Source organism: Ovis aries, chromosome 20 (genome assembly GCF_016772045.2).
Source record: "Ovis aries strain OAR_USU_Benz2616 breed Rambouillet chromosome 20, ARS-UI_Ramb_v3.0, whole genome shotgun sequence".
Classification (NCBI taxonomy): domain Eukaryota; kingdom Metazoa; phylum Chordata; class Mammalia; order Artiodactyla; family Bovidae; genus Ovis; species Ovis aries.
Genome location: NC_056073.1, coordinates 29,922,019 through 30,060,202, shown reverse-complemented (window position 1 = coordinate 30,060,202; position 138,184 = coordinate 29,922,019). Strand labels below are relative to the sequence as shown.

Below are 138,184 nucleotides of genomic sequence, written 5' to 3'. Positions count from 1 at the left end.
AGGTCAAGAAAGAAAGAGTAGTTCAACTAGGGAGAAGTCCCTTTAACAAAGACACAATTGAGAATGTCCATGACTTGTTTACAACTGTTTTATAGAATAACAACCTTCTATCATTTAGACCTATTAAGTACTGAACACTTCTAGAGGTACAGGATTTCACTGATTAGATTCAACTCCATTTTAAGAGATTCTTTAATATGTCAGTCTTCTGACACATTTGCATTCCCAGATGCTCAAAAAAGGAGTAAATAATCTGTTAGGCCGTGACAATGAGAAGCAAGAAGGTACCTAGGGTGCAGTCATTGCCTGTAGAATTTTGTGCACATTACTAAGTATGGGGAAGTGGACATTTGTAAAGCCTAATTATTTTAAGATATATCTTAGAATGTCAAAAGAAATTGCAGATAAGCAGAAACATCTTTGTTTTTAGGACTTAATGTCTTTATCAGAACTTTTATGTAAAAATCTGTCTAGAAAAAAGTGTAAGACTTCATTTGTTTCTAAACTCTTTCTAGATGCTTTATATGCTTTGTCACTAACCATTCTTCTTTGTCACTAACCATATTCGTCTCTTTTCAAAAACTTCAGTGATGACCTAGAGTACAGAATCACTTGAAAAGTAGAAACAGCTATTACAGTACTCAATTCAACATTTACATTAGGTGCTTTTTTTTTTTTTTTCCCCTTTCTCTTTTCCCCCCTACCTTCTTTAGGATGAGGCTAAGAGCAGAAATGCAAAGGAAAATTGAAGGCTTCCTAGAAGTGGTGAGTAGCAAGAAAAGGTTCAATGACAGAAGATTTAAACTAATCACTTCTGACCATGGGTCTCTGTCTTCCTACCCTATCCATTGTTCCTTAAAGATGCTTGGTACTAATACTCCTACATATTACCTTGAAATTAGAAAAGCCATTAGCTACTTAATAGTCTATTTAAAAATAAAACAAAAAACTTGAGTGCCAACCCTACTCCAAGTGTATCTGAGGTTGCAAAAACATAATTAAAGCTCTCTAGTAATCAGACAAATCTAAAGGATATCTGAAAGGGCATGTATTTAAAGCTGTTGAATCTCCTTCACTTGATTCCAATAGTTAGACAAAAGGGCAAACCTCTGCTAGGCTAGGCTACCTATCCACTGCTAATGTCATGATTCAGACAAATAATGGGAGTCCTTAAATTACTTCTGATCTTATGTGTCGGGAGTGCTTCTCCGGATATTATTTGCCCTTTTACCTCTGTCCTCTTCTACAAAGTACCCCTTTTTTCCCCAAGCAAAGCTTAAGTCCTGAGTATTAGGATATTCATCCAGTGTCAATTCAAGTTAGTTTCTATTCACTTAGAGAAAAATATTTCCTATGAGGTTAAAATCGCAAAAACCAGAGACAGGATAAGAATCCCACAGGCCCCGCTGGGATTCGAACCCAGGATCTCCTGTTTACTAGACAGGCGCTTTAACCAGCTAAGCCACGGAGCCCATCTTGGCAAAGGTCTTAGTTACATTCTATTTGAACATAATTTCATATGTCTCTCCGCTATAACGAATTTAGAAACTGGTTTGCCAGGTGATGGGGTGGGGGTGGGGGGGGGGGGGGGGGGGGGGGGGGGGGGGGAGGGGAGGGAAGCAACATTGTGTCAGTCAAAACCAAAGAAAAATGTTCTTTTGGAAGAATAAATACAGGTACTAGATTAAGATGACTATCTCCTCGAGAAATTGTTTCAGAGTGGACACCACTGGATTCAACTCGATTATAAACTCTGGCAAACAGGGGAGAGGGTGGGTGGGGCGGGGGCTGGGGATTGTATGAAGTGTTAGGGGGTGGGGGAGTGTGTGTCAGAGACCTTTGTTGAAGCCCAAAAGAAAAAATGAAATGATCTTCTATTAGCCATCATATTATTTTAGCCACACCTGCTCTCTTCTATATTAGTGTGTTGAAGCAGGGGTTCCTGGTCAAAGATACTGGTCAAAAGTATATATCTGACACAAGATTTCTGAAAGAACAGTGGTGTGATGCACCTGTCAAATCACCCTCCAGAATGGTTGCACTTATTTCTCCACTTCAGGAATGTTGACTTCTAATGGCTGACGGCTGGGTTACTCTGGGCGCTATCCACAACAGAAAAGAGGAAACCTTGCTCAAGAGTACACCAACCCTTGAGTGTAGCTCAAATCCAGCCTGAATTCAGAATATTACTAACAGGCCATTTCAGGTTCAGATACCTGGTAAGCTGAACTGAGGCTTCTTTTACAACATGAAGTTCAACTTTTGTCTCTTCCTAATCCTGTTTCCTTCACTCTCTCATTGTGGTCGATTCTAAGAGTGATCCCAATAAAACTCTAACACCATCTTACACCAGGCTCAAGGAGAAGCAACTGGTTATCTCTGACGAATTTCAGCAGCAGCCATCCCCAGAAAAGGCTGCTGCCAGCTGGAGCTGCGATGAATCAGCAGAAGCAGGCGGGTGGGGGTCGGGGGTGGTGGGTAGGGGTGGAGGAGGAGGCAAGCTCTGGCCCTGCAGCTGGCCTTGCAGCCTCCCCTGGGTCACTGCTTTGGCATCTCCATCTCCATCTCAATGTTTATTTCCCAGGGAACTGATCTTTAACACAAAGCAAGTGACTGCAGTCTACCATCTAAAAAACCACTTAACCATAACTGAGTAGAACCAGAATGTCAGGTACTACTAATAATATTCTGCTATACAAACTTACAGAATTTTCACCAAAGAACAAAACAAATGAAGACATCTACAAGTTGATTAAAAGATGCACAAAGTTAGTGAAAGGTGCTGAAGGGCCAGAAGAATCATTTATATGTATGATATTAAAAGCAAAGTTTTAGTGAAATGGAAAGCAAGAAAAAATGACAGATTCAGCCAGCCAAAGAGTATGATTTCCATTTCCAGGAAAAAAAAAAAAAAGTGAATACCAAGTATTATATTAAGAATTTATTTACTAGCAGTGCATGTCCAAAAGAAACTATGTAATATACATAGATACATATGCAAACAGGTCAATTCAGTTCAGTTCCTCAGTTCAGTTTGACTCTTTGCCACCACATGGAGTGCAGCACCCCAGGCTTCCCTGTTCATCACCAACTCCTGGAGCGTCCAACCATCTCATCCTCTGTTGTCCCCTTCTCCTCCTGCCTTCAATCTTTCCCAGCACCAGAGAAAGATTTTTCCAGTGAGTCAGAACTTTGCATGATGTGGCCAAAATATTGGAGCTCCAACTTCAGCATCAGTCCTTCCAATGAATATTCAGGACTAATTTATATTAGGATTGACTAGTTTGACCTCCTTGGTGTCCAAGGGACTCTCAAGAGTCTTCTCCAACAGTTCAAAAGCATAAGTTCTCCGGTACTCAGCCTTCTTTATAGTCCAACTCTCATATCTACACATGACTACTGGAAAACCATAGCTTTGACTAGACAGACCTTTGTCGACAAAGTAATGTCTCTGCTTTTTAATATGCTGCCTAGGTTGGTCATAGCTTTTCTTCCAAGGAGCAAGCGTCTTTCGATTTCATGGCTGCAGTCACCATCTGCACTGATTCTGGGCCCCCCCAAATAAAGTCTCTCACTGTTTCCATTGTTTCCCCATCTATTTGCCATGAAGTGATGGGACAGGATGCCATGATCTTAGTTTTTTGAATATTGAGTTTTAAGCCAACCTTTTCACTCTCCTCTTTCACTTTCATCAAGAGTTCCTTTTCACTCTCCTCTTTCACTTTCATCAAGAGTTCCTCTAGTTCCTCTTCATTTTCTGCCATAAGGGTGGTGTCATCCGCATATATGAGGTTAATTGATATTTCTCCCTGCAATCTTGATTCCAGCTTGTGCTTCATCCAGCCCAGCATTTCACATGATGTACTCTGCATATAAGTTAAATAAGTAGGGTGACAATATACAGCATTGACATACTCCTTTCCCTATTTGGAAGCAGTCTGTTGTTCCATGTCTGGTTCTAACTCTTGCTTCTTGACCTGCATACAGATTTCTCAGGAGGCAGGTCAGGTGGTCTGGTATTCACACCTCTTGAAGAATTTTCCACAGTTTGTTGTGATCCACACAGTCAAAGGCTTTGGCATAGTCAATAAAGCAGAAGTAGATGTTTTTCTGGAATTCTGTAGCTTTTTCAACGATCCAGCGGATGTTGGCAATTTGGTCTCTGGTTCCTCTGCCTTTTCTAAATCCAGCTTGAATATCAGGAAGTTCAGGATTCATGTACTGTTGAAGCCTGGCTTGGAGAATTTTGAGCATTACTTTACTAGCGTGTGAGATGAGTGCAATTGTGCGGTAGTTTGAACATTCTTTGGCATTGCCTTTCTTTGGGATTGAATGAAAACTGACCTTTTCCAGTCCTGTGGCCACTGCTGAGTTTTCCAAATTTGCTGGCATATTGAGTGGAGCACTTTCACAGCATCATCTTTTAGGATTTGAAACAGCTCAACTGGAATTCCATCACGTCCATTAGCTTTGTTCATAGTGATGCTTCTTAAGGCCCATCTGACCTTGCATTCCAGGATGTCTGGCTCTAGGTGAGTGATCACATCATCAAGGTCATCTGGGTCTTGAAGATATTTTTTGTATAGTTATTCTGTGTATTCTTGCCACCTCTTCTTAATATCCTCAGCTTCTGTTAGGTCCATACAATTTCTGTCCTTTATTGTGCTCATCTTTGCATGAAATGTTCCCTTAGTATCTCTAATTTTCTTGAAAAGATCTCTAGTCTTTCCCATTCTATTGTTTTCCTTTATTTCTTTGCATTGATAACCGAGGAAGGCTTTCTTATCTCTCCTTGCTATTTTTTGGAACTCTGCATTGCCTTTAGCTTCTCTTCTGTTCTCAGCTATTTGTAAGACCTCCTCAGACAACCATTTTGCCTTTTTGCATTTCTTTTTCTTGGGGATGGTCTTGATCACTGCCTCCTATCCAATGTTGTGAACCTCCATAGTTCTTCAGGCACTCTATCAGATCTAATCTCTTGAATCTATTTGTCACTTTCACTGTATAATCGTAAGGGATTTGATTTAGGTCATACCTGAATGGTCTAGTGGTTTTCCCTACTTTCTTCAATTTAAATCTGAATTTTGCAATAAGGAGTTCTTGATCTGAGCCACAGTCAGCTGCCGGTCTTGTTTTAGCTGCCTGTATAGAGAGTCTCCCGGAGAAGGCAATGGGAACCCACTCCAGTGTTGTTGCCTGGAGAATTTCAGGGACGGGGTAGCCTGGTGGGCTGCCGTCTATGGGGTCGCACAGAGTTGGACACGACTGAAGCGACTTAGCAGCAGCATAGAGCGTCTGCATCTTCAGCTGCAAAGAATATAATCAATCTGATTTCAGTCCACTGGAGAAGGAAATGGCAAACCACTTCAGTATTCTTGCCTTGAGAACCCCATGAACACAGGTCAGTTAACTTCTAAAAACATTACTATCCCCAACTTAACAGGAACAGTCGTGTTGGAAAGGAGGGAAGTAGAATCCAGAAAAGAGCAGAGGGCGAATAGGGAATTAGCTCCTCTGCCGGCCCTTCTCTGGGTTGACCTCTGCCCGCAGGATTCACCTCGCAGTTAAGCCTCTCGAATGGGGTTTCCTGCCTCTTTTCTCAGTTGCCCAGCCCCGGCCTCCGCCCTCCCATCCCCAAGGTTCTTTCGCGCCCGCTGCCGCAGCCTGTCCGTCGGGCGCCACCACGTGTTTGATAACCAAGACTGCAACACCAAGACTCACATTCCTGCGCTCGGAGCCGGATACCTGGGGCTGCGGATTTCGGGTGGCGGGGCCGGCAAAACCACCCAGAGGCCAGGCGGCGACAGGGTTCAGGTTCATGGGATTCGAGGCTTCCGAGGGAAGCTTTAGGATCTCCAAGAGTAGAGAGGAATCTGGATCTTGCGCGCCGGAGTCGAGTCCTTCGAGGCCTCTGGAGGCTTCGTGGTCGTTTCCGTGATGCAGCCGTCGCGGTCTCTGCCTAAGGACGTAGGCCTGAATCTTCTTGGGTCAGAATCCGAAGTTTGAGAGACCTTTAAATTTTTCCGGAAGAAGGACACTTTCTTGAGGCAGAATGAGAAGCTTTTTCATCCATTTTCTCGGCCACTGAGGAAAGACGAGAAAAAGAATGGAAGCAACTCACTCTTCTCACCGTAAACTGCAAAACAATGCTGTTTAAGTATCGTTTGTAATTTGAAGGGCGAGCACATTATCCTGGCCGGTTAGCTCAGTTGGTTAGAGCGTGGTGCTAATAACGCCAAGGTCGTGGGTTCGATCCCCGTACGGGCCAAGGTTGTCTTTGATTTTTGTTCTTAAAGATGGCATTGGAACCTCTTTGCAGAGACGGAGGGCCTGCAAACTTCCTTGCTAGTGGGTTCTAGAGCCTGCTTAGGCTGAGTGAACAGATCCCACTCCAAATAACAAAGCAGAGCTAAAAGGTACAACAGAGGGCCTTTCTTTCTTTATTTCGTTTCGTTTTGTTTTCCGTAAGGAAACTGTTTCTTGGAGAGAAAAAAAAATCAGAGGAAAAAGAGAGAGGAAAAAAAAAATCAATGTCTCTAGGGTGTTTGCTCTCAATATATCTCCTTTCCTTATTGGGGAACCAAGAGAAGGAAGTGAATCACTAAATAATACAGTAAAATTGCTAGAAAGAATTGCCCTGCAATAATAATATAGTGCACGTGGCTGATGCTCAGAGTTTTCCTTACCTGGGATAGGAGTTTTCAGATCCATGTCACATATTCACTATTAGAGATGAGATTAATATTAATTGAAATTGAAGCAATTAATATCCTGGGGTATAAATCAAGATGCTACAAAGTTGGCTTTTAGAATAGGAGGGTCCTCAGACTATGGCATCCACTAAGAAAATGATAAACACCGATTTTAAGGAGCAGTTTAGTGACAATGAGAAGGAAGTTCCGTAAGGTTAAATCATCAGAATGCTGACTCTAAACTCTGTCCTCGGTTATTTGTAAAACGAGAATGATTGTAGTATTCACCTCATAAATTAGTTATGTTTAAATATGTTAATTCATTTAAAACACATAAGTAGTCTTTGGTCCACAATAATGGCTAAATAAGATTTTATTTACACCTGTGATATCTAAATAGAAAGTTCTGAAAAACTAGAACTGAAGTATTGCATAGCAACCTTAAAAAACAGGTCCATTTTATTCTCACACCACATTCATTCCCAAATTCAATGTATATTTTTTTTCTACTTGTCCTAAGCATCAGCTCATTTTTTTTCCACCTCAGACCTAGTTTCTCATTTGTTCATGGAAAGCTTTATTCATTACTATTCCCTGGGTTCATGTAGAGATTTTTCACATTGAGTTTTTTTCTAGCTCATTATTAAGGTCATATGCCTTTCATTTATCACTAGCATTACATTTCCATTATTTGCTCTCGGAAGGAAGCTTTTAATTTTTTCTCAGGGATGGATGTTTGGATGGATGGATTATTTTAATTAAATTGTTCTTTAAAAATACTGCTGGTATTTATTCTTATTCATTCTTATTCTTCAAGCACTTATTCTCTTCATTCCCAGAGAGTCTGCAGGTAGAAAAACTCTTTTCCCTTCTCTCACCATCTATTACTGCGGTCTCCAATATGCAAATATATCAAAGTCCTTACTATCAAATGTTCCAATTTGCCATTTTCATTTAAAATGGTTTTTGTACTTGTTACAAAAGAGTTTGCATTACAAAATGCATTTGCATTGGTTCCAAGAAGGCATGTTCTGAAAGGCAATGTTCATACTTGACCCTGGTAGACTTTTTTCTTTTGTTTCCATTTAACAGAAGTGGACCAGTATACATAGGACTGATATTCCCATTTGTGATAAATTCTAGAAGGTCAATACAATCAAAACATTAAGGAAGAATAGTAATTTATATGAGGGCTGGTTAGCTCAGTTGGTTAGAGCATGGTGCTAATAACACCAAGGTTGTGGGTTCGATCCCTGTATGGGCCACTTTTTAAGTCTAACTGGGATGACCACTTTTTAATTTAAGTCTAACTGGGATGACCAACAATGTGAAAGAATAGAACCAAGTTTAACCAGTTTGTCAGCATTACGCTTAGGCTGCCTAATCTTACAGCTGTCTTTAATATTGCAGCCTGAAGCACCTTGGGCAAAATGTTCTTTGCTCTTAACGCAAAGGAAAAGCATAACCTCTCCTCTCAATCATTAAAGTGTGATTATGACAATTTAGATCTGCCTACCTCTGAACCTATAACAGCTAGCAGGGGAATGCTTTTGCTTATCGATTTAAACCTAAATTTGTAAATCAATCATCTATAAAGGCATACATGCATGCATGCTAAGTCGATTCAGTAGTGTCCGACTCTCTGTGACCCCATAGACGGAAGCCCACCATCTAGGCTCCCCCGTCCCTGGGATTCTCCAGGCAAGAACACTGGAGTGGGTTGCCATTTCCTTCTCCATTGCATGAAAGTGAAAAGTGAAAGTGAAGTCGCTCAGTCGTGTCTGACTCTTAGCGACCCCATAGACTGCAGCCTACCAAGCTCCTCCATCCATGGGATTTTCCAGGCAAGAGTACTGGAGTGGGGTGCCATTGCCTTCTCCCTATAAAGGCATAGGATTTACATATTCATCTTAGACTACTCATAAATTGCCCTGGAACTTAAAATGCGGGTAGAGTCTCCTGAGTTCTTCAATTTATGGGTATGAATGATGGATATTGGAACAAAATCAGTTTCTTAAGAAGGAAAAAGTGTGAAATGGATACCAGGTAGCAACCATGACCAGTAGTAAAGATTTCTCACTCTACACCTCTGCAACCCTGTTGCAATGTGCCTCCTGTACACTAAACCTGCAGCAGTAAAATCTCCAGTTCTCAGATCTCCTTGTCACTAGGACTTCCTGTGTCACACAGCTTTTGCTGAGCAGATGTGCTTGTGTAAGACTCAGTTCAGTTCAGTCGTGTCCCGACTCTTTGCGACCCCGTGGACTGCAGCATGCCAGGCTTCCCTGTCCATCACCAGCTCCTGGAGTTTACTCAAACTCATGTCCATCAAGTCGGTGATGACATCCAGCCATCTCACCCTCTGTCGTCCCCTTCTCTTCCTGCCTTCAATCTTTCCCAGCATCAGGGTCTTTTCTAAGAAGTCAGTTCTTCACATCAGGTGACCAAAGTATTGGAGTTTCAGCTTCAGCATCAGTCCTTCCAATGAATATTCGAGACTGATTTCCTTTAGGATGGACTGGTTGGATCTCCCTGCTGTCCAAGGGACTCTCAAGAGTCTTCTCCAACACCACACTTCAAAAGCATCAGTTCTTTGGCACTCAGCTTTCTTTATACTCCAACTCTCACACCCATACATGACTACTGGAAAAACCAAAGCTTTGACTAGACAGACCTTTGTCGACAAAGTAATGTCTCTGCTTTTTAATATGCTGTCTCGGTTGGTCATAGCTTTTCTTCCAAGGAACAAGTGTCTTTTAAATTTCATGGCTGTAGTCACCATCTGCAGTAATTTTGGATCCCCCCAAAATAAAGTCTCTCACTGTTTCCATTGTTTCTCCATTTATTTGCCATGAAGTGACAGGACCAGATGCCATGATCTTAGTTTTCTGAATGTTGAGTTTTAAGTCAACTTTTTCACTAGCCTCTTTCACTTTCCTCAAGAGGCTCTTTCATTTTCTGCCAGAAGGGTGGTGTCATCTGCATATCTAAGGTTATTGATAATTCTTCTGGCAATCTTGATTCTAGCTTGTGCTTCATCCAGTCCAGCATTTCACACGATGTACTCTGCATAGACTTCAAATAAGCAGAGTGGGTGACAATATTGTATATTGACATATTCCTTTCCCGATTTAGAACCAGTCTGTTGTTCCATGTACAGTTCTGCTGCTTCTTGACCTGCATATAGATTTCTCAGGAGGCAGGTAAGGTGGTCTGATATTCCTACCTCTTGAAGAATTTCCCACAGTTTGCTGTGATGCACACAGCCAAAGGCTTTGGCATAGTCAATGAAGCCGAAGTAGATGTTGTTCTGGAATTCTCTTGCTTTTTCGATGACCCAACGGATGTTGGCAATTTGATCTCTGGTTCCTCTGCTTCTTCTAAATCCAACTTGAACATCTGGAAGTTCATGGTTCACATACTGTTGAAGCCTGGCTTGGAGAATTTTGAGCATTACTTTGCTAGTATGTGAAATGAGTGCAATTGTGAGGCAGTTTGCTTATTCTTTAGCATTGCCTTTCTTTGGGATTGGAATGAAAACTGGCCTTTTCCAGTCCTGTAGCCACTGCTGGGTTTTCCAAATTTGCTGGCATATTGAGTGCAGCACTTTCACAGCATCATCTTTCAGGATTTGAAATAGCTCCATTGAAATTCCATAACCTCTATTAGCTTTGTTCATAATGATGCTACCTAAGGCCCACTTGACTTTGCAGTATAAGACTGGGAGAAATGAATGTTGTGAGATAAAGGCTGAATAGCTCTTCTGACATATGTCAACATAAATAAAGAGGTAAACTGAGACAAGTTCAAATTACCAAAAATAGAGTTTATTCAAGAATAGCAAAGGAATTACAATTCAGGAAACTCATGATATATAGCAAGATAGGTCTATTGAGGTTTTTAAGGTGGTTGTATTTATGATCAAGAATGCAAACAGGGGCAAGTCCAGTCAGATTAGAGGCTACTCATTGATTAGGAGATAAGTCTCTGTCTTCTGTAAATTAGGCATTTTAGGGGAAATAAGTCTCTTCACTCTTACCTCCCAATCTTCAGAGGGTGAATATGTGACATTTCATTTCATATCCTCTGGTTTGATTTTAGCTTGAAATCCTTTCACACATGCAAGGTTGTTGCGGGTATTTTGGTTTGTGTGCAGCTACTGTCTAGGATTTTGTGGAACCAGAAGTGGCAGCAGTAAGATTTCTACGGAAGCATTTTCATGGCTGAGTGCTTCTGGCAGTGTCGCGTAATATATACTTGATTCTGGTCTCCAAGAAACTCTGTGAATGCATAAGAAATCCCTTTTAATTTTACCTTATTTGTGTGGATTCTATCTTCTGCATCTAAGATCCCTGATTAGTTAACAACATTGTATGGTGCAGTTATGGTAAATCTATACAGCGGGAAATAAAGGCCAAAGTAATGCAGTTACTCCTTCATGGACTGTGATCTTCTTACTCATCTTTCTGATTGATAAATATCATATTTCTCTTTTTTCTTTCCTGTGCTATTTCAGAGCCATAATAATCTTTCCTCTTTACCCATTCCACTGATTATGATCCTTGTTTCTCCTTTTATATTTCTATTCCTGTCCACATTCCTTGATTTTCTTTCTTCTTCAGTACTCCATTCTAGTACCCTTACCTACCATTACCACTATCTGAGAGACCTTCTCATTTCTACCTCTTTCCTACTGTTCTACTCTTTCATTCACATAAACTTCATTCCCAGATATCAGCTTTCCCAAGACAACTTTTCTGGACCAGGCCTGTTGGAAGTTTGTTGCCAAATCTTTGATGATGACATAATGCTTCAAGTGATCTATGTTCAAGGTCTTGATAACTTATGCACCTTAGATAAAAGATGCCTGAGAATTCTCACTCCAGCCCTCCTTGTTACTCACATATGATTTTATAATATGTTATATAGTATATTTATAAAATATACAAAACTGGTAAAGTTTGAACAATGATTGGATACTTGATGATCTTATTTTTGGTATTATTTTTAGATGTGATAATGATATTGTGATTATGTTTTTCAAAAGCAACCTCATTCTTAGAGATACTTAAGTTTCAGCCTTTTGTCAGTCATGTAGGAGCTGGGCAAAAGGAAAGAATCAGTAATACTGATTCTCTATTTAAAATATTGATATTGTATTCATTATAGTTTTTTGCACTAATTTTTACTTTAAAAATACTTTCAAATGTTATTGTCTCTATTGCAAAGCTTTTTGGAAGTCTAAATTTTGTGCCCGAGGCAAGCGTCTAACTCAGCTTAGTCTGGGCTGTGTTAAATTTATCAGTGACACAGGTCTGAGATTCATGCAATGTGTCTGAAGGAATGAGGGCTGGGTTATAGGTTAATAACATTGCCATAAGTTGATAGACAGGTACATCGAATTAATGGTACTATTCTTTTTTTGCATATATACTTTTGAAGTTTTCCCAAACGATTTCTCTGTCAAACCTTCCCAACCCATTTAGGAAGGCAGGGCCTAGAACAGAGAAAAGGCACAGGAAGCTGTGGAAATAACCACAGAGATGCAGAAACCTCCCACGGTCCTAGAGAGGACCTGGAAATAAGGCCAGTGAAAGTAAACCATCCTGTCTCTCTATTCTACCCCAGAGGCGTAAGCGTTCGCGTTCTTGTTTTCCTGGCAGCAGGCTTCCGCGATCTCCGGAACAAACGCCCTGGATCTCGTGCTCAAGCAAGACTGCCTGGACCTTCCAGGCAGATAGAGAAGGACCAGGCTTCGCAGCCTCTGATCTGACAAAGGCAGGACTTTGGTAAATGTCCAGACACCGAAGTCTGGACTAGAGTTGTTCCCCGTGGCGCATGTTCTTGCCCAGAAGCAGCAGTTTGCAAAAAAATCAGGAGATGTCAGCGGGCAAGGATGAAGGTAAGTAAGTTTCGGCGCTTTATCCCCGGACCCCAACACAACCCCCGCGGGTCTAGGAGCTGAACCTAATCGAAGATTAAGCAGAGACGTATCTGGCGCGAGAGCAGATGGCATAGGCCTGGACGCTCCCTATCAGCAAAGTCCATCCGGAAGCGGCCTGCCTTGTGGACGGTAATAGGTAGCGAGTCTTGGTTTGTGGGTGTGGTTGTGAGGGGCGGACACATGCAGGGAGAGATTCAGGCGCTTGAGCTACTGGTGCTGGAGAGATCACGTGCTCTAGATAATGATACGTAGTGGAGAACCGTTACCCGGAAGACAGAAATGTTGCGACTGTGTCAGGCGCACTGTTTGATAATTCTGGACATTAAATAAATATGAGATGTGTAGTGGTTAGGGGGTAGGGGAGGGGTTAGTCATCAGAAAATAGCAGTGCATCTACACAGCCAGCCTGCTCTCACCTTAGAACCGCTTGGCTTTTAAATTTCCCAGGTAATGCCAGTGTGCACTGGGCTACTGTCCGATCCAAGAAGTGCATCTGACTCTTTGTTCTTCTGGGCAGAAACCATTCTTCTAACACTGTCTAGTCGAAGCCGTGAGGCCTAACTGGCGCTTAATTTGTGTACAGAGGTTCTCAGAAGGAAATTTATCAGAAGGGTACTGAGTCCAACACTTGGATAATACAAGGAATGAGTAGAGCGAGTTCTCATTTTATCCTACTTAATCTGAGGCACTCAGCAGTATTTTTTTTTCTATGTTTAAGCATATTTTTCTTCAATTAAAAAAAAAAACCCAAGATCATTTTGTAGTTTAAAAATCAGAGATGGTTGAAGATATGGTTGAAGATATATTAGCCCGCAAGTTTCAGCCAGGTTGTGGCATGTGTCACAATTTCTTTTCAAGGCTGAATATGCTTCCATTGCATGCCTGTGCCACGTTTTGTATATCCATTTATTGACTGATGGGCACTTGGATTGCATTCACCTTTTGGCAATTGTGAATAATGCTGGTATTGCATATGAGTGGACAAATATTTCCGCAACACCCTGCTTTAAGTTCTTTGTGAGTGTATACCCAGAAGTGGAATGGCTGGATCACGTAATTGTACTTTTAATTTTTTGAGAAACTTCCATACTGTTTTCCATAGCAATTGCCCCATTTTACAGTTCCACCAACAATATGCAAGAATTCCAATTTCTCCTTCTTCTTGCCAACACGTGATATTTTCTGAGTTTTTTGATAGTAGCCAATATAGATGTGAGGTGGTACCGCTGTGGGTTTGATTTGCATATGCCTAATGATTAGTGTCATCACGCATCTTTTCCTGTGCTTATTGCCATTAGTATATCTTTTTTGGAGAAATGTTTGTTCAAGTTCCTTTCCCATTTTTCAATCAAGTTTTTTGTATGTGATTTTTTAAAAGATTGAATAATCTCTTGGATCTGCTATTTTTTGTAGTAGTGATAGATAAAAGAGAAGGTATGCTCAGAAATACATCTTCCATCATGTTCAGTTCTTCTGGCTTTTTGAATATGTGTGTATAAAGAAGGATTCTTATTTTCTAGATGGACGAGGTGGAGAGAGAGTACAATCCCAGGCAGCAGAATTGTAAACAAATGCAGGTCTGAGAAATAGCCTGCTGACCTTTGCTAAAGTGTATAGCAACAGGAGGTAAGTCTGGAGAGAAAGAGCTTCATAGATCTTGTAGGAGACTTAGAGGTGCATCTTGTAGTCTAATGTCATCCACTAGAACTTTGCATAATGGTAGAAATGTCCTACATCTGTGTTGTCCACCATGGTAGTCACTGGCTACCTGTGTCTGTTGAATACTTGAAGTGTGGCTAGTACTGTTGAGTCTGTTTTACTGAATGTTGATTAATTTTATTAGCTCCATTCACATGTGGAGAACTTCTGGAAACATTTTTTAAAAGCAAGTGACTTCTCTAAAAAATAAATTATGAAAGGGAGGGTCTGTGACTTGGCTGGCATGCTCCATCAACTCTACCCTCTGCTCCTTTTCTCTTCTCTCTTCCTATCTGGAATTCAGACAAGACTCCTGGAGGAACAGCAGCTATTCTCAGTCTATGGTAATGAAAGCCACTGAGCAAAGACAATTGAGCAAAGAAGACAGAAGGAGCCTGGGAACTTCATGGCACTCTTGACCAGTGGTGCCAGCCCTGGATGATTGACCTCAGGACCTCTTGTTAAATGACATGTGCTAACTCCTTTCTGTTTAACCCACTGCAGTAAAATTTTCTTTTGCAGTGAATCAAATTCTAACTGATGATATGGCTAATGTGTGTTAGTACCTGCTTTGGGCCAGTGGACTTATAAGAATTTTTAGGTACTAACTTTTTTTTAAAGGACATATATATTTTTAAAATTGATTTATTTTTTAATTGAAGGATAATTGCTTTATGTACTAACATTTTTAATCCACACAGTAAATGACTTTATGAGATAGATGAAAGGAGCAAGCAGCATTAGTGTCACCTGGAAATTTGTTAGAAATGCAGGTTTGGGGGCCTGACCCCAGACCTCCTCAGGCAGAATCCCTGGGAACAGGGCCTGCAGTCTGTGTTTTAACAAACCCTCCAGGTGATTCTAGTGTCTACTCAAGTTTGACAACTTTATAGATAGGGTATTTTTACTGTCCCCATTTTACAGGTAAGTAGACTGAGCTGAATTTAAGTCACTTGCCCAATGTCACACAACTAGTAAGACTAACTCCTAAGTCTTTGTTTATAGCCACTGTGTGACATCACATGTTAAGAATTCTTGCTCTAGAGTAGTAGCCTTCAAAATTTGAAAGCATACCCCTTTGAAAAATTATGTACCCCTTGTACATTTTTAGACCAGCATCTAAAAATTTCAAATCATAAGTTCAAACAGTTGTAAAGAATGTAATTTCCAGTACATTGTAATTTGTGGCATTTTAAAAATATCACTCTTCTAAATGAATCTAAATACCGTAGTGAATATTTGGTTAATGGATTTGGTTTGGTTAATCTATTAAAAAATTTTTTTCTTTAACATTTGACATTTTATATCCTCTCTATTGTATTTGGACTTATATTTTCATTCCCCCACTCCACAAAAATACATTGTATTGTAACATGGTTGTTTTATTATCTATTCTGTTGTACTTCTTCTCTGTATGACTATATAGCTTTGAGTTAACAATTTGTTTCCTGCATTGTTATTGCAGTTTTTGTTACAGCAAATCACTGTGAGTGTATTAATATCTTGATAAGTTATAAACATAAAATAAAATTGAATTGCAAACTCATCTCTTAATGACATGGATGGGACTAGTATTTTCTAATTAATTTGTGTATCCGTGGATGAGTAGTCCTGTTGCAAGACTGATGTTGCAAGGTTCAACATCAGTTTTATGTCTATTTAATTATTAGAGATATGAGCTAATTAAGTAGTTAGGAATTAAAGGAGTTTTGAAATATGAATGCAATTCTAATTTTTCTAACCCCTATATCACATGCTAAAACCACATTATCATTAAAGTTTTCTGTTAGTCTATTGTTGACAACTGGGTTGGACCTTCTTTCATGTTTGAAGGCACAGTTCAGTTCAGTTCAGTTCAGTCTCTCAGTCATGACTCTTTGCAACCCCATGGACTGGAGCAGGCCAGGCTTTCCTGTCCATCACCAACTCCCAGAGCTTGCTCAAACTCATGTCCATCGAGTTGGTGATGCCATCCAACCATCTCATCCTCTATTGTCCCCTTCTCTTTCTGCTTTCAATCTTTCCTAACATCAGGGTCTTTTCCAGTGAGTCAGTTCTTAGCATCAGGTGGCCAAAGTGTTGGAGTTTCAGCTTCAGCATCAGTCTTTCCAATGAATATTAAGGGCTGATTTCCTTTAGGATTGACTGGTTGGATCTCTTTGCAGTCCAAGGGACTCTCAAGAGTCTTCTGCAACACCACAGTTCAAAAGCATCAATTCTTCTGTGCTCAGCTTTCTTTATAGTCCAACTCTCACATCCATACATGAATATTGGGAAAACCATTGCTTTGACTAGATGGACCTTTGTTGGCAAAGTAATGTCTCTGCTTTTTAATATGCTGTCTAGCTTGGTCATAGCTTTTCTTCCAAGGAGCAAGTGTCTTTTAATTTCATGGCTGCAGCCACCATCTGCAGTGATTTTGGAGCCCAAGAAAAGAAAGTCTCTCACTGTTTCCATTGTCTCCCCATCTATTTGCATTGAAGTGGTGGGACCGGATGCCATGATGTTTGTTTTTTGAATGTTGAGTTTTAAGCCAACCTTTTCACTCTTCTCTTTCACTTTCAGGAGGCTCTTTAATTCCTCTTCATTTTCTGCTGTAAGGGTGCTGTCATCTGCATGTCTGAGGTTATTGATATTTCTCCCGGCAATCTTGATTCCAGCTTGTGCTTTATCCAGCCCAGCATTTCACATGATGTATGTACTTTCTACATGTAAGTTAAATAAGCAGGGTGATAACATACAGCCTTGACGTACTCCTTTCCCAATTTGGAACCAGTCTGTTGTTACATGTCTGGTTCTAAGTGTTGCTACTTGACCTGTATACAGATTTCTCAGGAGGCAGGTCAGGTGGTCTGGCACTCCCATCTCTTTAAGAATTTTCCACAGTTTGTTGTGATCCACACAGCCAAGGACTTTGGTGTGATCAATGAAGCAGAATACTTTTTCTATGATCCAGTGGATGTTGGCTATTTTATCTCTAATTCCTCTGTGTTTTCTAAATCCAGCTTGAGCATCTGAAAGTTCTCAATTCAGGTACTATTAATGCCTGGCTTGGAGAATTTTGAACATTACTTTGCTAGCGTGTGAGATGAGTGCAATTGTGTGGTAGTTCGAACATTCTTTGGCATTGCCTTTCTTTGGGATTGGAGTGAAAACTGACCTTTTCCAGTCCTGTGGCCATTGTTGAGTTTTCCACATTTGCTGGCATATTGAGTGGAGCACTTTCCCAGCATCCTCTTTTAGGATTTGAAATAGCTCAGCTTGAATTCCTTCACCTCAAGAAACTATCTGAGTCTGCAAAAGAATTTTGTTAGTCAGTCTTTAAAGACATTCCCTTTCTTACTGGTAGCATTACTTGGAGTCATTTTGTCAGATGCTTTGAGTAGGCTTTGTGTCTTGGGGAAATAAGACGAGTATGCTATCGGATGGTTGAAAGTTATCTCCTTTTTCTTAGTGGGAGAAGAGTTGTGAGAAAAGAAGGTGGGAAAACACAGAGTTTTCAGGCAGGTCAGTCCTAAATGAATCCACATACATGTCCTAGGTCAGGAAAATGATTCCTTATGTCCATTTATTCCCAGGGATATACATACTCTAGTTTTAAAACTAAAGGATACTAACTGATACTTCTTAAAATTACTATTGGCAGGTCTCTTCCTCTATCCAGAAGCCTGGGAGGGTGGGAACTTAGCCCCCCTCCACCACCAGTGCTGCATACTTCATGTCAAAATGCATGCTACAAGTAGTTTAAGGAATCAGTTGGTAGCTATTTTTACTTTATGTGTTAGATGGGAAATTAATACCTACAATACATAACATATATAACAGGGAACATATGCTTATATTAATCTAAAATACCAATATGAGTTTCCAGGTATCCATAGAGATGAAACGTGAGGGTCACTGAAAGAGTCAGTAGCAGGACCCCAAGAAAGGGACAGAAAGAACACAGGTGGAGAGTGGCCCCCCAGAGGCACCTGACACAATTCAATTTTCTGTTATAACATTTCCAGCTTCACATTTTACATTATGTACTTTAAAAAAATAAACAAATAGAAATCTATTAGTTTTCTGTTGCCGCATAACAAGTTATCATAGTTTAGCAGATTATAACAATGCCCCAGTATCTACTCAGATTTCTGTAAGTAAGAAGTGTGAGCACTAGGTAGCTGAGTTCTCTGCTACCTAGGATTTAATGAGGCTGAAATCATACATGGGGCTGCATTCTAAGCTCTCACGGTGATGGTAGCATCCCTGCATTCTTGGTGTTGGCTGGGGGTTCTCAGCTCCCGCTGGCTACCTTCATTCTGTTGGCCCCCTCCATCTTCAAAGCCAGCAACAGAAATTCTCACTTCGAATCCCTCAATTCCTCTCACACTTACAATCTCTGACTTCAGAAGGAGTCCAGTCCCTTTTGAGGGCTCGCCTAAGTAGGTCAGGCTCACTCCTGATTATCTTCCTTTTTTAAAGTCAATGGTGCTATGTAGCATACCCTAATCATATTCACAGTATGAGGGGTTGTGCAGGACTTGTACATCAGAGGGAGGGCATCTGTGTTACCACTGAATTCTGCCTACCTCAAGAAACAACAACAGAGGTTGGATTTGAGTAGAAATTGCCAGCAGCCCCCACTGACTGGAGGAATTTAATCAACTCAGATACAACAGGTTCAGACCTTCTGTGTGGCAGAGATGGGAATGGCATGGTGATTTCAGATCTCATTTGAGTCTCTTGTGAAGGAAAGTATATAATTTAACTTCTGTAGGGATGGAACTTGGACATTGGTGTCATCAGCATTATAACCTAAACTACTTTGCAAACCAACTACTAGGAGATTGCTGTGTTTTCTTTTCAGAAAGTTTCAATATAAGTAAAATCTTTGTTCCCTGGAATCTCATTTCAGAAAAAACAAACTTTTCACTCACTCTTTCTCTACCCCATCCGAGGGAAAGAAACAAGAATATCCACTTTCATTAACGAGGAGTCTTGCCTCTCCATGGAAACTTGGTGTTTCTCAAACCAGCTTATTCAGATAAGTTCTCAGGAGGAGCTTCCTTCCTCTTCCCAGGACGACCAGGAGCAAACACAATGCTAATGACTCTAACTTGAAACCCGAGGAAGCTCATGAAAATGACCCGCTGAGCTGTCTAACTCCATTGGGGTTAGAGAACTATGAAATGCAGAATCTAAGTGTTTGATCTCAAAACATGAGCAATTTAACTATCAGGACAATTTTTATCTGATTTATGGTTTTCTTTTAAAGACAGCTATAAAGGAAGAGTGTGAGTTTCTTTTAAGGAGGAAGGAAACTAACCTGCAGAGTGGCAAAGATAATATGGGTATTTAGAGTGGCAAAGAGCCCTTCTTAATTTGCCAGCCCTTAATATATTATCTTTTCATTCTTCAACTGTCTTCCATGAAGTAGGGATTATTATCCCCATTTAACACATGAAGAACTTGAGGCTCAGAGAGTTGGTGGGAAAGCCAGAATTAGAGTATGTGATTGTTGAGTTTTAAAGTCCATGCTCTTTCAAATCATCTTGAAGATGCCAGACTTCTGGTCCTCTGGATTTTAAAGAGAAGAGAATTTAATATGCTGGAATTTCAATCATTGGAGATAATATGGGTATTCAATAATGGTGCTGGGGTCACTGGTAATCCTCTGGAAATGAAATAGAGTTGGACTGATACCTCGCATATTAAGACAGAAAAAAATAAAATATATCGGAGATCTAAGTTTAAAAAGAAGTAAGGGACATTCTAGAAAAAATGAGTTATTTTGTTACTCTTGTTGAGCTTGCATAGGGAAAAGGCATATCCAAGTTAGACATAAAACCAAAAGAAAAGACTGATAACCTCACCCTCATAGTCCAAAGTCTGCAATGTCCAAAATTGCCACAAAGTGCAAATGAACTGCTTGTTACATATCAAAACATGAGTTAATCGACTCATTTAAAGAACTTTCTACAAATCAAAAGGGAAAGACCCAGCAATCATGAAGAAAAATGAGTACAGGATATTAAAAAACAGTTCACAGAAAAGGAAGTACACATGGCTCTTAAACATAGAAGATGTTTAATAACACCACCACAAGAGAAGTGTAAATAAAAACTACACTAGGAGACCATATTTTACGTTTCAAACTGGAAAAACAAAATAGAACAAAACACTTGTATTCTGCTTGTGAGGAATCAGCTACGCTTTCCAGAGTGAGTTGGGAGGGACAGCCCAGGCAGAGTTGAGCTTTCTGAATAGGAAGATTTGGAAACAGTGAGAATCCCTCCCCTCACTTCCCCGGAGGCTACAGAGAACTTTTTTTTTTTTTTTTTACTATTGCCTGAAGAGCAAATGGGGGGGGGGGGGGGGGGGGGGTGCAAGTTTCCATTTCTCTTGGAACTCAGAGCTGAAGTATTTAAATCTCTTTTGGCAGATTGTTGATTTGGTCGGTTTTCCTAAATTGGCAATCTAATAGAACTGTGCAGGGAAATAATTCACATACTTAATACTACCTACTGAAGCAATTTCTTTCGGTTTGAAGACAAGTAGTGTTTTCACAAAAGGACAGAAAAACAGATGTGTAATCTATCAAGTTTGTTTCTAAAGGCCAGTCCAGGAAAGATTTAGGAGAACAAAATTTCATCTACCGAGAGTGGGGTTCGAACCCACGCGGGCACTAGCCCATTGGATCTTAAGTCCAACGCCTTAACCACTCGGCCATCCCGGTTGTCGAGTACCAAGCTTCTGCAATGATTTTTTAAAATTAGAACCAATGTATTGTCCTGTGCATTTAAGAAAACACTGAATTATTTCTGGCTTTGTGGAATTGCATCAAAATATGAGGAAGATTATGACTGAGAAAACACAGCAAGCTCTCTGTGCTTTCTGAAACTGCTATTTCCTGTCCGCTCTCTCAGATCACCTCAAATCCAGAGAAATTCTTGTCTTTCCTCAGGGTTGTTGTTGTTAGTTGCTAGGTCGTGTCCGACTCTTTTACGACCCCATGTACTGTATCCCTCCAGGCTTTCCTGTCCATGGGATTTCCAGGCAAGAATACAGGAATACAGGGTTGCTATTTCCTTTGCCAGGGAATCTTTCCGTCCCAGGGATCGAAGCGGGGTCTCCTGAATTGGAGAATTCGCATTCATTACACCTGACCCACCAGGGAAGCCCAAGTAAAAGAAAAAAGGACTACGAGAGAATTACAACACTCGTAAGCTTGCTAACGGTCTACTACTAATTAGTAGTCATGGTAGGTTTCCGTGGTGGAGATCGAAAATTCCCAAGTGGAGGTGCCGGGGATTGAACCCGGGGCCTCGTGCATGCTAAGCACGCGCTCTACCACTGAGCTACACCCCCGTTAGTAACTTTGCTCCGAGAAGGAATAAACAAGTGGGAGGAGGAGGCCCTAGAGTAGCAGAAATTACCGCACTAACGCCAAGTACAAAGCTTCTCAGGTACCTCTACCGAAGGCACTGTCCCAATGTTTCCTTAAGAGATTAGCGGTTTGCCTGCTGAATTCAACCCCCTACCGTACGACAAAAGACTGGGGCCCCAAAGACACTATATTGAAACGAGCTCACTTTGGGATTACATTTGGAAATCACTAGTGGACCCAGAGGCAGTTCAATTTCGTGACTTTGATTTTAATGGCAAAATGCTTTCACTGACAGCCCAATATGTCCATAAAAGAAACACACTGGGCTAGGTATAGGCTGTGGTTGTTGCTCAGTCCCTAAGTCGTGTCCGACTCTTTCCCACTCCCGCCATGCTTCCTTGTCCTTCTCTATCTTCCGGAGTCTGCTCAAATTCTTGTCCACTAATGCTACATAACCAACTCATCTTTTGCTGCCCCCTTACTCTTCTGCCCTTAATCTTTCGCAGCATCAGGGTTTTTTTTTTTTTTTTTTTTCCCAACGAGTCAGCTTTTCGCATCAGGAGGCCAAGGTATTAGAGCTTCAGCTTCAGCATTAGTCCTTCCAATGAATATTCAGGCTTGATTTCCATTAGGATTGACTGGTTTGATCTTCTTGCTGTCCGAGGGGCTCTCAAGGGTCTTCTCCAGCACCGCAGTTTGAAAACATTAATTCTTTGGCTCTCAGTTTTCTTTATTGTACAATTCTCACATCCATACACGACTACTGGAGAAAACAAAGCTTTGACTGTACGGACCTTTGTCGGCAAAGTAGTGTCTCTGCTCTTTAATACGCTATATCTGTCATAACTTTCCTTCCGAGGAGCAAGCATCCTTTAATTTCGTGGCTGCAGTCACCGTCCACAGTGATTTTACAGCCCAAGAAAATAAAATCTGTCACTGCTTCCACTATTTCCCTTATATTTATCCTGAAGTGATGGGACCAGATGCCATGATCATAGTTTTCTTAATGTTGAGTTTCAAGCCAGTTTTTGTACTTTTCTCTCCAGGTGGTCTGGTACTCCCATCTCTTTAAGAATTTTCCTCAGTTATTTGTGATCCACACAGTCAAAGGCGTTTGCATAGTCAATAAAGCAGAAGCAAATATTTTTTGGGGGAATGCTATGATCCAATAAATGTTGGCAATTTGATCTCTGTTCCTCTGCCTGTTTGAAACCCAGCTTGTACATCTGGAAGTTCTCAGTTCAGGTACTGCTGGCTACAGACTGGAAGACTAGAACTTCAAGTGCTTCCAGAAAAGACAGCACTTCTGACAATGGGGACTCCAATCTTTGCACTCAAAAGTATCCCCCAGAAGACTTACTACAAATGCAGATTCCAGAACCCCTCTTGCAATGATCCTTTAATAAACAGGGTAGATTCCAATAATCTTAATTTTACCAAGGACTCCCAGGTAATCCTAACATCAACCATCTTAAATGGCAACAGTCATGTAGGAGTGCTGAAAATTGTCATGGGGGAATTTAAGAATCCATGAAAGAAGCTCCCAAATAGGAAATTTGTTTATCTGGAGGAGACAGAGCTGAAATGAAATCCCGAAGCACAAGTTGGAATAGAATGAATTAATATCGAACACCTAATGTGTGAATGTCTCTCAGGTAACCAAGAGAAACCCCACAATGAAAGGGTTGTGTCAGTTGTACCAGATAAGCAAAGGGGGTCCAAGGACAACTGTTCAAGTTTCTGGGGCAGTCCAATTTTTACTTGTGGCTCAGCTGGTAAAGAATCCGTCTGTAATGTGGGAGACATTGGTTCGATATCTGGGTTGGAAAGATCCCCTGGAGAAGGAACGGCTATCCACTCCAGGATTTTGGCCTGGAGAATTCCAGTCAGTGAGGTCGCAAAGGCTGAGAGACTTAAACTTTCTTTTCAATCTTTACTTGGACTGTTCGAACTGCCTCGGTCCACAACCAGATCTTTCTTTTTGATAAATTCGTGGAAAAGAAATGCCCCCCTCAAGTCCTTTGGCTGTTCAATTCTGATTTTGAATCTCTGGTCAGATCAAGTTTCCATTCCTAGAAGAGATTCCTGTCCAAATGTACTTCGTAGTTAAATCTCGACCAAACCACTCAAATGAAAAACAACACGTTGTGACAGTCTCCAGCACCGGGGCTTCGTGGCTTAGTTGGTTAAAGCGCCTGTCTAGTAAACAGGAGATCCTGGGTTCGAATCCCAGCGAGGCCTTTCTCTTCTTGGCTTCATAAGGTAAAACCCTTAAAAGCAAATTCCATGGCCTCAGACCTTCAGCCTTCAAAGGCTGCTGGGGACGATATTTTAAAGACAAGCAAAGAAGCAGGAGTTCGAAAATTAATGGGTTGTTTTCTGGTTGAGTATTAAGGTAACATTTTGAGTAACAGTCGTTTTTCAGATGTGTCATCTGCAAATCTTTTTCTTTGTCTTGTCTTCATTTTTGTTAAAATGTCTTTCACAGAGCAAGTTTTAAAATTTTAATGAAATTCACCTTTAATTCTTTCAGTAGATTAGCAGTTTTCCTAGCACCATTAGTTGAAAAGACTGTAATTTCTCCATTGAATGGTCTTGCACTCTTGTCAAAAGCCAACTGATCATATATGCAAGAATTTACTTGTGGGGTCTCTATTCTATTTCATTGGTCTATATTTCTGGGTATATGTCAGGACCACATGGATTTGGTAAGCTGTGAGATTAAGAAGTGAGAGGGCTCCAAATTTATTCTCCTTTTTCAAGATCTTTTTGGCTATTTGGGGGTTGCACAAGAGTCAATGTTAATTTTAGGATGGATTTTTTTTAAATCTCAAAAAAAATGGGGTTTTGATAGGGATTGTATTGAAACTGCAGATCACTTTGGGCTTTATTGACATTATAACCATATTAGTCTTACAGTTCATGAATACAGATATCTTTTCATTCACTGATACCTTCTTTAATACCTTTTTTTTCCTCTTTCTAAAGTTTTCTGGTTTTCAGTGTAAACCGCTTCCTCCACCTTAAGTTCATTCCTAAACGTTTCATTCTTGTTTATGTAATTGTAAAAAGAACTATTTCGTAATTTGTTTTGGATTGTTCATTGTAAGTGAATAAACATGCAACTGATTTTTGTATGTTGAATTTTGTATCTTTCAATTTTGCTGAATTCTTTTATTAGCTCTAGTGTGTGTGTGTGTGTGTGTGTGTGTGTGTGTGTGTGTAATCCTCAGCACTTTCTATGTATGACATTATATCTTTCTCTTGACTACTTATCCTGGCTAGAACTGATATTACTATGCTGAGTAGATGTAGTAAAAGTGAACATCTATGTCTTGTTTCAGGTATTAGAGAAAAAGCTTACACTTTTTCACCATTGAAGATGCTGTGACTTTTTGATAAATGACTTTTATCATGAAGATAAAATAGTTTCCTGCCATTCCTAGTTTATTGATTTTTTTTACCATGAAAGAATATTGTCAAGTGCTTTTTCTGCATCAATTGAGATGATCCTGTTCTTTTTTTCTTCATTCTGTTAATATGTTAAACCTCACTTACATTCCAGGAATGTATCTTATTTGGTTATGGTGTATAATATGTTGTTGTATTCAGTTTGCTAACATTTTGTTGAGGATTTTTGCATCTATGTTCATCAGGGATATTAATCTGCAGTTTTCTTTTCTTCTAATGGCTTTGATATTAAGGGAATGCAGTCTTCATAGAATGAGTTATGTTCCCTTTTTTCAATTTTTTGGAAGAGTTTGAGAGGAATTGTGTTAATTCTTCTTTAAATGTTTGGTAGAATCCACCAGTGAAAATATCTAGGTTGGACTTTTCTTTGTTGTAATTTTTTTTGATTACTGCTTCAATATACTTAACAATCATAGGTCTGTCAAAATATCTGTTTCTTCATGTTTCGGTTTTGGTAAATCGTGTGTTTCTGGGAATTTGTCCATTTCATTTAGGTTATCCAATATGCAGTCATACAATTTTTCATAGTGTTGGCTTGTAATATTTTTATTTGTGCAAAATCTGTAGTAATATCCCCACTTACATTTATAATTTCAGTAATTTAAATATCTTCTTTATGTTTTTCTTTGTAAATCTAGCTAAACATTTGTCAATTTTATTGAACTTTTCAAAGAGCCAAATTTTGGTTTCATTGATAATTTTTCTATTGTTTCCTGCCTGCCCTTTCTGATTGCCAGTCTTACCTGAGTGCCTACCCTATGGATTTACAACTTGCTTAGCCAGTCCCCACAACTGGCACTCCCCAGTTTCTTCAATAAATAACCCCACTTCCCAACATGAAAATGTTTTCTTGATGATTCTACACAAATTTACCCTCTGGGTAACCAGCGGGCGTATCAACAATATTCCCAGAACTTTCTAGTAACTACCCACTCTGCCTACTCCCAGGGAACCACTATTCTGACTCCTAACAAAGCAAAAGCGTCTTGCCTACAATGTAATGTAAACAATTGGCGTCATAGAATACATTCTCTTTTGCGCCTTTCCTTTGGTTAGTAGGTCTGTGAAGTTCATTCTTATAGGTTATGGACTATTTTTTCTTGTTGCGTTATAGTTTTTCACGCTAACAGACCTAGGCAATTGCAGATGAGCACTTGGAAAGTTTCTATTCTCTTGACTAAAGATCGCTGTATATTTTGGTAAATAGGGGACGGGGGAGCCTGGTGGGCTGCCGTCTATGGGGTCGCACAGAGTCGGACACTTCTGAAACGATTTAGCAGCAGCAGCCCAGATTATAGACATGCTTTCATCTATCCTGGCCAAAAAAACCCCAACCCTCTGCAGTCTTGTTTCCGTAGTGTAGTGGTTATCACGTTCGCCTAACACGCGAAAGGTCCCCGGTTCGAAACCGGGCGGAAACATTAGCTTTTGCTTGAGGTTTCCAATTGACCACATGGTATCTTTGTTTATCTTTAAACACAGGACCCTTCTTCCGTAGCACGAACAAGAGCAAAGTACCAAGCCACAAATTCGCACCGACAACTGAGAACCGCCAGGGGAGTGTTTTCATTCAGATTCTCTCTTGAGGTTTACAGAGAAGTTGTTCCTTAACCAATACTCTACCTGTTCTGGGACCGGGAAAACAAGTATTTAATGAAGATACAGAAACTCCTGAAGGGACAGAAGGAAGACGGTGAAAAGAGCAAGAGGAAACTTGCGGAAGTTATTTGGCAGACAGAGCACAGGATGAAAGGCGTCAGAGGTTTTTGGTCTGGGAGATCCAGCATTCGCTAAGGACGAGAGAAAACTGTCTGTAGACATGGCCTCAAAGGGATACGAAACCCCTTTTCATGAAGCCAAGGGCAGAGGCCTGAGAGGGTAAACCAGATGCCCGGGAAGCTGAAAATGGCACTTAGTTAGTCAATATATGGAAATGCCGCTTCTAGTTTCCTCAGGGAACTTTCTTGAGGACGGGAAACAGAGCGAGCTAGTTAATATCCTTTCTCCTCAAGTCTGAATTCATGCCTTCCTCGGTTATCCGTAAGAAAGGATTTGGGGGCTTTGCTCATCTTGTTTCGAAGTTCCTCCACTGAGCTCAGAGCAGCTCCTGAAGGAAAGATGTCGGATTTTTGGCAGATTTGGAAAGCACAACATGGAGGGGAGTACTGAGGTCATTTAATTCTTGGGGAAATTGATCTCAGGCTAAGGAAAGGGAGAGAAAATATGTATTCTGACAAAGTGGCTGATCTTTAATATGGTAAGGAAGAGGAGAAGCAGTATCTTACCCGAAGCAGAGTGGCGCAGCGGAAGCGTGCTGGGCCCATAACCCAGAGGTCGATGGATCGAAACCATCCTCTGCTAAGTATTTTTGTGACATCTCCAATACAAGGCCTCAGAGAGTGTATTTGATTTCCTGAAGTTCATTTAGGGCTTAGCGTTTTCCTTTTTTCTCCACAAATGACTGCACAATTTCTTTCTCGTTCGAAAGATAAGAGACAAGTCTTATCTTTAGAGTAGAGGAAGAATTGACAAATTTCATGTTTATTTCCAACAAATTAACCTTTTGTGTTCCAGAGACTATACACTGAGGTAGGATATAATTTTTTATTTTCTTGCACATTTCCTTACACTCAAAGAAAAAACATTGTTATTTTGCCTGAGATATTGGTTGCTAGAAACCTATATTGCCTTTTTACTTGAGTTGGGGGGGGGGGTTCAGGTTCCTTTCACTCTTGTTCATTCTTTGGCATGATTTATAACGTTCGAGTTAATAGAAACATACTGTGAACTCTTCTCTGAAGCAATTTATGTTACAATAATTGAGAAGACACCTTTCATACACTATCCCTGTTCATACTTACATAAAATGGTTTCATGCTAATGTTATGAGAAAAAGAAGCAAAAACCTTGCATGTGAAATGATAGAAAACAGTAGACTACATTTAAAATTTTTTTGTGCATCAGAATTCCATGGAGAAACTAGAAGAAAAATAGTTTTACTGATATATTTGCAAAAGAAATTGAGAGAAAATGTCTAATTTAAATAATTTAAAATGAGTGACTATATATGACAAGAAAATATAAATTCTTCTAAGCAGTGAGAATTCACAGAGAAAAATATCAAACGAAAAATGTGTTGGATCTGTTTCATTCCTTTACTTCTCTGATGAATATGTTCTTATTTGGCAAAACCAACCATTTTCAATTTATTTTGCTTCCATATTCCCCTAAAAGCATTTTTAACTGAAAATGTCCAGGCACAGGAGATTTGTTGAATAAACTGAGACATATAGACTCAGAGGAGAAGTACCATGCAACTGGAAAAAAGATATGGAGTGATTTACAGGAGATATTGTTACTTATGTGAGGGGATGTACAAAGATTATAATATGCTATCTTTTTTCAAGAAGGAAAGGGAGTCAGGAAAACATATGCATTTTCCCTTTTGAACAGAAAACAGCAAAGATAGACTAGTGAAACTGGCAATCTAAAAGTGTAGTAATAGTGCTGGGGTACATGAAGTATTGGGTTGTCAAAAAACTTCATTAAGACCTGATGGAAAAACCAGAACGAAAATTTTGGCCAACCCAAAACAGGGCTCGTGGGAGAAATAGGAAAGGAACAGGAAATAGTGGAAGAGAAAAAAAAATAGGAGAGTCACAGACTGTCCCTGAAGTGTGGATCATAGAAATCAAAAGATGTTCCTCAGAGATTGAACCCTTGGCTTTATTTGTGTAAACTATGCTTTCAGTTCAGTCACTCAGTCGTGCCCAACTATTTGCGACCCCATGAACTGCAGCACTCCAGGCCTCCCTGTCCATTACCAGCTCCTGGAGTTCACTCAAACTCATGTCCATTGAGTCGGTGATGCCATCCAATCATCTCATCCTCTGTTGTCTCCTTCTCCTCCTGCCTTCAATCTTTCCAGCATCAGGGTCTTTTCCAATGAGTCAGTTCTTCAGGTGGCCAAAGTATTGGAGTTTCAGCTTCAGCATCAGTCCTTCCAATGAATATTCAAGACTGATTTCCTTTAGGATGGACTAGTTGGATCTCCTTGCTGTTCAAGGGACTCTCAAGAGTCTTCTCCAACACCACACTTCAAAAGCATCCGTTCTTTGGTGCTCAGCTTTCTTTATAGTCCAACTCTCATATCTATGCATGACTACTGGAAAAACCAAAGCTTTGACTAGATGGACCTTTGTCGGCAAAGTAATGTCTCTGCTTTTTAATATGCTGTCTAGGTTGGTCATAGCTTTTCTTCCAAGGAGTAGGAGTCTTTTAATTTCATGGCTGCAGTCACCATCTACAGTGATTTTGGAGCCCCAAAAATAAAGTTTGTCAGTGTTTCCACTGTTTCCCCATCTAGTCTCCATGAAGTGATGGGACAGGATGCCATCCATGATCTTAGTTTTTTGAATGTTGTTTAAAGTCAACTTTTTCACTCTCTTGTTTTACTTTCATCAAGATGCTTTTTGTTCTTTTTTGCTTTCTTCCATAAGGGTGGTGTCATCTGCATATCTGAGGTGATTGATATTTCTCTCAGCAATCTTGATTCCAGCATGTGCTTCATCCACTCCAGCATTTCACATGATGTACTCTGCATATAAGTTAAATAAGTAGGGTGACAATATACAGCATTGACAAACTCCTTTCCCTATTTGGAACCAGTCTGTTGTTCCATGTCCAGTTCTAACTGTTGCTTCTTGACTTGCATATAGATTTCTCAGAGTGCAGGTCAGGTGGTCTGGGATTCCCATCTCTTGAATTTTCCACAGTTTGTTGTGATCCACACAGTCGAAGGCTTTGGCACAGTCAGTAAAGCAGAAGTAAATGCTTTTCTGGAATTCTCTTGCTCTTTCAATGATCCAACAGATGTTGGCAATTTGATCTCTGGTTCCTCTGCCTTTTCTAAATCCATCTTGAACATCTGGAAATTCACCGTTCATGTACTGTTGAAGCCTGGCTTGGAGAATTTTGAGCATTTCTTTACCAGCGTGTGAGATGAGTGCAATTGTGCAATAGTTTGAGCACTCTTGGTGTTGCCCTTCTTTGGGATTGGAATGAAGACTGACCTTTTCCAGTCCTGTGGCCACTGCTGAGTTTTGCAGATTTGCTGGCATATCGAGTGCAGCACTTTCACAGCATCCTCTTTTAGGATTTGAAATAGCTCAATTGAAATTCCATCACCTCCATTAGCTGTGTTTGTAACGATGCTTCCTAAGGCCCACTCGACTTCACATTCCAGGAGGTCTGCCTCTAGGTGAGTGATCACACTATCATATTTATCTGGGTTGTGAAGATCTTTTTTGTATAGTTCTGTGTATTCTTGCCACCTCTTCTCAATATCTTCTGCTTCTGTTATGTCCTTACCATTTCTGTCCTTTATTGTGCTCATCTTTGCATGGAAAGTTCTCTTGGTATCTCTAATTTTCTTGAAGAGATCTCTAGTCTTTCCCATTCTAATGTTTTCCTCTATTTCTTTGCATTGATCACTGAAGGCTTTCTTATCTCTCCTTGGTATTCTTTGGAGCTCTGCATTCAAATGGGTATATTTTTCCTTTTCTCCTTTGCCTTTCACTTCTCTTCCTTTCACAGCTGTTTGTAAGGCCTCCTCAGACAACCATTTGCATTTTTGCATTTCTTTTTCTTGGGGATGGTCTCCAATCACTGTCTCCTGTACAATGTCATGAACCTCCGTCCATAGTTCTTCAGGCACTCTATCAGATCTAATCCCTTGAATTTATTTGTCACTTCCACTGTATAATCATAAGGGATTTGATTTAGGTCATATCTGAATGGTCTAGTGGTTATCCCTACTTTCTTCAATTTAAATATGAATATGGCAATAAGGAGTTCATGATCTGAGCCACAGTCAGCTCCCAATCTTGTTTGTGCTGACTGTATAGAGTTTCTCAATCTTTGGCTGCAAAAAAGATAATCAATCTGATTTTGGTATTGACCATCTGGTTATGTCCATGTGTAGTCATCTCTTGTGTTGTTGGAAAATGGTGTTTGCTATGACCAGTGCATTCTCTTGGTAAAACTATGTTAGCCTTTGCCCTGCTTCATTTTGTACTCCAAGGTCAAATTTACCTCTTACTCCAAGTATCTCTTGAGTTCCTACTTTTGCATTCCAGTCCACTATGATGAAAAGGACATCTTTTTTTTTGGGTGTTAGTTCTAGAAGGTCTTGTAGGTCGTCATAGAACTGTTCAACTTCAGCTTCTTCAGCATTACTGGTCGGGGCATAGAATTGTATTACTGTGATATTTAATGGTTTGCCTTGGAAATGAACAGAGATCATTCTGTCGTTTTTGAGACTGCATCCAAGTACTGCATTTTAGACTCTTTCATTGACTATGATGGCTACTCCGTTTCTTCCAAGGGATTCTTGCCCACAGGAGTAGATAATCTTAATGGTCATCCAAGTTAAATTCACCCATTCCAGTCCACTTTAGTTCACTGATTCCTAAAATGTCGATGTTAACTCTTGCCTTCTCCTGTTTGACCACTTCCAATTTGCCTTGATTCATGGACCTAGCATTCCAGGTTCCTATGCAATATTGCTCTTTGCAGCATTAGACTTTACTCCCATCACCAGTCACATCCGCAACTGGGTTTTGTTTTTGCTTTGGCTCTGTCTCTTCATTCTTTATGTAGTTAGTTCTCCACTGATCTCCAGTAGCATATTGGGCACCTACCAACCTAGGGAGTTCATCTTTCAGTGTCCCATATTTTTGCCTTTTCATACTATTCATGGCGTTCTCAAGGCAAGAATACTGAAGTGGTTTGCCATTGCCTTCTCCAGTGGGCCACGTTTTGTCAGAACTCTCACTGTGACCTGTCCATCTTTGGTGGCCCTACACAGCCAGCATGGCTCATAGTTTCACTGAAAGAGAGAAAATATGCTTTATCACATCTTAGATATCTCAAACAAATGCTGAAACTTTTTGACTTATAATTTTTATTTTCTGGATCTCTTCAAAGCCTGCAGGGTTCACCATGGAAAAGACAGTGTTTAATGGCACCAGCACCTTTACTATAAGTGAGATAACTAAATAGAGATCCAAAGGACTGAAACCTAACTCTTGAGATTTCTGTACTCCAGAATATCTGGTTTATATGTATGCTTATTCAATGTGTTCTCAACTTTCACCAGAAGCTTGAAATTACAAAATGATACATTATTTGAATCTTCAACCTCCCCTTCTTTATCTTCTTATTCCCCTTCATCTGAAAATGTCAAATGCCCTAGGAGAAGAATGCTTTATGGGCAGTAAAATGTATTAAAATAAAATCTAATCAGAAGATTAGATTGTCATAAGTATTGTCATAAGTATACATTAAGAGAAATAAATTTATAAAATAGATAAATAATATAGACATTAATAAGTAACAAAATTGTTATTTCAAATCAGTAGGTAGGCAAAGATAATTTTAAAATAAACTGTGATGACATAACTAACTTTGCCTATGGCAGAAAACAGAGATGAATATTTACCTTCAACAAGTCATAAATCACATTTTAGATTGATTAGTGATTTAAATACAAAATATAAAATAATAAAGCATGTAGTTGCAATTAATAAGAAACTCAGAAGAAAAAAATATTTACTTGGAAACTGTAGCATAAGAAATGTTTGAACAACTAAGGCTTAGTAAAAATATGCTTTGGTGAAATCCTGCAAAAAAAGAAAGTGATCTTAAATGGCAAATTCACATAAGAAAGAAATCGACTTGAAAATGAGAAATAAATGGGTCTAAGAATTAGAGAATGGTGAGGATGCCGCTTTGGTTTATCATTTCATTGTTTTAACTGAGGACATTATCCTTAAGCTTTCTTCATTTCTTAGAGTCTTTATGAATTGTCATACTATTTTGATACTCTCAATTGCCTTCCAGTGGTCTTCTAAATTGTTTCTTCATAAGTTTAAATCGTCCTAAAGAATATAATTGCCAACACTTTCACAATGTAATTGCTAAAATTTGAACATTAAAATAGTCCAGTCCATCACTGAATTTTATCCATTGGTACCCAAGAGCAATTTGATATATGCTGCTGCTGCTGTTGCTAAGTCGCTTCAGTCGTGTCAGACTCTGTGCGAGCCCATGGACTGCAGCCCACCAGGCTCCCCCGTCCCTGGATTCTCCAGGCAAGAGCACTGGAGTGAGTTGCCATTTCCTTTTCCAATCCATGAAAGTGAAAAGTGAAAGTGAAGTCGCTCAGTAAGTGTCCGATTCTTCCTGATCCCATGAACTGCAGCCTACCAGGCTCCTCCGTCCATGGGATTTTCCAGGCAAGAGTACTGGAGCGGGTTGCCACTGCCTTCTCCGTGATATAAGCTAGCATCCTGTAAAAATAAACAAGTCAAACAGTGTCCATGAATTCTTTTTCTCTTTCAAAGGTATTTCTATTTTATAACTACCATGAAAATTTATCCCTCATATTGCATTTTTCTATGCTTAAACGCTGTTACTGATTATTGTATTACTCTGAAACAGAAAAATATACTAAAAGACGAATATAATTTTAACTATTTCTGGTGTGTGTTTTGTATTTCAAGGGTCTCCCCCCACTCCCAGTTTGAGTTGTTTTCAAGTTTAATAGTAGCAAGTGACCAATAAAATGTAAAGATGTAATTTTTGAGAAGCATTTAGTATACCAAAAGAAAATTTGTATTTGAACTCAATAAAGAGGGATAGCACTTGTGTCTGCGGGTGAAAGCTTCCAGGGGTTGAAATGAGAAGACTTCCATAGAAGTAAGTGTTATCAGAAATTTACAGAGAGAGTATGTGAAATCAGATAAAAATATACCTTCTACAGGTCCCACCGAGATTTGAACTCGGATCGCTGGATTCAGAGTCCAGAGTGCTAACCATTACACCATGGGGCCTGTCCTGTGTGACTACCTTCTAAATTCTTTGATGATATAATTCTTCCTCCCTAAGACCCTTGATGTGGTTTTCTAAAGTGTAGAAATACATTTTGCATTTCCTCCTCTAGGATTAAGTCATGAACTCTTACCTGTCACATGCCTGTAACTATCTTCTAAGCCAGACTCTACTGGAAAACATTGCCTCCCTAATGTTAGGAATCTTCCTCTCCACCCACGCATTCCCACGGAGTGCTCGGTTTTATGATAACCGTTTTGTACTGTTACTTCACCCAAGGGTCACAGTTGTCCTACGAGATGGGGATCATTATCGCTATTTTACAGACGAATAACCTGAAGCAGAGACCCGGTGTCTTTCACCCTTTTCTCTCAGATTCTACTGCTTCACGGAAAATCGTCTTTTTCTAGGGTGGTAAGCTGAAGCTCCAAGGCTTTGGCCACCTGATGCAAAGAACTGACTCATTGGAAAAGACCCTGATGCTGGAAAGATTGAAGGTAGAAGGAGAAGGGGACGACAGAGGATGAGATGGTTGGATTGCATCACGGACTCGATGGGCACGTGTTTGAGCAAGCTCAGAGAGTTGGTGATGGACAGGGAAGGCTGGCGTGCTGCAGTCCATGGAGTGGCAAAGAGTCGGACACGCCTTAGCAAGTGAACTGAACTGATCTACCTCTTTCGCTAACGCGTTATGGAAAGATTTACCAGAGTCGCAGATGAGATACTGACATTTAAGGAAAATGGAATTAAACATGCTTGGAAGATGCGAGTGGAGTAAGATCCCTGCAGCCCAGGGAGCACAATGCGGAGCCGGGGAGGTGAGAGGAAAAGGGAAGGAAAGGCCCTCGAGAATCTTCCTAGGACTGAGTCCAGACCCACGGTCCTACTTTCACCAACAGAAAATATGCAGAGACTCCCAAATGGACACAGAGAAGATTCCCCTGCTGCCGCAACTGTTTCCCGCACACACATCGGCGTCCACACTTGGTGAAAACCTGCAAGACAATCAGTTTTTGTGATGGGTCTTGGTGAATATTCTGAGTTGCACCCTAATCCAGTAACGACTCGGGCTGGTTTTTCGCGGGCAAAGATACCCAGCGCAAGTTTAGCAGTGAGTACCCAGCGATTTCTTTAGCGGTACTGGAGAGTCTAGCTTTGCTCCAAGCAGTTTCCTGGAATTCGACGCCCGTCGGATGAGACTGACCTAGCTGAAATACTTTCATGATTTGCAGATTGGGATTGCGTTCCAGGATTTCAGATTTTAAACTGGAGGCGGGTTTCGGGGTCCCTGCGCCTCTAGCGGATTTAGACCATGAAGCGCAACTCCCACTACCTGGGTGGGGGGAAAAAAATCGCCAAAAACAAAAGGCCAGGTTTCTTGCAGGATTCCTTTACAGAAGGATTTTTTTCAGGGTGGCTTTTACTGGACAAAATCTGTAAATTGGTTCTTTTCTGGAATGCTGGGTTGAGAGTTTTCCTCTAGAACAGGTGAAGAATGGCCAAGGGCTGTTCCTTGTTTGCATAGAGTGGGTAGAAGACCCTCAAGAGAGAGGGTAAAGATCCACCATTGGAGATCCTAAACTGTCAAAACCTGGTGGGTACAAGAAAAATGTCCTTACAAAGGAGACGCTTTTAAACCTGACTGGGGAGAACCCAGGTAAATTTCTCTTCCATCGGCATAACTTAGTCAGCAACGGATACACCAGCCGGATGACGTTTTCCATGCCTCAGAGAATAGTCCCAATGGCCTTGACTCTGTGTGGTTGCTGATATGTTAGCAAAAGTGCACTGCGTGAGGAAGAGGCCTTGACCTGTGCAGCAGCGGTGCCCCGTGTTGCAGAGAAAAGGCCTGTACTTCCCAGGGCCACATCCTACAGCTTTCCCAGACTCACCCTCAGGCGAACTGTGATGAGGACAGCAAGTGAAGCCCTTGGAGCAAGGAATGAATAAAGTGCAGTGTTCAGAGGCTAGAGTCTCCTTCCTGCACCCCCAGAAAGGGAAAAAGAAAGCCTTCAGATTAAATCCTTGCTTTCTGTGCAGCGTTCAGAAATGTTCAACTGGATGACAAATGTGTAATTAGCGCTTTTCAGAGGCTAATGGCAGGCACTGGCCTCTCCTTAGCCAACAGATAATCAAAAGTAGGCACATCCAGACTTTAGGATGACAGGGCAAGCAAGTAGTCAAAAGAGACTTTCTTTTCAAATTCGGATTCAAAATTCGGTGCTCCTATTACATATCCTTCCTCAACTCCAAATTGAGCTACTGCTGTGGCCTCATTAAGACATTCACCAGGGAAGTTTCTGCTCCAGTCCTGGGCAAAGTCTGGTTCTTAGAGTTTACTGTAGACTTGGGATCATTGAAGGAAAAGAGTGAGAATGAATTTGGGAAAAAGCAGAGCAGAATGTTTTGGAACCAAACATGGACACAAGCTACCCTGGGTTCTGGGATGATCAAATCAGATTAGGTGAAACTTTATGCACTTAGCAAGTTTCTCTTTTCTCTTTATTTAATTTTTTTGTTTGTTTCTTTTGGCCACATATCCTATGGGATCTCAGTTCCCCAACCAGGGATAGTCTGGAATTCTAACCACTAGGCCGCCAGGGAACTCTGCACTCAATATTTTTAAACTCCTAACAGGAGCCAGGAATTGTGGGATTGAGAAGTGAAAGGTGAACAAAGCCACAGGACTGGTCTCTCCCCTAGCATATCCTCGGTCTAGAAGCAGTTAAAACGTGAGGTGGTAGGAGAAGGGGACATTTGGGTGCTGAGGAAAGACAGATGGAGCACGCGAGCCTAGATAAGGGAGCCAATGAAGGCCTGGGTAAGAAGGGCTTAAAGGTCTAAGTTAATATTTGAGGAATGAACAGAGAATCAGAACTGGAGGCAAAATGGAGCGCAAAAACGTTTTGCTGGTAGTAAATACAGAAAGGAAAAGAAAATGGTAGAAATGATTGTATCATGGCTTGTGACTAGAAGATATTTTGGAGGGATGAGTGTGACAGGAACGGTGACAAACGAGGTTGGAGGTGTGGGCAGGTTAGGTTAGGTTTCAACAGTCATGAAAATGTGGGGAGCTGCCCTCAGCAAGGTGGAAAGAACTCGTCCTGTACTGGAATTCTCAAAGGTAATAGCAAGGGCTGCTCACTCATGGGTTGCTACCCACAGTTTGAAGAACAGTCCCACAGGATCAACTTTGTGCAGAGGTATTCCTAGCATAAATCTAAGTAAGAATTGAAGGGATTTGCAGTTATGATGGGAAGAGGTGGCCTGAAAGTGTTAAGGGCCCGGACTGCTAGTCCATCTATCGTGCTCTGCTCCGTGGGCTCAGATGCCTCCTCTGAGCGCCCTCTGTGAAGAGCCCAGCCGCAAGAGAGAACAGAACCGCCCCTAATCGCCTTCTAATCACAAATTTATCACGTCTCAGTTTAGACTCCCTTTTCCAGTTTTAAGGTGAAGTGGCCATTCTTTTAAAAACAAAGTTCTCTTGCCTGCTCACACAGATTTCTTTCTAGGAATAAAGCTGTCTCAGCGGAGAGACGGCGCCTCCGCATCCGGACCTGGGCAGACCTGGGCACGGGTTATAGGACCGGCGGCTTCTCCTGGTGGTACTGGATTCTGAACACAGCTTCGCTCAGCAGCCGGTGGGCTCCGACTTCCCATCAGAGAAGACTCTGTTACTATTGCTCGTTAATACTGACGCGTGGTGGGTTGGATTACAAGGGAAAAGGCTGGGTTAAGGGACGAGATTGCAGAAGTAAAAACGAACGCGGAAACAACCAGGAAGGTCCCACCGAGATTTGAACTCGGATCGCTGGATTCAAAGTCCAGAGTGCTAACCATTACACCATGGGGCCCATGAAAAAAGGTTCTGAAAAAGTATCTCTTGTGGCAAATATTCATCTTTGAGGCACTAGATGCCAATTACCAAAATTCAAACAACGTGACCCCCCCTACGCCCCCCCCCCCAAAACTGTACCTTCTGGAGCGGTAATTTTGAAAATGTGTGGGTGTTTTGGTTGTCCTAATGGCTTAGTGGCACAACTGGTTTTCAGGTTAGGGCCAGATGCTGGAAGTCCAGTAATGCTCAGGATATTCCTATACCAAGAATTATCCTTAGAACAGCATGACTTTTGTAAAACATTTTCATCTGGATTTTCAAGGATCTTTTCTAAGGGTGAAGTCACTGCTTCCACCTTTGTACCCTCTCATTTAATCATCTTCTCATATACAACTGGCAGTGCTGTGTGGGACCTTGTTAGGATTATGACTTTTATTCTGAGATAGGATGTCACAACTTCTGGTTAGGTGTCCTGGGGCACTCCTCTTTGGAATGTATGAGACGTCTGACCATTCTGAAGCCACCACACAGTTAGGGAGCCAGATTACATAAAAGTGCTCAGGCTGGGAATTCCCTGGTCATTCAGTGGGACTCTGCACTTCCATTGATGTGCAACCAGATTGGATCCCCGGTCAGGGAAGAAGATCCCACAGGTCGAGTGGCCAAAAAAAAAAAAAGTCCTCTGAATGTTAGTCCTAGCCCACAGCCAGTGTCGATTGCCAGACAAGCAAGTGAAGATGCTTTTAGATAATTCTAGCCCTCAGCAGTTGTCCTGTAAATCACAAGTCAATGATCTTCTGCCTAAAGCCCCAGACATTTTAGAGCTGATAGCCATTGCAGCTGTGCTCTGACCTAATTCCTGACCACAGACTCCATGAAGATTAATAAAATGCTTTGTGCCATCAAGTTTGGGCTCTTTAGCATGCAGAAACAGTAACCTGAACAGGTCTAGAAACAGGAATTTTCTCGACCTAATCTTTTAGTTTTGCCCAATGAGAGTGTTCCCAATATTTTGCCACCATAAGTAATGTGAACATCAGTGTCTTCCTATGGGCCAATTTGTTTGTCATATATTTTCAAAACTAATGTTTGTTCACAAAATTGGCAGGCTTGTGTGGGGTCTTGTGGGAGTGGGATGATTAAAGATAAGAAAACTCCCCTCTTTAGATAACCATCTAAGTGTTACATCCTTTCATTATATTAAGCTGTAAAAAGACATTGGTTGGCATGTCATTGACTCAGTGTACATTCTAGGCTCTGGGCTTGGTACTGGGGTATGGCTGAGAATAAGACTCCTTTGGTAGAACCCACGTCTTCAGGAATGGTTTTATAACAATTTTATTTATTTAATTTTTTTCTGGATGTATATCTTAACAGAGATGGAGTGATCTTCTCTTGCTTTGCAGGGCATTTTTTCCAGCAGCTATCTAGAAAACTTGCAGGTTGTTGAGGCTCTATGCAGAAATTAAGTTGAACAAAGAGAAAAAGATGAGAAGTCAAAACTTCTCATCCCATGGCTTCCTCTGCTCCAGCCACAACAGCCTTTGGCAGTTCCCAAAACACACTAAGCAGGGGCCTGTTTTGGGTACTTGTTCCTTTTGCCTGGAACAGATTCCCGCAAGTAGTGACTCATCACTTTATGCCAATGACTCCTCTGTGAGGCCTTATCCACATGCCTTCTTTAAAATCACCTTTCCCAAAGTCCTCTTTCTTTTCTTTATCTTTATCCACATCACCTCTAAGGAGCTGATATATTAAGAATTTTATTAATTTATTAATTATCTGGCTGTAAAAAGTGACCTAATGTGTTGTCAGATTCCCTTTCTCCTGTCCAATATGAAATCCTGTCCAATATGAAACTACTGTCTGTTGTCAGCTAATAAAAATGTGGCAGTGTCACTTGATTTGTAAGAGACAGGTCCATGAAGTCCAAAAATTAGACATTATTGCAGAGTCCTTAAATATAGATCAATGCAGTTTGCAATTCTGATTCCCTGGTTGCAAAGGTTGTATTTGACATCTCTTTTTAACTGGTTAAGAAAAGGACTACTAGTTCCCTAATGGATTAGTGGTACTTTTTCTGTCTCTATCATGCTCAGAAAAACAAAGAAACATCTATGACTGATAGATAATTTAACAAATAATGTGACAGTCTGCTTCATTTAAATGACCATACAATGTTAAACTGGCACCTAGAATCATGACTATTTCAGAATCTTATTTGATAAACTCTTCATGGTTCACACCTAGAGGTTTTATACTGAAGTCATATCGTTGTTTTGAGAAGTGTACTCATGATACAGAATGAAGCCCTTGGTGTAACATTCAGACTGCTTGCTCAACCCTTTGCACCGCTCCCTTTTGCCCACTCCTGTAGACGTTAGTCCCACCAACATTCCCAGTGCCTTGAATGTGACACCTACGTTCTTAGTTCATCTGCCCAGAATGCTGTTTTGTACACCACTCCCCTCTGCTGGTAACTATTACTTATTCTTTGCTCCTTGGGTTTTCCACATACATCTCTACTGAAGCATTCATTATCTTATTATTTCATTTGTTTGTTTACAGACAATGTGCACATATGACTAAAAATTCAAAGTGCAAAAAAAATCACAATCAAAAAAGATTTTCTATCCATCCCTGCTTCTAGGCTATCCAGCATTCTTTCTACAAAAATGACCAATATTAGCAATTTGTGTAGTAGTCTCCTGGAGATATTTTAGATTCATACAAACCTATGTATACAAAAATCTACTGCACATTATTCTGTATCTTGCTTTTGGCACTTGACAGTAAATCATGGAAATCATCACCTATCAATACTTGAGGAAACCATATAGTGGTTACAAATACGGTTTCTGAAGCTAGACTACATTCGAATAGGAGTCAGTATACATATCTGCCTCCTTAGCGCAGTAGGCAGCGCGTCAGTCTCATAATCTGAAGGTCCTGAGTTCGAACCTCAGAGGGGGCAGTCCTTTTTAAGGCGGCTTGGGAGACGCGAGGCTCGCTCCCTGAGAAGGAAATGGCAACTCACTCCAGTATTCTTGCCTGGAAATTTTCATTTACAGGTAAGTTTCTTATCATCTCTGGACCTGTATTTTATAATCTGTAAAACAAATATAAACAGTAATTTAACTCAAAATATTGTTATAAAGACTAAGTGATTTAATGTATACAAGGACATTTTGGGATTTCCTCTATGTCTCAGCAGGTAAAGAATCCGCCTGCAATGCAGGAGACACAGGAGACCGTGGGTTTGATCCTTGGGTGGGGAAGATCCCTTGAGAAGGAAATGGCAACCTATTCCAGTATTCTTGCCTGAAAATTCCCATGGACAGAGGAATCTGGTGGGCTGCAGTTCAAAGGGTCGCAGAGTCGGTCGCAGCAAAGCACACAGGGAAAGCTTTAGGACATTATCTGGCACACACTAAGCAGTAAATATTGCTACTAATATTATGCAAAAGAGCCTTCAGATTTGTTTTTACCTGCAGGTAGAATGATATACTGTAATGTTCTACTTTATTGTTCACCATTCAGATTACTTCTAGTCTTTGGTACTACAAACTGGGCTGCTTGGAAAACTCTGTAACATGTCATTTTTCACATTTTCAAAAATGGTAAATTCCTAGAGATGAGGTTGCTGGGAGTAGGGATATGCGTGTTTTTAAATATGCTGGATACCGCCCACTTTTCCTGTATGAACGTTCTCTCAGTTTTCAAGGCCACCAGCAGTGACAGAGAATTAAGTTCAAGAACAGCCTTATTCGGAATTTTCCATTCCTATCCCAGCATACAGTGACTATCCTGTGTGAATAGTAAATGCTGAATAATATTTGTTAGTTAACTGGATGAAAGGATGGTTTAGGAAATACAGCTGGGTTTTGGTGGCAGCAAGAACACTTCAAATCCCTTTGGCATTAAATCCCATTTAAATGTTTAAAATCTTGTTTGCTGTTATTCACTGAAGATTATTAGAGGACAGAAGAGAAATAGTTATCTTTTACTGATCACTTTGAGCAGTTTTACTATTACAGAGATTTCTTTTAGAACCTGGAAAGCGTGGTAAAAGAAAAAAGCATTATTGAAAGTTTGTTAATACTGTAAAGCAACAGGGTGCGTGAGTGCGGGGGGTGGGGGATTAATAATAGAAAATTGGCTAGAGTCCCACTGATTTACCGGCTTCCCAGTAGAAAAAAAAATGCTTTATTAATTAAAGTCTTCATATTTATTATCTCATGTCATTCTGATACATATGCAAAGATACCTGAGAGAAAAGGACAAAAGAACATTGAGTGACCAAGAGCTACTAAACTCCCTGTAAATTTACCATCGCAATTTTCGAGTTACTTCCATTTTACAGAGGAAAGGTCTGGTGAGCCATACTTTACATAGCCTGTGGCAAGACACAGTCAAGAAGTGGCCTAGTTGGGCTAAGAATATAGCACAGCACTCAAAACATGGCCAATGCCCAATAGCTGAATACATGCATAGTCATGCTGTAGGAAAGTGAAAGTGAAGTCGCTCAGTCGTGTCCGACTCTTTACGACCCCGTGGACTGTAGCCCTCCAGACTCCTCCATCCATGGGATTCTCCAGGCAAGAATACTGCAGTGGGTTGCCATTTCCTTCTCCAGGGATCAAACCTAGGTCTCCCACATTGCAGGTAGACGCTTTAACCTCTGAGCCACCAGGGAAGCCCCCCCATGCTGTAGGAGTGACTCTGATAAAAACAAAGTCGTTTCAGAGCTTTTTTTGTGTGTGACATTTGGTAAATTACTTGTGTTTTGCTTTGAGATGATGGAGATGATGACACTACCTACTTTGTAGAACTGTCCTCACAATCTAGCATACATCGTTAGTACACTGTAATATGCCACATTGCACATGGTGTGTTTGCGAACAGTGCTTTCCACAGAGTGGAATACTCAGAGTGGTTAAATTTCTCCATGGCCACAGAGCAAGTGGTGGAGCTGGGGCCAGAAGTTAGTCCTTCCGTTCCTAATCCAATTCAGGCTGCGAGCTTCACTACATCTTATGTCTACATCTGCAGTTAGGCAAAGTAGCAACTGGAGATCCACGTTCACTGGTCAATCTCCTTTTCGTGTCCAATACATCTCGATCCACAGGATCCTTTCTTTCTTCCACGGGGAGCATACCGTCAGCCTCACGTTATCCAAGAGAACTCTGCTACTTCGGGAGCAGCCTCGGCTGGTATCTCCTCCTCCGCCTTTGTTTGAAACACGGAAGTGGGAGAAACGAGAACTGCGAATCTGTCCCGCCGAATTTCTGTAGTTTTCAATTTGGTCCGAAAAATTCAGCTAAATGCCTGGCTCCTCCTCCCCCACGCCGGCTTGAAAGTACATCTCCGCCACCCTCACCCCCACCCCACTTTTGTCTTTAGAACTTCCATTTATCTGTACTCTCAACATGTTAAGGCCGTGCCAAGGTGGGGAGGTGCCGGGGCCCAGCGTGAGGAACTCCGCCGTGGCAAAGGTCATGAGGAAGGAGGCTTGGCATACGCAAAGTCGTGATTAAGCCTCAGGAAATCCCCTGTTCCCGAGCATCTACCCAAAACCAGAGTCTGTTTTATGCTCTCACCTACACATCCGACTTTACTGGAGGCTCTCCCATAACCATTTCTCTCGGAGAAGGAGTTAACTTGCAGCTCCAAGTCAATAAAAATTCCTGGGCGTGACAAGGGTGTTTCAGCTTACTGACTCCTCTGAAGGTTATCTAGCCCACCTGTATAGGTTCGTCTGGCCACATGTGATTGTTTACAGCCTCCCAACCTGAGAGGCACGAGATGTTTTAGACTTACTAAAGGCAAATTCTTTTGGGGAGTTGGAAATTATTAGTAGAATGGGTTGGTTAGGAATTATATTGGTGAAGGGTTTTTCATTTGTTGTGTCAATAATTGCTGCTAATTCCCTGCTCTGGGTGGGACAAGGATGTCTCAGGTCAAACCTCTCTGCTGACAGACTAGCTTGTGTGACAGGATTATCCATACTCCTGCCACTATGCACATGATTGTTTACTACCTCTCAACCATAAAGAGCACAGAGAGTTTTGGAGTATTTTGAGAGTCTTAATTAGCATAGGGCTTTTTCTTCTTTTTGAGTCAATGATTGCTGCCAGGCCTCCATATCCTGAGGCACCTGGGAATATATTATTCAATGTTTTTGGAATATAGAAAAGGAAATATAGTAGTTTTTAAGGTTAGCAATACTAGACTTTGAGTTAGTGACTTTTCTCTTTTGTAATAGATCACTGTACTTTGTTATAAATCACTGTGTCCTTGCTATGTAAAAATATAACTTTATCACTATCTTAAGACTAAATAGATCTTAAGGTGAACATTGGTGAAAGGATTTTCATTTGTTGGGCTGATGTTTGCTGCTAAATCTCCATATTCCCTGCCCTTATAATGAATATAACTAGCATATAGGAGAAATAAGTATTAACCTTTAAGCATATAGGAGAAATAACATTACCCTTTAAGATTAATCACGTTAACTTTGGGTTACATAAATTCCTTTCTTGATTGTAACTCACTACACCCTCACCCTATAGGAGTGTAACTTTATTTGGAGGGTGATGCCTGGTTTAAGAAAAAACACCCTTGGAAAAATAAGTTTTTGGTTATCAGAAAGAAAGGATCATAAAATCCCTAAGACCTTTTTATGTGAAGCACGTGATTTTGATAAAGGTCAGGACTGCTGACCCCCACGTGACTCTGTATTCTTCCCTATATGTAACAAAAGGTATATAAGCAAACCCAAAAATAAAGAAATCGGATCAGTTTCCGGAAAGACTGATACCCCCATGTCGTTCTTTCTTGCTCCTCGTTTTTCTGGCTGAATTCCCATCTGGAGCATGGATGCTATTCCATATAATCCAAGTTATTCAGCCTCTTTTTCTCCACTAACCTTCCTACTACACTATCCGTTTCTAATCTCTCTACATATCTGTAATTAAATATGTATTTTTCCAAGGACACCGACTCCGTCCCCACCTTTGAATCACCCTGGATCCACCGGGGCTGGACCCCGGCAAGGCGGGACTATAAATTACGATAAGCCACAGTAAGTTCCTGTGTGCCAACATTCAGGGCATCACCATGCCCGCCATCCGGCGCCAGGCCCGCAGGGGTGGTTAAGGCATCTTTTATCTCGGCTACATAGAGACCTGCGGGGTGCTGAAATCTTATTAGAAAAAGTGAACATGACCCCAAAACCTATACCCAACATGCTAAGGGCAAGAGGGTCACCGCTGTGGACGTTATTCTCTCAGGGGTCAAGGAAGCACCCTCTGGCTTTGGTGGCTGATATCACTGCAACTTGTATTGACATTCTCACTTGTAAAAGTTCGTCTCAGGGGTATCTATCTTTTAAGGAGTTCGAAAGCAATTCAGATCACGTTGTGTAGCTGTAAGATATGTTCCTTAGATTCTGCATTCGGACCTGCAGTATGATATAAAGAGAAGGGATATGCAAAGAATAGATTTGTAGTTCCCGTGTATGCAAAAATGGCCCCCATTCAGTGCTTGCAGGCTCCTAGTCACATCAGTAGAACTTAACGAAACTGCAAGTATTTGAATCTGGGGCTTCCTGAGAAGCTACTACTAAAAGAAAAAATGTGTTAGGAAGTCAGTAAATCAGTTTCGTGATTTCCTGGGGTTCTCCAGCGTTCGAACTGTTGCCCTCGAGGTTTTTAGGTATTGCGGCTATCCAGTATAAACCTAAGGGGAGGCATCAGATGAACCTAGTTTCTATAATAGAAATTCTCACAAAACTGCAACTTTCTTAACACCCAGGTATTTTATTTCCGTTAAACCACGTTTTAAAAAATGCCACTCAAGGGATAGCAACCCCCTCCCCCCCCCTTCCGAACTGATAGGAAAGGGGCACCGGCTCTTTTCTGGAGAATGTTTGAGTGGCTCTGAAAAGAGCCTTTGGGTTCCACACGGCCTATAATGACGTTTACTTGGAGCTGGTGTATTCGGTGACCGCCTTATGGCCCTTTTTACTTCCTTATTGCCTCTCCCGCTTCTGCTTTTTGACTTCTCCAGATACCGAGATGGTTAAGACATTAGTCTGCCCCATCATCTCGGTTTAGGCGGCTTTCTGAACCTAAACAGTTTGTTTCTGAGGCTCATTGGCCTAGAGTGCGGCGAGCAGCGAGTTTGGAGCCGGCAATGAACAAGACACAGATGCCAGATAGCTTAATTGGAAGACCTTAACTGTAAGATCACAGAAAAACCCAGAAAATGATTGTTTAACACCCTAGCTACTTACACTGCAACGAGTTATCTTTAGATACTTCGGCAAAGTGAAACTTAAGCCTTTCATCAAGAAAACAAACAAACAAACAAAAAAATCACCATATTGTAAAAACAGAACAACCTCTCAAACCAGTTATCAGTGGACAGGCCCTTTTATAGAAAAGGTAGGTGGCTCTGAAAAGAGCCTTTGGGTGAGAAGGAATCTGACTACTCTGCAGCCAGTCCCTCACTTGGAGCTGGTGTACTTGGTGACGGCCTTGGTGCCCTCGGACACGGCGTGCTTAGCCAGCTCCCCAGGCAGCAGAAGACGCACGGCCGTCTGGATCTCCCTGGATGTGATGGTCGAGCGCTTGTTGTAATGAGCCAGGCGCGACGCCTCGCCCGCGATGCGCTCGAAGATGTCGTTGACGAAGGAATTCATGATGCCCATGGCCTTGGACGAGATGCCGGTGTCCGGGTGGACCTGCTTCAGCACCTTGTACACGTACACGGAGTAGCTCTCCTTGCGGCTGCGCTTGCGCTTCTTGCCGTCCTTCTTCTGCGCCTTGGTCACCGCCTTCTTGGAGCCCTTCTTCGGGGCAGGAGCGGACTTCGCTGGCTCAGGCATAGTGAAGTACTGCAGTCACAGAACCACTAGAGAAGTGAGAGCCGAACGGCACCCTTTTAAGGACAAGGGTTTATGCAAATGAAGCGCACTAGAGGTTTCTGGTGATTGGTGCGCCTTCTGTGTGACATCACAGCTCAGCTTCGCCCAATCAAGGTAGGCATTCTGCAGAGTCGCATTTCCATTGGTCTAAACAAAAGTAAAACGGTAGCCAATCGTACAGCTTTCTTTTCGCGCCCAGCGTGGGTTATAAACTTTCCGTTTCTGTATTCGCTTGTCATTCTCGAGGGTGACCGTTGATCCTGAGTCATGTCTGGACGTGGCAAACAAGGCGGCAAAGCTCGCGCCAAGGCCAAGACCCGCTCTTCTCGGGCAGGCCTCCAGTTCCCGGTGGGCCGAGTGCACCGCCTTCTCCGCAAGGGTAACTACGCCGAGCGGGTTGGGGCCGGGGCCCCGGTGTACCTGGCGGCGGTGCTGGAGTATCTGACGGCCGAGATTCTGGAGCTGGCCGGTAACGCGGCCCGGGACAACAAGAAGACCCGCATCATCCCGCGTCACCTGCAGCTGGCCATCCGCAACGACGAGGAGCTCAACAAGCTGCTGGGCAAAGTCACTATCGCTCAGGGTGGTGTCCTGCCCAACATCCAGGCGGTGCTGCTGCCCAAGAAGACTGAGAGCCACCACAAGGCTAAGTAAAGAACTAAGATTGAAAACTACCAAATAAACGGCTCTTTTCAGAGCCACTTCTATCATCATAGAAGAGAGTAACACAATTTCTTGCACCTGAAACTAATGTTTATTACAGCCCTGAGCCTTGGAACTTACTTCTCCAGTCGTGTAGGGCATGTTCTGGTCTATAGTTTAGAATTGGTATTTCGGGGCAGTTGTAAACAAGAGAATATTTGTATTAGACTAAGTTTCAAACTTAGTTAAATGTTAAATTTTGGTTACCTTTAACCAGGGGTCCGTATTAGAAACTTAAGTATGTGGTGTGAATTTTCATTCCCTAAGTCGAATGTTACAGAGGGCCCTTCAGTGGTTTTATGTGAAAGATAAGCAGAAATCACCGAAGTGTCTAGGAAGGTAGCCTTGCAAAAGTATTGATATCGTTACCTGGGCTATAAAAGTACAAGCTGGGTTGTAACAACGATGGTGATGCATCCTATTGGTTCCAAGAACACTAATGATGAGAACTTAGTTTTAAACTGAAAAAAACAAAGTTTTCAGAATAATAAATACAAGATTTTGGTAGTCGGGCCTGAGGTCCTCTAATTTCAGAATATGAGACATGTTTGGAACATTTATGCCATTGAGCATTTTGGCCTTTTCAAGGATTGCCGACACAAAGACTTTTCCTCTTTTATTAAATGTTAACGTACTTGTTTTCAACAAATGCCACACACTTAAGTACCATACGTTGATACAGTAATGAGATACTGCTTGTTCTAAAGAAAATCTAATGAAGAGAAACAAAAGGAAATAAAGTACAATGTAGCGAGAGGAGTAAACACAGAATACAAAAAGAGCATAGAGAAGACTGAGAAGGGACATTTGGTCTGAGGATTAAAGGAAATTGGGAAATAGAGGAAAAACAGGGATTTCAGCAGGAAACCAGTGTCACCAGACTCGTGGCTTGTATGTGCAGGCAAATGACAAAAAGTTCGCTATTGGAAAATAAAGCAGAGAGGTCACAAGAGAGAAGTCAGAGGGATGGATTTCTAGGTCGTTCCTTTGGTTCTAAATCCTCTATATATTTTGTATGTTAGTCACTCGGTCGTGCCCGACTCTGCCACCCCATGAACTGTAGACCGACTTCCAAATCTTTATGTCCATCCCAGACTTCATTCAAGTTCAGACTGGCATATTCATCTCCTTTCTGATATTCTTTATTATTTGTTTTACTTTCTTATACTCTTATAGTGGAGAAGGCAATGGCAACCCACTCCAATACTCTTGCCTGGAAAATCCCATGGACGAAGGAGCCTGGTAGGCTGCAGTGCATGGGGTCACGAAGAGTCGGGCATGACTGAGCGACTTCAGTTTCATGTACTGAAGAAGGAAATGGCAACCGACTCCAGTGTTCTTGCCCGGAGAATCCCAGGGACGGGGGAGCCTGGTGGGCTGCCGTCTGTGGGTCGCACAGAGTCAGACATGACTGAAGCGACTTAGCAGCAGCAGCAGCATACTCATAGATCTCTGGGAAATTAAAAATGTATATCCCAGACTTATCATCATCGTCCTTACTCCCCCAGTGATTCTTACAGGCATCACCATCTACCAATATTAGCATGAACGAAAATGGTCTGGTGTATTCGTTGTCAGCCATTACGGGCTACAGTTCATGGGGTCGCAGAGTCGGCAACGACTGAATACACACGCACGCACACACTATGGGATGATGAAACTAAATTCCGGAAAAGCTTAGGTGGAAGGAAAACAAATGGTGGTTCGAGACCTGGAATATTTGTGTCCACGTAACTAGAAATACCCACATAACTAGGGCCACTACCTTCCCCTGAAAATAATCTTCAAGTAATGAAAACTGAGAAATCACATAGGTATAATAACTGCATATATTCAAGTGAGGGTGCCCTACCCAGCCAGCCCGAAGGGCATCTGTCCTAGGCTCCTCTTGACTTGGTATTGTTCCCGAACCCAGACGTCCTGGTTTACAGTTAATTAAAAATCTACAGACTAAAAACTGGTCTTACACGTGCCCGCGGCTGGGGGAAGGAGGGAGCGTTAACCACTTTAAACCAAACGTCTCCCTTTCCATACAAAGGCTAATTCCTGGGGAGTGAGACTCTCAATACTTATCTCAAGGTGCAGAATGTTGGATTCACCCCAAATTCCACGTGGTGATTATAGGTCCTGCGTTTCACAACGCCACTCAGAAACACGACTACCATAACATCAGCGAGCAAAATTAGAATGTTGAAAAAGCCTGACACTTTCTGCCACAAGGAAAACCAGGAGTAAATAGCAAGGTAACAGTCCCTTTTCATTGTGTATGTGGGCGGCTCTGAAAAGAGCCTTTGGGGTTGAGGAGAAAGGTCCAGGCTCACGCCCTCTCTCCGCGGATGCGGCGGGCAAGCTGGATGTCCTTGGGCATGATGGTGACGCGCTTGGCGTGGATGGCACACAGGTTAGTGTCCTCGAAGAGCCCCACCAGATAGGCCTCGCACGCCTCCTGCAGCGCCATCACGGCCGAGCTCTGGAAGCGCAGGTCAGTCTTGAAGTCTTGCGCGATCTCGCGCACCAGCCGCTGGAACGGCAGCTTGCGGATCAGCAGCTCCGTAGACTTCTGGTAGCGGCGGATCTCGCGCAGAGCTACCGTGCCGGGCCGGTAGCGGTGCGGCTTCTTCACGCCGCCGGTGGCCGGCGCGCTCTTGCGGGCTGCCTTGGTGGCGAGCTGCTTGCGCGGTGCCTTGCCGCCGGTAGACTTCCGAGCAGTCTGCTTAGTTCGAGCCATAGTGTCAGCAACTTTAACAAACCACACCTAGCCACATATTTATAGAGAGAGTCAGAAGCTGATTGGACAAAAGGCGACCAAGTCTGTCCAATCGGTAATCGGACTGACTCAAGTCAGTGCTCCTTCACTCAGTCGTGTCCGACTCTGCGACCCCACGGACTGCAGCACGCCAGGCTTCCCTATCCAGCACCAACGCCCGGAACCTGCTCAAACTTGTGTCCATCTACTCGGTGATGCCGACTCGAACTTTTCGATTGTTGCCCAAAGGCCTTGACCTCAATATTTTTTTTTCAAGTTTTCCTGTACAATTGTTTGCTATATAATAGCACTTTTCAGAAGAAATAAATACACACTACAAGAGAAATATAGACTACAGTCTATGGGGTCGGGAAGAGTCGGACACGGCTGAGCGACTTCACTTTCACTTTTCACTTTCATGCATTGGAGAAGGAAATGGCAACCCACTCCGGTATTCTTGCCTGGAGAATCCCAGGGACTGGTGGGCTGCCGTCTATGGGGTCACACAGAGTCGGACACGACTGACATGACTCAGCGGCAGCAACAACTATATTAGAATAAAATAAAAAACAGGAGACGTTCTTTTAGATAATATTTCAACCCAGTATATCTAAAATTTTCATTTCAACATGTAATCAATATAATTGTTAGATATTTCACATTCTTTTTAAATTTTGCACTAACCATTCAAAATACAGTGCACACATATAACATGTCCACCACTTTCTTTTTCAGGTTAGCCACATGTCCATTGCCCAGGGCCAATGGTTTTTACCATATTAAGACAATGAATGCAGCTCTATACCATCTCCCCTCAACTTTCCTCTAAACACAAATTTTAAGAACTTAAATTTGTTTTTCAGTAAAAACAATTTGATTTGCGTGTGAGGAATTCAAGTTATTACTTCATAAAGAAACACGTCCTTGCCTGAACTTCTTTTCGAACAATTCCCTTGCAAAATAATTGATTTTTCTATTTTAGGAATGTAATTCCTTTGTTTTTAAAGAATCTAAATCCCCACCAATAATGTATATTTACCACACATCCCATGAGTTTGCATCTATAATAGTTCCTTGCATGCATGTGTGATACTCGGTCACTAAGTTGTGTCTGACTCTTTATGACCCCCCATGCACTGTAGTCTGCCAAGCACCTCTGTTCATGGAATTCTCCAGGCATACTGGAGCAGATTGCCATTTCCTTCTCCAGGGGATCTTCCCCAGCCGGGGATCGAACCCTTCGTCTCCTGCATTAGCAGGCGGATTCTTCCCCACTGAGCCACCTGGGAAGCCACTGGCAGAAACTTGGGATAAGCTCCTTGCCTGACATCTGAATTTTTCTGGTCATCTCCTTCCCCTCAGAGCCTAGAAATTACCTGGCAAGTTTTTTTTTTTTTTTTCCTACTTCAAAGTAAGTGGAAAACTATCTAATACCATCAGTACATCAAGATCTTTAACACAATAAAAATACCAAGAAGATGGCATTTTAACAGTAGAATTTAGCATTTTCATCCTAAAACGTATGACCATTACCTTATATCGACATCTCAATTTGTGTGGATGGGTCCAAGGGAGCTAGGAAAATACTTTAGAACACAAAAATAAGCCAATGGGTATAATTACGAGGTACCTCAGCTAACTTTTCCGATAAAAGACCTGAAGATTTAAAATTTCCATATTCAACAATGTAAAACAATGTACGCTGACGTGAAATTAGCGATGCTGAAATCAGCTCAGTTTCTCTGTACATCAGTACAGAACTGAATCTCGGAGGCTGTTTTGGGTGAAGTAGAAAAGTTTTATTCCTTTGCCAGGCAAGAGGAGACACAACGGGCTCATGTCTCAAAGTGAAGTCTCTCAGTCGTGTCCGACTCGTTGCGACCCTATGGACTGTAGCCTACCAGGCTCCTCCGTCCATGGGATTTTCCAGGCAAGAATACTGGAGTGGGTTGCCATTTCCTTCTCCAGATCTTCCGGATCCAGGGGTTGATCCCGGGTCTCCAGTATTGTAGGCCGACACTTTACCGTCTGAGCCACCAGGTAAACTTGTCTCAAAAAACCGTCCCAACCTGGGAAGATTTGAAAAGGAGTTTTTATACTTCTCAAGGGCGTGGTTGCTGACAAGGTCAGGGAGTATGCAGGATATCAGTTGGTCGGCTCTCCTAATCTTGATGTGTTTCTCTGATCCCTTCAATCTTGCCTCAGGTGGTTTCTAGTCTGCTCCTTAGACTAGCAACTGTTCAAATCTGCTATTTGGAACTCAGGGAAGTCAAGGCTAGTCTTGCCTACAAGAAACAGGGAGAAAGGGCCACCATGTTTGGGAGTCCCACTAGGCCCCACTGTTTTCAGTAGGTTTTTCAGAATAACGCCTCCAACAATGGCCTTTGGCCTAAGAAACAGATTTGATTTGCTCCCTGGACACACGAAACCTTTAGTTACTAAAGCCCAGAAAATCAAAAAGCCTTAAAACTGCCATAGAAAGGAATAAATCTCCCATCCTAACTCTTGTGCTTTCCAACTCAATAATTGGCACAGGGTGGCAATACTTAACGAGTAAATAAATCCTCGTATCTGCCAATGCTGATGGATAATAGTTTATAGACTACATGATAACACTTTAACAAAAGTGTCTCCGAAGTTTCAAGGTTGGCGTAATACATGTTTACTCTCAACTATCATCTAGGATCTAAGGTTTAAAATTTAGTGCTCAGTTCTTCCAAAGAAACTTTTAAGTGGCTCTGAAAAGAGCCTTTGGTTTGGTTGAGACCTTTGGGCTACTGAGAAGTAACCCAGACTTCTATTTGCCTTTCGCCTTGTGGTGGCTCTCAGTCTTCTTGGGCAGCAGCACCGCCTGGATGTTGGGCAGGACACCACCCTGAGCGATAGTGACTTTGCCCAGCAGCTTGTTGAGCTCCTCGTCGTTGCGGATGGCCAGCTGCAGGTGACGCGGGATGATGCGGGTCTTCTTGTTGTCCCGGGCCGCGTTACCGGCCAGCTCCAGAATCTCGGCCGTCAGATACTCCAGCACCGCCGCCAGGTACACCGGGGCCCCGGCCCCAACCCGCTCGGCGTAGTTACCCTTGCGGAGAAGGCGGTGCACTCGGCCCACCGGGAACTGGAGGCCTGCCCGAGAAGAGCGGGTCTTGGCCTTGGCGCGAGCTTTGCCGCCTTGTTTGCCACGTCCAGACATGACTCAGGATCAACGGTCACCCTCGAGAATGACAAGCGAATACAGAAACGGAAAGTTTATAACCCACGCTGGGCGCGAAAAGAAAGCTGTACGATTGGCTACCGTTTTACTTTTGTTTAGACCAATGGAAATGCGACTCTGCAGAATGCCTACCTTGATTGGGCGAAGCTGAGCTGTGATGTCACACAGAAGGCGCACCAATCACCAGAAACCTCTAGTGCGCTTCATTTGCATAAACCCTTGTCCTTAAAAGGGTGCCGTTCGGCTCTCACTTCTCTAGTGGTTCTGTGACTGCAGTACTTCACCATGCCTGAGCCAGCGAAGTCCGCTCCTGCCCCGAAGAAGGGTTCCAAGAAGGCGGTGACCAAGGCGCAGAAGAAGGACGGCAAGAAGCGCAAGCGCAGCCGCAAGGAGAGCTACTCCGTGTACGTGTACAAGGTGCTGAAGCAGGTCCACCCGGACACCGGCATCTCGTCCAAGGCCATGGGCATCATGAATTCCTTCGTCAACGACATCTTCGAGCGCATCGCGGGCGAGGCGTCGCGCCTGGCTCATTACAACAAGCGCTCGACCATCACATCCAGGGAGATCCAGACGGCCGTGCGTCTTCTGCTGCCTGGGGAGCTGGCTAAGCACGCCGTGTCCGAGGGCACCAAGGCCGTCACCAAGTACACCAGCTCCAAGTGAGGGACTGGCTGCAGAGTAGTCAGATTCCTTCTCACCCAAAGGCTCTTTTCAGAGCCACCTACCTTTTCTATAAAAGGGCCTGTCCACTGATAACTGGTTTGAGAGGTTGTTCTGTTTTTACAATATGGTGGGTTTTTTGTTTGTTTGTTTGTTTTTTTCTTGATGAAAGGCTTAAGTTTCACTTTGCCGAAGTATCTAAAGATAACTCGTTGCAGTGTAAGTAGCTAGGGTGTTAAACAATCATTTCTGGGTTTTTCTGTGATCTTACAGTTAAGGTCTTCCAATTAAGCTATCTGGCATCTGTGTCTTGTTCATTGCCGGCTCCAAACTCGCTGCTCGCCGCACTCTAGGCCAATGAGCCTCAGAAACAAACTGTTTAGGTTCAGAAAGCCGCCTAAACCGAGATGATGGGGCAGACTAATGTCTTAACCATCTCGGTATCTGGAGAAGTCAAAAAGCAGAAGCGGGAGAGGCAATAAGGAAGTAAAAAGGGCCATCATTTAACAGGCCGAGGGCCAGGATCCTCTGAGGCAGCTCATTATGTATGATTATAACAAGAAGCAAAAGAGACAGTTCTAACATAGGATTGGTTCTTTGCAGTATAACCAATAAGCTACACGGAGGGTAACTGGAAGGCTAGGGGTCCCCAAGCGGAGGAAATAGACTCCAAGTGGCAGACTTTTTCTTTCTTTCTTTTTTTTTTTTTTTCCATCTTTATACAAAATTAAAAGGTTTCTTTTGTGTTGTCAAGATGACACCTGGTTCTGCCTGAACTTAAACCTTCCCGAAACCTTGAGCTAACCAATGGGTTTTTCTTATGGAAATCTTTTTCTTAAGTTGTGTTAACGAACGATGCATTTGCCTTGGAATCTGCCTGTCTTCAAGTAGGTTCAGCCTAAGACTCAAACCTTGAACAGATAATGACTCAACAAACCATTGTCCTACTCAAGGAAAATTTCTCTTAAGCTATGGTAATTAAACTAGGTATTTGCTGGTAACCTGCCTTTCTTTAAATTTCATGTCAATTTTTTTATGGCATGGGATGACTCACTTTATGCCAGTGCTGTCTCAAAATGCCTGTTATGGAAAAGGGGCCTGATGCAACTCTCAGATTTGAGGTGATTCTTTAACTGCTTGTGATGGACAGGGAGGCCTGACGTGCTGCGATTCATGGGGTCGCAAAGAGTCGGACACGACTGAGCGACTGAACTGAACTGAACTGAACTGAAGAGCTAGCAAGGGGGTCACTCTGTCCCTTCCTCATGCCCCCTTCTGATGTCAGAAGCTTCTTTTATCCCTCTATACGTTAATAAAGTTTTATTTCACGTAAGCTTCAAATGATCAAGCCTCGTCTCTGACCCTTGATCGAAATCCTCTTCTCCGGAGGTCATGAAACCCGGTGTGGCTCACGGCTCTCCTGGTTGGAACTTTTCACTACTTTTCTACTTACTGCGTTTGAAATTGAAGAGGCGGATCTAGTAGTTTTAGATATTAGATGACAAGGAGGCCGATTTCACCACCAGTGTGTCTTGAGTGCTTGCTCTCCAAGCTGCAGCTGCCCCAGAACCTCGTGCATTATTAAAATCTCAACCTTTATAGTTGGGATGTACAGTAATTTTAAGATAGAGGATTAACAGAACTTGATGACTCGTCATGCGACAGCATAGTTTTTAACAGTTTTTTAGGTTCTCTTCTAGATCCCTCTTTTTGCAATTTACCCCACCCTGCTCCACCACCTTCCATAAAAAAACTGTAAAATGATAAGCATTGTTAAAGGTAGTAGATGGCTAAAGAGCAGTTTGAAAAATAATCCTGAGTCCTTTCTCTTACGCCAGTTTAAGAGTGAAGAATTGGAAGACTTTAAATTTCCTTCACCTTTTCAGTTATCTTTGAAACAATGCACCTTCCCTATGTTGGCAGGAAAGCCTGGTGCCTCTGAAAAGCCCAAAGGAGTTTTATTTTCTTTTTTCTTGAAACATTTTGCAATGTTGAAAACATTCTAATGGAAACTCACTAGGAAGGACAAATTTTCTCAGTATATTACAGAAATTACATTAAAGATGATACTCTTAGTGGGAAATAAATCCTTAAATCTTGCTGAGTGGAGAGTTGATCATAGACAAAATATAATCTATCCCAAAATTAATTCTGAATGTAACAAATAGATTATTTAGAAACTGTAATAGAGAGAACAGAATTTTAGTACTAGTTCTAAGAATGGTAAAGGTGGTATTTCAAGAGCAGGAAAAAAATTATATTAAAATATCTTGCTGATTAAGGAATTGGTAGAGAACTGTTTAAAACTGTGCTATGGAAAATTCGTAAGCAATAATAAGCAGACATTAACTTGTCATTAAAAACTCAAGGGTAGTTGATTTAAATATACCAGTATAAAGAGGTTTTAGAAGGCCATATATAGAATAGCATTCATTTTCTTGGAGTCGGTGCTTTTATCTGCTCACCAAAATACCAAATTAGCTACTAGGGGAGATCTGTGTGCGGTGCGGTAACAAGTTATTACTTTATTACTTCCCCTTTTCTCTATTTTCCACAACATTCGTGTTTTCGCTCTCATTCAAAATCAATTCTAAATATTAAGGTAACAAGTTACCACAGTACAAAGGAACAGAGAAGGCCTTTTTTTTTTTTTTTCTTTTTGGCCCAATTCCCCTCCCCCACTTAGGGCGTGACTTCCCGCCTCCGCCTTTCTTCAGGTTCTCAGTTCGGTCCGCTAACAGACGTATAAAGTTGCACCGCGAGGCTTCGAAGTTAGGCTTTATCGGTCTTCAGATCTATCGCTATGTCTGGTCGCGGTAAAGGCGGAAAGGGTCTGGGCAAAGGAGGCGCCAAGCGCCACCGCAAAGTTCTTCGTGATAACATCCAGGGTATTACCAAGCCTGCCATTCGGCGCCTGGCTCGTCGTGGTGGTGTGAAGCGCATCTCCGGGCTCATCTATGAGGAGACTCGCGGGGTGCTGAAGGTGTTCCTGGAGAACGTGATCCGCGACGCGGTCACTTACACCGAGCACGCCAAGCGCAAGACTGTCACAGCCATGGACGTGGTCTACGCGCTCAAGCGTCAGGGCCGCACTCTCTACGGTTTCGGTGGCTGAGTGTTCATTTTGTTTCCATTCACTTAACAAAAGGCCCTTTTCAGGGCTTCCCAATTGCCCTTGTAAGGAGCTGTAACTCTCGTTTTCATCAAGTGCGAAGAATACACTTAATACTTTGCTCTAAAAGGCCGTCTTGTTTCTGCTCCAGGGCGCGTGCGCGCCAAATCCCACCTTGTACAGCGGTATCCCGTGCCCCGTCAAGCTTTTATCTTAACACATTCTTACTAGGTTGTTTGGGGCCTAAAGTTGCATGACTAGCTAATGGACGTAGCTAGTCAATATAAAAGTGATTGATACCAAGTACCTTTATTTTTTTTATTTACAAAAAAAACCCCAAACACAACTCTTGTATTTAAGCCACGTTTCGATTAACATGCCGTACACTAACAAAGTACAATCGCGTCTGGCACCTGCACTTGTCGGTAGTTGCAGCGTGTTGGCTCAATAGTTGTGGCTCGCGGGCTTTAGAGTAGTTGTGGCACCTGGGCTCGGTTGCCCCGTGCCATGCGGAATCTTTCAGGACCAGGGATCAAGCCCATGCTCCCTGCATTGACAGGCGGATTCTTAACCACTGGACTACAAGGGAAGTCTGGGAGAAGACTTGAAATTAGTATACTCATAAAATCAAGTGAGTTAAGAGTTTAAAAAGAATATTTTTACATTACTTTTGTTTTTTTTTTTAAAGGTGAGGTTCATAATTGGTCCTCATTAGGTGTTTATGTATTTGGTGAAATGAATACCACTGGTGGTAAGAATTCAGAAGGGACAGTTATAGTAATGGATTCAGATAAAGCAAAAGCACAAAATTTCTGGCCCACATATGCAGTGCAAATGTTTTATTTAGACATTTTTTCTTAATTTTTTAGGTCACCAATGTAAATATATTCATGAAAAATGTACTTATTTTCATCTTGTGAAAAGTCTGATTTGGCATCACTAAGCAGACCCATATTGACTATGCCAAAGCCTTTGACTGCGTGGATCACAATAAACTGTGGAAAATTCTGAAAGAGATGGGAATACCAGACCACCTGACCTGTCTCTTGAGAAACCTATATGCAGGTCAGGAAGCAACAGTTAGAACTGGACATGGAACAACAGACTGGTTCCAAATAAGAAAAGGAGTACGTCAAGGCTGTGTACTGCCACCCTGCTTATTTAACTTATATGCAGAGTGCATCATGAGAAACGCTGGGCTGGAAGAAGCACAAGCTGGAATCAAGATTGCCGGGAGAAATATCAATAACCTGAGATATGCAGATGACACCACCCTTATGGCAGAAAGTGAAGAGGAACTAAAAAGCCTCCTGATGAAAGAGGAGAGTGACAAAGTTGGCTTAAAGCTCAAGATTCAAAAAAGTAAGATCATGGCATTTGGTCCCATCACTTCATGGCAAATAGATGGGGAAACAGTGGAAACAGTGTCAGACTTTATTTTGGGGGGCTCCAAAATCACTGCAGATGGTGATTGCAGCCATGAAATTAAAAGACACTCCTTGGAAGAAAAGTTATGAGCAACCTAGATAGCATATTAAGCAGAGACATCACTTTGCCAATAAAGATCCGTCTAGTCAAGGCTATTATTTTTCCAGTGTTCATGTATGGATGTGAGAGTTGGACTGTGAAGAAAGCTGAGTGCCAAAGAATTGATGCTTTTGAACTGTGGTGTTGAACTCTTGAGAGTCCCTTGAACTGCAAGGAGATCCAACCAGTGCATTCTAAAGGAGATCAGCCCTGGGATTGCTTTGGAAGGACTGATGCTAAAGCTGAAACTCCAGTACTTTGTCCACCTCATGCGAAGAGTTGACTCATTGGAAAAGACTGATGCTGGGAGGGATTGGGGGCAGGAGGAGAAGGGGACAACAGAGGATGAGATGGCTGGATGGCATCACTGACTCGATGGACATGAGTCTGAGTGAGCTCCAGGAGTTGGTGATGGACAGGGAGGCCTGGCGTGCTGCGATTCATGGGGTCGCAAAGAGTCAGACACGACTGAGCGACTGAACTGAACTGAACTAAATGTGTATGTTTCAACGCTAATCAATTCATCCCACCCTCTCCTTCCCTCACTGTGTCCACAAATCTGTTCTCTAGGTCTGCGTCTCTATTGCTGTCCTGCAAATAGGTCCATCAGTACCATCTTTCTAGATTCTATATATATGAGTTAATACTCGATATTTGTTTTTCTCTTTCCGACTTACTGTGATTTTACTATTGAAATCAACTAAAGGGGTGCAAGATGGTGAAAAGTTTAAGCATAATCATTAGGAGCAGATGATTTGGGATTACACTGTTCCTTAGTGATAATGAATTTTAAGTTATATATTTTTCTGGGCCTTAGCTTCTCCATGTATACAATTGAGTGATAAGGATCACTTTGATTATTTCTCCAATATCATTCTGTTCATTTGTATTCACAATCTGGGTGGTAAATAAAGGGGAGGAGGAGGAGCCTTCCTTAGCTTTCTAAGGATGATCACAGCATAACTGATAGGTTTGCTGTAATTTTTGTTTTTCTCTTACTCCCTGTTCTCCCTTTCTATCAACCTCATCTCATTTTTTTTGAATGGCATAGAATTTACCTGCCATAAAGGAACCCAGACATCAAGTGGGCATGAGATCTCTCTCTTATGTGGAGGCACATAAGAGTTACTATGAGAAAGTTGTTTGTTTAAATATTAATAACTGATGTTTCCCTAGACCAGTTATTAGAATCTGTGGGATTGTGTCTTCTTAAATACAACTTATCAGCACCTCTCATTTCTCCTGGTTCCACAGGCCTTTTAAAATCTAAGGGAAAATTTTGGTTTTTAATATCATTTTTTCATCAGTTTCAACTTTAAGAGAATACAATCAAAGGCTGTGGAAGTCTCAGCCCCAAGGTTCAGACCCAACTTAAGAGATAAAGCATCAATCTTTCTTTGTTGCGATGAGAGGTCTTGTCCAGGAATTCAAGTTCTTACCTTTCTCCCAAGAGAGGATTGAGTTCAAATTCAAGGGTTTATTTTATTTGTGGTCAATGAATTAAAGTTTGTTGCATAGAAAGATCTTGCTATAAACATCTGCTAGGTTCAGTAGTTATAGAATCAAGGCATCAGAAACCTAGGTGAACAGCCTGGCTTTCCTTTCCAGCTATACTAGGAAAACTACCCTTTAAAAAAAAAACACATAGTCTTTAAAACTTAAACAAATAGAAAAATATATATTGTGACTAAATGCCCTGAGAATTAGCATGTATTGCTTAACACAGTTCCATTGCTTGCTCGGGACTCTACCCTAGTGAGTACACTGTAGGACAGTCAGTAAGAAGAGCTCTCCGTCGACAGCAGCAGGAATGTTAGTTGCTGCTGTTGCTGCTAAGTCGCTTCAGTCGTGTCTGACTCTGTGCGACCCCATAGATGGCAGCCCACCAGGCTCCCCTGTCCCTGGGACTTTCCAGGCAAGAACACTGGAATGGGTTGCCATTTCCTTCTCCAATGAAAAGTGAAAGTGAAGATGTTCAGTCGTGTCCGACTCTTAGCAACCCCATGGACTGCAGCCTACCAGGCTCCTCTGTCCATGGGATTTTCCAGGCAAGAGTACTGGAGTGGGTTGCCATTGCCTTCTCCAGAATGTTAGTTAACTAATTAATTTATTTATTAATTATTGAATAACTGCTAGATTTCAGACATTGTACTTGGCACCGGTGATATTACGAGGGGGAAAAGTCCCCACTTTTTTTGTACTAGAAAAAAGACAGAAAGTAAATAATATAAAATCATCAAAATCATTTTCCTATTGATACATCCAATGGCCAATAGCTAATCTTCATTTTACTTAATTTATTGGAAACACTGACATAATTGATCCTATAATTTCTCTTTGATATGCTTTTTTCACTTGGTTCTATTTTATCAGAGGCTCTGTATATTTTGTTAGTTCATCTCTTCTCCACAGACCCTTAATGTTGGGGGATACAGGCCTAAGTTTTTACTGCTTCTTGCTCTATACTCACCCTCTTGAAGATCTGACCAAGCTCAGACTTTAAATACCATCTGTATATCAATGACTTCCAACTTTATATTGTCAACTCAGCTTCTCTCTTAAACTCCAGACAGACATAACCTCAATTACTTTCTTTCTTTTCTGTCTTTTTTGGTTTTTTTTTTTGGTCAAGTGACTTGTGCTATCTTTGTTCCCTGACCAGGGCCTCAGCAGTGAAAGTGCTGAATTGTAACTACCAGACTGCCAGGAAATTCCTCCTATCCCCTAACTGCTTTCTTCACATGGATGTTTGACATCCTAAAATTAATATGCCCAAACTAGAATCTTTGGTATTCCCTCTTTCTAATCTTTCATTAAATCACTCCCTGATTTAATTGATAATGACTTCATTCTCCATTCATTTCTTCTAGAAACCATCCTGATTTTTCCTTCAAAATATATATGGAAACATCAATTCTCAGTACCAACATGCTCCCATCTTGATGGGAGGACTATTTTCTCTCTCCTAGTTTACTTGCTTTAATATCTTTAGTGTTTTCCCTGTTTCCATATTTGATCCCTCACCAACCTGTGGGAAATTACCTTGATGTCCTGGGAGCCTCCAACGAAACTATGAGGCAAGTTCTCCCAGGGCATAAAAAGACTCAAATCAAATTAAAATGCTAGAGATGCCTGATTTTTAAAAAATAAATTTAAACATACAGCTTGAGACAAGGAGAAAGACATGGGGTAAGTTAAGGCTTAAAATAAGGGTTCAAGGAGATGGACGACCGCTGAATCATGTAAAATACTTGATGCACCTTTTGAGTTTCACTTTTTCCTCTGCAGCAGAACTACAGCTCTGCAAATAGTATAAGAAATACATACTTCAAAATGTTTAGGAAGCCAAGATCAAGAATTTGATCAAACATGACCAGACTCTTTGATAGGTATATAATAGAACATTTAAATTTGTATCTTTTGTTCAACTTGGTCTGCTTTTTAAAGAATATTTATTTTTATTTATTACTGGCTGGGCTGAGTCTTTGTTACTGCATGCAGGCTTTCTCTACTTGCAGAGAGCTGGGGCTACTCTCTTGTGGAGCACGGGTTCTAGGGCTCGTGGTCTTCAGTAGTTGGTGCACATGGGCTCAGTAGTTGTTGCCTTTGGATTTCTAAAGCACAGGTAGATTCTTAACCACTGAACCAACAAGTTGGTCTGTTTATATGACACAGCTGTGCAAAGAGATGAAGGCTTTCCTTCTTGTTTACGGAGGAGATGCAGGAAATTCGGGTTGAATTCCTGGGTCAGGAAGATCCCCTGGAGAAGGGAATGGCTACTCACTCCAGTACTCTTGCCTGGAAAATCCCATGGACGGAGGAGCTTGGCAGGTTACTGTCTATGGGGTTGCAAAGAATCAGACACGACGGAGCGAGTAACACTTTCACGCTTAGTTTTAAGCCTGTGTTAATAATCACATTCCTATGAAAAAGGAGTTTTAACAAAATCCAATCACTCTTCTGTATTGTTTTGTAAACACAACCTAGCAACGTGTATTTTATATTTTCAAAAACATTGTTAGTATTCCTGACAGTTTATCAAAAATTCAGTTACCTAAATATTTTTCTAAAATTTGTAATATGGCTTGGAAAATCTTAAAGAAATCCTGTAGTAGAGCTTGACAGTATCAGGTACAGTTTTTTTTTAAAGCTCTTTTGATGCTTCTTCTGAAAACCTCTATTTCAGATCTATATTTTGCGAAAGTCACTCAGTTGTGTCCAACTCTTTGTGACCCCACAGACTATAGTCCATGGAATTCTCCAGGCCAGGATACTGAAGTGGGTAGCCTTTCCCTTCCCCAGGAGATCTTTCCAACCCAGTGATAGAACCCAGGTCTCCCACATTGCAGGCTGATTCTTTCCCAGCTGAGTCACAAGGGAAACCCAATATTTTGTAGCAGGGGTCTTAGAGATAACTGTAAAGAAAAACAGCAACCATCAGTCTGGTCAATGTATAATAGTAATTAATATTATCAGTATGGAGTGGGATAGAATCCCCAGTATAGATATGGTATTATAGTGAGGATATTGACATTTCCCCTTTGATATATGCTGTAAGTATTTGCTATCGTTGCCTCCCAATGAGAAGGTATTTATACTTAGGAACAAACTGTTGGCAATGTGTCCTTTATATGCATGCAAGTATGGTCCACCCAACTTAAAAAGTATAACTGTTAAACATTTACATTGATAACATTTTACCTGGTTAATTTAGGGATGTATAGTTTCTGTTTTTGATTTGTCCTCTTTTTTCAAATATTGCACAATATATACAACAAACAATTGTCACAATTACATATGCCTAATTACAAATGTAAACGAGAGAACAAACCTTAAGTGTTAAATAGGTAATATCTTAATGGCTTCATTATTCAAAATTTGGTGGTCCAGGTTTAGAGAAGGTAATATCAAAAAGAAATCAGGCTATAAATATAATAATATATTTCTAAAGACAAATACTAAAACACTGCATATAAGATAGTATTAAATTATGTACTGAATATTTAAGGATTTTTTTTCTGTGGGGGTTTTTGTTTGTTTAAGAACCGAGAGACTTCTATCAGAATTATTCAAGACATCGATGGAAAGCCACAAAAATAGTAATAGATCCTCAGAAAATGTAGGAATATAGCTAAAAGTAATACCTCCCAATTCAGAAAAACCTCTGCACAAAGGGAGTAAAAACAGAAAAGCTTTATTGCTAAATAAGCGTTAAACCAGAATGTGAAGAACATCACAGGCAATTTTGCTAAAGGGATTGCAAAGCAAGGAGAGAAATCGCTCTCTTTTATACAGCTAAATGGATACAATCTGCTTAAAAATTAGTAGACATGGCAATTTGTAATCTTGTAATAATGGAAGTTAGCCCCCTCTCTTTCTGGGAAACAGAGATCCTATTATCTTTGATAGTGTTTCAGAGATGGGGCTAGGGTTGTTGAAAAAATATTCCTGAGTTGGGAGACTGGCTAGATGAATATTTAGCCTTTGATTTTACAAAGATTAAATATTGATGAGACAACGGAATTTTTAGCTTCAGATATAAAAATATGTAAACCTAATCATTTTGTCATTTTTTTTACATGTAGGCAACTGCCACCCTTTCTTAGTGATCAATGCAAAGAAATAGAGGAAAACAATAGAAAGGGAAAGACAAGAGATCTCAAGAAAATTAGAGATACCAAGAGACATTTCATGCAAAGATGAGCACAATAAAGGACAGAAATGGTATGGACCTAACAGAAGCAGAAGATGTTAAGAAGAGATGGCAAGAATACAAAGAGCTATACAAAAAAGATCTTCACGACCCAGATAAATATGATAGTGTGATCACTCACCTAGAGCCAGACATCTTGGAATGCAAAGTCAAGTAAGCCTGAGGAAGCATCACTACAAACACAGCTAATGGAGGTGATGGAATTCCAGTTGAGCTATTTCAAATCCTAAAAGAGGATGCTGAGAAAGTGCTGCACTCGATATGTCAGCAAATGTGGAAAACTCAGCAGTGGCCACAGGATTGGAAAAGGTCAGTTTTCATTCCAATCCCAAAGAAAGGCAACACCAAAGAATGTTCAAACTACTGCACAATTGTACTCATCTCTCAAGGCTAGCAATGTAATGCTAAAAATTCTCTGAGCTAGGCTTCAACAGTATGTGTACCATGAACTTCCAGATGTTCAAGCTGGTTTAGAAAAGGCAGAGGAACCAGAGAGCAAATTGCCAACATCCACTGGATCATTGAAAAGGCAAGAGAGTTCCAGAAAAACATCTACTTCTGCTTTATTGACTATGCCAAAGCCTTTGTGTGGATCATAACAAACAGTGGAAAATTCTTCAAGAGATGGGAATACCAGACCACCTGACCTGCCCTCTGAGAAATCTGTATGCAGAATAAGAAGCAATAGTTAGAACTGGATATGGAACAACAGACTGGTTCCAAATCGAGAAAGGAGCACATCAATGCTGTATATGGTCACCCTGCTTATTTAACTTATATGCAGAGTACATCATGAGAAATGCTGCACTGGATGAAGCACAAGCTGGAATCAAGATTGTCGGAAGAAATATCAATAGCCTCACATATGCAGATGATACCACCGTTATGGCAGAAAACAAAGAACGAAAGAGCCTCTTGATGAAAGTGGAAGAGAAGCGTGAAAAAGTTGGCTTAAGACTCAACATTCAGAAAACTAAGATCATGGCATCTGGTCCCATCACTTCATGGCAAATAAATGGGCAAACAATGGAAACACTGACAGACTTTATTTCTGGGGGCTCCAAAATTACTGCTGATGAAGACTACAGATGCTCCTTGGAAGAAAAGCTGTGGCCAACCTAGACAGCATATTAAAACGCAGAGATATTACTTTAGCAACAAAGATCCATCTAGTCAAGGCTATGGTTTTTCCAGTAGTCATGTATGGATGTAAGAGCTGGACTATAAAGAAAGCTGAGCACGAAAGAATTGATGCTTTTGAACTGTGTTGTTGGAAAAGACTTGAGAGTCCCTTGGACTGCAAGATCCAACCAGTCCACCCTAAAGGAAATCAGTCCTGAATATTCATTGGAAGGACTGATGCTGAAGCTGAAACTCCAACATTTTGGCCACCTGACGCGAAGAACTGACTCATTGGAAAAGACCCTGATGCTGGGAAATATTGAGGGCAGGAGGAGAAGGGGACGACAGAGGATGAGATGGTTGGATGGCATCACCAAACAATGGACGTGAGTTTGAGTATGTTCTGGGTGTTGGTGATGGACAGGGAAGCCTGGTATACTGCAGTCCATAGGGTCGCAGTCAGACATAACTGAGCGACTGAACTGAACTGAGGCAATCACTCTTTGGAATGTGTGTCTACATTAGTCAAGGTTTCCCCCTTGACCTTGGGTTTCTTTCTATAGCTTCTAAGATTCTAGGAAAATGCTAAGACCTCCTTCAGAGTTTAGGTCTGGATTTCCTAATCTTATTCCTTTCCAATTTATTCCTATTTCAATCCCAATCTTATTCCTTTCCAATTCTGTACCAAGGATCTTTTAAATTCGTTGTTCTGGTTTATAAAGCTGCCTTGTATTTTTTCATTGTAGAGAATATTCCTGTAATACGACTGTTTTTGTTGAAATCCTTTTTAATTGCACCCCACCCTCACCAACTGTTCTGCCGGATATTACAGTGAGCCTGTACTTTATCATCCTTCCCCACTAGTGTTAATGACTATTGAACAGTCATGAGGACATACAGAGCTATCACTGTGATCGAACCCTAAGACTCCATGTCTAAACTCGGAGTCTTTCTTTCCCTTGGTAGACATTCTCTTGTATCCCAAGAGAAATACCACTAAATCTTAAGCCACATATATTTGGGTGACATTTGCTTCCACTTATGAATGTCTAGGCTATTAGACCAAATATTCCACTGAGGTTACAAAATCCAAAATTATGTTCAAAACATTGCCTGGAAGTGTAAAATTTAACTAAACACTCACAAAGAAGGGTGGAAATAGTGCCCTTAAGCGTTTAAAGCATACAGAGTAACAGGAGAAAACTCAAAAGCAAAGCATCACAGCTCCTCAAATGAAAAGGTGGGGGCCCTTAAAAGGACCTTTTGTTCAATACCGGGAACGCGGATACTCAGCCGCCGAAGCCGTAGAGGGTGCGGCCCTGTCGCTTGAGCGCGTAGACCACGTCCATGGCTGTGACAGTCTTGCGCTTGGCGTGCTCGGTGTAAGTGACCGCGTCGCGGATCACGTTCTCCAGGAACACCTTCAGCACCCCGCGAGTCTCCTCATAGATGAGCCCGGAGATGCGCTTCACACCACCACGACGAGCCAGGCGCCGAATGGCAGGCTTTGTAATACCCTGGATGTTATCTCGAAGAACTTTGCGGTGGCGCTTGGCGCCTCCTTTGCCTAGACCTTTCCCGCCTTTGCCGCGACCAGACATCGCAAAAGCCCGAGAGTCGAAAAAGCCCAACTTCCAGGCCCCGCGATGCCCCTTTATACGTCTGTTGGCGGACCGAACTGAGAACCTGAAGAAAGAAGGAGGCGGGAAGTTACGCCTTAAGTGGGGGAGGGGAATTAGACCAAAAAAAAAAAAAAAAAAGGCCTTCTCTGTTCCTTTGTTCTGAGGTGACTCTTTTGTCACCTTGTTTTAAAACTAGCAATTGCTTTTGAATGCGAGCACAAAACAAGAATGTTGTGTAAAATATACAGAGAAGGCAGGTGATAAAGTAATAATTCACAGCTAGTAGCTATTTGGTATTTTGGTGAACAGATAAAAGCACATACTCTTTCAAAGAAAATGTATGCAATGCCATAAATGGCATTTTGGGAACTTCTTGCACTGTTTACATTTTCATCAATTTCCCCTATTTAACGAGAAAGTGTATTTTTAATGCCTGCTTGTTAACCTTATGAATTCTCTTTAATACTTTTAACAAACTCCCCAGTAATCAGTGTTTTGGAAAAAAATTTTTTTTTTTCCACTTAGTAAAAATTTACTTCACTATACTTGGGTATACTATACTGCCATTTCTAACAAAGTGTACCAGAATATGTCACTCCCAAATATCCTTCTTAAACATATGAATTATAATGAGCTGATGGTTTTGAGAAAAAGCAGGCATAGGAGAAGCTATAAAAACAGAATTTAATACCGAAACCTTCCCTGGTTGCTCAGATGGTAAAGAATCTTTCTGCAATACAGGAGACCTGGGTTGGATCCATGGGTCAAGAAGATCCCCTGAAAAAGGAAATGGCTGCCCACTCCAGTATCCTAGCCTGGAGAATCCCATGGACAGAGGAGCCTGGCAGGCTACAGTCCATGAGATCACTAAGAGTCCGACACAACTGAGCAGCTAACACACACACTAAGGGAAATTTACATTTATGTCAGAAATCTCCATTTGTAAGTGTATCTCCTTCTTTGAGCCAGGAAGAGAAAGATATTAATAACTCACAAGAAACTTACCTGAGGAAGGGGCAGGACTTAAATCTGCCACACCTGGTTTACTCTGGGTTTCCTGCTCAATCCCTATAAATGCCACTATCTTCAACATATTTTGTCTTTAGCTGAAGATGATATTTAAAGCAGTGGTTCAGGCCACTTCTGAAGTTCAGAACAGAGGTTCAGTTCCCCTCTGTGTATTCTATGTATACATCAGACATACATGGTTTTAAACTTGTTTTTCTCTTGTAAATCTGTTTCTTGTTACAGGAAGCTCTCAGTCACAGAATGAGTAAAACTAATATATTCATATAAACAATTGAAAGAGCATAGATAAAAGTCTGGGAGTGGAGAAGTTTTTTAAAACCACAAAAACAACTTTGGGGAAAGACATTTTTTGAGAGCCTCAGTAATTTGTATTATTGAAGGCTCCATAATTCTCTGTCCTTAATGCTGGCCCCTGTCCAGAGTCCCTGCCTTCTTCCAAATTGTTGCTATTTAGTCGCTCAATTGTGCAAACATTATTATGACTCCATGGACTATAGCCAGCCAGGCTTCTCTGTCTCTGAGATTTCCCAGACAAGAATAGTGGAGTTCGTTGCCATTTCCTTCTGTAGGGGATCTTTTTGACCCAGGGATTGAACCTATGTCTCCTACATTGGCAAGCTGATTCTTTAACATTGAGCCACCAGGAAGACCAAATTACTGGTCCCCCAAATCTCTCAATCTCTTTATTATTCCACCATGTAATTAATATTCATCAATCCTGAATATTCATTGGAAGGACTGATGCTGAAGTTGAAGCTCCAACACTTTGGCCACATGATGCGAAGAAGTGACTTATTGAAAAAGACTCTGATGCTGGGAAAGATTGAAAGTGGGAGGAGAAGGGGACAACAGAGGATGAGATGGTTGGATGGGATCACCGACTCAATGTACATGAGTTTGAGTAGGCTCTGGGAGTTGGTGATGGACAGGGAGGACTGGTGTGCTGCAGTCCATCAGGTCTCAAAGAGTCGGACACGACTGAGCAACTGAAATGACTCACTGAGAGACAGGAGGAAACAAACTACAAGTGTCAGATTTTTGGTTTCCCTGATAGCTCAGTTTGTGAAAAATCCCCCTGCAATGCCGGAGACCTTGGTTCGATTCCTGGGTCAGGAAGATCTCATCGAGAAGGGATAGGCTACCTGCCCTAGTATTCTTGGGCTTCCCCTATGGCTCAGCTGGTAAAGAATCTGCCCGCAATGCAGGAGCTCTGGGTTTGTAAGATCCCCTGGAGAAGGGAAAGGCTACCCACTCCAGTATTCTGGCCTGGCACATTCCATCGACTGTATTGTCCAGTTCAATCAGTCAGTCAGTTCAGTTGCTCAGTTGTGTCTGGCTCTTTGCGACCCCGTAGCCTGCAGTACACCAGCCCTCCCTGTCCATCACCAACTCCCAGGGCCTACTCAAACTCATGTCCATTGAGTCGGTGATGCCATCCAACCATCTCATCCTCTGTCATCCCCTTCTATCCTCCCACCTTCAATCTTTCCCAGCATCAGGATCTTTTCCAATGAGTCAGTTCTTTGCATCAGGTGGCCAAAGTATTGGAGTTTCAGCTTCAGCATCAGGCCTTCCAATGAATATTCAGGACTGATTTCCTTTAGGATGGACTGGTTGGATCTCCTTGCAGTCCAAGGGACTCTCAAGAGTCTTTTCCAACACCACAGTTCAAAAGCATCAATTCTTCAGTGCTCAGCTTTCTTTATAGTCCAACTCTCATATCCATACATGACTACTGGTAAAACCATAGCTTTGACTAGATGGACCTTTGCTGGCAAAGTGATATCTGCTTCTTATTATGCTGTCTAGGTTGGTCATAACTTTCCTTCCAAGGAGCAAGTGTCTTTTAATTCCATGTCCATGTATAGTCCATGGGGTCGCAAAGATTCAGACATGACTGAGTGACTTTAAATGTAAATGTAAATTGAGACCCTGTAATCTCAAGACAAACTCTGCTCCTCTCTTAACTATCTAGAATTCAAAATGGGAGTCTTTCCGGGCTTCCCTGGTGGTTCAGATGGTAAAGAATCTGCCTTCAATGCAGGAGACCTGAGTTCCATCCCTGGGTCAGGATTGTCTCCTGGAACAGGAAATGGCTACCCACTCCAGTATTCTTACTCAAAGAACTCTATGGAATGGAAAATCCCATAGACAGAGGAACCTTGTGGGATGCAGTCCATGGGGTCACAAAGAATCAGACATGACTGAGCAACTGATACTTTTACTTTCCCAGAATTATTACCAGAGAAAAATTTTGAGTGACTCAATTGCATGGTAGGGCAAACTAATTATCCAGTATTTGCTTTTTCTCTTATTGTTCTGTGAATTACCCTGTTGTACTTGGAAGCTGTTGTCTAATTCCTTAGCTCAGAATGGGATATAAACTTCATTTTACATTCTTTTTATGAACTTCACACGTGTGGGGTGTTTCCGTATGTATGAAATTCAATTTGATCTTTCTTCTGTTAATCTATCTCATCATATGAATTTGATTATTAGACCTGTAAAAGAACCTTGGAAGGGTAGAGGAAAATTCTTTCTCCCCAATAATACACAAAAAAATGTAATATGGGAAGATACTGCCCAATACTTGCATAGTAGTCCAGTCTTCAGAGAGGGAAATTAATGGGAAGACCAATGTCAAGAACAAAGTTTAACTAATACTTTTATAAATCTTCTGCCACTCAAACTGAAGTGTACCTCTTATGAAGACTTTGCAGCATAAATTACGGAATTCTTCAGGATCTAATTGAAAGAAATATATAAATTATTTTGGCAAGATTTTTGGAAAGTTGTGTTATCTCGATTTTTAAATGTAAGTTTTATTTTCTTTCTGATTGTGCAGATAGTAAGAACAGTAAGGGCTTTATCCAATGAAATTGGATTAATAGTCCATTACAGTCCATATAATTCTCCAGACCAGAATACTGGAGTGGGTAGCTGTTCCCTTCTCCAGAGGATCTTCCCAACCCAGGAATCAGACTCTTCCTAACACAGGATGGAAGCCAGGTCTCCCATATAGCAGGTGGATTCTTTACCGACTGAGCCACAAGGGTAGCCCAATTTTAAAAGCTCAGTTAATATGTGGAATTATAAGTAATGACATATCACACTTGAATATTTTATTTAAAACACAATTTATATTCATTTATCAACTATTTGATTATAGGTTCATTGATTACCATTAATAATAAAGGCATTATTTTAACAGTGTGATGGTCCTTGTTGTAAGGAATAGAAGTGATACAAGGGTTACTTCTTGCATGATCAACATCAATAACTATAACCACAGCATATTTTATTATTAAAACATGAAGATCTCATAGGCTTTCCTTGCAGCTGTATCATTTATTCTTGAGAGCTCTAGTTCTGAGATAGAGCTGTTGAAAGTTTACAGACTCAAATAATGCAAATGACTTTTTAAGAGGAAAAAACTGAATAATTAGATTCACTGAAATCAGGATTCGATTCTTCCAACATCAAAGAAATTTAAAAAGAAAAAGGATTGTTGTGGTCACTGTTATTTCAAAGAATATTATTTACATGTGATTGCAATTGAGATTTAAACACAGGAAATAAAAATATTTCAGGAGACTCAGAAAACTTATTCCAGTGGACTAGGAATGCGATTGTAATTCCTTTCATTAAAATGTATTCATAATGAAAGCTAGATTACCTGGTGTGGAGAATTGAAGGCCCTCTTTAGTTAGTAGGACTTGATCTGAGAGCAGGGTGAGTGATGATAGTGGGGGAAAAGGGGAACAAGAATCACTGACAGCATTAGGACTGTAAGAACCTAGTTTGCTGATTTATCTTATACATGTGATTTACAATGTCTACTTTTGTCTGTTAAGGCACATCTTCCTCTTTTACTTCACCAGCATTGATGTAAACAGCCCACTACAAGCTGTATTCTTTGCCTGAAGCTACTTGAAAACAAGTAATTTACCTTGCTGGGTTACTATCGTATTCTCATTTAGGAGGGTGAGTGGTGTGCCCTAAGATTCAACTGAATTAGGAGGGAAGCTAGGCCTAAGGTTTTGTCTCAGATAGCCATTTTACCCTGTAAAGGAACCACAGAATTTTGCCCTCATAGGTTTAACCTAAAACTTAAAGTCAATTTAGAGACTTTGGGGATAACGACCTACATTTATGTGAGTTAGCAAATTTTGTTATAGATTTCTTAACACCTGGGTATCAGAAACAATGGGAATTTGAAAGTACAGCTCGTTTTGCTGATAAAGTGGGTGGCTCTGAAAAGAGCCTTTTGGTTTTAACAGGTTTGAGTTACAAACAATGCCAGGTTTTTACTTGCCCTTGGCCTTATGGTGGCTCTCGGTCTTCTTGGGCAGCAGTACCGCCTGGATGTTGGGCAGGACACCACCCTGGGCGATAGTGACTTTACCCAGCAGCTTGTTGAGCTCCTCGTCGTTGCGGATGGCCAGCTGCAGGTGACGCGGGATGATGCGTGTCTTCTTGTTGTCCCGGGCCGCGTTGCCCGCCAGCTCCAAGATCTCGGCCGTCAGATATTCCAGCACCGCCGCCAGATACACCGGGGCCCCGGCTCCGACCCGCTCGGAGTAGTTACCCTTGCGGAGAAGGCGGTGCACTCGGCCCACGGGGAACTGGAGCCCGGCCCGCGAGGAGCGGGTCTTGGCTTTTGCACGAGCTTTGCCTCCTTGCTTGCCACGACCAGACATGACGAAGGTACAATCTCACCAATATAAAGTATGAGTATACAATCAGACCTATCTTATTTATAGTCTTCACTGGGCGCGAAAATAACGGTAGACCATTGGCTAAAGTTGCAGTTTCACCTAACCCAATGAAACCGTGAGTTTGAAATACGCTTGTTTTAATTGGACAAAACTATTATGTGACGTTTCCAGCATCCACCACCAATCAGACGCTTGGCATTACTCACTGCCTCCTTTAAGAAGCTGTGAAGGAAGCGAATTCTTACGGCTTCTCTTCTTTCTGTTGCTTTGGGGCTGTTTGGCAGTAAACTCCCCGCCATGCCTGAACCATCTAAGTCCGCTCCGGCCCCGAAGAAGGGTTCCAAGAAGGCGGTGACCAAGGCGCAGAAGAAGGACGGCAAGAAGCGCAAGCGCAGCCGCAAGGAGAGCTACTCCGTGTACGTGTACAAGGTGCTGAAGCAGGTCCACCCGGACACCGGCATCTCGTCCAAGGCCATGGGCATCATGAATTCGTTTGTGAACGATATTTTCGAGCGCATCGCGGGCGAGGCGTCGCGCCTGGCGCATTACAACAAGCGCTCGACCATCACATCCAGGGAGATCCAGACGGCTGTGCGCCTGCTGCTTCCCGGAGAGCTGGCCAAGCACGCCGTGTCTGAGGGCACCAAGGCCGTCACCAAGTACACCAGCTCTAAGTGAGCCGGCCCGCCACGGAGTGATCGGTAAGGCTTGGCCTACAACCCAAAGGCTCTTTTCAGAGCCACTCAGTCTTCTAAAGAGAACTGGCACTCACTTTATTCAGTAGGTGTTTCTTATATGCTGCTAAGTAATAAGTTCCTTTTTTTGTTTTCTCTTAAACTAGAGAAATTTATTTGTCACAGTTCTGGAAGGCAGACGCCCAAGACTGTTAACAGGGGTGGTTTCTGCACAGGCTTCTCTTTGGCTTCCAGGTGGCCATCTTTTCTGTCTTCCCTAGGTATTCTTCCTGTTCACATTTCCTTTGAGCTTGTTAGAAATTGCTTCCTCTGTAATGTAGGTGCTGCAGCAACGCTGGAGACATTTTTATATGTTTATGTCGAGAAAGGTCAGGTTCATTATCAGACAAATTTTGTAAAGAAAACAAAATACCGTTTGTCCCAAAGCAAAATCAGCTCTCCTTTACGTTTGAAGTTGGCAAAAGATTTCGTTGACCATGGCTTGTCCCCTGCATCCTTAATTTTAACGTGTGTGTGCCTGAGTAAGGAGTTCCTTGGAACACAGTAAGAAAATTACAAATCGCATTATTCACTTATGTTTGCTTTGTGAAGCGCTGCTGGCTTTCTTCCCCTTTCCCTGAGTTTAAATTTGCCAAGTATTAAGTTAAAAAGGCAGAAGCAAACCAAACGGAAGTGAGAATCTAATTAAAGTTAACGCCCTGAGCAGGCTGGTGCCACGTTTTGTCTATAGCCAATCCAGACGCTGCGCGCGCAGTTTGAAATTTACTAACGGTGTCGTTTGTGACTCCATCCTAACGGAGAGTTCTGGGCCAAGAGGCTTAATGGGAAACTCTGCCATTTTCTCCAAACCCTGGTTTCTTTCTTTTTTTTCCAGTATGTTTCTGGGATTTACTTTTGCTGTATCAATTGGAACAATTTTTTTTTAAAATAGAAGGACTGTTCTCCCATCCTCAAAGGAAGATAAAATTCCATCTCTTCATTTTAGGCCCTTAGGAATGACATATTTAAAACTATTTTGGTCTTTACCCGGAATCAAGGTGGCAATGCTTCCCCCTAAAAGTATGTTATTCTATCAAGTGACCACTTGATACAAAAATGACCATTTGTTCATATTGCATATGAAAATGTATAGGTGACCTAACATTTAATTTGCAATATGCCAAGACATAAATGAGTAGCCATGAAAACTTTCCTAAGACTAAAGTCTAACTATGTGGAAAACTACTCTGAATCTGCTTAAGACCTCACATTCAGAATTAATAGGTATAACCTACATCTTTGGAAACTATTATTTTTTTCCCACTAGGTGATTTATAATTTCAACTTTCTGACTTTGTATATTAGGCATATTAAAAAGTATTTTTAATGTAGGTTTTATTAAAATAGAGACAAAATCTTTCCCAGAGGATTTCCCCGTGCTTAGAATGAAGAAAAATATGCATTAATTAAAGATCTTTTAAAAATGTTTTAATTCTTTATAAATGACTTTATATCCTGTCTGCTTTAATTGTGAAAATAATGCAGAATATAAAATTGAGAGTATAGGCATGGCCTGTTCATGCATAAAATGACAATGTTCACTATAAAGTTACACCTTGATACTAGGAATATGTATATGTGATGTGAATCTGGAGTCGCAACTAAAATATAGGTCAAATATATCAGTGTCTTTTACTAGTTAGTTCTTGTGGAACAGTGTTTTGATAATGTGAGGTGACGTGTTACATGGCAGAGAAGAATGAAGTTATCAGCTCAAGAAGAAAAGAGTCTGATTTGAAAAAAAACTATTTTGGGAAAAGATTAAGAACTTTTAGTGAAAAGAGTAACAGGTCCTTAGCCTTTGAAAATACATTTTTTTTTTAAGTTTGTTATCGCAGTGTTCTAAGTTCTCTAAGGCAGCCAGGCATCACACAAAGCAGTCTAACATAAATCTTGGTCTGGAGATTTCCACCTCTACTCAGGAATCTAAAGTCCATGAAGAGCAACTAATTACAAGTTTGAGACAAAGGAAATCCTGATGGGTATAAAACATGTATGCTGACTCAACACAAGGATGGTCTCCCATGTGTGGAGTAACAATAGAGTTAAGATGAGAGAGGCAAGAAAACCTGAAACTAGTGCTAACTTGAGATTTAAACAGAACAATTACAGTCATCCACTGGAATAGTTTGGCATATAAAAAGCCATGAATCCATGATAATAAGCAATTGGAACAAATACTATATAATGAGCTGAATAAGAAGTTTACATGGTATGTCACACTATTCATATTTTCCCAAGTCTTTGTGCCCTATGTTATGAACATGAGTTATCTTCCCAGAAGGTGCTGGCCTTGCATTCTTAAGGTTTTATTGTACTTATATTAGGGGAAACTTAACCTCCTGTGATGCTATAGGATCAAGTCTCAAAAAAGATCTTCCTGAGAATCTCACTGATGCTTTGTTCACTAAAATTTCATTTCAGGAAAGCAAATTGCATTTTAATGATTTCCATTCTTGGAAATCCATCCAAGCTCTAATTCCCAAGGCAGCCTTAAATTATCCTGTGTATCAGCTTCTACGGTAGCCATCCCCGACACTGCATTCATGCTCAGTCACTTCAGTCATGGAAATTGGATATATCTCAAAAAAGTACATGCTGTATCTGAGTCAAATCTCTTGAATGTTAGGCATTCCATCTGGCTCTATATTTTTGCAGAGTTCACACCAAAGAGCTTAACACTTAACATTCAACCACCTTCACAAGGACATTTTTATCAAAGCTATCACCTCTGTAATCACATTTTTTTTCCCTGAAACTTTGACTTATGCCTTGTTTTCCAGAACTACATCCATCACTTCCTGATCCTGCTGAAGCCATCAGTGCAATTAAACTCATCAGAGTACTCAGAACAACGTCCACTATGGATTCTTCACTTCTGTCATCCTGACAGTCCTCCGATACATTTTCACTGGATCCAAAATCTTGGTGGAGGAAAATTCCTGAACACTATCCTCACTTCTTAAGGTGGAATGCTTATCTCTTTAGGCTACATGAGACTGTAGCTGTTGCTTCCTTCAAACCTAGTGTTAAATTTTGGCAGTGACCACACCGTGGGACATAGACTTCTAAAAGCCACAAACCATGACTTTGAATAGTTTTTCAGTTGTAATTTGATGGAGTTAAGAAATATAGAATACACGTATATGAATACATGTATGTGAATAAATGTATATTAATAAATATACATTTGTCTGTATCATGTGCTGCTGCTCTAATGTTCCAGACTTCAGTCTATCCTATGTAGGAAGGTGAAAGCTTGCAATAGTCCTTTAAGGCCATTCTCATTCCATATCTCTTTTCTAGGTGAACAAACTAATGCACAGAGAAGGGGAGTATTTTGTCTAAATAGCTAGAGGATCAATGATAGAGTCAGTTTTTAAGCCTCATGGTAGTGGCCATCACCGTAAAAATGATGTATTTTGTGGTCATTCTTTCAAAACAAATAAAGAAATGGAGATGGGCCATTTGTATTTGTTTTAATAGTGAAAAAGTTGCCATTCTTTATTTGGGGGGAAAAAAAAAAGTTTATCCTTCTTGTTCCCAAGAACAGAAAAGAAAAAAAAGGGCAGTTTATTATTTTTTTTCTTGGCAAACACTGGTCCAGCTCTCCTTAGAGGGTCCTGTAGCCCTACTCTTACCATCACACAATTAATAACTTTTGCCTTTCCTGTGGGAAACAAGCGTGTATAACAAAGTCTGCCTGTTGATTATAATACTGAAATTAAAAAAACAAACAAACAAAACTGAAACCTGTTTCTAACTTTTCCAAAAGACAGTGTTCAAAAATTACAACTTAAATTCATCTAATGCTTGTACATAGACTGTATTTCATCTGTTGGAAATGTGTGTCAATTTGCTGTTATGTCATGCTACCAAGGAGCAGAGAGAAACCTGCCCACTGAAACTTCTGTGTGAGACATGGAATTATATCTCTTATCTGACCATCATTTCTGCCTTGAAGGCGGTAATGAAATTGACAAGAAGTCCCTCCCTGAAGCAGCAGCCCAGCTGGGAAGACCCTTTATATTCATTTTCCTAGAGGGTCAGCAATTCAGATTTCCTCAAGTGAAAGGCTTAAACTTTCACTGTGGATGAGACCTGATTGCTGTTTAATTATTTGCAATGGATGCTAAACATTAACCTATCCTATTCTTAGTTTCTTTTGTCCTCCTCATTCCAAAGGATCAAAACTAGGCCTAGTCCAGGGAAGGGAGTCATAAGGTCCTGATTTCTATGGGCTGTTCTACTTATAGGAAGGCAGCTTCAATGGGGAAAAATCTTCCCCCCTACCAAAATGTAACCATATTTAGGGATAGATGTTATGCTCCGAGCCCGTATCTCCAAACCGGCCAAGAGAGCAAGTCCACCACAGTAATGCAAAAACAAGAAGGGAGTTTATCTCTAGCGTGCTAGGGCTCAAGTCTCATCCCACACAAGGGAATCCGACAAGAGCCGCAAACAAAGGAGTATGGCGGCTTATATACAGGCAGTTCTTTGTCTCAGTTACAGGAGTAGCTGGCGTTACATGATTGGCCAGGCAGGATGAGCGCATATCCTGTCTCTTTCTGGTAAATATGACTCAGGTCCTAGAGACCGTCGTTTGGTCCCTAACATTCCCCCCTGTCCTTAGATCATATAGAGGAATCTTCCTCTCGGACCTGAGACACAGTTTGATATTGTTGTCGAAGCACAAACAGCTGTACGGTATTTATGCGTTCTTTTATAAAGGCTACAAGTCTATTGATAATGCATGGGCCAAAGGTAAGCATTAGTAAAAGTACTAGCAGGGGTCCTAGCAAGGTGGAGATTAAGGTAGTCAGCCAAGGGGATTGTTGAAACCAAGATTTAAACCATCTCTGTTGAGCCTCACGTTCTCGTTTACGTTGGGCTAGTCCTTTTTTTACTTTGGCCATAGATTCTCTAACTATTCCTGCATGATCTGCATAGAAACAGCACTCTTCTCCTAGGGCAGCACAGAGTCCCCCTTGTTGCAGAAAGAGTAGATCTAATCCCCTCCTGTTTGCTTTTTTCTGGATTGAACCTTATTCTGACTTGTGCATAATTGCAACTTTTACAGTTAAAAGTTGGATCTCCAAGGACCCTAGGGAGGGGCTTGGCAAATGAAAAATTAAGTAAATCTCGATTTCTTACTTCCCAGCGCCGAGGTCTATCATTAGAAGTAACACAATCCCAAGTTTTACAATAAGAGTCTTGTGCCCCCCCACAGGTCTTCCAGTCATGCCTGGGTGCGCCTGGGCATGCCCAGAACCCTTGTTCTCGGAGATAACCCCTAGCCCAAGGCACATTTACCATCGGCTTAAGGTCAAAGTATGAGTCTGGCCACCATGTGTTTGGTGGATGTATTGCGGTAGTGGAATTTAGCACCTCTCGTGTTAGTCCATTTTGCAGCTTCCAGGTGATTTTGATGGGTTGATGCAGGTTCACGCTGGCAACTCCGGAGCAGAGTAACTGGGTCATCCACAAGAGGATGTTGTCCTGGTCCTGGTCCTGTTGGCGCCTTCAAAGCTTTAGCCTCAAGGGGTTGGACGGGTGCAGAGATGCTTCCCTTTTTTTTTTTTTTTTAGCGTCTTCTTGCTCTGCTGAAGCAGCTGGGCGTACGTGGTTGCAATGCACCCAAGGCCCGATACCGTCAACCTTTAGGGCAGTTGGGGTGGTAAGAAGAACAACATAAGGACCCTTCCATTTGGGTTCTAGTGCCTTGGTTTGGTGTCTTTTGACCCATATCCAGTCTCCTGGGCCAATGTCATGTGAGGGAATAGTTCCCTTATTTTGACCCACATGTATTTTCCGGAGCAGTTTTCAGACACGAGAGTGCACCTTGCTTAAGGCCATCAAGGCCTCTTGGAGTTGCCCCAACGTGGGAGGCGGTAGTTTTTTTTCTTCAAATATTGGACATACAGGGGGAGGTCTCCCATACAGAATCTCAGATGGGGTCAGATTAAGTTGATAAGGAGTATTATGCGCACGGAAGAGGGCGAAGGGAAGGAGGGTCACCCAGCCCCCGCCAGTCTCTATAGCCAATTTAGTTAAAGTTTCTTTTAGAGTCCGATTCATTTTTTCTACTTGCCCTGAACTCTGTGGACTGTATTCATAATGTAACTTTCATTTAGTCCCCAGGGCTAGGGCAAGGCTCTGAACTATTTGACTCACAAAGGCAGGTCTATTATCAGAGCCGATGGTCACTGGCAGGCCAAACCTGGGAACTATTTTTTTTTAAATCTTTTTGCCACTATCATCGCGGTTTTTTCCTTTGTAGGAAAAGCTTTTACCCACCCTGAGAAGGTATCTACCAACACTAACAAGTACTGGTAACCATATTTGTCTGGCCTTACCTCGGTGAAATCTATTTTCCAGTGTTGCCCTGGTCCTTTTTCCCGATACCTCAGTCCTGCATGTTGTCCTTTTCCTGGCCTCATCTGTTGACACGCCTTACAAGCATGCACTATGTTCTTTACAGTTGTCTGGTGCCGGGGAAATCGCAGGCGCGCAGTTTGAAAGAGGATCAGAGTCTTTTTTTCTCCCAGATGAGTAGACAAGTGCAAATGCTCACATAGTTGCCGTCCCAACTGAGCAGGGAGTATCAAGTAGCCGTCTGAGTCTCGGTACCATCCATCTTTATCTTTTTGAAGGTTGGTGTGTTTTTGGATTTAAGCAAAGTCTGTGGATGAATACTCAGGGGTTGGGGGCAGAGTTCCCATACCTGGAGGTGGAAGTCCGATCGCCAACACAGGGGTGATGAAATCTTTATCAGCTACTTTTCGAGCTGCCAGGTCTGCGGCATGATTCCCTCGTGCCGTGGGGCTGTCACCCTTCTGATGTCCAGGTACGTGTACTATTGACACAGCCCGAGGCATCTGTACAGCCTCTAAAAGTCTACGGATTTTAGGCAAGTTTTTAATTTCTTTTTCTTTAGCTGTCAAAAACCCCCGTTCCTGATATATCGGGCTCTGGATGTGTACCGTGCCAAAAGCATAGCGACTGTCAGTGAAAATAGTTATTTTTTTTTCCTTTGGCTCTCTCTAATGCTTGAATCAGGGCAATTAACTCTGCCTTTTGTGCTGAGGTATCCAGGGGAAGGGCCTCTGCCCATATCGTCCGTCCAGAGTCATCTACTACTGTGGCTCCCGCCCGTCTCTGTCCATCTTTTACATAACTGCTGCCGACTGTGAACCATCTTAGCTCACTGTTATCCAGTGGAGTATCGGTTAAGTCTTTTCGCATTGCTGTTACCCCGGCCAGTATCTCATCACAATCATGGAGGGGGCTATTTTCCCCCGGATTGGGCAAAAAAGTGGCCGGATTTAGAGTGCAGGGTGTTTGGAAATGGATCCGTGGGGTGTCAAGTAGCAAGGCCTGGTAGTGCGTCAAGCGGGCATTAGAAATCCATTTACCTGGGGGTTGCTTTAAAACTCTCTCTATGGCATGAGGAGTGTAGACCAAGAGTCTCTGTCCATAAGTCAGTTTATCAGCATCGTGGACTAAGAGCGCAGTGGCCGCGATGATACGGAGGCAAGGTGGCCATCCGGCTGCCACTGGGTCCAGTCTCTTGGAAAGGTAAGCTACAGGTCGCTTCCATGGTCCCCATCTCTGTGTAAGTACCCCTTTTCCTATCTCCCGCTTTTCATCTACAAATAATTGGAAAGGCTTAGATGGATCAGGGAGGGCAAGGGCAGGAGCCTCTAGCAAGGCTCGCCTGAGCTCTTGGAAGGCCTCTTTCATTGGCTCAGTCCATTTCCAGTCCTTGTTTTCTTTGGTCCCCTCATATAGGGGCCTGGCCTTTTCTGCAAACCCCAAGATCCATAACCGGCAATATCCCACCATTCCCAGAAAATTTCTCACTTGTCTAGGGTTAGCCGGCTCAGGGATCTGGAGGATGGTTTTTTTTTTTATAGCCTGTGTTAGCCACTTCTGGCCCTGTTTTATCTTATAACTGAGGTATGTAACCTCTTGCTTGGCAATCTGGGCCTTTTTGGCACTAGCCCGGTAACCTAAAGTCCCCAAGGTTTGGAGAAGGTCACCTGTTGCCTCTTGGCACTCTTTCTCTGTAACCGCCGCCAGCATAAGGTCATCAACATATTGTAATAAAACAATGGTAGGGTGTTCAACCCGATACTCACGGAGGTCTTCGTCCAGGGCCTCATTAAATAACGTGGGCGAGTTTTTGAAACCCTGTGGTAAGCGAGTCCATGTCAGCTGCACAGGGGTCTGACCACCGTCTTCTTGCCATTCGAAGGCCAAGATCTCTTGGCTTGCGGGGGCAAGAGGCAAACTAAAAAAGGCATCTTTTAAATCTAAAACAGTGTACCAAATGTAGTTTGGAGGCAAGTTGCTTAGCAATGTATAAGCGTTAGGAACCATAGGATGAATATCATTCACCCGTTTGTTGACTTTTCGTAGACCTTGAACCGGTCTAAAATCAGTTCCCCCAGGCTTTTTCACAGGCAACAGGGGAGTGTTCCATGGGGACCGGCACCTTTTTAGGACCCCAGCGTCTATGAGGAGTTGTATATGAGGAGTAATTCCTTGTCGAGCCTCCTGACTCATGGGATACTGTCGTACCCTCACCGGGGAAGCACTGGCTTTCAGTTCCACAATGATAGGGGGCCTCTGGCAAGTAGAGTCTGTATTCCTCTTTTAATGCCAGACACAGGACCTGAAGAGGATGCCCGGTCCCATCTAAAACCGACACTTGTCCGTGGTCGAAATGAATTTGGGCATTTACTTCAGACAGTAAATTTCTTCCCAACAAGGGCGCTGGACACTCAGGTATCACCAGAAAAGAATGTGTTACCTGGTGGGCCCCCAAGTTCACATGCCGTTTTGTAGTCCATCCATATCGTTTAGTCCCGGTTGCTCCCTGCACCTAGCTACTTTTTTAGACATGGGTCCATCTTTTTGGTTTAAGACTGAGTATTGGGCTCCTGTGTCCACTATGAAGCCAACCGGTTTTCCCTCCACATTTATAGTTACCCAGGACTCGGGGAGGGGCTTCGAGCCCTGACCCCCCTAGTCGCTATCCTCACCCACGTAGAGGATATGACTGTCTGGAGAGGGAGTCTCGTTCTTGGGGTTTTGGGGCCCCTCTTTTTGATTTTTACGGTTTTTTTTCAGCTCTAAATTTTTTTTTTTTTAATGCGGTCCTCTCTCTCTTCTGGGGTCTCTCTATGATTAAAAACTCTCTCGGCTGCCCTCACTAGATCTTGCAAGGATTGTTCATTTAACTTCTCTATCTTTTGTAACTTTTTTTTAATATCGGGGGCTGCTTGATTTACAAATGCTAACATAACTGCCGCTCGTGACTCATCTGCCTGTGGGTCTACAGGGGTATACTGTCTAAAAGCTTTCATTATCCTTTTTAGGAAGGCTGCTGGGCTCTCATTTGGCTGTTGTCTCACTGGATTTATTTTGGCCAAATTAGTTGGCTTTTTGGCGGCCCCTCTAAGGCCAGCCATGAGAGTCTGACGGTACACTCGGAGACGCTCCTTACCTTCAGCGCGTTTGAAGTCCCAGTTGGGTCGCACCAAGGGGAACCCCTCCTCAATGAGGTTAGGCTGTATTGTGGGCCTCCCATCCACCCCTGGCACATTTTCCCGGGCTTTTGACAGGATCCGTTAGTGCTCTTCTGTAGTAAAAAGTACCTGTAACAGTTGCTGACAATCACCTCAAGTGGGATTGTGAGTACACAGGATAGACTCTAAAAGATCAATAAGACCCTGTGGTTTTTCAGAGAAGGAGGGAGTCTGGGTTTTCCAATTGTACAAATCACTAGTGGAGAAGGGCCAATACTGATATGTCCGTTTTCTACCCTCTCTGGCTGGCCCCGCCCAGACCGGAAACGCATGAATGGTGGAGGAGGGAACCTCCGGGTCTTTTTCTGCTACGCCGGCCATTTTTTTTTTTGCCTTTCTCCGAGTTTCCTAGGTGGGGCCTCTTTTTCTGGGAGGAGCTGAAGGCTTGGTTCTCTTTTTGGCTTCTCCCGATGAAACCTGTGGAACCTGTGGAAGCAAGGGCAGGGAAGAGGGAAGGGAAGTTAGGGGCTGAAAAACAAAAGGTTTTAGCCAGGCCAGGGGGTTTTCCACCAGGTCCTGTCAGACTAAAATGTATGGAGTTTGGTCTGGCTGGGTGTCCTGAAGGGTAGGGGGTGAGCACCTTCTCTCTGACCGCTTGAATAGTAGGCAGGCTGAAGGTGCCTTCTTGTGGCCAGCTGATATCAAAAGCAGGCCACTCGGCAGAACAAAAAGTTACTAACTTGCTTTTTTTCACCAGCAATGATAGATTCTGTGCTCTAGACTTGAAATCAGAGAAGTGGTTAATCATAAGAGATAAAGGAGTAGAAGTTGTTTGTCCCATGATCACAGAAAAGTACACTGGGAGCTAACAGAGCACACAAAGAGCAACACAGACACCACAAATAGACAAACAGATAACAAATGCAAGGTGGCCACCGACAATGCACTCAATCTTACCTGCAGGGAGTTCACAGAGCCAGCCGCCTCCCCAGCACAAAACTGGGCCCCAGCCTTACGCTGACTTAATCCAGTATCAGAGCCAGCTGCCTCCCCAGCACGAAACTAGGCCCTGGCCTTACGCTGACTTGCCTCTGCACTTTACAGCCAGATGCCTCCCCAGTAAGATACTAGGCCTCGGACTTAATCTGGGCTTCTGCAACGTTAGCACTGGTGCTCAGAGCTCTTATCTCCTAACGAGGTTACTCCCTTCTACCAGGAGAGTTGTCCTCCCCAGCGGGACGGAGATCCCGGACGAGCCCCCAAATGTTATGCTCCGAGCCCGTATCTCCGAACCGGCCAAGAGAGCAAGTCCACCACAGTAATGCAAAAACAAGAAGGGAGTTTATCTCTAGCGTGCTAGGGCTCAAGTCTCATCCCACACAAGGGAATCCGACAAGAGCCGCAAACAAAGGAGTATGGCGGCTTATATACAGGCAGTTCTTTGTCTCAGTTACAGGAGTAGCTGGCGTTACATGATTGGCCAGGCAGGATGAGCGCATATCCTGTCTCTTTCTGGTAAACATGACTCAGGTCCTAGAGACCGTCGTTTGGTCCCTAACAATAGAGTCTTTAAATAGGTAATTAAATTAAAATGAGGTCATTGGAGAGTGATTGGGTCCTGATCCAGTATGACCAGTGTTCTCTTAAAAGAGGAAATTTGGACACAGACAGGCATAGAGGGAACATATGTGAAGACAGAGGGGAAAACATGGCCATCTATGCTAAGGAGAGGGCCTAGAACCCATCCTTCCCTCATGGCCCTCAGAAGGAAGTAAGTCTTCTGGCACTTTGATCTCAGGTTTCTAGATTCCAGAAGAGTGAGAAAACAATTTTTTGTTTTTTCAACCACCCAGACACCCAGATGGGAGTACCTTCTTAATGCCAGTGGTGAAGGTGAAAGTGAAGTTGCTCAGTCGTGTTCAACTCTTTTCGACCCCTTGGACTGTAGCCTACCAGGCTCCTCCATCCAGGGGATTTTCCAGGCAAGCATAAGGGAGTGGGTTGCAATTTCCTTCTCCAGGAGATCTTCCCTACCCAGGGACTGAACCCTTGTCTTCTGAATTGTAGGCAGATGCTTTAATGTCTAAGCCACCCAGGAAATCTGCCAGTAGCAGTAACATAGCAGCCAGTAACATAAATATAATGCTACAATCCCAATCCTCTGTCTCTTTACCTGTAGACCAAAGATACTATTAGCACTTACCTCCTTAGATTGAAAAAATAAATTGAAAAAAAAAGAAAAATAATGCACAGAGTCTAAAGATAATATACACTGAACACATGGCAGCCAATAACTAACGTGACTTTTCCCCCCATATGTCAAAAGCAAGATGTAAATGCCATATAATTTAGTCCTTGAGGGCAGATCTTTGAGTAGAGCCATAACATAAACCCTGACATTCAGTAATCCTGTAAATGACAAAATATTAGAGCAAGTTAAATAAAAAACTTCCAGATGTATAAGGAGATAAAGTAAATGAAATATACGAGAACAAAATGCCAAAGATGGAAAAACTGAATAGAGTACCAAAGCAGGTCATTCTGATATTCTGAACTAATAAGAGAATACCTGAAAGCAACCTAAACAGGTAGAAGTAGCACAGGCCCCAGAAAACCATTTGAGACTGAGGTTATGCCAATACTTGCTAGCTGGATATGTTGGATTTTACTTTAGTGAACCCATGTGTATGATCAGGCCACACAAGATGGCTGTTTTCTTGCTCTCTGTACATTCCCTGTGTGAACAGCCCCTGCTTTACATTATCCCACTCATAGGACTGACCTTTTTCTTAATCATAGAGATTAAACTTCTTCAGTGCTTGCAGTGCTTGCCCCCTGTTCCAACCAGTAATTGTTGTATTCTTAGAACAGAATAGCTCTAGCATGCTGGGTTAATAAAGAGAAACTTTGATGGTTGTTAACCAAAGGAACTGTGAAGGAGGTCATCTGTTGGTTTCCCTGGTAGTTGATGAGCTCACATGACATCCATTCCCACTGTAATTGATACACCTCACCACCCTACCCCCATGAAGACTGCTGCCTTGTCCTGTCTGCTGTTGGTACACAGTGGGGAGTCACTCTAGAACTCTGCTTCAGACCTGTAAGATACCCTAGCCAATAAACTGTTGATGTCTCTGTTGCTGTCTCCAGACATTTCCTTTGGTCTCAAGGTTGGGGGATTACAGGACTTGCAGGGCTACAGAGTACAGCCTAACACCATGAGTCTCCTGTAAAATGGAGATAATAATGCAGCCCCAGTTTTCTTAGGACCTAATGAGATGATATACTGCTTCCAAGTGTGTTCTTGGAAGCTGGATGAGGTCCACAAATGTTACTATGAAAGAGACATTAGTTTTGTTTTGTTTTGTTTTTTTCAACAAAATAAGTATTTAATTTGAGAAATAAAAAGTATAATAAATGTTTCACCACAGAGTGATCTTCTCTGTGTCATACAGTTTTGTATTTTCTGAGTCAGACATATAGTGTCTTAATTGAATAGTACATTAGTTAACTAGTATTTTTTTTTTTTTTTCACAGCTGTACTAAGTACCATTGGGAGCATGGAAATTTATTGTAAGTAGTATGTGGACTTTGGTATTTAAAATGTTGAAACAGAGAGTGTAAATATCATTCTGTTTTCTACTGTCTTTAAATCTTTCTGATGAAGTAACTGGGGATGTGTTAATTTGGTGCTGGTAGGTCTTCAAGGCCTAACACATGTTAATCCTTGCTCCCTTCCCTGATCGTTCAATGTCATACAAAGAACAATTTTCAGGCTCAAAGTGCATGCTCTTGTTCAATCACAGCTGACTCTTTGCAACCCTATGAATTGTAGGCCGCCAGGCTCCTCTGTCCATGCAATTTTCCAGGCAAGAATAACGGAGTGAGTTGCCATTTCCTCCTCCAGGAGACTGTCCTGACCCAAGGATCCAACCTCAAGTCTGAATTCTTACCTGGGAAGCCAAACTAGTAGGCAGTAAATAGCATATAACTGAAGTTAAATAATATATATGGGCTTCCCGGGTGGCTAAGTGGAATTGGCCTGCATTGCAAGAAATGCTGGTCTGATTCCTGGGTCAGGAAGATTTCCCTAAGAAGGAAATGGCAACCCACTCGGGCTCTTGCCTGGAAAATCCTATGGACAGATAATCCTGGCGGCCTACAGTCCATTTAGTCACAAAACAGTGGGAAACAACTTAACGACTAAAGGACCACCGCTGGGAGATTGAACCTCCTGCTGGGAGAAACAGTGGAAACAGTGGCTGACTCTATTTTGGGGGGCTCCAAAATCACTGCAGATGGTGATTGCGGTCATGAAATTAAAAAACACTCCTTGGAAGGAAAGTTATGACCAACTTAGACAACATATTAAAAAGCAGAGACATTACTTTGTCCACAAGGGTTGGTCTAGTCAAGGCTATGGTTTTTCCAGTAGTCATGTATGGATGTGAGACTTGGCCTATAAAGAAAGCTGAGTGCCAAAGAACTGATGCTTTTGAAGACTCTTGAGAGTTCCTTGGACTGCAAGGAGATCCAACCAGTCCATTCTAAAGGAGATCAGTTCAGGGTGTTCTTTGGATGGAATGATGCTAAAGCTGAAACTCCAATACTTTGGCCACCTGATGCAAAGAGCTGACTCATTTGAAAAGACTCTGATGGTGGGAAAGATTGAAGGCAGGAAGAGAAGGGGACGACAGAGGATGAGATGGTTGGATGGCATCATCAACTCAATGGACATGGGTTTGGGTAGACTCCAGCAGTTGATGACGGACAGGGAGGCCTGGAGTGCTGCTGTTCATGGGGTCGCAGAGTCGGACAAGACACTGAACTAACTGAACTGGGAGAAAATATGCCATCCTGCTACTCTCCAGGTTTCAAAGACTGCCTTTTCATTTAGAATTTCTCCCTTATTACAAGGTAAAGAAGAAATGAGTGAAATGAACTGTTGGGCTGACTCAGAGAAGAAACTGACATGTTCTTGATTTTTCCATTATAGAATCTGACCATGGAAAAAAGTGAAGAGTGGTGCCGTTACCAAAAGGGGTGAAACATTTAAATTTAAGAACATGATGCAGCACCAAACTACGTGAAAAATCTAAAGGTAGGACAACCTGCTTCTATGCATGCTCAATCAGTAAGTCGTGTCCAACTCTGTGACCCCCATGGACTGCTCTATCCATAGGATTCTCCAGGCAACAATACTGGAGTGGGGTGCCATGCCCTTTTCCAGCGGATCCTTCCAACTAAGGGATCGAACCTGCATCTCCCTGCGGCTCCTGCATTACAGGTAGATTCTTCGCCGCTGAGCCACCGGAGAAGCCCAATACGGCTTTTACCTACTTCTAAAGTTAGGTAAACTAAGTGCCAGTTCTCTTTGGAAACCGTGAATGGCTCTGAAAAGAGCCTTTGGAAGTGTTTGGGGTCTGATCAAGAAGTCAGTGGCTCACTTGGAGCTGGTATACTTGGTGACGGCCTTGGTGCCCTCAGACACGGCGTGCTTGGCCAGTTCTCCGGGAAGCAGCAGGCGCACAGCCGTCTGGATCTCCCTGGATGTGATGGTCGAGCGCTTGTTGTAATGAGCCAGGCGCGACGCCTCGCCCGCGATGCGCTCGAAAATATCGTTCACGAACGAATTCATGATGCCCATGGCCTTGGACGAGATGCCGGTGTCCGGGTGGACCTGCTTCAGCACCTTGTACACGTACACGGAGTAGCTCTCCTTGCGGCTGCGCTTGCGCTTCTTGCCGTCCTTCTTCTGCGCCTTGGTCACCGCCTTCTTGGAGCCCTTCTTCGGGGCCGGAGCGGACTTGGCTGGCTCAGGCATGACTGACGATAATTACAAGATCGCAGAAAAAAAGTGAAGGATCTCTCAGCGCGTCTATTTTATCATGCAATATGCAAATTAGATTTAGTACCGTTCTGTGTCTGATTGGTGAATACTCGTAGTGACATCACATTCAATTTTATCCAATGAAAACGCTCATTTTAAGGACCTACACTTTACTCTGCAACTTTAACTGCAACTTTACCCAATGGAATAGCTTCTTTTTCGCGCCCAACTGCAGCTATAAAATGTGCAGTTTTCTTTTACTTTAGTCTCTTCGGGTGTAGTCTTGAAGAGTTGTAGTATGTCTGGACGTGGTAAACAGGGCGGCAAAGCTCGCGCCAAGGCCAAAACCCGCTCCTCGCGGGCCGGGCTCCAGTTCCCGGTAGGCCGAGTGCACCGGCTGCTCCGCAAAGGAAACTACGCCGAGCGGGTCGGGGCCGGGGCCCCGGTGTACCTGGCGGCGGTGCTGGAATACCTGACAGCCGAGATCCTGGAGCTGGCAGGCAACGCAGCCCGGGACAACAAGAAGACACGCATCATCCCGCGTCACCTGCAGCTGGCCATCCGCAACGACGAGGAGCTCAACAAGCTGCTGGGTAAAGTCACCATCGCTCAGGGTGGTGTCCTGCCCAACATCCAGGCGGTGCTGCTGCCCAAGAAGACCGAGAGCCATCACAAGGCCAAGGGCAAGTGAGGGGTCAAGAGCCACGCCTTCCAAACCAAAGGCTCTTTTCAGAGCCACCTACTTTTTCTGCTGAGGAGCTGGGACAGTAGTATTAATTAACCTTAGCCTGCCAAGTTGCTTCGGTCGTGTCTGACTCTGCGACCCCATAAATGGGCAACCCACCAGGCGGGCCTTTCCTTGGGATTATCCTGGCAAGAACACTAGATGTTACTTACCATGAAAGTGAAAAGCGCGACCCCATGCACTGCATGCAGTCCAAGACGCCCTTACTCAAGAGTTAAGTAAGTTCTATGATTTTATTGGTAGGGGGAAAATGGATTAACGGGAAGGAATATTGGCGGTAAGGAATATTGGCTTGGAGAGCGACTAGAAAATAGATCAAAGTGCACAGCTGTTTCCAGAGATCTCTGGGTGGCTCTGAAAAGAGCCTTTGGGGTTTGCTTCTCAAGCGCCAACTTTCTACTTCTTCTTAGGAGCCGCCTTCTTCGCCTTTGCAGCTTTGGGTTTTGCTGCCTTAGGCTTGGAGGTTTTGGGTTTCGCCGCCTTTGGCTTCACTGCCTTGGGCTTCGCGGGGCTTTTAGCAGCCTTCTTTGGCTTTGCCGCTGTTTTGGCCTTCTTGGGGCTCTTGGCCACTTTTTTGACACCAGAGGCCGCGGGCTTTTTCGCCTTCTTAGGCGTCTTCTTAACGGCTTTTTTCGCTCCCGCAGCCTTCTTGGGTTTCTTAGGGGTGGCCCCTGCGGGTTTCTTCGCTTTCGCAGCCCCCGCCTTCTTGGTTTTGGGCTTGGCTTCCCCAGCAGCCGCCTTCTTGTTGAGCTTGAAAGAGCCGGAAGCCCCGGTGCCCTTGGTCTGCACCAGTGTGCCCTTGCTCACTAGGCTCTTGAGACCCAGCTTGATGCGGCTATTGTTCTTCTCCACATCGTAGCCCCCGGCTGCCAGCGCTTTCTTGAGCGCAGCCAAAGAAAGGCCATTGCGCTCTTTGGAGGCGGCGACAGCCTTAGTGATCAGCTCGGAAACTGGGGGCCCGGTAGCCTTGCGCTTCGCCGCTCCACCGCTCGCGGTCTTCTTGGTTGTTTTCTTCTTGGCAGGAGACTTCTCCACCGGCGCCGGGGCGGCCGTCTCAGCAGGAGCGGTTTCCGACATTGCGATGGGAGAACCTGCTAGAAGCAGAGAGACTCAAATTCCAAAGAGCAAGTTTTGCAATGCTGTCTTGCGCCGGCCCGGGTTTATATAAGTCGGTGCTGCCCTGTGATTGGTGGAACGTCCGATCCACCGCCCTCAGGCAGCCGCCTGTCGTGGTTGGACTCCCAAACTGTGTTTGTTAGTCCCCAAAATTTGATTAAATGTTAAAAACAGTGGTACAGAATTTGACTCTTTGAAGCTTCAGAGGAGGAAAACAGCCTCCAAGGTCACATACTTGTTTGTGTTTTTATGACTCACGCGCAGTTAATGAAAGATATTTTTAAAAATCCCTTCAGCTTTTCCTATAGATTCACCGGACGTAAGGCATCGAGCTACGTAGTTGCATATTGCAATAAAGTTTTAGTTAAGTATCAAGTGAATGTTTTTTAAAAGGCATTGTCGCCAAGTTCGGCCTTCGATTTTTGCAAGAGGAAAGACACTAGGTTCCTTGGTTTTGCTTAAACTTTGCTTCGAACGGCAGCAAGTAACACAGGTGCAGGATGGCCAGTTGCCTACAGCCACAAATTAAGCATATAGATTTTACTTTAAAAATCGGTTTTGTCTTCCACGGAGTTTCCAGATGCCATTGTTTTTAGAGAATGGGATTTCGCGGCTCGGACTAGTTCTGTAGTCAAAGTGACTTCTTCCATGAGGAATAGAAATTGCTTTGGCTTCAGAATCCAATGACCTGTCTTCAAATTCAAACAAATTTAGTCTGTTTTTGATTGAGAAGCTTTCTCCCTTTAATTTGTAAGCAAATCCATTAAAATGAGAAAGAAAATTTCTTAACCCAGAAATGTATTTTAGAAAAAAAACCCCTCTGAAATCGGCTAAAAATTATTCAAGGGCTTCCAGCAACAGCGGAAAGGCTGTTTAGATGGCATGGGTCTCTCTCCCTCTCTTAGAAGCTGTTTTCCTCCTTTGGAGCTTCAGCACTTTCCACTGCTCTCCCTCAAACTCCATTTCCACCAACATTTAACAAATTGAATGGTCAGGAACACCTTCTTTTGTAGGACCTCAGTGTGGATATTTCTGTATATTTAATGAAGATAGACCTGTATCTTTCAGTGAAATAATTGGCTTCTGACTATAAGTGTGGGTTGGATAGTAAGGGAGTGAGTGGAGGTTATATAAGTTCAAGAGAATTCAGGAAAACATTAACATCCAAGGGCCCTGAGGCAGTAACTTTGAGGTGAAATGGAGGGTGATGTTTGTTATTTTGGGGGAGGAGGAAGCTTGGAGAGGATTTTGTCCCTGGATGCAATGATGATTAGGGTCTCTCATACAGTCAACAGTCAGTTCTTGTGAAAACCTGTAGGCTGACACTTCATGTCTTCAGGGGTTCCTGGAGTTGAAACTATAGCCTCTTATGGCCAAATCTTATTTGGCTTATTTTTGTATGGTCAAGGTAAGTTTCTGTATTTTTAAGAATATCTTTAAGATGTGACAGAGACTATATGTTACCTGCAAAACCTAAAATATTTACTTTATGGCTTTCACGGTTTGAATTCCTCCTCAGATAGTTCATGTTTTTCTTACAGGTCTGCCTTTTTCAGAATTATGCAAACCCAGATCTAAAGAAAAGGAGATCTTAAGAAAATGATTCAATCAAGCATTTCCCACTGTTTCAATCACAAAACTTTCAGAAAACTTGGGAAGGCTGGGAGGGGAGGGGGCGGTGGCGGTGTCTGCTTTACAAAAGAAGGGCATAATATAGCTAACATTCATTGAGCATTTAGTGCCAGGAACGTCTTAGTATGGTCTACAAACTAATTCATTTGCCACATTTTACAGCTGTTGTAGGTGAGTCGCAGAGAGCTGAGTAATTGGGCAACTGGCTGCTGTGAACCTCGACCAATATTTCTTCCTGCAACAGGGAGACAGGAGACACATTATCTTAAGTTGTATGGCACTTGGCAAAAGGTGGGGGAAAGGCGCTTCGTTTGTCATTACAGAACTATCCACAGGAAGCACTAATTAAGAAGTAATGGACCACTTTCAGTCACTTCCTTTAGCCAAGGATTAAATATTCTCTTTAAAAAAATGCTTCCCCGAGAAACAGTTCAATAGACTGATTCGGAGCCCAGGATACAGCCACTTCTGCATAGTATTGCCGTGGCAGTAATATTTGGGTCCACGATACGTTCCATTTAAAACTCATGGCGTTTTTCATTTGCTGGTAATTATGTATACTCGACAATGAACAGCTCCCTTTTGGTGACAATTGAGGGGCTCTTAAAAGAGCCTTTGGTGGTATGTGTTACTTGGAGGAGCCACTAAATTTATGCTCTCTCCCCACGGATGCGGCGGGCAAGCTGGATGTCCTTGGGCATGATGGTGACGCGCTTGGCGTGGATGGCACACAGGTTGGTGTCCTCGAAGAGCCCCACCAGATAGGCCTCGCACGCCTCCTGCAGCGCCATCACGGCTGAGCTCTGGAAGCGCAGGTCAGTCTTGAAGTCTTGCGCGATCTCGCGCACCAGCCGCTGGAACGGCAGCTTGCGGATCAGCAGCTCCGTGGACTTCTGGTAACGGCGGATCTCGCGCAGAGCTACCGTGCCGGGCCGGTAGCGGTGCGGCTTCTTCACGCCGCCGGTGGCCGGCGCGCTCTTGCGAGCCGCCTTGGTGGCGAGCTGTTTGCGCGGCGCCTTGCCGCCGGTGGACTTGCGAGCCGTCTGCTTAGTGCGAGCCATTGGTAAGTAGTGCCAACTACCTAACAGTGATGTGAGCACTCGGTCTTCCCAAAATATATAGCGAACCTCGCATCTTGATTGGACAATAAACTGCTGCTCCCTCGCCTACCCCGCCCTTCCACGCCCATTCTTTCTGGGTTTAGGAAGCATTGTCCCGCCTCTTCTTCGGACTCTAGGATTACGTGGTGAGATAGGAAATATCTTGTTGGCTTTTTAAAGAAGCCTGCAGGATGTATCCAAATTCTTAAATTCGTCATCTAGAGTAGGGGTCCCCAACCTCCGGGATCTAACTGTCTGGTGATCTGAGGTGGAACTGATGAAATAAAAGTAAGAATAAAGTGTGCTAGTCTCTCAGTGTCCGAATCTGTGATCCCATGGACTGTAGGCTACCAGCCTCCTCTGTCCATGGGATTTTCCAGGTAAGAATACTCAAGTGGTTTGCCGTTTCCTACTCCAGAGAAATAAAGTGCACAATAAATAGTCGTCGCTCTTCAGTTGCTCAGCCGTGTCCCTACTCTTTGCGACCCCATGGACTACAGCATGCCAGGGTTCACAGTTCTTCACTATCCCTTGGAGTTTGCTCAAACTCATGTCCGAGTCAGTGATACTATCTCATCTTCTGTCTCCCCCTTCACCTCCTGCCCTCAATCTTTCTCAGCATCAGGATATTTTCCGATGAGTGGGCTCTTCGCATGACGCGGCCAAACTATTGGAGCTTCTAACATGGCTTAAATCATCCCGAAACCATCCACCACCCAGGCGCGTCGAAAACTGTCTTCCACAAAACCGGTCGCTGCCGCCAAAAAGGTTGGGGACAGCTAATCTAGAGAACCTTGCATTATTTTAGATATAAGCTGTCATGATTTGACAAGCTTCAATAACATGAAACGAGTGTTTAAGTGGAGGCAAGTTAAAGTCAATCCAGTCACCACGTTCTGTTCCAGAACTCTGTAATAGCTAACTAAAACGAAGCTTGGTTACCTTTTCCCCTTAATACTTCATATTTGTTATTGCTAGCCTTACTGCTCGGTGAGCTATTTACCCTTAAAGTGTGAGCAGTGAACACAAAGACCATTTTGCCTGGCTTACAAGAAACGACATCAAACGAAAATCTGCCACTGCTGGTGATGGAAATACTGACGAAGGACTGGAGGTTGTGACCATACGCAAATTATACGAGACCTTAATCTTTCCCACACAACCTAACGACTTTAGCGCCCACAGCTCTTTACCAGACTTAGTGGGTGGCCCTAAGAAGGGCCTTTAAAGTATGACAGTTAAACGCAGCTTTAACCGCCGAAGCCGTAAAGGGTACGTCCCTGACGTTTCAGCGCATAGACCACATCCATGGCGGTGACAGTTTTGCGCTTGGCATGCTCGGTGTATGTGACCGCGTCCCGAATCACATTTTCCAGGAACACCTTTAGCACCCCACGAGTCTCCTCGTAGATGAGACCAGAGATCCGCTTCACGCCACCACGACGAGCCAGACGACGAATAGCGGGCTTGGTAATGCCCTGGATGTTGTCGCGAAGAACCTTGCGGTGGCGCTTAGCACCCCCCTTTCCGAGGCCCTTACCGCCCTTGCCGCGTCCAGACATATCCGCAACCACACTCGCTACGGCGCTATAGTTCCCCAAGGCCGTGTTTTATATAGTGATGTTTCGGACCTGATTGGGAACCGCTCAGACCAGCCGTGACGCCTCTGGGAGTTTCCAGACCTGAAGCCCGGCCCACGTTTTCCGCAAAATGGAGAGGCGCTTAAAATAGAGTCAGAAAATGGTCCTAATAAAATCCCTCTCTTCAGCTTCTACAATACATTGTGTTGCCCGTGCCCACAACTGGAAAACCATTCCTTTGTTTGAGTTAGGACTTGCTGCCCTTTTCTCTTTATGCTTTCTCTTGGGCATTGATCGTACTAGCGAGTTGTGGCTTCCGGAATGAATGGCCCATCTCGAGAGCCGTGATTGTAGTCTTTTGGGGGTTTTTGTGAAACCTCGTGGCTGAGAGCCTGATTATAGATAACTTCAGGATGGGCTTCCTCATCGTTCTCAGCAGTGGTCTCCCCTTTTCCTTTTCTTTTACTCATCCTATCATCTTCCTTTCTCTTCCCTCACTAGCTGCCACATTTTTGCTGGTAGAACTGTTTTTTTTTTTTTTTTTCAAATGTTTTTCGTTTCACTTAAAAACACTTCAGGAAATTGAGGAAGCTCAGTTTTTACCCGCCGTTTCCTCTGGCGAGTCCATGAGTAAATGAAAATCCTCTCAGGGACTCCTTTCCTGTCCTCCCCCTACCTTCTACTCACCCCCCCCCCCCCCCCACCCCCGCCATCACCACCTTCCTCTATCTCTCTTTTCTTGAATTGAGAAATCAAGTGCACCCCAAAATTCTGTGCCTTTAATAGTGTCTTTAATAAAGCGCTGAATGTAAAGACCAGGAACGATTTTATTCCAGGAATTTAAAAAATAAAAAACTTTCAAATGTTTCCTTGACTCCTGGCTATTTGAAATGACCTTTCGAGCCCTGGCTTGTCTGTAGCAGATTTCATTTCTCCGAGAAAATGCCTTCTCTAACGCATAACACATTTACTTTTTCTCTTTTTCCGAGCTTCAGAAATGTTTACCTTTTCTCTTTTAAATATGTGTGGTTGATTATTTACTACTTGAACAAATACCTAATATTATTCTCCAAATTTACTTTATAATCTCTGTAAATACTATATGTGCAAAAGATTGCATGCCCATCTTCTATTAGTTAATCCATTTCTTATTGAGTTACTTGTCTGGCTTTCTTCTTCTTCCTGCTCCTGTTTACTAATGGAATCTGAGTGCTTAACCTTGAAGATGTTATTGGGTGGGTAATCTCAACAATCCTCTTGCCTTGCAACTACAGAAAAACCAGGCAGCTTTCTGCCTTGTTACCTAGCAGTTGTTGAAGAGGGTGTTTGCTATGACCAGTGCATTATCTTGGCAAAATTTTGTTAGCCTCTGACCTGCTTTGTTTCATACTCCAAGGCCAAATTTGCCTGTTACTCCAGGTATCTCTTGACTTCCTACTTTCACATTCCAGTCCGCTATAATGAAAAGAACATCTTTGGGGGGTGTTAGTTCTAAAAGGTCTTGTAGGTCTTCACAGAACCGTTCAACTTCAGCTTCTTCAGCATTACTGGTAGGGGCACAGACTTGGATTACTGTGATATTGAATGGTTTGCCTTGGAAATGAACACATATCATTTTGTTGTTTTTCAGATTGCATCCAAGTACTGCATTTTGGACTCTTGTTTACTGTGATGGCTACTCCATTTCTTCTAAGGGATTCTTGTTCACAGTAGTAGACATAATGGTCATCTGAGTTAAATTCACTCATTCCAGTCCATTTTAGTTCACTGATTCCTAAAATGTCTACATTCACTCTTGCCATCTCCTTTTTGACCAGTTCCAATTTGCCTTGATTTGGAATTTAACATTCCAGGTTCCTATGCAATATTGCTCTTTACAACATTGGACTTTACTTCCATCACCAGTCACATCCACAACCGGGTGTTGTTTTTGCATTGGCTCTGTCTCTTTATTCTTTCTGGAGTTATTTCTCCACTGATCTCCAGTAGCATATTGGCCACCTACCTGACCTGGGGAGTTCATCTTTCAGTGTCCTATCTTTTTGCCTTTTCATACTGTTCATGGGGTTCTCAAGGCAAGAATACTGAAGTAGCTTGCCATTACCTTCTCCAGTGGACCACGTTTTGTCAGAACTCTCCACCATGTCTTGTCTATCTTGGGTGGCCCTACATGACATGGCTTTATAGTTTCATTGAGTTAGACAAGGCTGTGGTCCATGTGATCAGATTGGTTAGTTTTCTGTGACCGTGGTTTTTTCATTGTCTTGTCCCTCTGATAGATAAGGATAAGAGGCTTATGGAAGCTTCCTGATGGGAGCAACTGACTGAGGCGGGAACGGGATTTTGTTCTGATGGGCGGGGCCATGCTCAGTAAATCTTTTATCCAATTTTCTGTTGATGGCAGGGCTGTGTTCCCTCCCTGTTATGAAGATAATGGTGACCTCCTTCAAAAGGTCCCATGCATGCATTGCTGCCCCCGACCCTGCAGCAGGCCACCGCCAACCCATGCCTCCGCCAGACTCCTGGACACTCACAGGTAAGTTTGGGTCCGCTCCTTTCTCCTGAGTCCTGGTGCACACAGAATTTTGTTTGTGCCCTCCAAGAGTCTGTTTCCCCAGTCCTGTGTAACTTCTGGCTCTATGGTGGGGTTAATTGTGACCTCCTTCTAGAGGACTTCTGCCATATGAGTATATAACAACAATGTATGTTGCTCGAGGACATGTTTCTCCTTCTTAACAAGAACCTTCTGATTAACCTTGTTGATTTAAGATGTATGTTGTGGGAGTGGGTCTGGTAAAAGTATATAAGGCCTTGATAAGACTAGCAAGTGGGGCACTCTCTATCCCCCTTCTGATGTCTATGTCAGAATCTTTCTTTGTTTTTTTTCACTGTAATAAAACTTCTGCTATACAAAAGCTCTGAGTGATCAAGCCTGGTCCCTGGTCCTGAAGCTAATTCTTTGGAGATCACAAATCCAAGACTGTTCACCATAGGCTATCATTATTGTTCTTGCATTGTTCTTCATTCAAAGTTAGTTTATTTACTAATAATTAGTGCCTTTCTTAATTCTCATTTCTCCTGTCCTCCAAACACATATATTTACGCATAAACACACAGAGACACATGCAGACACACACTAATCCAACACTAGTCCTTTAGAATGTTTTCTACTCCATTAGCTTAACTTCTCAAATCTTTTCTTCCATTCCATAGAGTCCTACTTCTCAACACAAATTGGCCTTACCAAGTCAGAATCTTAATTATGAGACAGGCAAGCACAAAATGTTCCTTCTTCCTTGGTCCTACCCCAGAGCAATCACCATCCTTGCTTTCATTCTCAAGGGTTCCTCAAGCATCTACGCCTCCATGTATTATTTCAGTTAAAGAAATTTGAGGGTATAGAATCTACTGGCCTCTTCATCTTATTACACTTTCTATTATTTATTTTTTGCCCTGCATCTTTTGGGATCTTATTTGCCTGAGTAGGGATCAAACCTGAGCCACAGCAGTGAAAGCACTGAATCCTAACTGCAGGCTACCAGTGAAGTCCCCACTCTGCCCTGCTTGTGTCTGCTCATGACTTGGAGCCAGAATTGCAAAACCCTTTAAGAAACCCCTTACCTTCTCCCGAGGCTCTCTCAAGACCTAAATATATTCTCTAATATACACAGCTGTTCATGCCTAACACTCTCTCCTTGTTTTGCCTTACCTTGTTTCCAAAATTCTGTAATACAATGTGACCAATAATGGTCTTCATAGTCCATTCTATCTCCTAATTTAGTCACTTTTCATGCCTAAATATATCAGATAATAACTGCCAGAAACTCTGATTCCCTTTTATTCAGTTCACCTTACTAGCATCTCCAGGGTTGGATGGATATTGAGAAAATAAAAATCAAGATAAAGATTGGAGTCCATGGAGCAGGAATCCCCTGCTGTCTTGCCCCCTTGGGTTTACAATAGGGTCAGAGGCTACGAACACTGTTCCTAAGCTTCTAATCTTTAAAAGCAGACTGGTTTTTTTGGCTGTTTCTATTTCCCCAAAATTCATATGTTGAAATCTAATCTCTAATGTGAGAGTATTTGGAAGGTAGGGTTTTGGGGAGGGGCTTAGGTTTTAAGTACAGGACCCTCATCAGTGGTATTCATGCCTCTATAAAAGAGACCCCATTGACTCTTCCACACATAGAGAAAATAGCCATCTATGAGTTAGGAATAGGGCTCTTACCAGACACTAAATCTGACAGCACTTTGATCTTGGACTTCCCAGCCTCCAGAGCTGTGAGAAATACATTTCTATTATTTATAAGCCACCTAGTCTGTAGTATTCTGATAGAGCAGCCTGAGCAGGCCAAAACTTTTCTGAAAGTCATGTTTTTAAAAAATACTCAGAGTTGGTGCCTTTGAATTTAATGGTTATTCTAATTTCTTTCTTTCTTTTTAAGAATTTTTGGACATTTCCTAAAACCACCTTTTCTACAACCAACCTTAGGCTTCTAATAGAGCATGTCCTCACTGAACCATAGTACACTTCTTAACTTCAGATCTCAATTGGCATCCAAATCCCAGATATCCTTACTGAGAAACTGCAAAATGTTAAAACAGCCTAACTTCTGCCTTTCCACTTGAAGGAAAACAGGCTTTTATACCTAGTTTATTTTTTTTCTTTTTCTTAAACAATTACTTTATTTTCCTACAGACATGGGAGGCTTATACAGATCTCATTTCTTTTGAGGCTTTGTTCAAAGAATCCCAAACTGAGATCTATTAGCTTTGTCTTCCCAGCACTTGGCTACCTTCAGAAAAGACAAAGTTTTCTAGAGCTGCTGCTGCTGCTGCTGCTAAGTCGCTTCAGTTGTGTCCGACTCTGTGAGACCCCACAGACAGCAGCCCACCAGGCTCCCCCGTCCCTGGGATTCTCCAGGCAAGAACACTGGAGTGGGTTGCCATTTCCTTCTCCAGTGCATGAAAGTGAAAAGTGAAAGAGAAGTCGCTCAGTCGTGTCAGACTCTTCGAGACCCCATGGACTGCAGCCTACCAGGCTCCTCCGTCCATGGGATTTTCCAGGCAAGAGTACTGGAGTGGGGTGCCATTAGTGAAGGATTAATATGTATATTCTCTAAATCTGGGGAACTATCACCAAACTCACAAATGAAAACACATGTGAAAATACTTTGGAAACTATAAAGTTTTATATAATTCTTTTTTTAAAATTATTTAATTAATTATTTATTTATTTATTTTTAAATTTTAAAATCTTTAATTCTTACATGCGTCCCCAAACATGAACCCCCCTCCCACCTCCCTCCCCATAACATCTCTCTGGGTCATCCCCATGCACCAGCCCCAAGCATGCTGTATCGTGCATCAGACATAGACTGGCGATTCAATTCTTACATGATAGTATATATGTTAGAATGCCATTCTCCCAAATCGTCCCACCCTCTCCCTCTCCCTTTGAGTCCAAAAGTCCGTTATACACATCTGTGTCTTTTTTGCTGTCTTGCATACAGGGTCAAAATTGCCATCTTTCTAAATTCCATATATAGGTGTTAGTATACTGTATTGGTGTTTTTCTTTCCGGCTTACTTCACTCTGTATAATCGGCCTCCAGTTTCATCCATCTCATCAGAACTGATTCAAATGAATTCTTTTTAATGGCTGAGTAATACTCCATTGTGTATATGTACCACAGCTTTCTTATCCATTCATCTGCTGATGGACATCTAGGTTGTTTCCATGTCCTGGCTATTATAAACAGTGCTGTGATGAACATTGGGGTACATATGTCTCTTTCAATTCTGGTTTCCTCGGTGTGTATGCCCAGCAGTGGGATTGCTGGGTCATAAGGTAGTTCTATTTGCAATTTTTAAGGAATCTCCACACTGTTCTCCATAGTGGCTGTACTAGTTTGCATTCCCACCAACAGTGTAGGAGGGTTCCCTTTTCTCCACAGCCTCTCCAGCATTTATTGCTTGCAGATTTTTGGATCGCAGCCATTCTGACTGGTGTGAAGTGGTACCTCATTGTGGTTTTGATTTGCATTTCTCTAATAATGAGTGATGTTGAGCATCTTTTCATGTGTTTGTTAGCCATCCGTATGTCTTCTTTGGAGAAATGTCTATTTAGTTCTTTGGCCCATTTTTTGATTGGGTCGTTTATTTTTCTGGAGTTGAGCTGCATAAGTTGCTTGTATATTTTTGAGATTAGTTGTTTGTCAGTTGCTTCATTTGCTATTATTTTCTCCCATTCAGAAGGCTGTCTTTTCACCTTGCTTATATTTTCCTTTGTTGTGCAGAAGCTTTTAATTTTCATTAGATCCCATTTGTTTATTTTTGCTTTTATTTCCAGAATTCTGGGAGGTGGATCATAGAGGATCCTGCTGTGATTTATGTCGGAGAGTGTTTTGCCTATGTTCTCCTCTAGGTGTTTTATAGTTTCTGGTCTTACATTTAGATCTTTAATCCATTTTGAGTTTATTTTTGTGTGTGGTGTTAGAAAGTGATCTAGTTTCATTCTTTTACAAGTGGTTGACCAGTTTTCCCAGCACCACTTGTTAAAGAGATTTTCTTTACTCCATTGTATATTCTTGCCTCCTTTGCCAAAGATAAGGTGTCCATATGTGTGTGGATTTATCTCTGGGCTTTCTATTTTGTTCCATTGATCTATATGTCTGTCTTTGTGCCAGTACCATACTGTTTTGATGACTGCGGCTTTGTAGTAGAGCCTGAAGTCAGGCAAGTTGATTCCTCCAGTTCCATTCTTCTTTCTCAAGATTGCTTTGGCTATTCAAGTTTTTTTGTATTCCCATACAAATCTTGAAATTATTTGTTCTAGTTCTGTGAAAAATATGGCTGGTAGCTTGATAGTGATTGCATTGAATTTGTAAATTGCTTTGGGTAGTATACTCATTTTCACTATATTGATTCTTCTGATCCATGAACATGGTATATTTCTCCATCTGTTAGTGTCCTCTTTGATTTCTTTCATCAGTGTTTTATAGTTGTCTATATATAGGTCTTTAGTTTCTTTAGGTAGATATATTCCTAAGTATTTTATTCTTTTTGTTGCAATGGTGAATGGAATTGTTTCCTTAATTTCTTTTTCTACTTTCTCATTATTAGTGTATAGGAATGCAAGGGATTTCTGTGTGTTGATTTTATATCCTGCAACTTTACTATATTCATTGATGAGCTCTAGTAATTTTCTGGTGAAGTCTTTAGGGTTTTCCATGTAGAGGATCATGTCATCTGCAAACAGTGAGAGTTTTACTTCTTCTTTTCCAATTTGGATTCCTTTTATTTCTTTTTCTGCCCTGATTGTTGTGGCCAAAACTTTCAGAACTATGTTGAATAGTAGCGGTGAAAGTGGACACCCTTGTCTTGTTCCTGACTTTAGGGAAATGCTTTCAATTTTTCACCATTGAGGATAATGTTTGCTGTGGGTTTGTCACATATAGCTTTTATTATGTTGAGGTATGTTCCTTCTATTCCTGCTTTCTGGAGAGTTTTTATCATAAATGGATGTTGAATTAATTCTTGTCATCAGTATTATACCTACTCCCCATAGAATTCAAGATGTGTCTTGGATGAAACGCGCAATGCAGGAGGTGGGAAGCACTCACTAATTACCTGAAGCTATCTTGTGTCTACAGTGTTGCAAATTAGCACTACATTCATTCAAATAGAATTTGATGAGCACCTGCTTGTGTCAGGCTTTTTCTATTCTGGAGAACCATCAGTGAATAGCGTGAATTTTTTTTTTTTTTTTTGGACTTATGATATGTATATGGTGATATAAAAGTGGCAAATTTTTACATTTAAAACAGTTTCACACAGAGTAGGAGAAATATTGTATGACATCCCTTATATGCAGAATCTAAAAAAGAAATGATAAAAGAGAACTTATTTATGAAACAGAAACAGACTCACAGACTTAGAGAACAACCCAGGGGGAAAGGATAGAAAGGGAGTTTGGAATCGACATGTACACACTGCTATATTTAAGATATTAATAGATAACCAACTAGGAATTACCTACTTGATAGTACAGGAAATTCTGCTCAATATTTTGTGGGAGCTTGGATGAGAGGGGAATTTGAAGGAGAATGGATATGTGTATGTGAATGGTTGAGTCCCTTTGCTAGCTACCTGAAACTATCACATTTGGGTATATATAATCAGCTATACTTCAATATAAATAAAAAGTTACAAAAATAAAACAGGTTCACACAGACACAGGAGAATACTCTCCAGGTCCTAGAATTTCATAGGTGTGAGTGTGATGTCAGGTATGGGATAAGCCCACAAGTGGGGTGGAGGGCATTACTGCCTCAAACAGGCTCACTGTGGCTTCTGCCTCTAGACAGTCACCAGATGTTGATGGCATGCATGACGCCTGTCATGAGTATTCATTGGAAGGACTGATGTTGAAGCTGAAGCTGCAAAACTTTGGCCACCTGATGCTCTAGCCAACTCATTAGAAAAGGCCCCGATGCTGGGAAAGATTGAAGGCAGGAGGGGAAGGGGACCACAGAGGACGAAATGGTTGCATGGCATCACCAACTCAATGGAGGTAAGTTTGAGCAAGCTCGGGGAGATGAAGGACAGGGAAGCCTAGTGTGCTGTAGTTCATGGGGTCGTAGAGTCGGACAACACAGCGATTGAACACTGACGCCTGTGGATTGCTCCTTGTGCTTGTCTGTGTTCATGAAAGCTGGCAAATAAAAGCCAGAGCACTAATTTGTTAATTTCCCAATATCAAATCTTAGAATGGGGGTGAAGAATAAATAGCTCAGAACTTGATCCTGCAGGGTTACCACGTGCTACCTCTAAACAGTGAGAAATGCAGTTCTCAGAAGGGCTTAGTTTGTTGAACATCCTGTAGCCAGCTTCAACCAGATTCATTATTTTTTGGAGTTGTATAAAATAATCTGGTTTTCAGTTACGTTAGAGGTCTGCCCACTATTGCTAGATCCCGGGCCACATTGCTTGACTTAACCTAGATAAACTCTGGCCTTCCTTGAACCCTGGACAGTTTAATCAGTAATTGATTAGAACTTTTGTTAACTGACTCCTTCTTACAGAGACTTTCACACTGGAAAACTCAGACAGGGCCCAGGTGGTCTTATGAGTGGAGACACTCTTGCCCCCTATTAGCAGTTATCAGTAAGCTTTTAAAAATAGCTTACAAAATTGTCACGGCGTGTTCAGCCTTGGCAAGTACGCTTCATACCTGTATTGTGTGACAAAGATTATGTAGTTTTGAGATAAAGGTTTCCTCGGCTTTAGGAGAAAAATTGTGTAACAGCTGTTCTCAGTGAAGACGGAAGTGGCTCTTAAAAGAGCCTTTGGGAGGAAGCTAATGCCCCCAAGCCAGTTAAGGATAGTTTATGCCCTTTCCCCGCGGATGCGGCGAGCAAGCTGGATGTCCTTGGGCATGATGGTGACGCGCTTGGCGTGGATGGCACACAGGTTGGTGTCCTCGAAGAGCCCCACCAGATAGGCCTCGCACGCCTCCTGCAGCGCCATCACGGCCGAGCTCTGGAAGCGCAAATCGGTCTTGAAGTCTTGCGCGATCTCGCGCACCAGCCGCTGGAACGGCAGCTTGCGGATCAGCAGCTCCGTGGACTTCTGGTAACGGCGGATCTCGCGCAGAGCTACCGTGCCGGGCCGGTAGCGGTGCGGCTTCTTCACGCCGCCGGTGGCCGGCGCGCTCTTGCGGGCCGCCTTGGTGGCGAGCTGTTTGCGCGGCGCCTTGCCACCGGTGGACTTGCGAGCCGTCTGCTTTGTACGAGCCATAGCTTGAACAGTTGTGTCGCGGAAGAGGCAACTGAACAACCGGTGCCAGGACGAGACTTTATACAGATGATCCGATCCTGATTGGCCAGACTTGGCTGGAGTAATCTGATTGGTTAAAAACCGATCTTCATTTGGATCTTATCCTGAAAAGGTTTTGTTTTCTGTCCTCTTAAATTTGTGTTTTATATTTTCGCAGGGAAGAATTATGGCTGCACTGTATCTTGTTTTTTTTTGGTTTTCGACTTAAATATTGATTTCACCAGTAAGAAAGGAATTTGGTCCAGAATTTTTGTAAGTCAGGGACTAAGTTGTTCTAAAAGAAATTCATTTTCATTGGGGTCTTTTTCCCTTTTCAGATAATATGGGGGGAAATTACAGCAAAGTAATGTATTTGCTAATCTAAAAAGTTCCACTTCATAACTGAATCAAGATCTGCATTTAATGTTTGTATCAAGACCTAAAATAAAGTTTCAAAATAGACCGGCACACTGGTCCTATGAAGACAGAACTTGATTTGCTCAGCGTGGTGTAGGGAAAGGGAGGTGGGGGGTGGGGTGGGGGGTTGCTGTGTGCTTGAATACTAGTAAGTGGTTGTCTAATTTAATTGATTTTGATGCAAATGGTTGGACTTCAATATGTAAACTGCGTACTGACCAGAAGGCCTGGAGTGATGCTAGGTTTACATTGAAGTGATTAGATGTTTTTGTAAATAGGTAGCCCTGAAAAAAACATTTGAGAAGTTTTAACTATTGGACCATTGGGTACTAATAATAAAAACCCAGAATCGCTGAAACAAAATAACCGTCAGAAATGTTTCTTGGCTGGCAATTATGGTTTTACAGTGGAGTAAACTGAGAATTGGTCTTTCTTTACCAGATGTTAATGCATGTTCAGTCAATAGGGGCCTACATATTCCTTATACAGTACTGTAATCTTAGCCAGGCACGACAGGTTTCAGGAGAGTGCTCAGTTCTTCCACAGAAGTTATGGGTGGCTCTGAAAAGAGCCTTTGTTCTTAGAGGTTGAAGCATGAATTTAGACCTTATTTGCCTTTCGCTTTGTGATGGCTCTCAGTTTTCTTGGGCAGCAGCACCGCCTGGATGTTGGGCAGGACACCGCCCTGAGCGATGGTGACTTTGCCCAGCAGCTTGTTGAGCTCCTCGTCGTTGCGGATGGCCAGCTGCAGGTGACGCGGGATGATGCGGGTCTTCTTGTTGTCCCGGGCCGCGTTGCCCGCCAGCTCCAGGATCTCGGCTGTCAGGTATTCCAGAACCGCCGCCAAGTACACCGGGGCCCCGGCCCCGACCCGCTCGGCATAGTTACCCTTGCGGAGCAGCCGGTGCACGCGGCCCACGGGGAACTGGAGCCCGGCCCGCGAGGAGCGGGTCTTGGCCTTGGCGCGAGCTTTGCCGCCTTGTTTGCCACGTCCAGACATAGTGCAGTACTCAGAAGATACACCAGGAATAACTGAAGCAAAGGACCTCACAATTTATAGCCACAGTGCGCGCGAAAAAGCAGCCGTTCCATTGGCCAAAGTTCCCTTAACTATTTTAAAGGAGACAAATGCAATTTCTTACAATACGTTCTCTTATTGGACAATGTTGGTATTGACGTCATCACTAGTATTCACCAATCAGATAGAGAGGTTTACTAAGACTTATTTGCATATGGAGTTGTGACTACAAAAGGGACTCTATGCTCCCTTTGTTTCTCGGAAATTTTGTGATTTCTGTCAGCATGCCTGAGCCAGCCAAGTCCGCTCCAGCCCCGAAGAAGGGCTCCAAGAAGGCGGTGACCAAGGCTCAGAAGAAGGACGGCAAGAAGCGTAAGCGCAGCCGCAAGGAGAGCTACTCCGTGTACGTGTACAAGGTGCTGAAGCAGGTCCACCCGGACACCGGCATCTCGTCCAAGGCCATGGGCATCATGAATTCGTTCGTGAACGATATTTTCGAGCGCATCGCGGGCGAGGCGTCGCGCCTGGCTCATTACAACAAGCGCTCGACCATCACATCCAGGGAGATCCAGACGGCCGTGCGCCTGCTGCTTCCCGGAGAGCTGGCCAAGCACGCCGTGTCTGAGGGCACTAAGGCGGTCACCAAGTACACCAGTTCCAAGTGAGCCGGCTCGCAGCCCTGCAAAACCCAAAGGCTCTTTTCAGAGCCACCTACACTTTCAGAGAAACAGCTGGTGCACTTGGTTGTAGCCTAGTTTCACTCAGATAACGCTGCTGGTTTGACGGCGGAAAACGAGGTAAAAATTTTTTTAAAGCTCTCCGCAAGCAGTCTTGGATAAGAATTTAGGCAGTGTATTTTTGCCTGAAAAATTCCATGGACAGAGGAGCCTGGCAGGTTATGGGGCCTCAGTCGATCATGGCTCTGCAATAGAGCGCAAAATTGCCATGCAGATTTAGTATGGGTTATTTGCTGCCCACTGAAATGGATTTTCAGTTTTGCCCTCAGCTACAATGGCACCCCACTCCAGTACTCTTGCCTGGAAAATCCCATGGACGGAGGAGCCTGGTGGGCTGCAGTCCATGGGGTCGCTAAGGGTCGGACACGACTGAGCGGTTCACTTTCACTTTTCACTGTCATGCATTGGAGAAGGAAATGGCAACCCAGTCCAGTGTTCTTGCCTGGAGAATCCCAGGGACGGGGGAGTCTGGTGGGCTGCCGTCTATGGGGTAGCATAGAGTCGGACACGACTGAAGTGACTTAGCCGTAGCAGTCCAGTACAGCAACCGAATTTTTTTTTCAAAGCGAGTAACGCCCCCTCCTCTGATTGGGCAGCAGGACTATTTGAAAAGCCCGCCGTGGGTTGCAATTGGCCTGATACTCTGCCAACAGTTTTGCGCGTTTTGTAGAGATTTTCTCGAAAGTAAATTACTAGCTCTGTCTTGGAATGCACAAGGCTCGGGAGCCTAGAGCCATAAAGCTGAAAATTAACGGTTCTGTGTTCTGCAGTCGGATCCTGAGCGAAATTGCCTCTTTGTTTCTATTTCCCATCCTCTACATAATAGGTACTGCAACATTACCCCTGTCTACGAAGATCTTAGGGTGAGTTGGAATGATTCATGGAAATATTAAAGGTCCGGGACGGTACTTAAAGAGAAAATGTTGAACAAGAAACCCAGCAGCTTGGGAAAGCCGGGTTCTTCCAATGTTTAATCAGGATGCAACGGAAGGGAAACATCCAGGAATCATATGGCTGGGGGAGCAGTTTTCTGGTAGTGTCCTGAGTACACAATTAAAAATCCCGCGAAAGAGGTCAGCGAACTCAGTATTAAAGAGAAGAGCATGTTTATTTAACGCATGGGCTAGTTAGGATTATTAGGGAATGGAATTTCTCAAGGCATGATCGAAAGTCCGTCAATTCCCCAGTCTTCTGCATCTTTCATTAGTGCCTAAATTCTTTTCGGTTGGAATCATTAACATCTGCCGCTACCCTGGCATCCCCTTTTACCAACAAATGATTGCTTTTGTAATTCTTTTTTTTTTTTCCTCCGCATTAACAGCAAAATAAACCCCTACATCCATAACCCCACTTAAGAGTGCAGCATTTAGTGTCTTTCCCTTTGTTACTTCCCTTAAAATTGGGGATATGGACCTATATCAGATGAACAGTTTTGTCCCTGTCACAGGCAACAAGCCTCCTGAAAGTTATGCCAACATGTCAATGAGTCCTGCAAAATATACAGGGTTTGTCATTCACTCCTCTTTTTCCAGTATCTGCGCCCCTGTCATTAGGTCTTGGAAGCTGGCAAGAGCAGTCCCCTAATTTCATCCTGAACCCATAGACTTCCTATTCATCGCCTCTATTATTTGCTCTTTCTGAGATTTTTTTTCCTTCTACTATTAAGAGATCTGAGGGATAATTACCGTCAGTGGGTGATGTAAGTATTGCCCTCTTCTGCCATCTTGTGGCAAGGAAACAGAAGGACAGATCAAAGGCCTTGGGTTTTCCAGATCCAATTGAAATGCTTCAACTTTTTACTGACAGTAAATTGGAATAAGTAAAGTGATCATTTCTGTCTCTGTTTAATCACCGGATTTAAGTTAGCTTCCCCAGAAATCACTTGTGGGCATGAGAGAGAAGGAGAGAGGTATTGTTCTGTGGTCTGGTCAGAGCTGTCCAAATAAAAAGTCAAAAATCAAACATTCTGCACCCTAAAATAAATAAAACAAGACGGTCATGGACACACTAACTCTGGTCCACAAACGATAAATATTTGAATATTTTCTGTAAAACTAAACACCTGACAAAATCCTGATTTTTGCTGGGAGGGAGCATGAATTTTCCACTTTGAGAAGATGCTCAATCTATGGTTACAATATCCAAGAACAGTCTTAAAATTTATTCTTAAATAGAACCCAGAAGAAAATAGTGAATTGTTTCATCTTTCTTGACAAACGTTTTCTTTTGGATTAATCACATATGCCTCTGGTGATCTGTGAGATTACAAAACTTGCTACTGAGGATAGTACTTTAAGAACCACCTCAGATGGAAATTGTATTTGCCATGGGCATCAGTGTAAGCAGATTGAAAATGAAGTGAGATTTCACCTGGCACCTGAACTGAATAGTGATTCTATACAGTTATAGGACTTTGATGTGGAAAAAAATACAGTTGATAAAAGGGCTTTAATGACAGGATTTCTAAAGACTCCGTTACCAGGTTGACAAAGAAGTTGCCTTTATATTTTATTGTTAGTTAACTTATTTGGCTGTACCGGGTCTTAGCTGAAGCCCTCAGGATCTTCGATCATTGTTGCAGCGTGTGGGGTCTAGCCCCCTGATCAGGAATGGAAGCCTGGCGCTCTGTGTTGGGAGCGTGTTGTCTTAGCCATTGGACCACCAAGGAATTCACTTTAGAACCAAGTGAAAATCAAATATGACCCTTTGGCCTTCCATTCCAGACATTTATGTAGATAGATATTAGGTATTCTCATGTTTGTTTATAATAGTTGCATAGAAATAGGCTTAATTAATGGTATAAAGAAAAGACTTTCATGTAGATACTTTGTCAAACCATTTGAATAAGCATTGTGTGATTTAAAAAAAAAAACTTCATAATATGACTTGTTCTCAGGCTCTTGGTAAATAAAAATTATTCATCCAAAGAAAAAAAGGGAGGTTAGGGGAACGGGAGATACGCATATCAAATTCATGATGCTAAGTCACTTCAGTCGTGTCCGACTCTGTGCTACCCTATAGACGGCAGCCCACCAGGCTCCCCCGTCCCTGGGATTCTCCAGGCAAGAGTACTGGAGTGGGTTGCCATTTCCTTCTCCAGTGCATGACAGTAAAAAGTGAAAGTGAAGTCGCTCAGTCGTGTCTGACCCTCAGCGACCCCATGGACTGAAGCCTTCCAGGCTCCTCCTTCCAGGGGTTTTCCAGGCAAGAGTACTGGAGTTGGTTGCCATTGCCTTCTCCCAAATTCACGATAGAGTTACCCTAAGAAAAGGGATGTTAGGGTTGGGGGTGCAGCTGAAGGGTGCTTCAATTTTATGTGTTGTTGTTTTCCATAAATATAAAAGAAATTTGTAGTGAATATATATCATAATGTTAAACAGTAGATGGATTTTTTGTGGTCATTTTTGTACCCTTGTAATTTTTTAAAAGGTGAAAAGTAACAATGAATAGTGTTGTTTGGTGTATTTGAAATTGTAGCTTTTCTACAAACAAGCAGTGCCTAAGATGTGACAGGCCATGGTCTAGATACTACAGCAATAGTACAGCAATAGATACTACACAGGGGGACAAAATACTGAATGAATAAAGTAAAATATACCTTTATACTACATAGTGATGTGTTAAGGAGGAAAACAGAGCAGCAGGGAGAGATTTTTGAGAATTGTTATTTTAAATTAATTTCAACTCCCTTTAACCAAATTTCTGAAACTGAAATTAGCTATATATGGTTTTAATTCTAAATTTAAGTTCTTGTTTACAATACGATGGGTTAACACTAATTTTCTGCTCTCTGAGATAACATATCTGACATTAAAACCTTTCTGATTTGTGAATTTTTTTGTCTCAAAATTTTCTTGGAATAAAGTTTATTCCTGTATTACTCACGTTTTCATTAGGTATAGAAAGACGGGCGTCAGGGTTGCTAAGACTACAGTCCTTCATTTCCTCGAACTACCGCGCGCCAGCCCCCTCGCGCGCCCCCCCTCGCGCGCCCCCCCTCGCGCGCCCCCCCTCGCGCGCCCCCCCTCGCGCGCCCCCCCTCGCGCGCCCCCCCTCGCGCGCCCCCTCAGGACAAATACAAAACAGCTCCTCTCAGGAAAAATACAAAAGAGCTAGCAGAGGATGGTTTCGATCCATCGACCTCTGGGTTATGGGCCCAGCACGCTTCCGCTGCGCCACTCTGCTTACCGCGATATTAAGTATTCAAAATAATTCCTTTATTACACTTTACGTAAAAGGCTATTTTTAGAAACTGGAGAAACTTTCCTTTCAAAGCCCGTTCATTAATTTTACTCATGCTACAAACAAAAGAATGAATCCGAAACAGATTGATTTATATATTCTGAAGGCAGAAAATTGGATGCTTGTTAGGAGAACAACCAGTCGCCAACCAGTCTGCCCCTTTCACCTAGCAGAAGTGATTGCGGGTCTTAACGGTTACAAAATATATGAGTAGGTCAAAATTCGAAAATAGAACATTTCCGAGCTCAAAACCAGAGCATTTTCAAAATTAGAGTAAGAGAAAAACGGAAACACTGTTGCATTGGCCGGGAATCGAACCCGGGCCTCCCGCGTGGCAGGCGAGAATTCTACCACTGAACCACCAATGCTCACACTGTAAACCTTTGCTCCCTTTCTAAATGGCTTTTACGTTTTTTTTTTTATAAATTCGCTACATCGAAACTCTATATTAGGTTTCGTTTTTTGGTTTTATTGAATAGAACCTTGTAATGTTCCCTTTTCCCTTCTTTTTAGGAAACCCTCCTTTCCACTGCAAGTTAAGAGCGTCCCTCTGCGACACCGGAGGCTGGTCTGGGTGTGAGTGACCCAGTCCTGGGGGTGTCCCAGCGGATGGTGGCCCCCGTCCCGGTGGGAGAAACTGTGTGTGTGTATGGAGGAGCTCCATGTCCGGGCGGGTTCTGGAAGGTAGGGGAAGAGGAGAAAGGGGGGACGAGGGCAGGAAGGAAGGAGAAAATGGGGACGAAGGGGAGATCCAGAAAGAAGAGAATCTGAGAAGAGGAAGGGAAGCGTGTCAGAGCAAAAGGAGAAAGACGGAGAGGAATGAGAGGGAAGGGGAGAAGAAAGGAGCCTAGTGCTGTTCCCTTCTGGTCACCCCAAAGGAGAGGGAGTGGGGGTTTTAGGAATTCTGTGCATTTATCTTAGGCTCCGGTTGCTATGGTTATGAAAGTGGCACTAGAAACTCCTTCCAGTCAAATAGGGAATAAAAGTCTAATTAAAGAGTGTTTGTGTGAGCAGCTCAGTCATGTCTGTCTCTTTGCAACCCCATGAACTGTAGCCCACCAGGCTCCTCTGGTTTTCCAAGTAAGAATACTGGAGTGGGTTGCCATTTCCTTCTCCGGGGGATCGTCCCAACTCAGGGATCGAACTTGCATCTTTTGCGTCTCTGGCATTGGCAGACTGGTTCTTGACTACCCACCTCGGAAGCCTACTTAAAGTTTAAATTTCCCCCCAAAATATACAATCGTGAGTCTCATTCATACAAGTGTAAAAGTGAACCCCTTTGAAAAGATTTTACCTCTTTAATGAGACAACTGGTGAGGTTTTACTACCAGTTAAAAGGAGAATTCAAAGAGTGGATGCCATTTATAGATCAGGAATATTGAAAGTAAAAGTCTAAATAAAGTCCAAACTGGCTTTTATACTGCTGAGGATTGGTGAGGAAGGTGGACTTGGGAGGGAAAAAATGTCCCTTCAAGAGACAGAATTAATTTGCATGTCTATAGACAGCAATTGGACCATAAAAAGGCTGAGCCAGGAAGAACTGATGCTTTCAAATTGTGATGCTGGAGAAGACTCTTGAGAGTCCGTTGGACTGCAAGTAGATAAAAACAGTCAATCCTAAAGGAAATCAACCCTGAATACTCAATAGAAGGACCGATGCTAAAGCTGCTGCTCCAATACTTTGGCCACCTGATGCAAGAGCCAACTCATTGGAGAAGACCCTGAAGCTGGGAAAGAGTAAAGGCAAAAGGAGAAGGGGGCAGCAGAGGAAGAGATAGTTAGATAGCATGACAGGCTCAATGCACATGAAATTGAGCTAACTCCAGGAAATAGTGGAAGACAGAAGAGCCTGGTGTGCAGCAGTCCATGGGGTTGCATAGACACCACTTAGCAACTGAACAAGACAGAAATTATTTTCTATTGCTGCCAGTTATCAAAAATTTACAGAATTGTAAAATACCTCTCATTGAATCAGAATCAGATGACACTAAAGGGTGTGCTATAATTTTCCTTTGAGGCATACATTTCCCTGACAGTTCCTTCCTGTTTTAGGAAAATTCTGTGGACTCAGCACAAACAAAAGGGCTAAACTCATAAGTTAAACTCTTTAAGAAGCTCTCCATTGCTCAAAGCCGTGGGTGCTGCTCTGCTGTTTCTGACTATCTCCCCTTAAAGTCTAGGGTGGGAGATTCTTACCATGTGGGTGTACACATTCCTGTAAGAACTGACGAAAGATCTGTATAAACGCCTTAAAAGCCTGTGCACATACACACATTGAAATTCAGTTTGGGGCTTAGGATGACTGTCCCTGATTTGTCCTTCTGTTCCTGGAAGAACCCCTTCCAGGGCCTGAAAGGTAACTCTTGTATGACGCTCTGAAATGAATTATTGGAGGAGGCACAGGTGCTGACAAAGCAAGAGACTATTGGGAAGGAGTCTTGTGGGGGAGAGCAGGAGGGTAAGGGAACCCAGGAGAGCTGCTCTGCCAATCTCTGGTTTATGGTGATGGGATTAGTTTCTGGGTTGTCTCTGTCCAATTGTTGTGGAATCCAGAAACACACCTTGAAGGACACACATCACAGTGGAGTACAGTTTATTATGCCAGCAGGTCCGGGGGAATCAGTTCCCAACAAGGATCCTGTTTCTGAGAGGCCCAGTTTTATGCCCCCCATTACGTTTGTGACTGGTTACATGTTAGCAACTTTTTTCTTGTATATGATTTTGGTGCTAGGAGAACAAACAATTAAGGTTAAAGGGGAGAAACAATGATTATACATCAAGGGGGGATGTCTCCATGGTTAATCTAACAGGGGCAGCCTGACCTCAACTACAATCTCCATTTGTCATCTTTAGGGAAGGAAGCCTCCAGGAGACCTGGTTTTCACTAGCAACAGTTTCCTCACTCTTGGGCAGGGTTCAGGCCCAGTTCACATCCTGTCTTTAAGATGGATGACAGGTTTCAAGATGGAGTCTCTCCTGCTTTCCTCACACTGGCCTCAACACAATCATTCTGACTCAGGTACTTCCTTGTGTCTCACGCATTGCTCAGCCAAGAAGGATGCCAGCAAGAAAGATTCTGGGAGGTGGTAGGACACATGGCATCTCCTTTGACCTTTCTGAATACCTCTGGTTGGTGGTGGCTTATCAATTCTGTGTAAGGCAGTCCTGACCTCCTGTTGTAAAATAACTCCTGCAAACGGTTGCTATGGTGCCTGCAGGGTGATCAGTTTCAGTCAGTATATCCTCTCATAGTTTCCAAGTGTCTTTTAACCTGGAAGGTGGTCTTCATTAAGTGCCATCCTCTCCATACTTCTCATTTGTTCATTCCTGTCCCTGCCTTCTTCAGAAGCTGCAGCCTCTCCTTTATAGAGGCCTCACTCTGGGGGTTCAGCTTAGATTAGGGGTGGGGGTGGCTGGGAGCTAATGTATAACCAGGTGTAGATCAACCTACATTCCTTAAAATCATGCCAAAGGCCACACATGCCTGCCTTACACCCTTATCCACACGTTGTATGATTAGGCCGCCCAAGATGGCTGTTCCTTTCCTCTCTGTACCTACAGCCCCTGCTCCACCAGTGCCTGTTTCACCTACACCCTACTCACAGAACTGACTTTCCCTCTGAATCATAGATCCTAATCTGTAAGTGCCTATGTACTTGCTGTAGCTCCATCTACTCTGTTGTCTATCAAAGGGGTGGTGACGGTGGTGCTCCTCACCTGTTTTCCCTGGCAACAGATAAACCAACCTGACCTCATTTCCTCCTATGGTAATCTGGGTAAACTGGCAATCTCCCTCGTCCCCTGAGAATGAAAGATACTTTCATGTCCTGCCCTCTGTCTGCCACACACCACTGGGTGTTGCTCCAGGACCCTACTTTAGATATGTAATACTTCCTCTACTTTTCTAAATTCTTGGCCCTGTAATAAAAAGAACAGATTAACAGGAGAAAAACAAATAGTTTGACAACATGTATACCTCCTGTGTACATGGGAAATACTCAGGAAAACTGAGTAACTCTGAAATGACTCAAAGCTACCACTTCACATACTTTCACCAGCTGAAAACGAAAGAAAGGTGTTGTGGGAGGGAGGCTAGTTATGGGAGGTTTTCCAGCAAACACAGTTCAGTTCAGTTGCTCAGTTGCCTCTCTTTGCAACCCCATGGACTGCAGCACACCAGGCTTTTCTGTCTGCCGCGGCCAGCACAAGCAAGAGTCGCACCTGCACAGGGAGAGAACGGAGCGTCCCCGCTAAGAAAATCAGAGAGAGACAAAAGATGGGGTTGAGAGGATCAGACCAAAATGGCTGATACCTTGCTTTATTGTGCTGCGGTATATATAGGGTAAAGTACGTAACTTAAGGCACTCACAAGGTTGTTTTTTAATCTCAGGATACAATCACCAGACCCTTACCATTGTATACAGAACACAATCAGAATATCTATCTTCTATGAAGTATACACAATAAGATAATCTATCTTCTATGAAATGTTGCCGAAACCAAACATCTTGGAGCCTTAAGGGTTACAAAAATTCTTGAGGGTGGCAGGACAGGGAGCTTAGGCACATGTCCTAGGGCCCGGCATACCTGCCAGGGAGCTCCCAAGACTTAACCCTTCACGGGTCGTCCCCCGCATCTGTCCATCACCATCTCCTGGAGTTTGCTCAAACTCAGGTCCATTGAGTCGGTGATGCCATCCAACCATCTCATCCTCTGTCGTCCCCTTCTCCTTCTGCCTTCAGTTTTTCCCAGCATCAGGGTCTTTTCCTATGAGTCAGTTCTTCACATCAGCTGGCCAAAGTATTGAAGCTTCAGCTTCAGCTTCAGCATTAGTCCTTCCAAAGAATATTCGGGACTGATTTCCTTTAGAATTTAGGAGAGGCACAGTCATTAGCAAAAGAAAAGAAAGCGTTATCTTGGATCAGGACCAGGACACACCCGATTGGGGGATGGGGGAGGGGAAGAGAACAGCAGGGGGTCTTTATCATGCAGACTTTCTCTAGAAAGGGGGAGTAAAAGAGGACCCAAGAGACTAGATTATCTCTTTAGTGCTGACCAGAAAATTCCAAACTGGTTGAATAAGATACCTGGGGAAGGTTGAAGCAGTAGTTAATTCAGAAGTTACAGTCTAGGTTTAGTATCATGGACTTTAGCATGAGTGACACTATTTTGAGCTGGTAGGGACAATAGTACAAGGACAAAAGTAGAGATAGCACTCTGACCATAAACTCTGCAAATGTCTGAAGGGTTGCTGCTGCTGCTGCTGCTGCTGCTGCTGCTGCTGCTAAGTCGCTTCAGTCGTGTCTGACTCTGTGCGACCCCATAGACGGCAGCCCATCAGGCTCCACCGTCCCTGGGATTCTCCAGGCAAGAACACTGGAGTGGGCTGTCATTTCCTTCTCCAATGCATGAAAGTGAAAAGTGGAAATGAAAAGTGAAAGTGAAGTCGCTGAGTCGTGTCCTAGCAACCCCATGGACTGCAGCCTACCAGGCTCCTCCGTCCATGGGATATTCCAGGCAAGAGTACTGGGGGGGGGGGGGGGGGTGTGCCACTGCCTTCTCCAGTCTGAAGGGTTAGGCTATCAAAAAAACAAAAATCTAAACTTAGTAATGTGCAATAAAATTCATATTTTATGGCAAGGGAAGAAAAATTTAATCATAAAATATTTTCTCCACCCTTTGGCCTCCTCTCTCCCCTCCCTTGTACATTGTGTTACCTGCGTTACATGTCACCAAGACTGCTCAACCATAAAAAGCAACATTCTCCCTGCACCAAGACAACTCAGTCCTAGTCTGTGTGTGGCTTGGAAAAGAATTTCCAGACATGAGGGAGAATAAGAGGAGAATAAAGTTTATTAGAGTGGGGGACACTGTCAGAAAACTGGGGAAGTTCAATGGAGAACTGATGTTGAACAGGGAGGTGTCTTTGTCCACTTTTATACCCAGGGTACAAGGAGTAGGATACAGATCTCGTGGGTCACTTGCTGATTGGATGAGGCACGTATACTGGGTTGAGGTGGAGTAAGGTAAAAACCTTCTCCCCATACGGTAGGAGGGGAGAAAAGTTATACTGCTCAGGAGGACCTGAAATCTATTAATAGTTACAACATTGGGAAGGGAAGAATGATAAAGGTCTGGTTTTTCTGTTCCTGCATTCCAAGACCCTCTTTGGTTTTATCTGCTCTTTCATCCTTGGGTCACCACAGACTCTTTAAAAGATAACTCTCTTTTTTAATCTTGTAAGAGGCCATGACTCAAGGGTTATTGCAAGGGATGACATGGGGAAATTTTTAGGGTGACAAACCTTTATATGGTAGTGGGATCAAACTCCAAGCCTTCTCTGGGCTGAGGAGTCTAGGTTTGTCTCTAGCAAGTGAGAATCTTCCTGCCCTTCCTGTTTGCATGGGAGAGGAGAGAATTTTTCTGTCTACTCCTTCTCCATTGCCTTCAGCTCAAAATAATCCTTATGCCAGAACGGTATATTTTGGGGAAAGCATTCTCTGAACCCCTTCCTAGGGAAATGTCAAGAGCCAAGAAAAGAAACATATAATTTTGATAAGAAAGAAAAAGTTGGTCTTGATTGATTTGATAGTAAGGTTTCTTATAAATCTGTAGTAATTAAACCAATAGAGGAATTAAACATAAAGAGCATGGACAAGTTCAGTTCAGTTAAGTTCAGTTCAGTCCAGTTCAGTTCAGTCGCTCAGTCATGTCTGACTCTGCGACCGCATGAATTGCAGCACGCCAGGCCTCCCTGTCTATCACCAACTCCTGGAGTTCACTCAAACTCATGTCCGTCCAGTCGGTGATGCCATCCAGCTATCTCATCCTCTGTCGTCCCCTTCTCCTCCTGCCCCCAATCCCTCCTAGCATCAGGATTTTTCCAATGAGTCAACTCTTCACATGAAGTGGCCAAAGTACTGGAATTTCAGCTTTAGCATCATTTCTTCCAAAGAACACCCAGGACCAATCTCCTTTAGAATGGACTGGTTGGATCTCCTTTCAGTTCAGTTCAGTTCAGTTCATTCACTCAGTCGTGTCCGACTCTTTGCGACCGCATGAATCGAAGCACGCCAGGCCTCCCTGTCCATCACCAACTCCCAGAGTGCACTCAGACTCACGTCCATCAAGTCAGTGATGCCATCCAGCCATCTCATCCTCTGTCGTCCCCTTCTCCTCCTGCCCCCAATCCCTCCCAGCATCAGAGTCTTTGCCAGTGAGTCAACTCTTCGCATGAGGTGGCCAAAGTACTGAAGTTTCAGCTTTAGCATCAGTCCTTCCAAAGAAATCCCAGGGCTGATCTCCTTCAGAATGGACTAGTTGGATCTCCTTGCAGTCCAAGGGATTCTCAAGAGTCTTCTCTAACACCGCAGTTCAAAAGCATCAATTCTTTGGCACTCAGCTGTCTTCACAGTCCAACTCTCACATCCATACATGACCACTGGAAAAACCATAGCCTTGATTAGACGGACCTTAGTCGGCAAAGTAATGTTTCTGCTTTTCAATATACTATCTAGGTTGGTCATAACTTTTCTTCCAAGGAGTAAGCATCTTTTAATTTCATGGCCTCAGTCACCATCTGCAGTGATTTTGGAGCCCCCCCCCCAAATAAAGTCTGACACTGTTTCCACTGTTTCCCATCTATTTCCCATAAAGTGATGGGACCGGATGCCATGATCTTCGTTTTCTGAATGTTGAGCTTTAGGCCAACTTTTTCACTCTCCACTTTCACTTTCATCAATAGGCTTTTTAGTTCCTCTTCACATATATCTATTAATAAGAAGTTGATGTCTGAACGCAGGTGAAAGAAGTGGAGGTCAGTACCAGGCTCCACCAGTAAGGTGTTACCAAGTAGAGCGTGGGTAGCAAGACAAGGAAGGATGATTGGTCCAAGGATGGATATGAGAGGGTCGAGGAACTGAGTGAGGCGGACAGCCAATCAGAGGCACCAGGAGAGACCTACCAGTGTCACATGGGTCTGAGAACAAATAGGAACAAAACTGAGGCCGAACCAGAGTCAGCGTCGTGGACAAAGGCAAGGATGGAAGGAACCCTTGCGCCCCCAACCTGCTCCCAGCACGCCCTGACCCTTCACTCAAAGCAAAACCTCGTGCTCTGACCGTTGCAGCAATGACTGTCTGGGCTTTTAAGTTCTCTAGAATGACCGTTGGCTCGTCAAAGCAACGTTCTTCTGAAGGTGGATTTGAAGAGGCAGGAGAGGGACAGAGCCACATCAGGAAAAGAGTGTGGGAATTCTGTGGGGTGAGCATGAGAGGCCTTTGTATCTCACCTGCAACTTTGGATCCCTATGCTAGGGGACTATGCTCGTCCTCTAGCTACAAGCCGGTCAGAGAAAAGAGTAATGCCACTTTGGACTATTCCTCAGTGGCACCTGAGAACAAATTTCTCAGAAAGAAGGCTCACTAAGGGATGGATTAAATCTAGCCTAACGTCCTTCATTTACAGGAGGAGATATTGAGACCTGGAGAAGGGAATTGATCCAGTGGCAATGGGTATTTCTTTTTAGCAGGTAATGTATATTAAAGGATTTTGAAAGCATCATGAAAATTCACAAAATCAGACCATCTGTTGAGATCATTTCTGTTACATGCCACTACTTACTTCTCTGAGTACCTGTAAAAGAACCTCCAAGGCCAGGATTCTTGTCCCAATGTTTTAGTTGAGGGAGCAGAGAGATTAGGGTTAGCCCCTCATCACTCAGATGATAATGAATGAAATCAGGAACTGAATACAGGAATACCTATACCTTATAAATATAAAATATATAATTACTATTCAACTTTATGGAAATCCAGGGTGTCTGAAGCCTGATACCAGGTACCGAGGAGTGACAAAATGAATGACGAAGGGAAAAAAAGTCCCAAATTTCAAGTAACTTAAGTGTTAGGAAAAAGAAACACCTGGGAAGTTCTGCTTAAGAATGCAATGCAGTAATTTATGATAGTTCAAAGGACTGTGGGATACCCTCACGTGAGCAAGGGTAGAATCTTCAAGAGAAGGTGAGATCAATCTGAAAGACACTGAAGAACTTTCCTATATGAAAGTGTGTTTGTAAGGGTTTTGTTTGTCTTTGATGTCAGTAGAATCTGAGTGTGTATTCTGTTTTGATTCAGAGAGCCCCCAGCAGCATCCTCTTTGGTGATTATATCAGTGCAGCTTCTTCTGCACAGGGTTTTACATTTCATATATTGGCAAATTTAAAACTTTTAAAAGTAGAATTTTATTGCTTGCATTTTCTTTCTCATGCAGTTAAATGTACTTGTTTCTTAGAAAAAGACGTAGTTTGAGAACATGGAGCATATACTTTCTTTGCTTTTTTGTACCTTTCCTTTCTTTTTTTTGGGGGGGGGGGGAGATGTGTTAATTTTCTTATTACGTAACATATTGGATGCAGAAAAATCTTTTAAAAAGATAAAAGTACTCCCCTCCAAATGACTGGAAATTCACCTCCCAGGTGATCAAGTGACCTGATCAGTGTTTGGAATTGATACTGTGCCATAACTACTTCCTGGGTATCACTTTGGTTTGAGCTCATCTTTTTTTGTATTTGCTTTTGACATTTGACAATGTCTTTTAACTTTTCAAAATATAATTTTTTTTCTCCTTCAAATTTAAATTTAGATTACAAATATAATCTCCAACTGACAATTCATTGTCAGAATTTGAGGCTTTGGACCCTGGCTCCTGGATGAATTACTCAGAAAGGAGGAGAGAAGACGACTTGCTCAGAAGCAGGGCAAAGCTGTGATCCTGAAAGAGCCTGCCCATAACCAGCAATAGCAGCGCACCTCAGTAGAATTCCTCACAGCACACTCGGCAGAGTACTTCTCGACTGCCTGTTGAGCCCTCTGGACAAAAAAAACCCTGAATTTCCACTCACCTGGATCAAGACTGAAGAAAAGTTCCCAGAAAAGACCTCAAACAGTGAGGTTGAGTTTACTTTTCCTCTTTCAACAAGCCAGACTACTAAGAACTGTGGTGCTGGAGAAGACTCTTGAGAGTCCCTTGGACTGCAAGGAGATCAAATCAGTCTATCCTAAAGGAAATCAACCCTGACCTGGAGCTGAAGCTCCAGTACTGTAGCCACCTGATGTGAGCAGCCAACTCACTGGAAAAGACCCTGAGGCAGGGAAAGGTTGAGGGCAAGAGGAGAAGGGGAAAGCAGAGAATGAGATGGTTGGATGGCATCATCGACTCAATGGATATGAGTTTCAGCAAATTCTGGGATACAGTGAAGGACAGGGAAGCCTGGCACGCTGTAGTTCATGGGATCACAAAGAGTTGGACACGATGGAGCAACTGAGCAACAAGACGGTATTGTACACCGAATAAGCCTGTCAAGTCAGGTACTATGGGCTTGTGTTTCTCTTCAATTCTCATATGCTTAAATATGAAATTTCCACAGTTGACAGGACATAGTGGACTGACTGGGAGTCAGAGTTTGACTTTAGCTGTAGATCTGTTTCTTTTATGCTGTTAGATATGCAAATCAGTCAACTCCCCCAAGCCTCAAATTTCTATATTTCCTCCAACTTGTGTGCTCTGTGATTCTTTTGAATTGCCCAAGGCATTTTGGATAGTACCAGGCACTTGACAGGCCTTAGGAAAAATATCTATAGCCTTACTTGAGAAGGTTCTGAAATGGCCCACACATTTGGAGCCAGATCTTGAAACTTAGCTATATTGGCAAGAACATATTCAGATGAACTTAAAGATCCTGGAGACTAGATTATTTTAAACTAGGTGAACTCTGTTTACAACATTAGTATTTAATAGTGAGAAAGAAATTTGAGCTGTTACCAATTTCTACCAGAGATGAATTATGTCAGTGATTTGTCAGCCATTGATTGCATACCCACTCTTCATTTTAAACAGTACAAAAGGATGAAAACGGCCCCTTCTCTATTCTTGAGGTAGTAGTTCATCATCTAGTGGAGACTATAAGCAAGTTTTGTGTGTTACTCTTATTTGATCTTTACAACAACCCTGTGAAGTAAGTGGTATTGCTAGTTTTTCATTCCTGAGGAGGAAAGTGAGGCACCAAGGGTTAGATGAGTTACTCCATAACACAAAATGGTAACTTGTGGAGCCTAGACTCACACTCAAAGCCTGGGCTGTAAACTGTTTCCCCTGGCACAGGGGAATTAGTCTGTACCCCCTCATTCCAGATGTTTTTTAATGCATACCAAGGGGTGGAGGCAACTCTCCTCCTTCCCTAAAATCAGATGGAAAATAGGAGGTCAAGATAACCATCCACAACTCCTGTGCAGTGACTTGGTGGGAAATGGGAGTAGTTATGTTTGTTCTTTAAGCAGTTATGTCAGATCCTTCTAAGGAAGAACGAAATATACTTACTCCACTAGAATTACTATCCCACATGAACTGTGAATTTTGCCAGGCCGCTTTTAAAGTGTGTGTGTGTTTTTTTTTTTTGTTGTTAATGCAGTTGGGAAAATTGTCTTAACTGCTGGGTTCTCTTAATATCACTGCTATTTGGCCATTTTCTTCTCATCGTGCCTTTTTTTTAAATCCTGATTGAGTTTGTACACTTTTATAAAAAATGTTTTTCTTTTCTGTAAGAAAGAATACAAGATATAGTTTAAAAATTAGGCACAGAATTTGACCATCAATTATAAAGGTCATTCAGTTATACAAATATTCTCCTATATTTATTACCATGAATGGAGATTTTAAAATATAAATAGTAATACAAATATTAATTACAAACTTGAGAAGAAATAGAATAGAAGCAAGGAACAAATCAAAGTAAATGACCTATTAGAAGAATAGGATTAGGAAAGCCACCTAGACACTGCTGACTCCCCACATTAGCAAAGATGCCCAAGATACAACTGTTTAATAATTGAAAGATCTAAGCCATGCTGAGTGATCATTGGAATTAGGAACTCAGAAAAATGTAAAAACATAACAACAGATCACATAGAAATTTTGGTCCAAAAGAAACTTTCTGAACTATCTTTAACTGGCTGAGTTTACTAGTATTATTTGGGGGTGGGGTGGGGAGAGGGAGTATTATCCTATTTTGACATTTGATTAAATGAAATTCAAATAAATTCCCCAAGATACTATGTTAGGAAATAAAGGATGTTTTCCATCTCTTACTGCAAAAACCTTGGGCATTGTACCTTAATTTGCCATGTCAGGATCTGTGAAAAGGAGGATAAATCTTGGGCCTATCTTAATCTCTTTTCTTTTTCTCCAGCTATTTTTAAGCATTCATATTCCTGTTTGTTACTGTTAAGGTTACCTAAGGTAGAGAGGGGAAGAGGGTGAGAATGTGAGGCAGCCAAGGAGAAATATCCATCACATTCAGAGTCTCCCACTTCCTCCTATCCAGACTTACACTACTCTCTCTTGGTTGAAGATGAGAGACGTCTGTGAGCTTGTGACTGCTTTAACCAATAGAGTATGACAAAAGTGACATTGTGACACGAAAGGCTAGGTCTTAACAGGACCTGCAGCTTTCACCTTGTTGGTTAGAAATCACTCTTAGAGTTTTGAGCAATCATATTAAGAAGTCTGACCACACTGAAACCATTCCGTGAGGAAGCCTAGTCCAGCCACATGGAGATGCTACTAGCAGTTAACGTTAACGTTAACGTTCCCAGCAAGAGTCTAGTCTTCCAATTATCCCAACCCAGTTGCCAGACTTATAAGTTATGAAAATTAATAAGCAGAAACCTCATTTTAACTGGAGTTAGGAGGCCATAGGGAGTGCTCTCAGCCCTATCTACCACTCCAGGTCAGTTGCTGACCCAAATGGAAGACATGGTATCTTGGTGTCTCCAAAAGGAAAATAGTTATCACTTGACTACCCAGCAGGAGGAACAAAGAATTTCTCACTGCCAGACAAGAGGCCAGCCAGTAAGAGACTGCCACAACTCAGCCAGTGAAAAGCTGGTACACTTCAGAAACTCCCAGTTTCTTCCAATGGACTCCTTGTTTATAGCAGCTCCACCCAACTGCCCTTCCCTATAAAAGAGCATTCTTCTGCTTTGTTCTTTGCACTTGTCTGTGGTTTCCCATAGATTCCATCCTGCTTAAATGCTATTCTTTGCTGTTCTGGAATAAATCCATTTTGTTGGTAAAATAACTGGCTGTTTTATTGTTTTAGATCAACAAAGTGAAGATGTCGCCATAGAATTCTAGTTCCCATAGCCTAAGTTTTCCCAGACATTGTAGAGCAAAGCCAAACCATCTCCTTTGTGCCCTGTCCAAAGTCACTCACAAAATCCATGAGCATAATAAAATGGATATAATTTCATGCCGTTACATTTTTTACTCAGCAGTAGATGGCTGAAACATTTATTGGTCTTTGTATACTATCTCTGCTTCAGCCTCTGATTTGTGAGCTACTTAAGGGCAAAAAATGTTTGTAATTCTCTTCACTGAGTATCTCTGTTAACTGACAAATAATGGCTGTCAATATGCCAACAAATTTGGAAAACTCGCCAGAGGCCACAGGACTGGAAAAGGTCAGTTTTCATTCCAATCCCCAAAAAAGGCAATGCCAAAGAATGCTCAAACTACCAAACAATTGCACTCATCTGACACACTAGCAAAGTAAAGCTCAAAATTCCCCAAGCCAGGCTTCAACAGTACGTGAATCAAGAACTTCCAGATGCTCTGAAGGAACCCCTTCGGATAACCTGAAACACAGTATGCTCATCTTTTTAAAACAGGGATTATCAAATTTTACAATAAATCATAAGATTAGAGTACTGTTGATATCCACTCCAGTATTCCTGCCACGATAATCCCATCGACACATGAGCCTGCGGGGCTACAGTCTATGGGGTCACAAAGAGTCAGACACAACTGAGCTACCAAGCACACACAATATCCACTTTAGGGTTCTCTCCTGGATAAAATTAAATACAAACAAAAGAAGATCTTTGGATAGATTTTTCATACAAAATATATCCTCTTCTTAACAGTTGTTGCTATTGTTCAGATGCTGAACCATGTCTTACTCTGAGACTGCAGCATGCCAGGCTTCCTTGTCCCTCCCTATCTCCCAGTTTGCTCGAACTTGTCCATTGAGTCAGTGATGATATCCAGCGATTTCACCTTCTGTTACTCCTTTCTTCTGCCCTCAATCTTTCCCAGCATCAAGGTGTTTTCCAAAGAGTCAGCTCTTTGCATTAGGTGGCCAAAGTATTGGAGCTTCAGCTTCAGCATCAGTCCTTCCAAAGAATATTCAGAATTGATTTCCTTTATGATTGACTGGTTTGATCTCCTTATTGTCTAAGGAACTCAAACCACAATTCAAAAACATTAATTCTTCAGTGATAAGCCTTCTTTATGATCCAACTCTCAAATATGTACATGACTACTGGAAAACCCATAGCTTTGACTATCTTAACAGAGCATTTCAATTATGGGAGTATTACCAAAACAGTCTGTGTCTCCAGATTGCCCCTTTTGTAACATTAGCATGTTACTCTGCTTTGAATATTGTCAAAATGAAGGAAACCTCATTTAAAATGCGGTACTTGGATGCAATCTCAAAATGACAGAATGATCTATGCTCATTTCCAAGGCAAATCATTCAATATCACAGTAATCCAAGTCTATGCCCTGGCCAGTAATGCTGAAGAAGCTGAAGTTGAACAGTTCTATGAAAACCTACAAGACCTTCTAGAACTAACACCAAAAAAAGATGTCCTCTTCATTATAGGGGACTGGGAAGTCAAAAGAAGCAGGCAAATTTGGCCTCGGAGTACAAAATGAAGCAGGGCAAAGGCTAACAGTTTTGCCAAGAGAGTGCACTGGTCATAGCAAACACCCTCTTCCAACAACACAAGAAAAGACTCTACACATGGACATCACCAGATGGTCAATACCAAAATCAGATTGATTATATTATTTGCAGCCAAAGATGGAGAAGCTCTATACAGTCAGCAAAAACAAGACTGGGAGCGGACTGTGTCTCAGATCATGAATTCTTTATTGCCAAATTCAGACTTAAATTGAAGAAAGTAGAGAAAACCACTAGACCATTCAGGTATGACCTAAATCAAATCCCTTATGACTATAGAGTGGAAGTGACAAATAGATTCAAGGGATTAGATCTGATAGAGTGCCTGAAGAACTATGAATGGAGGTTTGGTACATTGGACAGGAGGAGTGATCAAGACCATCCCCAAAAAAAGAGATGTGAAAAAGCAAAATGGTTGTCTGAGGAGGCCTTACAAACAGCTATGAAAAGAAGAGAAGTGAAATGCAAAGAAGAAAAGGAAAGATATACCCATTTGAATGCAGAGTTCCAAAGAAGAGCAAGGAGAGATAAGAAAGCCTTCCTTGGTGATCAGTGCAAAGAAATAGAGAAAAGCAATAGAATGGGTAAGACTAGAGATTTCTTCAAGAAAATGAGAGATACCAAGGGAAATTTTCATGCAAAGATGGGCACAATAAAGGACTAAAATGGTATGAACCTAACAGAAGCAGAAAATATTAAGAGGTGGCAAGAATACACAGAAGAACTATACAAAAAAGATCTTCACGACCCAGATAATCATAATGGTGTGAGTACTCACCTAGAGGCAGACCTCCTGGAATGTGAAGTCAAATGGGCCTTAGGAAGCATCACTACGAACAAAGCTAGTGAAGGTGATGGAATTCCAGGTGAACTATTTCAAATCCTAAAAGATGATGCTGTGAAAGTGCTGCACTCAATATGCCAGCAAATTTGGAAAACTAAGCAGTAGCCACAGGACTGGAAAAGGTCAGTTTTCATTTCAATCCCAAAGAAAGACAATGCCAAAGAATGCTCAAACTACTGCACAATTGCACTCATCTCACATGCTAGTAAAGGAATGCTCAAAATTCTCCAAGCCAGGCTTCAACAGTACGTGAACCATGAAATTCCAGATGTTCAAGATGGATGTAGAAAAGGCAGAAGAACCAGAGATCAAATTGCCAACACACGTTGAATCATCAAAAAAGCAAGAGAGTTCCAGAAAACCATCTACTTCTGCTTTATTGACTATGCCAAAGCCCTTTAACTGTGTGGATGCCAACAAACTGTGGGAAATTCTTCAAGAGATGGGAGTACCAGACCACATGACCTGCCTCGTGAGATATCTATATGCAGATCAAGAAGCAACAGTTAAAACTGGACATGGAACAACAGGCTAGTTCCAAATCAGAAAGGAGTATGTCAAGGCTGTATATTGTTATCCTGCTTATTTAACTTGTATGCAGAGTACATCATGAGAAACACCGGGCTGGATGAAGCACAAGATGAAATCAAGATTGCCGAGAGAAATATCAGTAACTTCAGATATGCAGATGACACCACCATTATGGCAGAAAGTGAAGAACTAAAGAACTTGTTAATGAATGTGAAAGAGGAGAGTAAAAAAGATGGCTCCACATTCAGAAAACTAAGATCATGGGATTTGGTCCCATCACTTCATGAGAAATAGATGGTGAAACAGTGGAAACAGCGACAGACTTTATCTTTTGGGTCTCCAAAATCACTGCAGATGGCGACTGCAGCCATGAAATTAAAAGACTCTTGCTCCTTGGAAGAAAACTTACGACCAACCTAGACAGCTTATTAAAAAGCAGAGATATTACTTTGCTGTCAAAGGTCCGTCTAGTCAAAGCTATGGTTTTTCCAGTAGTCACGTATGGATGTGAGAGTTGGACTATAAAGAAAGCTGAGAGCTGAAGAATTGATGCTTTTGAACTGTGGTGTTGGAGAAGACTCTTGAGGGTCCCTTGGACTGCAAGGACATTCAACCAGTCCATCCTAAAGGAAATCAGTCCTGAATATTCATTGGAAGGACTGATGCTAAACCTGAAACTCCAATACTTTGGCCACCTGATGCGAAGAACTGACTCATTGGAAAAGACCCTTACACTGGGAAAGATTGAAAGTGGGAAGAGAAGGGGACAACAGAGGATGAAATGGTTGGATGGCATCACTGACTCAAAGGACATGAGTTTGAGTGGATTCCGGGAGTTGGTGATGGACAGGGAGGTCTGGCGTGCTTCAGTCCATGGAGTCGCAAAGAGCAACTGAACTGAAAAGATATGTCCACCTCATAATCTCCAGAACTTCGGATGTTACCTTCAATAGCAAAAGATGTGACTACTCAAGGATATTGAGAAATTTATGCTAGACTATCAGGGTGGGTTCTACCTGCCATCACATGTTTCCTTGTAAGAGAAAGGCAGAGGGAGATTAGGCTGTGGCACATAGAGAGAAGGAGATATGAAAACAGAGGCAGAGCTGAGAGTGATGAGACAAGTCAAGGACACAAGACATGCCAGCAGCCATTAGAAACCAAAAAAGACAAGAAAGAGATCCCAGCAATTACCCGCTCTGCCACCACAGCTTCCAGAGGGTGCATGACCTTACTGACACCTTGACATCAGACACTTGACCTCCAGAACTGTGAGAGAATAAATTTCATTGTATCCTTTATTTATATATTCTGTTATATTGCAAGTTTTATCTTCAGGAAGTTATGTTTTATATCTAACCGAATTCTCCCTAATTGTTACTGACATAGCCACAGACTTCCTGGATCAGGAATGATCTTACCAGCCATGTAGTCCAACTTCCCTCCAGAATTGAAAATCCTGTCTTCACAGAGATATTTATTAATTTAAACTTCTTTATTTATTTATTTATTTTTACCAGTGTTGACTCCCATTCACTGAATCACAGTAGCTTCCACCTAACTCTTCCCTTAGAAGCCACAAGAATAAATTTCTACATGACATTTTTCTAAAGGCTTGGTTGTATCTATCATTTTCTCTGTGTCTACTTTTGTTCTTTGATCATTCACAGAAATGGTTATGACATGTGATTTAGCTACAGAAAATTTCTAAAGCAGAATTTAAAAAGGAAAAACATAGGTAGATTAATTGAGCCTATTTTATATAGATTTCTATTTTCCCATATTGCCAAAAATGTTTAACTATTTCATCATGGTATAATTCAAATTTTATTGTGAATCCCTTTTAATATAATACCAAGTTTATTTTTACCCATTAATATGAATCCTATCCTTCACAGATCAAACAATACTCTACGTGACTGCCCTTCAAATATGTGAAGAGAACTATTACATCAAACATTGACAAAGCATTTTCACTCCATGTTAAATAAAGCTAGGCCTTCAGTAGTTCTTTAAGAGGCATTATGTTCTGATTCCTCAGTTCTCTAGTCAATATTCTGCAGAAACATTTTGGTTTTACAATGTTTGTACCTCTCTAAATGTGAATCCAGGCTTCAGCAATACGTGAACCGTGAACTTCCAGATGTTCAGGCTGGTTTTAGAAAAGGCAGAGGAACCAGAGATCAAATTGCCAACATCCACTGGATCATCACAAAAGCAAGAGAGTTGCAGAAAAACATCTATTTCTGCTTTATTGACTATGCCAAAGCTTTTGTGTGTTTCACAATAAACTGTGGAAAATTCTTAACGAGATGGGCATGCCAGACCACCTGACCTGCCTCTTGAGAAACCTATAGGCAGGTCAGGAAGCAACAGTTAGAACTGGACATGGAACAACAGACTGGTTCCAAATAGGAAAAGGAGTACGTCAAGGCTGTATATTGTCACCCTGCTTATTTAACTTATATGCAGACTACATCACAAGAAACGCTGGGCTGCAGGAAGCACAAGCTGGAATCAAGACTGCTGGGAGAAAAAAAAAAAAAAAAAGACTGCTGGGAGAAATATCAGTAACCTCAGATATGCAGATGACATCACCCTTATGGCAGAAATGAAGAACGAAAGAGCCTCTTGATGAAAGTGAAAGAGGAGATTGGAAAAGTTGGCTTAAAGCTCAACATTCAGAAAACTAAGATCATGGCATCTGGTCCTGCCGGGGGCCAGTGTGAGGAATTCCGCCCATGGCAAAGGTCATGAGGAAGGAGGCTTGGCATACGCAAAGGCGTGATCAAGCCTCAGGAAACCCCCTGTTCCCGAGCATCTAACCCCAAAACCAGAGTCTGTTTTATGCTCTCACCTACACCTCTGACTTTACGGGGGCTCTCCCCCATAACCGTTTCTCTCTGAGAAGGAGTAAACGTGCAGCTCCAAGGCAATAAAAATTCTTGGGCGTGACAAGAGTGTTTCAGCTTACGGACTCCTCTGAAGGTTATCTAGCCCACCTGTATAGGTTTGTCCAGCCACATGTGATTGTTTACAGCCTCCAAACCTGAGAGGCATGAGATGTTTTAGACTTACTAAAGGCAAAATCTTTTGGGGAGTTGGAAATTATTAGTATAATGTGTTGGTTAGGAATTATTTGGTGAAGGGTTTTTCATTTGTTGTGTCAATAATTGTTGCTAATTCCCTGCGCTGGGTGGGACAAGGATGTCTCAGGTCAAACCTCTCTGCTGACAGACTAGCTTGTGTGACAGGATTATCCATACTGCTGCCACTAGGCACATGATTGTTTACTACCTCTTAACCGTAAACAGCACAGAGAGTTTTGGAGTATTTTGAGAGTCTTAATTAGCATAGGACTTTTTCTTCTTGTTGAGTCAATGACTGCCGCCAGGCCTCCATATCCTTAGGCACTTGAGAATATATTAATCAATGTATTTGGAATATAGCAAAGGAAACATAGTAGTTTGATGTTAGCAATACTAGACTTTTTGAGTTAATGGATTTTCTCTTTTGTAATAGATCACTGTACTTTGTTATAAATCACTGTGTCCTTGCTATCTAAAAATGTAACTTTATCATATCTTAAGACTAAATAGATCTTAAGGGGAGCATTGGTGAAGGATTTTCATTTGTTGGGTTGATGTTTGCTGCTAAATCTCCATGTTCCCTACCCTTATAATGAATATAACTAGCATATAGGAAGAAATAAATATTAACCTTTAAGCATATAGGAGAAATAAGTATTAACCTTTAAGACTAATCATGTTAACCTTGGGTTAAATAAATTCCTTTCTTGATTGTAACTCACTACACCCTCACCCTATAGGAATGCAGCTTTATTTGGAGGATGGTGCCTGGTTTGAGAAAACACCCTTGGGAAAAATAAGATTTTTGGTTATCAGAAAGAAAGGATCATAAAATGTCAGCAGGTCTCACTCATGGCCAGAAGATGATGTACCTTTTTATACATTTATGTGAAGCACCTGATTTTGACAAAGGTCAGGACTGCTGACCCCCACGTGACTCTGTATTCATCCCTATGTGTAACAAAAGGTATATAAGCAAACCCCAAAATAAAGAAATCGGATCAGTTTCCAGAAAGACTGATTCCCCCATGTCGCTTCTTTCTTGCTCCCATTTTTCTGGCTGAATTCCCATCTGGAGCATGGATGCTATTCCACGTAATCCAAGTTATTCAGCCTCTTTTTCTCCACTGATCTTCCTACTACACTATCCATTTCTAATCTCTCTATATCTGTGATTAAATATGTATTTTTCCAAAGACGCCGACTCCGTCCCCACCTTCGAATCACCCTGGATCCACCGGGGCTGGACTCCGGCATGGTCCCATCACTTAATGGCAAATAGATGGGGAAATACTGGAAACAGTGTCAGACTTTATTTTGGGGGGCTCCAAAATCACTGCGGATGGTGATTGCAGCCAGGAAATTAAAAGACACTTACTCCTTGGAAGGAAAGTTACGACCAACCTACACAGCATGTTAAAAAGCAGAGACATTACTTTGCCAACAAAGGTCCATCTAATCAAGGCTATGGTTTTTCCTGTAGTCAAGTATGAATGTGAGAGCTGGACTATAAAGAAAGCTAAGAGCTGAAGAATTGATGCTTTTGAACTGTGGTGTTGGAGAAGACTCTTGAGAATCCCTTGGACTGCAAGGCAGTCCATCCTAAAGGAGATCAGTCCTGGGTGTTCATTGGAAGGACTGATGTTGAAGCAGAAACTCCAACACTTTGGCCAAGCTAATGTGAAGGGCTAACTCATTTGAAAAGACCCTGATGCTGGGAAGGATTGAGGGCAGGAGGAGAAGGGGACGACAGAAGATGAGATGGCTGGATGGCATCACTGACTCAATGGGCATGAGTCTGGGTAAACTCCGGGAGTTGGTGATGGACAGGGAGGCCTGGCATGCTGCGGTTCATGGGGTCGTAAAGAGTTGGACATGACTGAGCGACTGAAATGAACTGAACTGAACTGAAATGTAAATCCTAGAACTGAAGTCAGTGATTTGTATGTTTAATTAAAGACAGTTGGTTTATACTGGCTTCTTAGCCCAAATTCCCTGTCTATGGTGATCAGGATGTCCTCCTACCTCCAAATGTGGGGAGTGTACCTTTCACATGAGAGATTTGTTCTCTGTTTTCCGGGGGATAGAGGACGGTCAGAGTTTCCTTCTTGTAACTGCTGCTTCTCAAGCAACTTCAACTCAAAATAATACCATTGTGATATGGTGGCCCACCCCGAGCCCCAGTACTAGCAAGACCTCTTTATTCATTTTAACTATTAGCACAGCAGTCCTTAAATTGCACTCCTTGATCTGCACAACCTGAGAATTAATTAGAAATGCAATTCCTGGCCCCTCCCTCCAGACCTCCTACTTTAGAAACTCTGGGAGTGTAGGTGGGTTGATTCCCAGGGATCTTGGATTTTAAAAGCCCTCCAGGTGGTCTTGATGCAGGTTGAAGTTTTAAGATCCACCATATTGTGTCAGAAAATTACACTGAGGCAGAAATGTACCTTGTTGGTACATTTTGAATACCGGTATTCAGAGGCAACACGCTAATTGTATTTCTTAGTTATTGAACTTTATGTTTTTGTATTTAGTAGAAGAAGTAATTAGAAAAAGAAGCAGTTAAAATGACTATAGTGCAACTATTCATCAGTTCAGTTCAGTTACTCAGTCGCATCCGACTGTGACCCCATGGACTGCAGCACGCCAGCTATTCATAAAATCAGCCAAAAACTGACTCACAGTGTGCAAATATTTTTCTCAGCACTTTGATGAGCTCTGAAGGCCATGTGGAAGAAGTATAAATTATAATCTATGCTACCTAAGGGAACTAACATAATAAGCTTTTTTTCTTGAACAAAGGAAGTACATTAAACAAATAATGAATATTGTTATATACTGTGCTAGTTTTATGATTTAGATTCTAATTGCTTTAGGGCTTAAAAGGAGACAGATAACATAGATGGTAATTGAATCATGAAAAAATTCCAATAAAGAGTGTGTGATTCAGATAAATAAATAAATACAAATTTATTTGGTAGATGAAATAAGATAAGATACTTCAATTTAGGGTAAATGGAAAGTATAGACATGAGAGGAGATCCAGGTAAAATTGTGGAAGAAAAATCATTGTACAACCCAAATATTGTCTTAATGAGGGACTAGTGTTAAAATTTAAGCTATTATCATTAACTTCATATCTATAAGGTTGGGGGGGGAGCTTTGTACGGCTTTATGGACTTCTGTTGCATCTTCTGTAATTAAGAAAATATTTGTGATGTGTAAGCATATTTGAATGTGTATAAAAATGCTATGTTTCCAGAGCTTTTATTCTAGACTCACAGGAGTTTAAGGTGGCTTACCAAGTATACAAACCAGTGTTATAAAGCCTGAGACTTTAAATATTTCAAGCTTACACTATTTTAGAGGATCATAATGCACCAGTTCTCAGGACTTGTGCAATGACTATAGGTAGACAGTAGGAAATAAGTGCAGTTTTTTGTCAGTGACATTTTATTTAGAGAAGGTCATCGTAACAGTTCTAAGAGTAGACTAAAGTAACTTGGATGGATTAAATTAAATTCAATTAAATTATTATTAAGTTAAATAATTTAATTTATTAAATTATTACAATAAGTAAACTTCAAGTTTTAAGAAGGCTTATCATTTGGGTATTCCTATTTCTTGATTAAGAAAATCCTTGCAATCAGCCTCTTAAATGCTCCCTTTACATCTTTGTTCCTAAGTGTGTATATAAGGGGGTTCAACATGGGTGTGATGATTCCATAGAAAAGGGATACCATCTTTCCCTGGTCCTTGGAGGCAGGGGATGGTGGTTGCAAATACATATAGATAGCAGTGCCATAAAAAAGTGACACCACTATCAAATGGGAGCCACATATTCCAAATGCCTTTCGCCGACCTTCCACTGATTTTATTCTCAACACTGCTTGGACAATACAAGCATATGATATCAGAATGAGTGTCACAGGTATTAGAAGGAATAGCACACTGATAAAGAATAGTTCAGCTTCATTTGCTGTTGTGTCTACACATGACAACTTGAGCAGAGCAGGGACTTCACAGAGGAAGTGATCCACTTCTTTGTGGCCACAGAGTGGCATCTGCAGGGTCAAGGTGGACTGTAATACTGAGTTGCTGAAGCCACTAACCCAGGATATAGCTGCCAGCTGGAGGCAGAGCCTTTGGTGCATGATGACAGAGTAGCGGAGAGGCCAACAAATAGCTACAAACCTATCAAAGGACATGACAGCCAGGAGGAGACATTCAGTGGAACCCAAAGCCAGGGAAATGAAAAGTTGTGCCACACAGCCACCATAACTAATCACCTTCCTGATGCTGCATATGTTTACCAGCATTTGTGGAACTGTACTTGTGGTGTAGCAAAGGTCCAAGAGTGAGAGATTGGTAAGAAAAAAATACATGGGGGTATGGAGCTTGGAATCCAGACGGGACACAACAATTATTGCTAGATTGCCCAGGATGGTCAAGATATAGGAAATCAGGAACACCACAAAGAGTGGAAGCTCCAGCCATGGTCGATCTGAGAAACCTAAGAGGATGAACTCTTGGGGGACACTCTCATTGATCCTATTCATGTTAAATGGTCAGCTCTTGGATCTCTGGAATATAAAAAGTAAGTTAACAAGCACATTTATTTACTGTCAGTTTTAAGCATTTTTCTAACAATTTGTATAAACTTATAGAATGATGCTATTAATAATGTGAGAATATATTTACAAAAATATACATATTTATCTTTCCAAGTATTTCAAGTGTTTCTATTTTTATTTAAGTACATTAGTAAAATAAATTTCAAAAAATTTAAAGTAACATCAGTTTCCATATTCATAGAACTTATTCTTTATAAAATATCAAAATTTGATCTTTTGTTATTCTGTAAATTCATTGTTCTCGCTTCTTTCTACCCTCAGTACCTTCTATTAAATAGTTATAGACACAGTTCCTGCCATTTGAAATTCTTCTGTGAGAGTATGCTAAGTCACTTCAGTCATGTCCAACTCTTTGCGACCCTATGGATTGTAGCCCACCAGGCTCCTCTGTCCTTGGGATTGTCCAGGCAAGGATAGTGGAGTGGGTTCCCATGCTCTCTTCCAGGGGATCTTCCCAATCCATGGCTCGAACCCACATCTCCTGCGTCTCCTTTGGCAGGTGAACTCTTTACCCCTAGTGCCATCTATTTTCTCCTAATGCCAATGAGATTCCCTGTGTAAAAACTGTGTAAATTAAAATTGTGTAAATCTCATCCCCTCAAAAAAAAAAAAAAAAAGAAGAAGAAGAACATGTAGAAAGTATCTAATAATGGATACAACTGAGGACATATATATTTTTTATTTTAGAAGCTCAGAATTCATATGAAATTATTTAATAATACGGAACTGGACTTAGGCTCATAGGCTACCTTGCCTAATTAGTTACATTATACTGGGAATGTTTCTTATCCTCTGATCTTCAAGTTCTCACTTGTGAAGATAATCGTGATTTTTTACATTGTCTTGATGTGAAACATATACACACATTGCTTAGTGTAGACCTGGGCCCTTAGAAACAAAGCAGTGTGGATGAAAAAACTTAGTTTCAAGGCCTCTGAGGTTACTCAGAGAGGAATTACTTATGGTTTATAAAACTATAAATTTTCTAAAGTTACCAATGAAAGATGGCTCTGCCAGTTGAAAACTCACCTTCCTTTTTCCTCCTTAGCCCCCAAACTATCAACCCTCAAAGTAAGGATCCTAGTTACCACCTGCTGTGAAGTATAAATGTGATTTTTCAGTGAAAATTTGCTGGCATAGTGCCTGGCACATAGAAACACGGTTATGTTAGCCCAAGTATGATAGTGATGTGAGAACTCTGAGACACTTTGCCCAGTCGCTTCAGTCATATCTGACTCTTTGCGATCCCATGGGCTGTAAGCCTGCCAGGCTCCTCTGTCCATAGAATTCTTCAGGCAACAATACCAGAGTGGCTTGCCATGGCCTCCTCCAGGGGATCTAACCAACCCAGGGATCAAACCTGCATCTCGTGTGTCTCCTGCATTGCAGGTGGATTGTTTACCTCTGAGCCACGCAGGAAGCCCTCTTGAGATGCTTTAAGCAAAAGCTATTCAACGCCCTGAAATTTCTAAAACTGCTGATATGTCAGTTCCACCTGCTAAACGTGTATTCGCCCTGAAGAAATCTTAACAGGACACTATAAATTATTTTATTATTTTATCAGTATCAGAATATAAATTTTTCATGATTATTCAGGTTCATTTGAATGTTAGCAACGTGTATTTTAATTTTGTTCTTATTCTCGGACTACTGCTGCTGCTGCTGCTAAGTCGCTTCAGTTGTGTCCGACTCTGTGCGACCCCATAGATGGCAGCCCACTGGGCTCCCCCATCCCTGGGATTCTCTAGGCAAGAATACTGGAGTGGGTTGCCATTTCCTTCTCCAATGCATAAAAGTGAAAAGTCAAAGTGAAGTCACTCAGTCGTGTCCGACTCTTAGCGACCCCATGGACTGCAGCCCACCAGGCTCCTTCATCCATGGGATTTTCCAGGCAAGAGTACTGGAGTGGGGTGCCATTGCCTTCTCCATCTCGGACTACTAGTCCCCTAAAAATTGCCTTGCTCTCATTTGATAAAAACTTTGAGAAACATAGTCGATATAGACATAAAATGATGTTCAAATGTATCTCTAAATGAAAAAAAATAGTTACTTTTGTAACATTTGTATAGCCTGATTCTATCAATTTTAAAGATAGTATTTTATACATACATACATAAAGATACTAATACAGAAATTAAAAATTACCTTGAAGAATACAGAAGTGTCACTCCTAAGAAATGGGGATGGTGGAGAGTAAGCAGAATTATTTATAAATTTACCTGTTTTTTGTTCTAATTTTTAAAAAGCAGATATTACTCTTTTAACATTAAAAAAAAAGTCCTCACTTAAAATTCCACAGGCAGAAGAGTCTGGTGGGCTACAGTCCATGGGGCCACAAAAATTCTGACACAACTGAGGGACTGAGCGCACACGGGCACAAACACACACACACACACACACACACACACACACACTAATTTACTCACTGTAGTTTACTCTCAGACCAGCATTGCTTTGGTTTAGTACTTTGATCCCCATTCGGGTGCAGATCTTTGCAAGAAAATTAATTTTTTAAATTCTTCATGTTTTTTAAAAATTATGTCTGAATCTGCAAGGATTTTTTTCTAAGGGATGGATTGTATGGGGGCATTTTGTATTTTCTTGGCCAAAAAAAAAAAAATGTTGCCAAGGAATGGAGGAATCAGGTAAAACAGGATAAATGGCATCAGTAGAGAGATTTCACACAATCCGTAATTTCCTTGAGTTACACAAGTGTTGAACAGATCCCCTCTAGTCCGTATATCTGGGGTGAATGACACTCCCCAGTTTACCCAGGA

At 42.3% G+C, this 138,184-nt stretch overlaps 16 protein-coding genes, 2 long non-coding RNA genes and 13 other non-coding genes across 34 annotated transcripts; 13 read left to right on the top strand and 18 right to left on the bottom strand.

Annotated features, from left to right (window-relative positions):
• Positions 1-1,398: 1,398 nt before the first annotated feature.
• TRNAT-AGU (transfer RNA threonine (anticodon AGU)) lies at positions 1,399-1,472 on the bottom strand. The gene has a single exon. It is a non-coding gene; the product is annotated as a tRNA-Thr (tRNA).
• A 4,722-nt stretch (positions 1,473-6,194) lies between these two features.
• On the top strand, positions 6,195-6,268 carry TRNAI-AAU (transfer RNA isoleucine (anticodon AAU)). Its single transcript has one exon. It is a non-coding gene; the product is annotated as a tRNA-Ile (tRNA).
• Positions 6,269-7,883: 1,615 nt separating this feature from the next.
• TRNAI-AAU (transfer RNA isoleucine (anticodon AAU)) lies at positions 7,884-7,957 on the top strand. The gene has a single exon. It is a non-coding gene; the product is annotated as a tRNA-Ile (tRNA).
• A 4,345-nt stretch (positions 7,958-12,302) lies between these two features.
• LOC105603793 (uncharacterized) lies at positions 12,303-15,880 on the top strand. The gene is made up of 3 exons (XR_001023088.5): positions 12,303-12,594; positions 14,157-14,262; positions 14,639-15,880. It is a non-coding gene; the product is annotated as an uncharacterized LOC105603793 (long non-coding RNA).
• A 5,092-nt stretch (positions 15,881-20,972) lies between these two features.
• On the bottom strand, positions 20,973-21,055 carry TRNAL-UAA (transfer RNA leucine (anticodon UAA)). The gene has a single exon. It is a non-coding gene; the product is annotated as a tRNA-Leu (tRNA).
• A 560-nt stretch (positions 21,056-21,615) lies between these two features.
• Positions 21,616-21,687, bottom strand: TRNAA-AGC (transfer RNA alanine (anticodon AGC)). Its single transcript has one exon. It is a non-coding gene; the product is annotated as a tRNA-Ala (tRNA).
• Positions 21,688-23,873: 2,186 nt separating this feature from the next.
• TRNAT-AGU (transfer RNA threonine (anticodon AGU)) lies at positions 23,874-23,947 on the top strand. The gene has a single exon. It is a non-coding gene; the product is annotated as a tRNA-Thr (tRNA).
• A 2,578-nt stretch (positions 23,948-26,525) lies between these two features.
• On the top strand, positions 26,526-26,598 carry TRNAV-AAC (transfer RNA valine (anticodon AAC)). Its single transcript has one exon. It is a non-coding gene; the product is annotated as a tRNA-Val (tRNA).
• Positions 26,599-27,466: 868 nt separating this feature from the next.
• Positions 27,467-27,538, top strand: TRNAM-CAU (transfer RNA methionine (anticodon CAU)). Its single transcript has one exon. It is a non-coding gene; the product is annotated as a tRNA-Met (tRNA).
• Positions 27,539-33,999: 6,461 nt separating this feature from the next.
• Positions 34,000-34,071, bottom strand: TRNAQ-CUG (transfer RNA glutamine (anticodon CUG)). The gene has a single exon. It is a non-coding gene; the product is annotated as a tRNA-Gln (tRNA).
• A 3,780-nt stretch (positions 34,072-37,851) lies between these two features.
• TRNAQ-UUG (transfer RNA glutamine (anticodon UUG)) lies at positions 37,852-37,923 on the bottom strand. Its single transcript has one exon. It is a non-coding gene; the product is annotated as a tRNA-Gln (tRNA).
• A 2,885-nt stretch (positions 37,924-40,808) lies between these two features.
• On the top strand, positions 40,809-40,881 carry TRNAM-CAU (transfer RNA methionine (anticodon CAU)). The gene has a single exon. It is a non-coding gene; the product is annotated as a tRNA-Met (tRNA).
• A 5,474-nt stretch (positions 40,882-46,355) lies between these two features.
• LOC114109691 (histone H2B type 1-C/E/F/G/I) lies at positions 46,356-46,825 on the bottom strand. Its single transcript, XM_027959083.3, has one exon. It carries the CDS (start codon positions 46,795-46,797, stop codon positions 46,417-46,419), a length of 381 nt encoding a protein of 126 aa, XP_027814884.1. The 5' UTR covers positions 46,798-46,825; the 3' UTR covers positions 46,356-46,416.
• Positions 46,826-47,073: 248 nt separating this feature from the next.
• On the top strand, positions 47,074-47,550 carry LOC101120702 (histone H2A type 1-H). Its single transcript, XM_027959078.3, has one exon. The coding sequence runs from the start codon at positions 47,104-47,106 to the stop codon at positions 47,488-47,490; it is 387 nt and encodes a 128-aa protein (XP_027814879.1). The 5' UTR covers positions 47,074-47,103; the 3' UTR covers positions 47,491-47,550.
• LOC101118484 (histone H3.1) lies at positions 47,074-50,281 on the bottom strand. The gene has a single exon (XM_042237192.2). The coding sequence runs from the start codon at positions 50,264-50,266 to the stop codon at positions 49,856-49,858; it is 411 nt and encodes a 136-aa protein (XP_042093126.1). The 5' UTR covers positions 50,267-50,281; the 3' UTR covers positions 47,074-49,855.
• A 2,729-nt stretch (positions 50,282-53,010) lies between these two features.
• On the bottom strand, positions 53,011-53,504 carry LOC101120447 (histone H2A type 1). Its single transcript, XM_042237195.2, has one exon. It carries the CDS (start codon positions 53,472-53,474, stop codon positions 53,082-53,084), a length of 393 nt encoding a protein of 130 aa, XP_042093129.1. The 5' UTR covers positions 53,475-53,504; the 3' UTR covers positions 53,011-53,081.
• A 248-nt stretch (positions 53,505-53,752) lies between these two features.
• Positions 53,753-57,327, top strand: LOC114109692 (histone H2B type 1-C/E/F/G/I). The gene has a single exon (XM_060403400.1). The coding sequence runs from the start codon at positions 53,781-53,783 to the stop codon at positions 54,159-54,161; it is 381 nt and encodes a 126-aa protein (XP_060259383.1). The 5' UTR covers positions 53,753-53,780; the 3' UTR covers positions 54,162-57,327.
• LOC114109700 (histone H4) lies at positions 56,933-57,327 on the top strand. Its single transcript, XM_027959093.3, has one exon. It carries the CDS (start codon positions 56,962-56,964, stop codon positions 57,271-57,273), a length of 312 nt encoding a protein of 103 aa, XP_027814894.1. The 5' UTR covers positions 56,933-56,961; the 3' UTR covers positions 57,274-57,327.
• A 6,648-nt stretch (positions 57,328-63,975) lies between these two features.
• On the bottom strand, positions 63,976-95,266 carry LOC101120961 (uncharacterized). The gene is made up of 3 exons (XM_027959099.3): positions 94,968-95,266; positions 93,313-93,696; positions 63,976-67,238 (listed from the first exon to the last, which is right to left on the bottom strand). Exons 1-3 carry the CDS (start codon positions 95,251-95,253, stop codon positions 66,922-66,924), a joined length of 987 nt encoding a protein of 328 aa, XP_027814900.1. The 5' UTR covers positions 95,254-95,266; the 3' UTR covers positions 63,976-66,921.
• On the bottom strand, positions 72,528-73,015 carry LOC101123417 (histone H2A type 1-D). Its single transcript, XM_004019044.6, has one exon. It carries the CDS (start codon positions 72,981-72,983, stop codon positions 72,591-72,593), a length of 393 nt encoding a protein of 130 aa, XP_004019093.1. The 5' UTR covers positions 72,984-73,015; the 3' UTR covers positions 72,528-72,590.
• On the top strand, positions 73,199-73,679 carry LOC101118999 (histone H2B type 1-N). Its single transcript, XM_004019027.6, has one exon. It carries the CDS (start codon positions 73,299-73,301, stop codon positions 73,677-73,679), a length of 381 nt encoding a protein of 126 aa, XP_004019076.1. The 5' UTR covers positions 73,199-73,298.
• On the bottom strand, positions 88,653-89,125 carry LOC101119679 (histone H2B type 1-C/E/F/G/I). The gene has a single exon (XM_004019030.6). It carries the CDS (start codon positions 89,090-89,092, stop codon positions 88,712-88,714), a length of 381 nt encoding a protein of 126 aa, XP_004019079.1. The 5' UTR covers positions 89,093-89,125; the 3' UTR covers positions 88,653-88,711.
• Positions 89,363-91,143, top strand: LOC101102344 (histone H2A type 1). Its single transcript, XM_004019046.6, has 2 exons — positions 89,363-90,061; positions 90,866-91,143. The coding sequence occupies exon 1, from the start codon at positions 89,397-89,399 to the stop codon at positions 89,787-89,789; it is 393 nt and encodes a 130-aa protein (XP_004019095.1). The 5' UTR covers positions 89,363-89,396; the 3' UTR covers positions 89,790-90,061; positions 90,866-91,143.
• On the bottom strand, positions 90,063-93,683 carry H1-5 (H1.5 linker histone, cluster member). The gene has a single exon (XM_060403388.1). The coding sequence runs from the start codon at positions 90,918-90,920 to the stop codon at positions 90,240-90,242; it is 681 nt and encodes a 226-aa protein (XP_060259371.1). The 5' UTR covers positions 90,921-93,683; the 3' UTR covers positions 90,063-90,239.
• Positions 95,267-104,598: 9,332 nt separating the features above from the next.
• Positions 104,599-106,536, bottom strand: LOC106990414 (histone H3.1). The gene has a single exon (XM_015102558.4). It carries the CDS (start codon positions 105,069-105,071, stop codon positions 104,661-104,663), a length of 411 nt encoding a protein of 136 aa, XP_014958044.1. The 5' UTR covers positions 105,072-106,536; the 3' UTR covers positions 104,599-104,660.
• Positions 106,056-106,536, bottom strand: LOC101120200 (histone H2A type 1). Its single transcript, XM_004019032.6, has one exon. The coding sequence runs from the start codon at positions 106,504-106,506 to the stop codon at positions 106,114-106,116; it is 393 nt and encodes a 130-aa protein (XP_004019081.1). The 5' UTR covers positions 106,507-106,536; the 3' UTR covers positions 106,056-106,113.
• A 248-nt stretch (positions 106,537-106,784) lies between these two features.
• Positions 106,785-124,635, top strand: LOC101119941 (histone H2B type 1-C/E/F/G/I). Of its 4 annotated transcripts, XM_042237201.2 has the most exons (5): positions 106,785-108,124; positions 112,017-112,187; positions 114,357-114,522; positions 119,970-120,033; positions 121,146-124,635. In XM_042237201.2, exon 1 carries the CDS (start codon positions 106,809-106,811, stop codon positions 107,187-107,189), a length of 381 nt encoding a protein of 126 aa, XP_042093135.2. In that variant the 5' UTR covers positions 106,785-106,808; the 3' UTR covers positions 107,190-108,124; positions 112,017-112,187; positions 114,357-114,522; positions 119,970-120,033; positions 121,146-124,635. The 4 variants fall into 4 exon arrangements, 3 of the variants coding, with proteins under 3 accessions (XP_042093135.2, XP_060259373.1, XP_060259374.1); XM_060403390.1 differs by lacking the exon at positions 114,357-114,522 and having other exon boundaries at positions 106,785-107,321; XR_009597627.1 differs by lacking the exon at positions 119,970-120,033 and having other exon boundaries at positions 107,945-108,124.
• TRNAM-CAU (transfer RNA methionine (anticodon CAU)) lies at positions 111,375-111,446 on the bottom strand. The gene has a single exon. It is a non-coding gene; the product is annotated as a tRNA-Met (tRNA).
• TRNAG-GCC (transfer RNA glycine (anticodon GCC)) lies at positions 111,801-111,871 on the bottom strand. Its single transcript has one exon. It is a non-coding gene; the product is annotated as a tRNA-Gly (tRNA).
• On the bottom strand, positions 115,781-116,951 carry LOC132658263 (uncharacterized). Its single transcript, XR_009597635.1, has 2 exons — positions 116,726-116,951; positions 115,781-116,366 (listed from the first exon to the last, which is right to left on the bottom strand). It is a non-coding gene; the product is annotated as an uncharacterized LOC132658263 (long non-coding RNA).
• A 9,755-nt stretch (positions 124,636-134,390) lies between the features above and the next one.
• LOC105612194 (olfactory receptor 2B2-like) lies at positions 134,391-135,332 on the bottom strand. Its single transcript, XM_015102556.1, has one exon. It carries the CDS (start codon positions 135,330-135,332, stop codon positions 134,391-134,393), a length of 942 nt encoding a protein of 313 aa, XP_014958042.1.
• Between the last annotated feature and the right edge of the window lie 2,852 nt (positions 135,333-138,184).

Excerpts from the sequence above, each read along its gene's own strand:
- LOC114109691 (XM_027959083.3), bottom strand. The coding sequence starts at position 46,797 with ATGCCTGAGCCAGCGAAGTCCGCTCCTGCCCCGAAGAAGGGCTCCAAG.
- LOC101120702 (XM_027959078.3), top strand. The coding sequence starts at position 47,104 with ATGTCTGGACGTGGCAAACAAGGCGGCAAAGCTCGCGCCAAGGCCAAG.
- LOC101118484 (XM_042237192.2), bottom strand. The coding sequence starts at position 50,266 with ATGGCTCGAACTAAGCAGACTGCTCGGAAGTCTACCGGCGGCAAGGCA.
- LOC101120447 (XM_042237195.2), bottom strand. The coding sequence starts at position 53,474 with ATGTCTGGACGTGGCAAACAAGGCGGCAAAGCTCGCGCCAAGGCCAAG.
- LOC114109692 (XM_060403400.1), top strand. The coding sequence starts at position 53,781 with ATGCCTGAGCCAGCGAAGTCCGCTCCTGCCCCGAAGAAGGGTTCCAAG.
- LOC114109700 (XM_027959093.3), top strand. The coding sequence starts at position 56,962 with ATGTCTGGTCGCGGTAAAGGCGGAAAGGGTCTGGGCAAAGGAGGCGCC.
- LOC101123417 (XM_004019044.6), bottom strand. The coding sequence starts at position 72,983 with ATGTCTGGTCGTGGCAAGCAAGGAGGCAAAGCTCGTGCAAAAGCCAAG.
- LOC101118999 (XM_004019027.6), top strand. The coding sequence starts at position 73,299 with ATGCCTGAACCATCTAAGTCCGCTCCGGCCCCGAAGAAGGGTTCCAAG.
- LOC101119679 (XM_004019030.6), bottom strand. The coding sequence starts at position 89,092 with ATGCCTGAGCCAGCCAAGTCCGCTCCGGCCCCGAAGAAGGGCTCCAAG.
- LOC101102344 (XM_004019046.6), top strand. The coding sequence starts at position 89,397 with ATGTCTGGACGTGGTAAACAGGGCGGCAAAGCTCGCGCCAAGGCCAAA.
- H1-5 (XM_060403388.1), bottom strand. The coding sequence starts at position 90,920 with ATGTCGGAAACCGCTCCTGCTGAGACGGCCGCCCCGGCGCCGGTGGAG.
- LOC101120961 (XM_027959099.3), bottom strand. The coding sequence starts at position 95,253 with ATGTCTGGACGCGGCAAGGGCGGTAAGGGCCTCGGAAAGGGGGGTGCT. Across the intron at positions 93,697-94,967 it reads TGCGCTGAAACGTCAGGGAC|ACCGAGTGCTCACATCACTG; the intron begins GTACCCTTTACG and ends TATTTTGGGAAG. Across the intron at positions 67,239-93,312 it reads CACCAACCTGTGTGCCATCC|TTGCGATGTCTGGTCGCGGC; the intron begins ACGCCAAGCGCG and ends ACTCTCGGGCTT.
- LOC106990414 (XM_015102558.4), bottom strand. The coding sequence starts at position 105,071 with ATGGCTCGTACAAAGCAGACGGCTCGCAAGTCCACCGGTGGCAAGGCG.
- LOC101120200 (XM_004019032.6), bottom strand. The coding sequence starts at position 106,506 with ATGTCTGGACGTGGCAAACAAGGCGGCAAAGCTCGCGCCAAGGCCAAG.
- LOC101119941 (XM_060403391.1), top strand. The coding sequence starts at position 106,809 with ATGCCTGAGCCAGCCAAGTCCGCTCCAGCCCCGAAGAAGGGCTCCAAG.
- LOC105612194 (XM_015102556.1), bottom strand. The coding sequence starts at position 135,332 with ATGAATAGGATCAATGAGAGTGTCCCCCAAGAGTTCATCCTCTTAGGT.